The following is a 140,888-nucleotide window of genomic DNA, read 5'->3' as shown; positions in this document are numbered from 1 at the left end:
ACACAAAACAACTTTGAACAAAATGCGATTGTTGCTTGTTTTCACAACATGTTGCGAGTATTGCCTCCGAACAAAATGCGACTCTACACTCTACAGTCATCTATAGACATATGTGTTTACTAAAGAGATTTATTTTCCGGAGACATCAGAGGGATTTTTGGCACATCCCAGTTTCAGGCTTTTCAAAATTTCAGGAATTAAGGGCGAGTATAGAATCTGTTTCTGCAGGTCCACTCGTCACTTCCGTGAAAATTTGACACCACTAGGTACCGGAATTCGGACCCGGGATTTATTGACCTAGAGTAAGACGCGCTGACCACTAGGCCAACCTGGCCGGCTTAAGCTGCATTTGCAATTAGGAACTAAGTACACTTTCTAACTCAGTGTAGAAACATCGTGCGTGCATCAGTATCCCTATAGGATTATTAGCGTGCTTATAGATGAGCTAGAAATTTTAATTCCTAATTGCAAAATGCAATCAAATATGCTTCACTTTTCAATTGCCCCCCCCCCCCCCCTCTCCAAATCTCCCAACCAATCTAGTTTTTTGTAATTCTTCATTTTCTGTCACAGTTAGAAAAAATGAGGGAGAAAAGAAGCATACAAAAATAATATAAAAAAACCGAGGTGATATCACCTTGAAACAGCGTCACCAAATGAATAAAAAATCGTTTAATATTCCCACGAGAAACAAGGTGAAGTGGGCGAATTTGACGTAAAAAACGGCAACGGCGCGCGGGTCTATTGATCGGCGGCCGCGACGCCTATGATTTGTCACCATGCAACGGGCAACGGGCAATAGCCTGGTGCAGCACCAGCACCTACCGGTGAGCGGCCCTTGAGTCCCACGCCGCCGCTGCCTTTCCGCAAAAAACCCCTCAAGTCCACGTGCGAAGCGGTGGTGAAATGCGATGTTTTAGCGGAGACCCGGCAGCGGGGCGCCGAGCGTCCAGCCGCAGCACAGGTGACTACAGCTTGAAACTGGTCGCTGAACCAGGTCACGAAATCCAGGTTGCCCGCAGCTCTGATGTAATTATAACAAACTTGCGTCATTTGATAAGCGCCGCGGAATTCGGCTCCCTTCGACGGATGGAGCATCTCTCCTTGTCCCCTTCTTTGGTCGGGTCTCGCTGGACACTCACCCCCTCCCCATGGACCACTCGATAGGGTGAGAATTGCAAAGCAAGTGAACCGAGAGTACATTTATAGGGAGAGTATGCTGCCGTGCTAAGGAAGAACGCCGTAAGAGCGTTCAGGCGTTGCCAAGTTTCCTTCCCTAAAAACGGAATTTACTGGGCAAATTTTGAATATTTTTTCCAAAAATAGTGGACAATTTTGTACGCAATTTAATCTAAAATATCTGAAAATTTCAAAGAAAAATGTGCATGATTTTCGTCAATAATATATGTTTTATCAAGGGAAATTTGGCAACTCTCGAATGTTCATACGGCTTTCTTCCTCAGCACGGCAATGTGGCAAGTGGGTCTGAAGGATACCCTATGGATTCTGAGATTAATGCGACCGACCCCTTAAGCTCGGAACTACCCATACTGCACCCTCAACCCTCCTAGTCAACGAAACAAGACACAGGAAAAAAGACAACCAAGCAAGGCTAAGAAGAAACAAGTCAAAAGCTTGGACGTTTCGGGGTGGTTTCCACCCCTTCCTGCTCTTGGACCAGGGAAAAAAGTATACAAATCAAAAAACTCCTCGGACCCCCATTTGTGATAAAAAAAGATAGGTTATATTATCACAGAGGCATAGAATAAATTCCTGTCCCCCCTCCCTCCAGGTGCCAAGTTCGACGGTACCCCCGGGTGTGCAACTCCGACCACAGAAATGTTAGTTAAATTTTTAATGTTAAATCGTCCTATTTAGTTAAGTTTATCTATCGTAGGCGGTTTTGTAAGGACGCTAATGGGTGCCAAGTATACCCTGATTACAGAATAATCCCTCTCTCTAGTGGCCACCGAGGGATCAGGCATGGGAAATAAAGTTTCTAGGGAACGTCAAGGGTCCCAGGAACGGGAAAGACACTTCCAGGAAAAGTTTCCGGTGGTTCTTTAAAGTGTGAGTGATCACCGCATGTACACGTGAGGATGTGTAAGTGAGTTTGTTTTTTAAAAAAAATAAGTTTGCCAGGTTAAGTGCCAGGCGGACCGGTCAGTTGAGCCAGTGGTCCATGAGTCTAGGTCTGTCGTAGATCCATGCGGAGACATCCGGTCTGCGCGGTGGCAAGTATGATATAAATTTAATTTTCCCACGCGATCAAAGTAGGATACGATTCATCGCAGAAAATGTCATCTCTTCCTGATGATGAGGACGAAATGAAAGTGAATCCTACGGTGTTGTTCACTTGACTTTCTGCGGATTTTATCTGTCTTGAATAGAGAAACGAAATGGATTGTTTTGAATATGTATTATAAGATGCAGCACGACTAGAGACAATAGGTCGTATTCGTACAAATTCTTTAGTCAGCTTATTTACTTTCGGAGGTCCCCGAAGGTAACGATTAAGAAAGGCTCGAGGCGTTTTCTCACATAGCATCATAAAATGGCTAATTTTGATAAGCACCTGGTCAGTCTGAACAATATGACTTTGAAAAAAGATCATTGCAAGACACTGCGTTGATTTCTTTCCTACAGCATACTTACCCACTGATACCGAAGAAAAAAAAGTATAGGTTTAAAAAAGTTCAAAGCAGATTCGTACTTTTCTTAAATTTTGCACAAATTATGACATTTGATCACTAGAATCTGGTATTTTTCGGCCCCGGCACATCACCGAATCTCTTGCAAAAATCCGTGTCAAAAGTTGTGCCATTGAATTTTACCGGAATTTTTTAAAAGCCATCCCTTCGCAAAAGTTTTGTTAAGATATTTTTCCAACCTCCTCTTCGTACAATGTGATAATGCGAAGCATGCCTACAAGAGGGTAGAAGCTGATTAAGACCGCTTCTGTGTATGGTTCCTGTTCCTGATCCCCTGCAGAGGCAACCTACTAATTAAAGGTAAACGTCCGGATACAACTATTCGTGTTCGAGAGATGGCCGTGTTGCATAAACACTAAATTGAAGGCGTTTCAGATTTCCTTTCCCGCACAAGTATAATAAACACTCTATGTCTCTCCATAAATATTGTGATTTCGGCAACGGTGTGAAGGATCGTACATAGTTTCTATGGGCTAAAAAAGTTATGGAGGTTACATGATTGATATTAAGAAGGGCTTAAGAAAATCTTTAACATTGTATCTTAAAAAGGACAATTTCTACCCACCCTCAGTAACACTCAGTAGTGCAACTCTGAAAATAAATTCTTAAAAGAATCAAAATAATTTGACGCTACAAAAAATACAAAGCACTCAGAAAAATATGTCCCAGGTTTTGTAAATTTTAAGGCAGGTTTCTTTCCATGGTTTTTTACTTTTTGCGATGGCAAATCATTCTAATCCCTTTCATCGATTTATTACCAAGGCTTCACTACTGAATTTTAGTCGAGGAGGACAGAAATTTTCCTTGTAATGATACTATATTAAAGATCGCCTAAAACTCTTCTTAATCACAATCTTGACCATATTTGACCCCTACGGAAAGTAGCTGATTAAATGACGACTATGGATACGGTCCTTGAATGAGAACTTCCATTGGTAACATTCCTCCACAAAAGTTGAAAGTATGAAAGGATTCCGGCGTGGGTCCAATTCTTATGGGACAGCTTATGGATGGCTCAAGTGCAAGACCACTCATCTATCCGTATATACCACGTTGTAGACTTTCAGCTATACCTTATTTTTTCTTAGAAAACTAGTCGACGTTATTTCTTGAAAACTTCTTTGATTTTTATCCTCTGTTAACAGAATAATCTTGATCAATTTCAAGTTATTGAGTTGACTTGTTCCACTTGGAAAAAATAAACGAGGAGGGGAGATTTTAAGCACCGCAATGGAGATACGTGGTGCACACTTTGGTCATGGCTAAACCTCCTTTCTGATTGGACGCAACTCTACGGTACGTGCATGTCCTCAAAACTTGATATCTGCACCCACTTCTCTATTTTTTCAGATTTTACCATGTAGTGAGTATGGAGAAGACTTTGGATAGATATGAGAACGGTCGGAGAATCCCTAGTCTGACGTCACTGGCGGAGACCCAGATTGGAGCCGGCGTAAGACTATAATAACAAGCTCCTCCCGCTGAAAAGTGGTTTATAGTTCATGGTCACGCCAGTGAATGCTGCCACTGCGGCTGCGGAGAGAGGATATCTCAACTTACGAGTTACGGCCAGAGTTCGCGATTTCGTCGACCCGCGCCGCACACTGGATCCAGTCAATTAGAGAGAGGTCGCACATGAAATTGTTTACTAAATCTGCAACTTTTTATGTTCATTTTCTCACATTTTAAATCTAAAGGGGTGCTCCTAGAAGAAAATTTCACGAGGAAACCAATGAAACCACTGCCAGAACCTCCGAGCTCTGTTTAAACGGAGTTATTAGCGTTTAAAGTTTCCAAATTTTGACCGACCTTTCCTATTGATTCGATCCACTGTGCGCCGCGCCGCGTCGCGTCTCGCGTCTCTTGCAACCACCGACCGACGCCGGCGACGTCGCTGCTGTAGATTCAAGTCCCGTTCGCTTCATCATACCAACAGCGGTTTGACTCCCGCCTTCTCCCAGATCATGCTATAGGTACGCGACGATGGGTGCACACACTGCTGTACTACTGAAGAGAGCCGGAAGTGCGGAAATTAAATTTGGAGAAAATAGGTATAATAGCGTCTAAGTATAAAAGGTTATTGAAAGGAAGTGAGGGTTGCATAATCTAGCCCCTGAAAAAGATGAAATATATTCACAGCCTCGTGAAATTCGTGAAATATTCCACTGAAATTTCAAAGCTTTCATTCCTTTCTTACGTCTCATGCCACCCTGCTGCGTTACCTAACAATAGAATGGACTCACTGCTCCGACTTTTCGAAAATCTACGATGAAAAATTAACTCAAATTGTGGCAATTTTTCATCCCGAAGTCATCACACAACGCTGAAATGGAGGGGGATCAGACTGAGCGTTACTGATTTTTTTAAAGGGAAAACAGTCCTATGCATAGGGTGCGTTACAAGATGGGAGGGGGGGGGTAAAAAATATCCGCTTTTCAGCGTTACGTATATTTCGAACGGTCCCTTAGCCATGGATATGGGTCAGCGCATATCATTACAGGGCCACGCGACATTGAAACGACACGAAAAGCGAAGCGAGGAAAGAGGGGGCGATTTCATGGTTGCTTTCGGCCGGAGCGGCGTCACGCTACGAAATTCGGGCGTAGCGCCCCGCATACCGCCGCGCGCCCGCCCGGACGCTTTGCGGGTTTGTCTGCATGCCAGACGCCGTGATTGCTATCTGTGTAATACTCGTGACGAAATTTTCGTGGCCCCTTCCCTCCCCCACCCCTCGGTGCGGTGGAGCGCCCGGCATGACAACACGTCTCGGCCATCAGCATTCGTCAGGACCATTCCGCAAATATTCTTGCCGTTTTCGGGCGATTTCTCGGGCTCCTCTGGCCGATAACCAAAATTGCACGACCCCCCCCCCCCCCCCCTCGTTTGCCGCCAATAGCTTCATTGTCTAGATTTTGCGACTATCGTTTTGCACAATACCTTGCGTCATCCCGGAGAAAAAGATGAGAAGTTATCGCGGAGAAAACGCGCGCTCTGGTAGCGTCGCCCGGTCATAGGAAGCTATGTACGTGATCCAGGGATGTGGACCACCGCTACATGTGCATACATAAGAAAGAGACGAAAAGAGACCTCCCATTGGTATTCGTGACAATAGTGGGAGGCTCTTACTTTTCGGACTCGAACATTCAATCGTTGACATATACCTACAAGGTGAAATGTTAACAACGTGTTGAGCATTTCGCTCTACAAATAAACCAAAGTTTGGCAAACTTGTTTGGCCCATGACGTCACCCGAAGCTTATCATCCACCTGGTGAGTAGGTCAGCAGCCAAAAACAAGGGTGATGACTGTTCTGCCGTGTTAAGGAAGAACGTCGTATGAGCCTCCAGACGTTACGGTATTCCCTTCAATGAAAAGCGAGTTTAGAGGGAAAATGGTGAATAATTTACCTCAAATTTTTCAGACAATTTTGCTTGCATTTTAATATAAAATACCTGAAAACGTCATCGAAAAATTAGCCTGACTTTCCTCAGAAATACATGTTTCATATAGGGAAATTTGGCTACTTTCGAACGTTCATACGGCGTTTATCCTTAGGACGGGAATGTTGCTCCCCTAAAATTGTTCATGAAGAAATTTAAATCCCCGGAAGTAAAAGTTTCAGCCTGTCGCCAAGAGGTTAGTGGAGGGTTTCTCTTTATCTCTGATTAGGGCCGCTTTCACAGCGCTCTCTGTCACTTGAGCTTTTCTGAGCTTTTCATGTAGCCCCCTCCACCCAGTAGCCACCCTTTCATTGAGCGCCCCCTTTGCCTCCTTCACGAGAAACCAAGCATTTTCTTTGGGAGCCTTTTTTTCGTAATTAAGTCAACATGACGATACCGAGCTATCTGTTTGGCTATGGCGTTGATAGCTTATTCTTTCCAACTTCTATGACCTGCGACGCATTCTATCATTGCGGACCCGATCTCCTCTAGAAATTCCTGCCAGTGGCAAGGCGTGAATGATTGATTATCGATATTTCCCCATCTGAAGCTATGGTAAAAAATCGATTATTAAGGTGTTCGTTTGGTACATCCTGTTTATCGATTCTTTTGACAGGTTTAAATGGCAGATCAATCGATATATCGCAAAGCACGCCACGACACCGATCTCCTTCGGAACCCTCGGGGTTTTGAGCCTGCGTTGTAAATGCGTTACAGACAACTTTTGAACCCCCTGGAATCCAAGGCTGCGCTATGCAACATTAAAGTCGGCACGTAGCATCAATTTCTCGAGACTTAATTGAGAATAGAAAATGGACGCGAGGTGGCAACTTTTCACTCAAAATCCGTCACATACTGCTCATTGGAGTGGGGTTGAACAGAATTTCACGTGATTTTTTTAGGAGAGTGTAGACCTCCGCTTTTGGTGTGTCATGAGAGAGGGGAGGAAAGGAGTCGAATAATCGATTTATTTCCATATCGGTTTAAATGGAAAGAAAACGATGTTGTCAAATTGCTGGATCGGCCGGTCGTATCATCACGAGTCGCAAGTTGTGCGCATTCATTGGGGCCATCTTCTTCAGCCTCTGACGGCCCTGCAGCAAGGATAAACAGCTTATCCTCGCGAAGTTTTAAACAGAGATAAGAGGTTCTTCTCTAGGAGGGCAGTGTAACTCACCGCTCCACATTGAGAGCTTCCCGCAATTGCCAATTTCCGCGAGTGAAACTCATTTCCAGCGTTGCCATTCTAGTCGAATTTCGAATAAAATCGAATAGAGGATTTCGGATACTTTACTATTACAACGTAACACAGTCGTTTCATTCGCAGTTCTTGGCAAGACGTCAAAAATCAGCCTCCCAGTAACCGACGAGCGAAGTTGCCGATTCAGCAGCAAAATTTAAAATTTACTGACCGTACCTCACGGAAAGAGACGCATTCATGAGGAATATAGGCAACGCTTCTCCGACGAAGGGAATGACATCGCCCGTTCCTAACTGATTAACGTATTAATTGAGCCGAAATATTTGACCATTTTTCTCAGCCCTTGCCAGTAATTATTGGAAAATGTTCAATTTGAACACAAATATTTTTCGCCAAAAGGGGAATCAATGGTTTATCTTGAGCGCTAGAGGGCAGAGTTGTCAACTCGTGGGGAAAATATCAATTTTTATTTTTCCTCAAATCCGTATAGTGGCAGTGACAATATCTTACAAACGTTTCGACTCGATCTCTATAGAGCTGTATATCGACGGTAAAACTAGACCACGAATCTCGGTGTGTAACGTCGCAGAGTTCCTGTCGTAGTGTATTTTTCAAATGGGAAACCACTCGACGCCATTTCTTGCAATCTTTCGTGATTTTTCTTCTCTGTGCGAAGAAAACTGTTTGAAAACTTGAAAGAATAATACTGATTTGTCTCTTTCAAAAAAGAAAATGGGAGCGGGGATTTTTGAACATCGCAGACGAGAAACGTGGTCTTGTAGTTTTACCGTCGATGTGATCACTAGATTTGCACCAATGGGTTGCTATTAAAGTTTTATTTGGTCACGGAAAGATAACTTTAGAAAACTTTTTGACGGCCTCCTGTGGTATGCTGCCGTGCTAAGGAAAAACGCCGTATGACTTTCAGACGTTGCCAAATTTCCTTTCATAAAACGCGAATTTCCTGATAAACTTATTAAATATTTACCTCCCAATTTTTCAGATAGTTTCGTTCACAATTTTACCTAAAGATTCTGAAAATTTAAAGGAAAAATATCGATAACTTTCCTCAAAAATAAACATTTCATCGAAGGATATTCGGCAACTCTCGAATGTTTACACGCCGTTTTTCCCTCGCACGGCAGTATAGTGGTTGTAGCGCTTACTCTATGATCGGGAGGTCCCGGGTTCGATTCCCGGCCAGGTGACCCGAGTTTGATGGTTTCGAGCAACAGTCATCGAGGGTTGGCTTGATCAGGGACGGAGAGGGATGGGACTCTCAGGGACGGTAAAGCGCAGGATTAGCCCTCGTGGGATACTGGGAGTGTACACAAAATAATAATAAAAAATAACATTTATGAAAAGAAAGTATTCTATATTTATCACTCGTTATCATTAGCTGTGGTTAAAACTGCACAGTTTTAGCATGAGCAAAATTTAGATTGGGGGCTCTCTTGTTTTGAGAGCAAAAAAAATTGGTTTTCCATCGTAACATCCCGCACACCTCGTCAAAAAATATGTCGTCACATATCGAGGAGCGTGCATTCTTTTTTGTTTTACAGTCAATTCCGATTCATCTTCGAATATTACTGTATTTGAATAATTTTATTTATGGCACGCAAGAGTGATTGCATAATAAGTCACCGGTTGAGAGTATTTCACCGCTGGTTCTGCGACCGCAAGCCGGTAGCTCCCTCGCTCTGCAGATACAGATGAGCGCTTTGGGTTTTTTTTTTCAAGAATGATTCACGCATGAAAAATTCGGTTAGCAAAAGTGCAGTTCGTGCACAAATCCGACGTTTTTCCGCAAGAGCGCTGGGTGTTTTTCAGTCGCTCCACGATTTAATTGCGCGGAACAAGGAAGTAAACCGTAATTACTCGTAATTATCCTCCTGTTTTTCGCAATGGGACAGATGCGACTGCACAGCATCACGTAAATAAATAATAGAGTTATTTGTGCCGCGGAAATTGGTTTGGTGAGTTTCCCTAACCATAAAGTACGCGATACGCAAGCTCTGCGGTTCTCAGAAACTGTTACATTTCATCAATGCATATGTTTTATCTGCAGAGGGTATTTGTATTTTTCTGGCGTTTAAACCTCTCGTCAACGGGTCTGTGTGTCAGTTAACAAACGGGAGCAGATTCGGAGACTTTAACGCTTGGAAAGGAAAACAAGCAGGAAGCTCCAACGCATTCGCGTCGGAAAGCGGCTCTGGCGACGGTAGGTAGTTGTTACGCGTTTACGGTTTCCTTGGTAACCTTTGTTTGCTATCAGCTGATGTCGAGTAGTATGACTAGGAAGCTCCAACCACGGCATTCTTCGAAAAAAGCGCGAAAACTTATAGATTTGAATTTTCAAATTTTAAACGTAAAGTACATTTTTTCCAGTGCGAGATTAAAGCACAGACCCGTTTTGAGAAAAAAATGAGTTAGCGTCAGATGACTAAAAATGGTTTCTATACACTAACTCAAATTGTGTGATTTGGACACACATGATTTTTGGTTTCTGTACACTAACCACTATTAGTGCTGGAAACTAATTCCGCTACTCTAATTCGCATTCGGTAGGGTTGGGTCAACCTAACCTCAAAACTGAGAGAGGAGAAAACGGCTTAGCGAATGATAACTGGACAATACTTTCAGGAAAAGAAGTTTTTTTTTTTTTTTTTTTTTTTTTTTTTTTTTTTTTTTTTGAGAGCTTGCGCACTCTAGGTATAGTTCATTGGCCTTAGTCGTGTAGACAAACAGCCACCGCTAAATGATGGGAAGATTACAACAACAGTAGAAACAGAAGTACAAAGGAAGAAACGAAGGAAGAAACGAAGAGAAACATCCATGCCACTCCACGGTGACAAGATCTGAGACCATCAAATCTTGCCACCGAGGCCGGGATTCGAACCCGGGACATCTAGGTCTGTGATCAGTTGCGCTAACCACTGGACCAACCGATGTCGGCGTCCGAACACTTGAGATATTCTTTTGAAATTACGGGAGAACACGAACTATAGAAGTAAGCAGTAAGTTCACAGATTTTCGTAAAAATATAAACTGAACGCGGAACGCTTTAATCGCAATTTAATATAGAAGATTGACGACTCCAACGAATATCATGCTTGTTTACGTTTTGAATTGAACAGACGATTTCTAACCTTAACAGGTTTATTTATGTTGCTTTCGAACGTTTTCAAGAAAGAGAGGACACTATAAATCATACCGGGAGTATTTACATTGTCAAACGAGCCCGAAATTTCACATTTTAATTTATTTTCACGAGCTGACGCGATTGAGGCTGTTGTACCGACGCCACTTTTTCGAAACTAAATAAATGTAACGGACAATGTGGCAGTTAGTGTTGAGGGCGAATTAGTTTGACCCGAAGGTGAATTTGTCTTACCACAGCGCTAATTTTACAACTAGTGCTGTTTTCCAATTCTGGTTCGCGCTCTAGTAAAGTCAAGTCAGCGTATGAAGCGAATTGATTGGTGCTTCAGTACAATAAATTAGTTCTGAAGCCTAATTTTGATTCTACTTGGCGAGAACCAACCAAATTAGTTCTCAACGCTAACTACTTTTTTTTCAGTGAATTATTGACAGTATCACCATGATTCCAAAAATACACTACACAACATAGCATTCGCTCACAGGAAAAAGATATCAATTAAAATAAAATCAGTCCCCCCTAAACAGCAGAAAATGGCGCCGATTCCCATCAACCAACACGCGGTCTCTCCAATGTAACATGGTCCGTTGATACTCCCCAGCTGGGACCGTCCGGAATAGCAGCTCTAGTGCAAGCACCAGAGCCGCTAATAGACGCTGAATAATAACTCACTCTGATGTACAAAATATTATATGACCACACATATTTTTAAAAACTTCAATATTTCTCATAGTCGCCAGTTCTTTCTAGAAAAAAATTTTGAAGATGAATTTATTTCGTGCATTGATTGCTGATAAAGACGAATATTCTCAAATTATAATGTCCCTATGTTTGCCTTGTTCTTACTATGTTCATATGTTAGGATTACTTAAAACGTATATTTTCTAGTAAGTTCTAATTGACAAGTTGAAATTTTCGAGGATGTGAGTCTAAATTCAAGGCACGACGTAGTAATAATTACCTAAACCGGTGAAAATAGATTATTAATATATATTAATTATCTAATATGCAAGAAAGGAATAAAATACATTTTTAAATCTCATAACGTAAAAAAGACCAATCAACACTTCATCAAGTGACAATGTACAAATTAAAACAGCACTTACCACTTGAATAAGAACTTTACTTAGCTATTTTCATCGAACACCGAATTCCAGAAATGTTGACCCCACTAGATTAGAGTGATTCTTTGGAAAACTGTTCGACACAAGAATTGGATCCATACTCACAGACTGACGGTTCAAGAGCAACTAATTTGACGGAAAATTGGTTTTCCTATTTTTGCTAAATTTTCGTTGCCACGGTCAGCAGTGGCCGAGATCGCTGAAGCAGCATTCAGAAGGCTCCATTGATCGACGAAAGAACACCATTACACAACTTTACGTCTTTTTTTGCTGACAAACGCATGATGCTCTCTGTCACCCGAGACCGCGACATGTGTAAACAAAGCCGGGGATACTGACCACTCTTAGTCTGTTTAGACTGTATCGCTGTGGGTCTACATCTCACAGGTGACTGTTCTCAGAACAAGCCGGGCACTTTGTGTGCGTGCTCTCGGCTGAAATCAGTTTTTGTACTTCCGCCCCAGAGCCAAAATTTCTATTTGAACAATTTTTTACCCTAGAAATTTCATATATTTTGATTTTTGCATTCCTCAGAGGAATCTGCCCACAATAAATCACTAGACAAGATACGAATTTAAGCATTCTGATTTATGTTTCATAATTAGAATTTCGTGCAAAACATGATTCTTGCATCGAAAATCACTGAAATTAACTCCTAACTAGGATATTAATGTTTTTATTTTACATTGGTTATGAGTAACTTGAAGTGCCCGGTCAAAAGAAACTCAATACTCTACGTGAGTCCAATCGCGTGCTACAACGGTTTCGGCAGGCTTCTCAATCGAGCGTTGTTCCTTTCCTACCCACTATCGTTCAAAGTGTAAACAATTAGCTGTAGCTGAGCGAAAGTATCAAGAATTTTCATATCGCAGTGATTGTCATGGTAAAGTTTAGTGTGCGATTTGATTTACGTGCTTAGACTATTTTGTTTTCATGAGCGGGAGGTTTGAATGCACACGTCTAGAACCATTAAATATCTCAGTTAAGAGTCAATTTCAGTAATTTTCATTGAGTGCTGTCTGATTAGCGAAACTGGACGGTCACACGGAGTCCAGCGCTCTCCCTCGTCATCTTTGATACTCTCCCTCGCTTTGTTCTAGTGTTTAAGTCTCTTCGCGAAATTAAAGCCAACCTCAAAAATCCCTTTGGAGTTTGAAGTGAAAATAACGCAAGTTATTTACCCCCAATGCGTCATTACTTGGTCCTTTTCGGTCTCTTTCCAGGTCTAGGACTGGTTTAAACATGAATTCAAAGGCCAATCTTGGCGAAAATTCCACATTCGACCGCAAACCTGCAAAACCTGCATTTTTTGCTGAAATCGGCTTCAGACACATAGGGCCAGTATTAGACCCGTGATGAGGCCGAAATTGACCAAATAATGATAAATTCCGCAAAATATAGTCCTCTAATCAGCAAAAAATATTGTAGAGTTGCGGTAATTCAGGGTGAGCCCGAAAACGGCCCTTATCGATATCCCTCCTTTCATAGGCTTAACACATCTTTATGGGCAACTCTGCCGTGTCGCCTGCTAAGGAGAAAACGCCGTATGAACATTCGAAAGTTGCCAAATTTCCCTAGATAAAACATCTATTTTTGACAACATTCAAGCATATTTTTCCATGAAATAGTCAGATATTTTGGATCAAATTGAGTACAAAATTTTCAGAAAATTTTGGAAAATAACACTCGCAATTTTCTCAGTAAAATCGATTTTTATCGTAGGAAACTTGGCAACGTCTAAAAGCTCATGCGGCGTTCTTCCTTAGCACGGTCTGCCGTGCTAGCTGCTAAGGAAAAAGCCGTAGGAACATTGGAGAGTTGTCAAATTTCCTGTGATAAAATGTTTGTTTTTGAGGATAGTTATGCATATTTATCTTAAAATTTTCTAATAATTTAGATCTACACCGAGTGAAAAAACACGGTCCTTCTGCGGTTACCACGGTGGTAATGTCAAACGAGATTCCACGGTAGTAGAGCCGTGGACTTTGGTAAGATTATTGATGAGCATGGCAGCATAACCATGCTCAGAGTAGCATTATTGTGCTCCCAGAAATATTACGGTGGACACGGTAACATGACCGTGCTCATCATGCAATCATCAAAACCCAAGGTTCTACTACCATGGAATCCCGCGTACATACTACCGTTGTAACCGTAGAATAATCGTGTTTTTTTCTCCGCGTAGTTACAAAGGAAATTCTCTGAAAATTGAACGGAAAATACTCAGAAATTTTCCTGAAAATTCGTATAGAATCATAGGAAAGGGGCATGTCCAAAACGGGCCATTTCGGGGTCGGGGCGGATACCTTTGGGACTTGTTCTATTCATTCACCGAACAATGCCCGATCTTTTCCCAAACTTTCAAGCCCCCCAAAATTTCGCTGGTTTTTAACTTTGAACCCCCGCCGCGTCTCCCCAAAATTTTTGGGGGGCTTGAAACTTTGGGAAAAGATCGGGCATTTTTGGTGAATGAATAGGGCAAGTCCCAAAGGTATCCGCCCGAGCCTGAAATGGCCCGTTTTGCACGTACCCCTTTGGCGACTGACGAGGGTTCATACGTGGTTTTTCCTTAGACGGGAAAACTGTGATGAGAGAATTGAAGAAATGCGAGAGTGGACTTACTCTGCATGAGCTGCCTCAGTTCCTGAAGGGACTGCTGTCGGAGCTCGGGGGTCTCACGAAGCTCGGTGAGGGCGCGCTCCCTGTAGACCTCCTCGTACTCGGGCTCATCCTCGAAGCGGAGAACGTAGTCCCCGAGGTGGACGCACAGGTCCTCGCCGCTGCCGCCACTGCTCCCCATCGCACCACCCCGCACTCACCAAAGCCCGAGATCCGCACGCAAGACGCACACGCAAGACGCAAGACGCAAGACGCACACGCAGGACGCAACAACTCGGCCGAGTCAAAGAACCTCCGCACCGCGACGCCGCCCGAACAACACTGACATTGCTCCGCGGCGCCGCTTCCAGACGCTCTTATACTCCTCCCCACCTCCGCCCGCCGTCGTCCCGAGATCGGGAACCGGAGATCGGGGTCCATGGAAATGCGCCCCTTTGAGCAGCCAATGATCGAAAGGTATGAGGAATGTGGAAAAATTGCATGGAGGGAGAGGGGAGGGGGATTAAAAAATTTAAACATGCCCTAAAATAAGATTGCATCTTGCAATTAATGAAAAAGAAAGTTCGGTTGCACGTTATGTTGTAAAGTTCGGTCCATACTGCCGTGCTAAGGAAGAACGCCGTATGAACATTCAAGAGTTGCCAAATTTCCATTGATAAAACATGTATTTTTGACGACACTCATGCACATTTTTCTTTGAAATTATCAGATATTCTAGATTAAATTGCGTTCAGAATCGTCTGAAAATTTTGGAAAAAAATATTCTTTCCCAGTAATATAAGTTTTTATCGAAGGAAACTTGGCAACGTCTGGAGGCTCTTACGGCGTTCTGTCCTTAGCACGGCAGCATATTATCACAACCAATTCGGTTTGTCAAACCAAATTTTCAGTTCATCAAACCGAACTTTCGGTTCGTGTAACCAAACTTAAACGGGAAAGTGAACTGACAACTAAAGTTCAGTCATATGAACCGAATATCCGGTTACACGAACCGAAAGTTCAGTTTGACAAAGCGAATAGTTGGGATGATATAGAACACCGAACGATTGGCTCATATGACCGAACTTTTTTTTCAGTGTAGTAGGTAATTACAATTTGTGATTCAGTTTAGAAACAACGTATGTACCATTTAGTTTCCTTGTCCACATAAGTGTTTTTACGGATGAGCCGCAAATAGCTGTCCAAGTGTTCCATGAAAGTCATGCTCATGCATGTTAAAATTTTATTCTGAATGATCAAAGCGAATTTATGGCTTGAAGACGGTTAATAATGCGCTTCTCTTAGAGTGCAATCAAAAAGGTATGTTGAAATTATGGCGAAGACGCTACTTTTGAGGGGTGGATGGAATAATTCCTGCGGTTTAAACATGATATTAAAATTCTATGGTGAGTGCGCCAAGGGAATTTACAATAGCATCAAGTTGGCTAATAGTGCTTCTCTCACAGAGTGCAATAACAAAAATTGTGTTAGAATGATGCATGCCAAAGGCTTCATTTTTGAAGAGTAGATGGAATATTTCCTTCAGTTAAAACATGATTTTTAGTCATAAAAGGGTATGTTGAAGTTTTTGAAGTTTTCTCCCTACCCATGTCAATTTTTCATACCTCCTGGATGTTTTTTCCTTCCCTCATACATGGCCGGATTTACCTACTTGCCGCCCATGGGCCGCCTGTAATTTGCCGCCCTCTTCTCATTCATTTTGAAACAACAATAAAAACCATCAAGTGAACGTGCCGGAGGGAGAAGGGTGCATAAGACGCGTTCACTCGTGTTGGACACATTTTTTGCGTAAGCCCTGTCAACACTACTAGCAAAAGTTGACGGAACTTCGCGCGAAAGTTCAGTTCCGTAAACCTATCTCTGTGGGTACAAGGCCTTTCATTTGTAAGAAATGAACTAAAAAATTAAGAAAGAACAAACATACATGTGGTTTAATAATTTTAACTTCCGCCGCCGTGCCGCGCTGGCCACGCTGTATTTGGCGCAATGCGTGAAGTATTCATGTAGTCTTGTAGGCACTGTGCGTTTCACGCCGCGCCGACCGCTGTTGACAGTACTGTGCTTGACGCAATGCGTGAAGTATCCATGCAGTCTCGTAGGCGCTAATATGTGTTACATGCCGACCGCCGCGTCGAGGGTTTCTCCTTTTCATCTCAAGTCCTCGTCATCATTTCTCTTTGCGCCGCGCCGCTCCAGGCCAAATTACGTGTTTGGTTTCTCTCTTAACTCAACTAATTAAAGGTGCGCAGTCTTTTGTATCACCCAAATACGACGAAATTAGAAATTAATGAACTCTCAGGAAATGAGAGATTTTGTCACCTTTTCTGGTTTGTATTTTTTTCTGAATCCGATTTTTTTTGTACCTGCATTGAAAAAAATTGCAAAATTTGCCGCCCCCTAATTTTGCCGCCATGGGCCGCGGCCCATGTGGCCACCCCCTTAATCCGGCCCTGCCCTCATATGTGACCAAAATAATGCCTCCGATGGATATCAGAGTTCAAATCAACCATTGAATTCGACATTTCTCCAAAACAGTGTATCGAAGATATTCTCATAGTAAGTTTGGAAAGTGATGTTCGTAATGTCAGTCTGGTAATGTCGGAAATGCCCTTTTTAGGGAACGATCATGAGAAATTGTAAAAATGTATCGTAGAGATATTATCGAAGATTTGTTAATGTCTGGAATGCCTTTTCAGGGGACAATCATGAGAAATTGTAAAAATGATACCCAGGCCGTCACTTGTTCTGGGCAGAGGAAGCAATTTCTATGGTTAAAACGTGGCCTTTTCATTATTTTGGTTAATTTTAATACATTTTAGGGCACATTTGAGATTTAGAAGTCATGCGATTCTTTACCTCTATGAAATCATTTGTTCTTCCTAAAAGTTGGCTAAATTAGTGATTAGTGTGGCCGCATGATGTCAAAATTTCAACAACAAAAAACTCATGAATCTGTATGACCGATCTTGTATGGCCGAGCAATTTATCAGTCTGAAGATCCTGTTATTTTGGCAGGAAATTTATGGACCATTTATGGTTAAATCAAGCTCTAAGCTCATGGTTAACGCAGTATTAATTGAGAAAGTAATTAGTAGATTTGTAACTCATAGCAACTTCAAGCACAAGCCAAAACCATCGTGTCTTGATAGCCCGCGAATCGTACAAGTAATAACTAATAGTGATCTAACTTATCGAAAAAGTTACTATCGTTCATGAACCGCTCTATGGATACAATTTTCATGACACAATTAGACTATTTGGACTATTTGCAAGAAGGGATTACTATTACTCGAATTCTGGCTCATCCTTAATATTGCCAATCTACTTTGGGGAATTAATAGCACTTACGGTGTCTCTGAAAAGAATCAAAGATAAATGTTCCTTTGCTGCAAAATATCGTTTGATCGAAGGATAGGTGCTGTAAAAGGGTGAATGACTCAAAAGATTGAACTTGTTTTGGTCATTTGAATCTCTTAATAATATTGCAAGAGCAAGTTTCAATATTATGGGGATATCACTAAGGGAATGACAGAAGAGGGAGCATTCGCTTCGAAACAACAAATTTTGTCTTCTTTACAACAAATGAACCGAATTTATCAGAAAGGAACACATCCATATCACATTAAATTGAGACTGAGAAAAGCTTTGAAGTTTTATTCCTCCATAAGTGTAGAAAATAAACTCCAGCCCCTCTTTTCATAAACTAATTTTCTTTTTCGACTTTGAGTTTTTGGCAGGAGAAAATATACGATTAGAAGAACTCATAAACATTCTCAACTCAATTTTGTCGAAAATATGGGTTGGTTCCTTTCTGATAAACTCGGTCCAACTTATGCTAGATGGATGTGACCTGATCTCATGAATGACCTTTGAAAGATGAAAAAATTACTTACAACCACGGTAACATGTTCATCATACATGTAGCAACGGTCAACAACTCCATAGATTACTCACTTGGAGGCTCCCGCTCTGATCGTACGAAGACGACTTAACACCTCGGCCACCGATTTATTTACTTTCTCGATTCCATAAAACAAGTTTATTTGATCGAAACTGCCAGACTCTCGAAGGAACTCCAATTTCAACACCAAGATCGATCCCAGGCTACACTGCTACGAAGACAGATGAACAGGACTAGACGATAGGCTGCCCTTAAGGTCGCTCCTCTGACATAAGGACGTATCTCGATTCCTACGTGAGCCCTAGAGAGCACGGGGTTATATGAAGGACAGAGCTCACGTGGCAATAGAGATGCGTCTTTACGGATGGACGATATCTGGTCCACTTTACTGGCCCGATGTCCCTGTCCAGGGCAGTGACCGGTCGTGGAGGGACCGGACAATATTTGCATAACGCGGGCTAATTATCCGGCGAGGTGACCGACGCTCGGCGTCGCGGCGCCGGCGCCCGGGGCTCGCGCATGCGCAACGACGACGCCCTCGCTACGCGCTGATTCTCGGCTGATAATCGGTGGTTAATGAGCGCCGGCATCGGGAGACAACGCCAATTACAATTGCAGTTGTAGTTGCAGTTGCAGTTGCAGCTTGTAGCTTGTGCAAGCGCGAGCCGGATCATCGAGACTCATCGGTCACGGCAGATTGATCCACGCTGTTGCCGTCCATTTCCACGCGCGTAAACGCTCCAGTCTTATTTGAGAGAGCAGTACTGCCGTCCTAAGGAAGAACGCCGTATGAACATTCGAGAGTTGTCAAATTTCCTTCAATTAAATGTTCATTTTTGAGGAGAGTTATTATCAGGGTGTCTAGCATCAGGTTTTTCCTGATTTTCCCGATTCTATCAGGATTCAAGGCCGATCAGGATTTAATCCCAATTTCATCAGAATTTGAGGAAAAATCGGCCGTAAAATCAGGATTTGAGAAAAGCCGGTCGTCCGGTCGGTTCGATCTGGTTCACGAGTTCTGCTTTCGCATACGCTTATACAGAAATTTTAATTTTTCCTCTCAAAAAATCAAGATTTGATCAGGATTTGGGAATATTATGAAATCAGGATTTCTTCAGGATTTCCTAAGATGAAAAACCACTAGACACCCTTCTTAATATTTTCTATTGAAATTTTTAGATGATATTGACCTAGTGACGAGGAAAATTCCCTGGAAATTTGAACCGGAAATATTCACAAGTTTTCCTGAAAATTCGAATTTTATCAAAGGGAATTTGGCAACTGACGCAGGTTCATACGGCGTTCTTCCTTAGCACGGCAGAGTAGGTGTAAAAATGAGAATTTAAGGAAATTGATCCGGACAATATCGATGGCCGAAGTGCAAAACCACGGATACACCACCATCGCACAGTGGATCCAGTCGATAGAACAGGTCGGACAAAATTTGGAAACTTTAAACGCTTATAACTCCATTTATACAAAATTTTACGGCTCTAAAAGTGGATCCATTGGTTTTCTCGTGAAATTTTCTTCATAAGGCACCCCATAATATGTAAAATGTGACAAAATGAACATCAAAATTTGCAGTTTTAGTCAAAAGTCATGTCCGATCTCTCTAATTGACTCGATCCACTGTGTGCCGTTGCCCCGTGGTTTCGATTTCTTCCGTAACTTGGAATTGAAGCCACCAGAAACTTAATTCAGCCTTGATCTCTCAGCATCCATCTTATTTACCATATCTATATCATTTCTGGTCATTTATTGAAGTTTATTTGGTGACCGGGTTCGTTTTTATTTCAATTCAATTTGGTCTTTTTACTGTTCAGTTTTTCGTTTGATTCATTCAAGCAATAACAAAATGAAGAGCACTTCTAACTAGAAAATTGGAAAATATCTTCACGTTTTCCAGCTATTCCATGATTTTCTAGACGAAGCACTGCTTTCCTAGCGAGAATCTCACTTCAATTTCCTCCACCAGGAACCTCGCTGGCATAGCAGTGCTTTGCCCAAAAAATTGTGAAATCGCTGGGAAAAGTGAGGATATTGGTCGGAAAATATACCACCATAAAGTGAACTTGCCAGAAAGTTGAGATTTTTTCAATCTTCAGAAGAAATATTCAATTTCTGCACAGATGCACGCACTAAGAATGACGCAATGGTCCGCAAATCGTCTACAGAGATAAGTTTCTCAAGGGGTAATCTATGTATGTCAAAAGGTAGTGAAAATGATAAGAAACTGCCGGCATGAAACTGGTATCCTCACGGAGTCAGTCATGGAGGCATGCGCTGGTGCACTCGGGTGCATACGAGAAACTGCATTCCTCGCAATGGACCAACTCAGGCACAATTCCTACCTGGGAAACACACGAGTCCAGTCGGATGCAATTCACCTATATTCAGCAGTGGTTTTACCGACAAGTATAGCACTCTGCTATTGATCCGCTCACCAGAGTTGCCATTTAAAAATTTGCTCACTATTTGGACATATTTATGCTAAAAAGAACTATGTTACGCGCAAACCCTATGCACATACTTCCTTTTAGCATAAATACGTCCATTTGTAAAAGGTTTCCCATGGCTGTCCGTCAGACAGTAGAACTTAGTTTAATGGATAAAAAAAGTTTTCTCTCTTTAAATTTTGTTTTCACAAAAGTGCCCCAGACCGAGCTACGGTCCCCAAAGTTTTGGGAAAATCTGTCGTTTTCCTCACGAAAGAACGAGAGTACATTTCAAAGTTGCCGAATTTACCCTTGATAATAACATTTTACCGGGAGAATCTGGGGGATTTTTAACTGAAAATTTCACTGATTTTTCTTCTGATCTCGTGTAAAAATTAGACAAAAATTTGATAGGTTCATTTTCGTGAAAAATGTACTTGTTGGCGACAATTTTGTAACCTTGAAATGGAGTCATGTTCCCTCGTCCGGGAAACGACGAATCGTTGTTTTTCCTGAATTTTGACGACGGGATAAAAAATCATGACAAGCGACTATACGTCCCATGATTTTTAGCACTGCATGAATTGGATCAGGCTCGAACTGGCCATAAGGCCAATCTGCCATTGGCAGAAACGCCCCCTTAGCGCGCCGAAAACGCGCCCCTCTGACAGGTAGCAAAATAAGAAGAGAAAAAAAAATTACGACCGCGAATGTATGCGGAAAATTTCTTAAACGAACGGAAGAAGAGAGAGTTAAGAGTAGGGAAAGGTGCTTTTAAGCATGAGTGGTGAACAAAGGTCCAAGAAATACTTTCTGAGGCATACACACTTCTGTGATTTTTTCACATTTTTGTTGACATACAGACGATTTATCATCCCTCTCCTTCATTTGCTATGTGTAACTCCCTTAAAAGCGATGGTTGGTTCGATATTTAGACATACGCACCCTTAATAGGCCTCTTCAGAGACTCTTAAACATATTTCTTCCTCATCAAAATGACTATTGATTTGGACATACCATAGCATATCTCTGGCAAACTTAACCTTAATTTATCTCGAAATTCAAAAATAAGAGACATCTAAAGTGTTAACGCGATACAACTATTCACGCAAGATGGATGTTTACGTTGCATATGAAAAATGTAAGACGCGATGGCATGAGTTGTGAACTCGCAATGCTCTACTCTAGTCTAATAGTTTGCAGCACCATTACGAATAAGACAAACGCAAACAAATACAAAATGAAAATAAAGGGAGGGAAAAGATGCGCGTTTACGACGGCGCAGAGATACAACTATTCGTACTTGATGGACGTCCGTGCTGCATCTGAAAAATTGAAGGCGCGATGACGCGAAGCGTGAGCTCTCAATGCTCTGCTATATGCTGTCAATCAGGCGTCGCTCAGATTCAGGTGAAAAGTTATGAAAGAGGCGCGAATACGTCTTCCTTGTCTTCGACCGTGTTGATACTCGTCCTTTCTCCTGTTTTCAGGTTCTTGTCTGATTCTTTTTAGGATGGATTTTCAGACCCACGTCTTAGGCTCGTGTAAACCGCAGCACTGGCTCGGTTCTTTTGGAAATAATGATGCTTGGATACGTTCTAGTGGCTTTAATTTTTTATGTTTTCTTTAATTTCAGAAGTCTGTCGGTTACTTCAATACGTTCAATTTTGCAATTTTTACTCCGTACGATCAATAAATTTTGAACCTGAAAATAGCGTAAACTTTGTGCTGCTTTGCCAAAATTTTCCGAACCCCTCTCCACGTAGGAAATGCCCTACCAGGAAATATCACATTACGCCCCTTTAACCAGCCAAGGGTCTACGCCCTCAGATGCGAGCCAGTTCGACCCTGAATAATTGGTTATACGACATTTCGTCAGCGAATTTTTGTCTGCGCACCTGTTTTTTCCAGTAATTTACGTCCACGCGTTTTTCCGGCACGGGAGTTTTGGTCCACGTGCCAGTTGAGACCCAAAGTTAATTGGCCCACATGTAAATACAAACGACAATTGCTCACGACGTTTTTGGATGAAAATATATAATGTCTTGGAAGAATGAGGGTTTACTTGTTTTTTTGTTTTGTCTGTTTGGTCCAACGGAGAATAATATATAGTTGAGAGTTGTGGTAAAAATGGGGGAGCGTCAATTCCATGAGACAACATTCACTAAAACTCTCTACACCTCTTTGGTGTAACAGGACTTAATTATCTTTCAAGAAATTCCCACCTTGTTATACCTGAATCGGATAAACCTCTATACTTGCCTCAGCTAAAGGCTCTTAGATTTTTTCTGTGTACGATACTTGTATCTTTATTTATTTTGCGAGGAAAGATCTGTACTTTCAAAGGATGCCTGTCATTCTTAATACGTTCGATTTCGTTTAAAACTGTGCAACACCTCTGCTGTGAAATAGTTGCTTCAGGCGCCGCCGCACTGCGGGCGGGCGGCCAGCGCAAAACGCCCATTGGCGCCTACAAACCTAAGTGGATACTTCAAGCATTGTGCAATGCGTGAAGTATCCACTTAGGTTTGTAGGCGCCAGTGAGCCCCTCGCGCTGGCAGCACGCCGCGCCGCGCCGCTCCGCTCTGTTAGGCTTTAATATTTATACTCGCATAATCAGCGGTTTTTAACTCATGATTTTGAAATGTTAGCACACTCTGCATTGATTATTCTCATTTAAATTGATGGGGAAAAAATATGTATCAATTTATCAAAGAAGAATAATAATATAATGCGTGTTTTTTAAATATTGGTGGTTCCGTGTCAAATTTAATGATTTTCAAAGCACTTTAATTTTTTCTTTTACATTGTGTGCTTTTATTGTGCTGCAGCGAGGTGTACGCGCAATGAAACGCTCAAAATTTGACGTATTTGACTCTAAAAGATCGATGTACAAATGGGTTAAAACTAAAGATTGCGTGCTTCTTGGTTTTTTCCCCTCTTTTATTCATTTTTGCAGTTTCTGTCGGCACAACTGCGGCTCATTGAGATTAATGTCGCTTGGAAAAGGTTTTACAAATATGTGTCACGTTTTAATAATAAATGTTCAAAAAGATAAATGTTTTCTAAATGAAGTAATAATTTCGTAAAGAAAAACAAGCAGTTCCAACGCCCAAGCGTTGAAGGGCGCTTCTTTGACAAAGCATATTACTACCGACTTATGTATCCGAAGACTGACGAAGATGGAATTTAAAGTGGGATTCTTTAACCGCAAAACCCTTCAAAAAACTTCCGATCGGCCGCGATGATCTGAAATATTCCACAAGCACTTTGTGATGAATTTCAGTTGGTGGTGAATGCAAACATAATGGATGCACTGTAAATCAGACGACGGGAAAGAGCGGCGGAACCTCTAAAGCTGGTGCGTCAACGCGATCTAGCGGACAGCGGCGTCGCGACGCCGCGAGGTAGGGCGCTTAGGTCGCGGGGGAGCGGGGCCGCGTGAAGAGGAGTTCAGCAGTGGGTAGGGGAAGCGCGGGTCGCGGGGAAGAGAGGGACCGGCCGGCCGGCGGTGACATCGGCGCTGGCTGGACCAGGGGTCGAGAGGGTTCTCAAGAGCGAACGCCGATTTCCAGGATTTCATATGCATCGCCTCCTCGATCGCGAGTTGAGAGGCCTTTTGTTTCGAATGCCCTCTCCGTTCGCAAACCAAAACCTTTCTGTCCGGCGCCCGCTCTTAGTTCTCGATACCTGAGGCATATCGCGGCGAAAGCGATACCCATGACCCATCCCAGAACGCGATCGATTAGCCGTCCAATTCGATTGCCCTCGAAGAGGCGATGCCAATGACGCTCGTATTCATATCCCATCTTGAGAGGCGAATGAAGAACGCCAGTTTATTCCCTCCTAATTCCCTCTCATCGCTCAGTGGTCGCCTGGTCGGGCGCGCCACGCTGCGCTGGGCTGCGCATCCTGCATTCCTGCATACGGTCCACGTTGACCCATGGTTGACCGTTGAGTCATCCTCCTTGTCCATCCCTTCTTGGCTCCTCCGCTTCTTGCGGGCTGCACCAGGTCGTCTGAATTAGTCGGGGCGAGATTCGAAAAAAAAGGGGGTAACCTAGACATAATTGCAAGAAAAGGTTTTTATACATCAAAAAACGCAGAAAAATCAGCAGAATCCGAATATCTAAAGGTCGCCAAAAGGCCGCAAAAATTTCACCCCAAAATGGCCGAAAAACTGAAAAAATTCCCAAAATTTGCACGTTTTTCCTCCTAAATTCCTATCTTGCGCCAAAACTATTGGTTTTAGCGCCAAATGTTACTGGACCAAATTTTTAGAGGATAAAATTTTACTATGGAAAACCTTGTTTTGAGGATCATACGGTGACATTGGACCCCAGAAAATTGCATCATAAAAAAATTGATAGTTAACATCAATCGCGGATTTCATGAGAATGACCGATTTTCCTCTTGAACCGTTCAATTTAGAGTGAAAAGTTACTGAACAAATATTTTAGATCGTAAAATTTTACCTAAGAATAATGCAAGAAGCGCCATCGTTTGATAATTTGAAGCCTAGAAATTTCATTGGAAAGGGAGGCACTGCGGACCTCAAGTTTCCCATCGCGGAGGTTAAATGTAAACAGCATATGTGATAAACTGCGGGTCCTCCTGGTGAAATTTCGCGGTAAAACAGCATTATACATGATTACAGCAGATAGAGGCACCGTCAGCACTGAATTTTTTTTCATTTATTGGATATGGGTATGGGGAGGGGGGCAGAGGAGGAGGTCAATAATGAACGATGTGTATCCGATATTCTCATGTGACGCTGTGATAGTCCGGGTATCCGAGCCGTTATACACAATTGCTCACGAGTTTTCTTCACTTTCCCTCGGAAATCGTTTTAATCATTTGGCAGATATTTAAGGCGTAGCTGCGGGATAAATTGTAGCAGGAAGCATCGGTGGACGGGGATGAAGGGGGGGGAAGGTGATCCCTTCTGTTTCTCCGGGCCATACTAAACCTGTGCAAAGAGAGAAGAAATTTACACATTTTAGGCACATGTTTGAAACCTCGTAAGTCACCCCCGTCAAATAATGCAACGATGATTAGCACTTGTCCAAAATTTCTGAACAGACCGAAACCGCGAATAGAACCGCGATAGAAATCATGGAGATTCAACGACGCAATACGCACATGTTTGAAACCTCATAAGTCACCACCGTCAAATGATGCAACGATGATTAGCACGTGTCCAAAACTTCTGAACAGACCGAAACCGCGAATAGAACCGCGATAGAAATCACAGAGATTCAATGACGCAATACGCACATGCTTGAAACTTCGTAAGTCATCATCGTCCGAAATTTTCAAAATTTACGGAAACGCGACTGAAAGTAAGTGCTGACCATCTGCTGTGGTCATCAGTGCCTTCGACGGAAAACTGAGACGATGCTCTTAGCTCATCGTTCACCAAAATGCAAGAATGAACCTGTCTCATAGTTCGGTTTCGGGTTTTAGTGAAAAGACGTGCCTTAATATCTTGTTGTGAAAAATCGCGTATCCGTGTAAAAAATACCTCAGGAGCATGCGTTATTTTGTCATGAAGTCAATGCAGATGAGAACTCTTTGCAAAAAGCCGCATGCATCTTCCGAAACAGTCGATGGAAAAATCGAGAGCTCTCAATAGAGTTCATTCGGCCCTTTTCTATTTCCATATGCAACAAATTTCCGCAAAAAGTCCCTGGTTTTCAATCAATATCTCGTTTTTTCGGATTTTTTTTGGCAAGATGTTCTTCCCAAATGCGTGGAGAATCTGGAAATTCGAACTGGAGGCACGTACAGTGGAGAGCCGACAATACTCTTGAGGAAAGGGTCACAGCACTTGATGCGTATTTTGCAGCTGCGAGAAAAGCGTGCATAATGAGGGATTAGCGCGGCCGCGACGCGCGGCGTCTCTTTCATTTTTAGGAGCCCTAAGGCCCAATATATTTCATGTTGGCAAACGTTCATTCTTCAGAAATCCGTCATTCCGAAACAATCGATACAGCATATTATAAGATAACCTTGAAAATAAACACATATCAACAATACTATTGTAAGAGAATGAACGTTTTGTGGAACTAAATATGGTTCTACCATGTGTCTAAGCTGTGAGGTCCAGAAGGATCCTCAGATGATCCAATTTAAATTTTGCGGAATTAATGATAACACTCCACTTCGATTCATCCACATATATATTTGACTTGGAAGGTTACTCACTTTCATATTCTAAGATTAACTATCTGTTTTTCTTGCTCCCGGCAGACCCGGGAAAAGTTTGATCCTCGCTATAAGAATTTCACGAACAGAACAGAAACTATCGTTCAAATGTATCTTTTTGCAACGACGCCTAAAAGATCTGCCAAATGATTAAAACGATTTCCGAGGGAAAGTGAAGAAAACTCGTGAGAAATTGTGTATAACGGCTAGGATACCCGGACTATCACAGCGTCACATGAGAATATCGGATACACATCGTTCATTATTGACCTCCTCCTCTGCCCCCCTCCCCGTACCCATGTCCAATAAATGAAAAAAAATTCAGTGCTGACGGTGCCTCTATCTGCTGTAATCATGTATAATGCTGTTTTACCGCAAAATTTCACCAGGAGGACCCGCAGTTTATCACATATGCTGTTTACATTTAACCTCCGCGATGGGAAACTTGAGGTCCGCAGTGCCTCCCTTTCCAATGAAATTTCTAGGCTTCAAATTATCAAACGATGGCGCTTCTTGCATTATTCTTAGGTAAAATTTTACGATCTAAAATATTTGTTCAGTAACTTTTCACTCTAAATTGAACGGTTCAAGAGGAAAATCGGTCATTCTCATGAAATCCGCGATTGATGTTAACTATCAATTTTTTTATGATGCAATTTTCTGGGGTCCAATGTCACCGTATGATCCTCAAAACAAGGTTTTCCATAGTAAAATTTTATCCTCTAAAAATTTGGTCCAGTAACATTTGGCGCTAAAACCAATAGTTTTGGCGCAAGATAGGAATTTAGGAGGAAAAACGTGCAAATTTTGGGAATTTTTTCAGTTTTTCGGCCATTTTGGGGTGAAATTTTTGCGGCCTTTTGGCGACCTTTAGATATTCGGATTCTGCTGATTTTTCTGCGTTTTTTGATGTATAAAAACCTTTTCTTGCAATTTTGTCCGGGTCCAACCAAATCTCGCCCCGACTAAATGCACTACCAGCCGAGCACAGTTCGTTGACACGCTAGTGAGATGAGGGTGAAAACGACGAAACACCCGGACGGTTAATTTTTTCGTCTTGTGAATTTCTTGACATGTTTCGCTCGGTAATCGATCATTTCAGTTAATTTGTCCACTTAAGCCGCGGCAATTTCTCCCTCTGAAATATTGTTATCACACGTTTCCATTAATTTTTCTTCGCTCCCCCCCTCTTCTGATTTTTGCTTGATTCTCCACCCCTTTCCCCCAATACCAATATTAAACGCATCGGGCTATGAAATATGATAATCATGTTCTTAAAATTGAATGCAACTAAATATGCAACTGCAATTCAAATACGTCAAAAACTTTCTTCAAATTTCCGTCCCTGCTGTGTATCAAAACACGTTTTATCCACCGGTTTTTCATGTGTTTCATTGTTTTTTTCCCCCTATTTTATTACCAACTTATTTTTCTTTTATTCTTTAATTCATTTATTTGCTGCTATTCCAACTGAGTATTTTTTAATATTTTTTTTTGCATTTCATGCATTCCTTTTTATTCTACAATCCTCCAAGTGGGGAAAGGGAGGACAGGGCTAACAGTTAAGCGAAAGTTACCAATCTCAACCAAAAAAAAAGAAGAAAAAAACCCGGTTTAAGGCAAGAAATCAATTTTCTCTGCATTACTTCACCTTGCACTTAGGGAAATGGGCATAAAATTTCATACCTCAAGCCAATTTCAGCACTCAAGCGCTCTCCAGAATTTGTAATCAAAAACCCCACGTGGAGTCTCTAAATTTGGGAGCTATAAAGGTTTTTAAGATATTTTGGATAAACTAGACCACCTTTGGTGAGGAGACACTATTCCGGTGACAATGGGAGAACACGATTTCTGAGTTAATGATTGGTTCCATAAACGCCAACCGTTAGACGGTAAACTCCTTGAAAGTAAATTCATTAAATCTCTATGAAAAATATGAAGGAAAAACTACGGAGACTTAATTTTCTGTTCATAATGACCACAAATGCCTTGAACATAGCAACTTCGGGGTGATCTCTCCTTCCCTCTTAATTCTCCAATTAATGACTGTGGTAAAGGACGTTTCCAAATGTTTTAATTAATGAACGTCACTTCTTCTCAGAGTAATCTGGCCATTTCTTTATGAAAACGTGGGACAAAGTGTCTTCGTGACTCTCGAATTAAAAAAAAATTACTAACAGAGTCGCACGGCACAAATTAGGTATCGTGGCTAACGCGACAGCTTTACCGCCCAGAGCGGTCTTGCACTCGAAGTCTGATGAAAAATTTGAATAATTATGAGTAGGTATATTGAAGAAGTATAATACCGCCAAACTCGCGAATGTCTTCAGCGCTTTTAAAATACTTTCTATCACATTCGTCCAATTTTTTAATCGGCAACTTACCGGCATACCTACTTATAATTATATATTTTTTTCACCAGGATTCCAAGCTGAATCCGAATCCGTTGAGATAGAAGAACATTTTAGAAACGGTAAAGAAGTTGGTCGGCAAATTATCCTCTGCCAGTAAGAAGAATGTGTTATTAACACATATGTCTGGCCGCCATCACGTTTGGCCGACATTTTGCTCAGTAACTTACCGATATAACTACTTATAATTACATATATTACTCATCAGGATTGCGAGCTGAATTTGAATCCGTTGAATAAATGAAGATTATTCAAACTTTAAAAAAATTTGTCGGCAAATTTTCAGCGGCTAGTAGGTAGAGGGTGTCATTAACACGGGTTCCGCCGACGGAGAGAACCCCAAAAGTAAGCACAATGGGAACAATCGCGCGTCGCGGCCGGTCGAGGGCCAGCAGACCGGCGAAGCGCGGTGGGAAGATCCGGCGGTGCTATTCGAAGAAGCGCCCCCGGACCGTTTGGTGGTCGAACCAAGGAGCAGGAGTTTTCTGAAATTTCTTCTTCCATAAGCGTCCAGCCCCGTTACAAACTAGAGGCTTCAAAGAGACTCATCGATTGCCCCGACTTAAACCGCTGGCCAATGAGAGGGCCAGGAAAGGCATCGATGAACCTCTTTGAAGCCTGTAGTTGGCAAGTGGGCTTGACGCTATACTGATGCGGTATGGATTTGCTTTTCACGAATTTTCGGATTTTTACCACCATCAGTGGCTGCTCACAAAGTTCATTATACGATAAAGAACGGTGAAATTTTGATTTTAAGAGCAGCCGAGCGGAGGGATTGGGCATTGCCAAGCGAAGTGAAAGTGACTTAGGAGAAAAACAAAAATTTTCTCTTAATGTGCAAGGTATGTGCTCGTTTCGTACACATTTTTGAACATCTAGCGTCCAGTCCCTATCACTCACTAAATATCAAAAATAAACGGTTAAAATGCTCAAACAATCGAAAAAATCACGATCTTTTGGCTGTGTGCGCGCCGGGTAAATTTTCTTCTTCTTCAAAATCCTTTTGGCTACCGTGGTTTTTATCACATAGAACCATTTAGGACCGTGCAACATTTTTTTTGGTCGATTGAAAAAAATGAATCCCACAGACACCCTTACACTTTTCAGCATTCACATGAAAGTGCATCGCTGGTGATTCCGTGCTGAGGAATAACGTCGCATAATCATTCGAGTGATGCCAAATTTCCTGCAAAAGTTTCGAATTATAGTAGGGCCCACGAAGGATGATCTCTGAGCCGCGGGTATTTCTTGCAAACACTGGCAGCAGTGAGACACCCCCGTCCGGACCGAGACTGGAGCTCGCGCGACAATGCCGAGCCGAGCCACAATAGAACCCTAATTACTTACGCGTAATTACCAATATCACCGTCCTAGTAGAATGATCCAAAATTTTTTGAAAATTGTTAAATAAGTATTTAGGTAGAGTTTCTTCACTCTCTGTTAAAGCACGAGTAAAAAAAGTCCTCATTTATAAAAATCTGTCAAATAGCAAAGAAGTTACAGTTCGGGATACTATATGAGATAAATAAAAATTGAACTTCGCTATAAAAAGGAGAAAGAAGGAAAAAATAAAAAGGGTAAATTACAATTATACATCATTTAGTTCAGAATTTTAAGCAATTCAACCATGTAATGGACGAAGAGATTGGGGCAAAATTACAGGAAATTTATCTTTTACGAAAGGGCTTCCTTTTAAGAATGTTGACCTAAAGATAGGGGTGGAATAGCAGCGGTTCGCATATAATACCTATTCTAGCCTGCTAAGGAAGAACGCCTTTGGCCGGTGCCAAACTTCCGTTGACTAAATAAGAATTTTTAGGGAAATCAGTGAATACTTTCCCTCCAATTTTTCAGAGAACTTTATTAGCTGTCAGCCCTAAATCATCTGAATATTTCAAGAGAAAATATTCACAATTCTGCTTGAAAATAAGACCTTTAATTGGAGGAAATGGCAACTCGCGAATGTTCGTACGGCGTTTTTTACCCAGTTTCGTCGATGTGCGTGCTCGATCTCGCAGCGTTGACATTTACATGGTCTATGCGTTTATTCGCCCGATTTTTCAGGGATCATACCTCGTGGGCCCTACTATACTTCCTTAAAAATTATTCGAAAATTTAAATCAAATTGCTCATAAAATTCTTTGAAAAATCAGTAGAAAAATATAGTTGAATTTTCACGATAATCCGCGTGTCATCAAAGGAAATTTTGCAACGTCTGATGGTTCAATGGTTCATACGGCATTCGTCTGTAGCACGGCAAAATGGGCTATAACATAAGGTGCGAATTTTCGCATTCCGAGAGGGATGCGTTTTTCTCTTCAAAATTTGAAAATGATAGTAAGTCCTGAGGAAGACATTTAAATTCTTCGATGCGTAAATGCAAAATTTTCGCTCATAGAAAACACGATGATCTACTCTGGTTAATGTGCACGCAAAAAGTTACCGATACAGTCATTGCAGTATGAAATAATGACAACCTTAATATCTATGCTTCAGCTCAGGTATTGTACTTTACACTTTGAATAAATTTTGGGTGGGGAAAGAACATTGCTCATTGAGAAGCCACTAAAGATTTTGATTCAAATAACTTCTTGTTAAATTCCTATGAGCATGATATTCAAACTTCTTCGGGATCAATCCTAAATAAAAACGTTAGTGCCTTGATTCAAAAAGAATTTCAGTAATTTTCATAGCACAAATCGTGTTGTAGCTGTAACTTTGAAGGGGAAACCTATATCACAGTGCTTAAAATGAGAGTCTACTTTCAAAATTCATTTTTTCATTTTTTTTTCAAATTGTATATTCATATTATTACTTGGATTCTGGTAAAATGAACGATGTACCTATTCACTTTTTAAGAGCTCCTGAAATGTTTTCAATATTTTTTCAAAGTTGCTTGCTTATCAAAATTAATTAGCATAAATTTTCTTTATCGGTCGCGACTGAAAACTGCACTTACTGTGAGTTTATTGATCTTGGAACCAGTGTAACCTCAGTTCTAGGGAAGGTAGAAAATCAGAATTTGATACTCTACAACTTGTGGCATTAGTAGGTCTGTTCTGTACTCGTATTAGGTGATTCTACATAAATGATGAAAGTCTAAAAGAACCTGAGAGAATATTAAGGTAATAAAAAACAAGACTATAAAAATAAAAATATTCCTCATCTTTTAAAAGTAATGCTACAAGTTGTACAGATTATTCATTTTTCAGAGGTGTTCAATTGTTCGTATTGCTTTAAATGGATTGCATTTTGCAAGAGAGAACCACGAGCATTCCGTGTTGCTAAGATTGTGCAACTATTTTCACCTTACAAATATAAACTGATCTCCTAAATAAGTTCTATCTTTACTCCCAATAAACTATAAATTCAAGCCAAAAATTACGCTTGTAAATTTAATTTCTTGCATGATTTCAGTGATTTGATATAAAATAATGTAAGTTGCAAAATCCCAGCAATATTGGAATGCTCTTGATTCCTTTTTGCAAAATGCAATTCAAATAAAATAGCTCTATAAATCTAAGAGGACTAAAGTTTTAGTTAGGAAAAAAAAGAAAAAGAAAAAAAAAAAAAAAAAAAAAAAAAAAAAAAAAACTATAAGCCAATTTCCTGGTCTACTATGCCGAAATTTTTCAAATAAGCCGAAAATTCGCAGAAAGCCTACTCTAAAGTACCTTGACAAAAGTAGAAGAAATATGGATATTACATGTACCGATCAGCTATAAGGAATAGATGTTTAGACGTGCAGAAGTCAGAAAGCGACAAGCCCACGCCCACAGTTTACGCACGAAACATGACAGGCGAAAAAAAACAGGGTAGAGGACGAAAGTAAAAGGGGCGAACGCATGATCACAATGCCAAAGTGAAAGGAAGGAGTGACCGGCTGTCGCGGTCCAGGGTCTGCGGACTGAGAATCCGGGGGTAAAGTCCAGTGCCTTTGCGGGCAAAAACGCAGCCGATCCAGATTAATTCGATCGGAAGCCCCGTGTGCGTCTTTCGAGGAGGGCAATCGAGATCGGGTTTTAATTCCCTCCTGTCTTACGAGGGGATGCCAATGCGGCCAGAAATTATATCCCATCTCGGGAACTGAACAGTTGGCCCGCGCTACTGCCTCTCGTTCTTCGAACAAGAACAATAATCGCCCCATTCGCCTCTGAGTTCGGGATTCGGTATCCCAAATTCTTTTACCTGCTCCGGCCTCTTGATCGAGTATCGCGATCGAAAAGCGACGCTTGGTCGTTCGCGAACTCGGAGGGCGATCAAATTAATTTCAATTCCCTCTCGACCCCTGGGCTGGACCCATATTCACGGCTTGAACATAGGCAGCGCTAATGTCTCCGCTAACTGGAGTTGGGGGTCCTCATTCATTCTCTTGGTCCATGACATAACCTTAAACCTTCCGCTCAATGCCGCAAACAGCTGACGTGTCGATGCTGCGCCAAGAAAATGAACCAATCACAAAGTAGCACAGTAATACGTCACTAAAATGAAGAGATCACGTGACTGTTCGTAATATTTTCAAATCGATCTGAAAGTACTGCCTCGGATATAAGTATTTAAAGCATAAGGAGGCCCTAAAATACTTTAACCAGGTAATACGTCCGTGCGAGATTGTTATGCTTAAAAGCAAAACATTTCACGAAAACTTTTACGAATACCAGATGCAGAAAAAAATCCAATTTTCCCGGGTGTACCAGAATGGCGTCATTACCCATAAGGCAAAAGGGCATGTAGTATAGTACATGTTACATCGGGGGAGTCGAACGGTTGGAAAGGGCGCATCTGGTACCCAGAAGCGCCCAAAAAAGGGCCTATATGCATATACCTATAAGGTATATTGTACATTCAATATTTCAAGGATAGAAATAAAACCAAGTATTCACCAATGGCAATTTAAAAATATGATTCAAAAGAAGAAAGTAATAAAATTTCATTTAGAAAATGAGCAACCATAACAACACCTCCTTCTCTCTCAATTTCTGATTTCCATATTGTCAATATAATTTTACATACCGACTAAAATATAACGCTTGGACCAAGTCACTGTTGCTTATTTTACGTATGGGCGTAAACTAATGGACAAAAAGGTGCGCGGACGAAAAATCGTTGATGAAATGTCCTGAAACCGAATAATTCATCCATTGCCTCAAAGATATCGAAACCTAAAGAGGGAAATAAAGAGTGTCTTGGATCTTTCAATGTATATAAAACCTGCGGTTTCCTCCCATTTTGTTTTATCCACCTTCACACTGAGATTATCATATTTTTGAAGCCTCAAAAGAATAATGTGTTAATAAGTATGGAGTTTATCATTTTGCATAAATGTTTTTCCACTGTCGTTGCTAGACCTTAGAAAAAACGACAATTTTCTGAAAATTCGGCGGTCGTAGTCCTGGCTGAGGAGATGTTTGGGAAAGAGACTCTTCACCGAAAAAGAAGTCTAATTTTGACCAATAGCACACGCTTCTTATAGTCTGACGATTTGACTCCATGCCACACTATGGATGTATGGGTAAAAGATTTCCGCGAAAATTACACATAGTATTTTTATGGCTTGCGAGGTACCCAGATTTCCACTCAGTAAAATATAATAAAGTGAAATAATTGCCAGTCTTAAATAGGGGTCTAAGAGTCCTTCACTTTCGCACACACATTGATAGCGAATCGTTTCTGCTGACCTTAGTCCTCGTTTTACCATCATTTAATTGAGATCTCTGCCAAACTGAACTATGTGCATTATGACATGAGCCCTGTTATGCATATATTTTTTATGGGTCTCAAAGCTAATGTCTCAATGCACATAGTTCCGTTTAAATACGTCCAATTGTCACTCGGCACCGATCTCACCGTTAGATCTACTCCAAAATCAAGTTTTTCTAGCCTCTCAGCCAGCCTTTGACGCGTTTTAATTAAAATTAAGTAAAGGGGGTTATGATGGAAATAAAATTAAGCTAAAAGATGTTGACTATAAGAGGACATTAAACAGATTCAACTGAATTTTATAGTAAGTAGATCCTTGTTTGAATTACAGTGACAGCAAATTGTGCGATGGCATAAAAAACGCGCGAAAATTATATTAGACCAAAATGAGATTCAGAAAAACTGCAAAATCTAAGCAGGAATATTTAACGGTTTGGAAAGAAGATTCGATTAGCCACATGCTGTAATTTGACGTATTAATAAAATTAGAATCATACCGAAGCTTTTCATGACCACAATCGTTCATCATCGGGGTTGCTTGTACTACGACATACCAAAAAACTTACAGGATTAAGTTATCTTCTACAAAATGTTTTACAAAATTACAGCATATATAGATAATCGATTCATCTTTCTATACTAATATTTGCCGTCAACCATACCATCTGACTGATTGTCTGAATATATATTTGTCAGATCTGACAAAATGTCGGATTTGACTAATTTCCTGCGACACTAACACGGCGTAGGACGAGTAGATGGATGAAGATTAACTCAATTATTCAACAAAGAAAACGTGGTAAGAATATTTGAATTTATCGGCAGAGGGAAATCTTCTAGCGCTGGCTTGATTATGGGTTCTATCACGAGACATTCGAGTAGTCTCCATTATCGATGCTCGTCCGCCGTAAGGATGTACCTCCATTTTTGCGTGAGCTCAGAAATGCATGGATTTATATGGATTAAAGGGCTCACATGAAAATTGAGATACATCCTTGCACCTTGGGAGCAACGCTATGAGAATCTTCAAAGGATCGATGCTGTCCATTACCTTGAATGCTCATGTGAGCTATGAATTTTAATGTGTGAAAAGCCACGACCTCGGATGTAGTGGTGATACCAAATTGCATGAAGAATAGTCAGCACGTTGCAAATCAGTGGCGTGACGTGCTTTGCGATTTATCGAAAGATCTGCCATTTAAACCAATGGAAAAGAATCGATAAACATTAAATAGGGTGTTCGCAGCGAAAACCTTGATAACCGATTCTTTGCCATAGCTTCAAATGGGAAATATCTATAATCGATCATTCAAGCCTCGCCACTGTGCAAATAGTTGCATTTTGTGATGTTGCGACATGAATATTAAATCTGAAGTCGGAGGTAAGCGATGGTATAAAATCATGTATTACAAATGTATAAAAAGTACAAACGTATAAAAATGTACACATTCTCAACAACTGGAACAAGAAAATTACATAATATAATTGGTTGACACAATTTAAAGTAAAAAATTAAGAGCCTATTACGAGGAAAAGCACCTTATACTAATACTGCCGTCCTATTGAAAAACGCCGCGCGAGGATTCAAAATTTTCCAAATTTCGTTTGATAAAACACGAATTTTGTAGAAAACTTGTGAGTATCATTGGAAAATACAAACAAGCTCCCCAGAAAAATCGTACTTTATTAAACGGAATTTGATCAAGTTTGAACGCTCATATTGCGTTCCATGTCAGCACGGCAGGACACCGGGGTGCCTTCAATTCTTTGAATATGCAACAATAACAACCGTTAAACAGAAGTAATTGTATCCATGCTAGGCGTTGTCGATAAACGGCGAAGCTGAAGTGGCTTCTCGGCTTAACACCGGCGTGAACAATTTTCCTCACAAAATTCAAGGGCGGTGCCATCATGACGAGTAGATTTGGCCGCTTGATAGAAATTTATCACATCTAAAATCTTGAATCAACATATTTTTATAACGATATCATATCGCAATCAAACGGAGCGCATAAGTACAAAAAGTATAAAAAAACATATACATAGATTCCTGAATCTTCCTAAAAAATTCGTTACTTCCTGAAGTAACGAAGTTCCGGAAGTGAATGCTTCCTGACAAATAATCAAATGAAGAGATGATGACAAGATGACAAAGAAAGAAACACATTCTCCCGGGGTGATCGATCTATGCATCTTCAGTTGTTTTTTGAAATCTCTCATGACGGGGAATCTTGGGCAGTTTCTGCATTCCCGGGCTGTCCTTCCGGCAAGTAGCCGAATGAGCTCCATTCTGGAAAAAAATATAATTAAAATTAATGTAAAATAGGAACGATAGAGGATAGAGCAATAATCGAAGAATTTGAGTGTTTTTCTCAGGATCAAAATTTTCATCTAGGAGTGAGTCTGTTGTACCATGAGTAGACTTTTTACAAGTAAAAAGCCCCAGAGCCTTACCTGTAAAAAGTCATAAAAATGCATAACAGTCGTTAAATACAAGAGCATTTTCCAGAAAATGCCTATGTATTTTTCCGTCGATATAGCTTACGACACTTCTTACGCTTCTCCGGCGATGTTAGCGATATAAACTAAGCTGTGCCTAACAGATTGATTTATTAGCCACGGCATTCTAAATAAATTGAACACGTCAATGTTTGATAGATTCGGCCACAGCAATAGAACACAATGTTATGTCCAAATTCTGTATAGAATTTTGTCATTAATTATTAATGAAGCAATTAATGATTCACTAGCACACGAGAAAAATCAATTGCAAGAAACACTCTTTGACACATACAACCGCCGATGATGTTATCCAGAAATGTGATTTTGCGTAGAGATGATAGTTAATTAGAAAATATTAAGCTTCAAACCTTTTATGTCCTCTTCAATTTCATTCAGAACCGGGAACCAATCGGCGCTAGAGTAGTCTATTTTTGGCCTTGAGCCTCCATAGTCCTCGGGCAAATAGTTAGGCTCTATAAATTTGTGAAGACTACTCATTTTTGAACCATGGAAGAAAAGCTGAAAAAGATGGTACACAACCTATAAATATGATGATCATTGAATTCTGAAACAAGCACAGTCGTAGAATTACGTAGGGAACATAAGACGTTGCACAAATTTTTGGGAGGAGAAAATTTTTGGGCAACACTTAGTCTAATAATCAGATAATATTCCACTAAATTTTAAAGTATTTAAAAATGGTGCATTTTCATGTGTACGTATGTTTAAATTATTTTGGTTATTTGAACCATTGAGCTAAAATATCTGAACTACTTTATGCCCCCGTTTTATTATACAGTCGATGAGATATGCAGAGTTTCTTTATAACGCACAGCCAAGAAAAAATTGACTGCATAATCATATCCGTTGAGTATATCGGAGCAACACGCAGGTACGTATATGAACTGAATTGTACTTGACAGGTCATTACGTATCAAAATTAATTACCTATAAACAAATAGACGGATCAGTATTGAAAACAAATTCAAGAAAAGGTGGGTTGAGACCTTAAGAATCAAATTTCGGTTTTGAAGTTGATTGCGGATGAGGAAAAATCTAACTCTTGATTTTGACGATATTCCTCCATTCCCTACTTCTCCGTAATGCCGAAAATTCAAGGTGTACGGTAGTCAACAGAATGAAATATTTTATGAAACTCACCCTGTTCCTTAATTTCTCTCTGATGAATGGTTTAAAAACATTCCACACAATTTGAAATATGAACGGTTGCTTAACTATGTGAACTTGCTTTAGCCTCAGAGGCATAGCATCCTGAAACAAAAAAAGTATGAGTTTAAGAGACCATGAATGCCTAGCACAGGATTTTTAGGTAAATAGTGTTTAGGACATTTATTATTCGTAGATATGAATAAATAAGTTGTGTCAAATATCCTCCTTCAGCTTAAATTTTCTAAAACATCCGCAACACAAAGCTCTTTTGCCTTTCTTTGAAGTTCATGATAAAGCAGAAAGTTTACATTTAAAGAAAAAGGTCCTTCGTTCTTGCGGGTAAAATATTCAGGAGACTGATTTTCTCCAAAGCGAGTAATAACTGCGTATATGATAGAACCTGCGCGGTGACACAGTTTCAAAATTATGACTGCGTTTCTTCTAATTTTTGCGATTTTTGTGTAGGTACCGTTGATTCCAGATGCTGGAAAACTATCCGCACTAGAAGCTGCAATATAGTTTCCTCAATTTCTTTTTTACCCATTTTGCTAGCCTTACCACATTTGCTTTCCCGAACGAAAAAAAGTGATTACATTCCAATGTTGCCAAACTTTCCCGCGCAAATTGCATATTTACAAGGAGAATCTTGGGAATCTCTAACTGAAAATTTAACTGATTTTTCTTCTAATCTCTTGCGAAAATTAGAAATATTTTCAACCAAAAAGTGCGCAGGTAAATTTTGTAAAAAACTGAATGAATCGTGTCAACTTTGCAACCTTGCAATGCAGTTACGTTCCTTCGTTCGGGAAGAGACTAATAGAGTGTATCTGATTTTACCTGAATGAAAGTAAGGAGCCGTGCTACAAACGTGAGGTTCATGCAGTGCGTGGCCTGAGTCATGCTCATCCCGTGGAAATCCATGATGATAATAGCTCCCTTGACCTGTGTCTCCGGCTCCTGGATGGCTGCCAAGTGGATCAAGTACAACATCCTGAAGAGTTGGTCCGTTTTCACCGTCCGCGGGTTCCAGTCAGCTGAATCACAGAAAAGAAATTCAGACGTCATTTTAAAAGTTTCAATTCTTAAGTTTTAATTAATCAATTCTAAATAGTTGTAAAACAGCCGTTGAAGAAAAGCTTTGCCACCCATTTCTCCTCCCATCGCGGCTTTCCTAAGCAGAGCAAAAAAATACAAGATGCAACCGCGCACCTTGTATAGCTGCGAGGGAACGGAAAGATAAAACGCCTTCAATTTAGTTTGTATGCAATTTGACCGTCCCTCGAGCACGAATAGTTGCATGTAGACATTTACCTTCAATCAATGGGTTGTATCTGAAGGGGATTAGATATCGTATCCATGGTCATTCCTCAATGCGATCTTCTCTTGTAGGCATGATTTATTGTGTACTAAAGAGAGTTTTGAGGGTGATTTGAACAAAGCTGCAGGTAAAGGACAATTTTTACAAAATTGCAATTGAATTCAACAGCAAAGCTTTGGAAACAGATCATTGCAAGGAACCACAATAATTTACCGTGACAAAAAAATATAAGATGTAACATACAAAATTCTATGATTTTTGCAAAATTTAAAATAAGTACGGATCTTTTTTGAAATTTGCAAAACCCATAAAATACTGCTAAGTATATGCCAAAATGCTGACAAATTCTAACTTACAAGTGAACTAAACTTTTCGGACCTATCATCGACCGAATAAAATGGAAATATTTCAGCATATTTTTTATGAAAGCAGCACACCAAATGAATATTTGAGTGAAATAAATACCTCCACATTGAATGACCATAATTCTCCGACCATGCTGGTCTCTGTCTCTAAGAACATTTACAACACGGTTATTCAGAAATCCGTCTTCTTCATCCTTTGGTATCAGTCCGTGCAAAACACTCGCATTTTTTATTCGAAACTCAACTATTCGGCGCATCTGAAAATCAAAAGAAAACAATGTATTTTGTGTTGCACATGTTAACAGAATTTTCTCAATCAAAGTTTTACTTGCACATATGGATCAGAAATTATACTCCTTTTACAGTAGACTACTTGGTTCGTAGGTCCTTCGAGTTTGAACTCATTAGTCACGTGACCTCTGCCATAAAAAAGAAAATCTATTACTTTTTGGGGATGTTTAATTGCTTTACTCGTAATTAAGTCTATTGTAATTAAATAAGCTGGAGATCACGTCATTTTATTACTAAATTTTTTGCTCTCCCTTAGAATTTTGATTTTTTCGTCACACAGTGTGGCACGATGCATGCCTCCCCTACTTTAGGAATCAGTCGTTTTCGGCACGAGGATGCCTTCATCGACAAGACATGTAGGCCATAGCGCAATGTGAAGACTAGGTATCGAGGGATTCCAAAATTAATGATATAGGTATTCAAAATTCAAAACATGATTAGAAGCGTAACAATACTCACAAGATCTAGAGCGCTGTGGGAGTAATATTTTGTGGGCCGCAAAAAAGTCAGCAAGAAATCATCATCCTCTCGAAACACAAGTCGATGCTCTGAAAAAATATATTAAACGCTAAGTTAGTGACTTATTTAAATAAATAAGTCGGCAATATGAGTACAGAAGTCGTATACGTGTGAATTATAGACAAATTAATACCAATTATTATGATCCTAATCGGTATTACTATAATTGAATTGTGCCAGCAAGGAAATATTTAAATGAAAAATTCGGTTCATAAGACGGACAATAGTTACATCTTCAAATCATAACAAAATTGTAGATTTTATATTCTTATTCTAAATTTTTGTGAATTTAAAGAAACTCATTGTGAATTTCTCTGTCAATCCCAGGCATTTAGTCATATCATTCATTTTATTAAATGCCGAGGAATATAGTCAAACTTTGACCATTTTCGAATGGTTTTATATTTCTGAAGTTTTTGACGTTTTTAGAGTAAAAATTCAGAAAATCCACGAAATTTCCCTTCTTTTCCCTCGTAAATGATGTCTGTATTTTATGACATTCTGAAAATTTTGAGATAAATCTCAGTTCAAGGGCTAAAGATCATTACATTTTCCGTCGCATGGTGCACATTCTTACAGTGAATTAGTTCCAACATATAAAGATTGAATTGTTCATTCTAAAGTTAGCGAAAGAAGCAAAATTTCAATGAAGTAATATTACTTTACTATCTGCCTAGGCATTTTAGAAAATGTCTTTTTTAATTATATGCCTGCGACATCTCTAAACTTTCTTTCCTCTCTAATGTTTTCCTCTTAGACTTTTTATGATGATATGTTTATCAAGAGTGAATCATTTCTTAATCATTAGGAACTGGAAGTTGTTGACTTGAGGATCGATTCTTTGTTGATGAAATTCAGCGGGAAAAGATAAAATCCACGATAAAATCTTCTATTTACTTTAAAAAAGAGGGTGCCACGGCGGTGGCACGGCGCGCAATCATCAAAGGAAAGGTGGCTTTACTTTGGGAACAGAGCGGTTTAAGACACCATAGAAAGCAAACACGACCTTTGGTGTTTACACTCAGAGTTGCTGTTTTGTGAAAAGTTCATTTTAAAATTCAAGAGACAGCTCAGCGCAAGATTTATTTGAGTTGAACCTAGAACTGTCAACGTCGCTGGTATGGGAACCGCCGCTGAAATTAGCTCAATTTACTCTTGATTCAAGTTCCAGCAAAAATAAATCCAAAGCCTTATCAAATACAAAACGTGCATTTCTTTGCCCTAAAAAATTACATCATACTCAAACACGATTATCAAGCGAGTTGACTTAACCTTGTCGAATCTAGAGAAGCAAATGTACACATTATCGAAAAATTTAACATAATCGTATGTAAAAAAAATTGGCGCTTCCAGCATGTTGCTTCACTTTTTGACGTCTTTGTAACTTTTCCAAGTAGACATAAATAGGTCAGCGGCACAACACATGTCACAGAATTCATTTCTAATGTTCAAAATTTGCATGTGCTGGAGCCAGGCAAAGTTAAACCTCAGGTGACAACTCAAAATGTTCAGTGCAGCCGAAAAACGTTATTTTTTTATGCTGAGGACTTGCTAATGGTCTCAAGAGCACTATCAATTAGTCAAAATTTCCAGTCAAGCTTCGTTTCATAAAGAAATTAATATGAGTGTGTAAAAATAAACCTTGTCAGAAACAACCAATGTCACCAGCCCCATATTGATGCATCACATGACCCCACAATATTGCTTTCTGGTACATAAAAAATGTTGCCTCGACGTTGCTGCAACATACCCTGCCATTGTTGCCGCAACTTAGGGGATATTGGAACAGCATTGAGGCGATATCCTTTTGCAGATAGACGACAGTTTTCGTTTCTGAGCCAAAATTCGGTTTCAAAGACCAAAAACTTCCGTTACCAGAACAAAGCGCTTCGAGGTGACTTACTTCAATCCTTCCCTGCTGTTACCACTCTGAAGTTGGTGCCATGATGTTACCAACATCCCAGGTATCACAGTGCAATTAAAATATTGAAATAAAGTTGCGATTTATTGCATTAAATTGAATTTTTTTTTACCATAAAATTGTAATATGTCTACATCAGTTGGTCAATAAATGCCGATCTTAAACAACCAACAACGTGAGTTCCATGTGTTAGGAAGATAGGAAATATGCAGTGCAATGAAAAATCGCAACTTATTTCAATTGCATTGCAATACATTTCAATAAGCCGTGTGCCTTCAATCAGTAGATAGGCAACATATACAACACGCCGATGCAGTAACAATAACTTTACATTGCAATTTAAATTCGTAGCACTTGGTGCCGCCAGGAATACAACAAACGAACATGTTGGTGAATGAAATCTGGTGCCATGTTGCCGCCTAACTGGTGTCAACATGGTACAAACTTAGTATCATCGCCGTTCCATGTTGGAACCATTTCGGTCACTTATAATCAATCTGGCCATGTCAATACCATGTGTGGCGTCAACATGGTACCATTCTGCCGTGCTAAGGAAGAACAACGTATGAACAATCAGGCGTTGCCAAATTTTCCCTGGCAAATCACGAATTCTCAGAAAAATTTGTAAATATTTTTCCTTCAATTTTTCTGATAATTTTGTTCGCAATTTATCCTAAGGCTCCTGAGAATTTGAAGGAAACATATTCAAAATTTTCCTCAAAAATAGACATTTTATCGAAGGAATTTTGGCAACTCGCGAATGCTCATACGGCGTTCTTCCTTAGCACGGCAGTATTTTTCATCAATAACACGGTCGTTTTTAGCAGGGCTTTGACAGAATATTTTTCCATGTACCGCTAATGTGCTGGTTACACGCTCAAATTCCCATCAATTTCCGATCAAATGGTGACTGATGCGCACCATCTACCATCAAATTTCTGCGGCCTTTTGATCGTAGATGATGGAACTGTGGGGCTCATCCTTCATCTGATTTCCACACAACCGTGCTTATTTCATGCTTATTTCAATCAACATGATGTTTTAATTCATTTTACTCATCAATATAGATAACTCTCGACCGCCATCTTGGTCATCATTTTGATCGGAATTTGACGGAAATTTGAGCGTGTAACCAGGCCATAAAAGAGAAATGAATTTTACCTTTCATCAAAGCGCGGAGCTGCTCGCACGATTCGCGTATCCTTTCAGGTGTCTCCCTTAACTCGCGTTCGGCCACCAGCGCGGATTCCGGTCCAATCGGGTCGTCCTCCAACTTGATGCCTGCTTTGCCCTGGGAAACAGCCAAATAATTCCTTTGTAGAATACCCATCTCGCCTATCACCGACTAATAGCCCAATAGCTTCTACGAACTTTCGGAGGAAATTCAAAGCTGACCACTCTGAAAATTCTGTTCGTCCCTCTGTTTTACAGAACTTGGCACCGTTACATATCTCATAAAATCGCAATTTAATATATTTGTACTATCTCGGATCGCACACTGTTGGGTGAATGATACCGCCAGAGGATAGCTATTACCAGGTGGTTGTGTGCGACAGGCAAAATACACGCACTTCAAAACTTGAGTTCCGCAACTTTGACCTAAATTTAAAAAATAAAACAAATATACTGAAAATTTTAACTGCGAGGAATTTCACGAAGCTGGAGCATCGGAAATACAGCCCATGCACCGATTCTTAAATCACTGACGAAACTAACCAGACATGAGGCACTCCTCGGTGATTTCTAAGGAGGACTCCAGGTAGTCGTATTCGATAAGATACCAAAAAGAATAAGAAAAATTGATTAAAAATACGGTGAAAACTGACCCGCTCGTAGATTACGAGTCTCGGGTCGGTGCCGATGTGTGTGTTTTTCGATTCGCGAAACATAAACAATGACGGGTGTGGTGCTGCCTCCAAAGTTTGCCCATTGCACTACTCTACATTCAGCCGGAAGCGAGGCTTACGTGCTCCATGCTCGTCACCGGAAAATCGAATCAGGCAGTGATATCAGATTCCAGCGCTGATTCATTGACTGGCATGCTCATTGCACATTGTGAAAAGAGCGTGTTTGCCATGAAATCATCGTGGTGCACACGCTTTTCTACCACCAAGCGTCTTGATAAAGACTTTAAAAGCGTATTTTCTGAGCTTGAATGAATGTCGATTAGGATCGGAGCTTCCTCGCTGATTTTCTGTGAACTCCTGCTTATTGTGATAAAATGATGGTATGGGACTTCGGTCAAATGGACTGCATTTTACAATTAGGAACTACAATTCTTGGCCCATGTTGGAAACAGTATCTGTGCCATAAGTTTCCCTGCGCAGACAGGTGATCTCATAGATGAGCGTGAGATTGTAGTTTCTAATTGAAAATGCAGTCCAAATTTGCTCTAAATCGGAAAAATTTAACCGGAATCAGCCTAACCTCGTGGAACGTTGCCTGATTGAATCAGTGAGTTCGAAAACACACCAACTCGGAAAAAAAATTGTTCAGGAAACACCTAAAACTGCGCAGCGGGCGAAGAAGTTAGTTTCAGAAAAACCTTTTTGGTGCCGAAGGACAAGTACTTAGAGACTTTGTAAAGCACCAAGTTGAAATCGATCATACGCCATGTTTGATGACAGAGAATTAAGCGTCTAAAAATTTCCGAGTTGGTGTGTTTTCGTTCGCACCGACTTTCAGATACTGATTTTGTATAGTCTGCCTAGAAAAATTTATATATTTCGACCTGAATAACGCTTGAATATTTATATAACTTGTTGGTACAAGGTATACTGAACCGAAAAAAGAAAACATCAAAATCGGATGGTCACCCGTTTCCCCTGAAATGACCAAAAATTGGTACTTCCGATGAAATACTTCGACTTTTCCCTTTTCCCGTGGCTGTTTCGAGCACTTCCGAATGCAATTTCGAAATTTCCTATTGCGTACAGATGCTTTTATCCATAAGTGTTACTAAACCGTAAAAAAGTGAAAATCGAAAGAAAACCCGAGTTGGTGTGTATTCGAACTCACTGATTCAATTTTCTTTCATATTTTCCCTTTAACAATCAAGTATTCTACTTTAAAGATCTCCCTTATTCAAGCGATTTCCTCAACATTCACCTATCGTGACATGATGCGGGACCCAAATCTGTGACAGAAACTAAACGCCTCGGAAAAGCATTGTGGGCGAAGGACAGAATGAGTTCCGCGGTCCACAGAACCTACCAATTCAACCCGCGTTCCCCTTCTATGGTGCTTCGTTCCATTTAGCAGAGATGCGTCCAATTCGCCTTCATGCGACTGAATTTAAGCCAGATACATCTTTTAAATTAATAATTTTTTTTTATAACGGTTGAATCCCAAGTAGCAATATGCTGAGAAAATATTGTAATAATTCTACAGTTCAATGAAATAAAATTGATTTTTTTTTTTTTTTTTTTTTTTTTTGCAAAGAATTCAGAATACTTTTAAATCATTTGGTCAATAGATGCCAATTTTAAAGATCAAAACATAGAGTCCCATCTGTGAGCGAGCTAGGCGATTTGCAATGCGAGAAAAAAGAAAGAAATCAAATTATTTCAACTTTGTAGCTAGGAATTTCAATAAAAGGAGCCCCTTCAATTAACAAATAGGCAACATACGCAACACTCCGATACAGTTTCAATATTTTTACCATGCGATGACACTTTATTGAAACCTGTGCTACGTGATGAAGATGGTTCCGTCTTTTGTGGTGACGTCTATTGGTGGCCGTTCGCGGAAAAAGGAACTTTAATCCACGGAGGTAGAATTTCCAGTGGAACTATTTTTGACGAATTGGGTCAAAAAATCGGATCTTGCAAGGTCGGCAGAAAACTCTCTGTATGGTCGTAAAGGATGAGTTTCAAGCTCTTCGATTGATCAAAATATATTTTGCAATGAAGACTTACTATTTCTTTCACATTTTAGAAATAGTTTTAGTTTCGCTGTGCAGATAGGTAATTGTGTGGGTGAACCAGAAAAAGTAATCCCTCATTGCAGAATATACTTAGTCCAATTTGTATGCCAATGAGATTCGGTTGCATTGTAATCAGACGCTCAACACGACGAGCTAAATTTTTAAGGACTTAGTTTACTTTTCAAAACGAGTTTTTCATTTGCAACTTTCAAACAGCTTTAATCCCGCTTTAGTTTGGCATACCTGCATAGGACGTTTTAAGCCGCAAAATATCTGGATTACGCCTCCATATCCTAATCATTGACGAATGAAATTGAGTTTTAGTGGACCAAAATCTCTTTCGTTTAGAATTATTCTATGGCCAAAGTGCGAAACAACGAGTCTCCGTTTGCGACGTTGCCGACTCCCTGTCATACTTTTTTGTTCCTTAGGAAAACTAATCAACGTAATTTTCTAAAAACTCCCTTGATTTTTCCGCTTCGTTAGCAGAACAGAATATTCTGTGAAAATTTCAAGCAATGAAGTTGGCTTGCTTCTCCTCAAAAAGAAAAAATAGGAGCGGACATTTTGGAATACCGCCATGGAGATACGCGGTTTCGCACTAGAATTACATTCAATTGTAAAACTTTGTAGGTCCCCAGTAAAAGTGAGTCAGGCAGTAGGTTGGGGCTTTTTGCCAACGTGCGTTAAAAATTCAGCATAAGGCTGAAAATCTCAATACAGAGTGAAAAAGCTCATATGAGCACAGTTTTCTCTCAAAGAGATATCGACGGTGAAACTACCAAACCACGTATCTCGTGTGTTGTGTTTAAAAATCTACGCTCACATTTTATTTTTTTGAAGTAGACCAAATCAATATCATTCCTTGAAATTTTCACGGAATTTTCTCCGCACAAAGAGGAAAAATCACAGAAATTTTCAAGACTGGATGTTAAGTAGTTTTTCATTTAAAAAATAAAGTATGACAGGAAGTCTGCGACGTCGCAAACCGAGATACGTGGTTTGGTAGTTTCACCGTCGATATGCTGTTTGGTGCAACACTAGTCACGTCCATTCGCAGGAAGGCAACTGCAGACTGAATTTTTAACGCACGTTGGCAAAAAATTCCAACAAACTGTCCTACGACCCGTGCGTCCACCGCAATCAGTTTGTGTAAAAGTGAGTTAGCCCGACGTCAGGCTAATTCACTTTTACTAGCACTGGAAAAAAAAACACATTGGATCTAGAGTCCAGACTCTTAAAAACATGGACAAGAAAAAGTACTCTTGATTCAATCAGAATCTAGCTTAAATCAAGAACCAAGCCTCTTAATTTAAGCGGATTTCGTTTTGATTCAAGCAAAAATCCGATCGAATCAAGAGTATTTTTTCTTGTCAATGTTTTCAAGAGTCTGGACTCTAGATCCAATGTGTTTTTTATTCCAGTGAGGGGTAGGTTGAAGTTAGGATGAAGTTTGCACCAGGAAAATAAGCGCTCGAGCTTACCTGGTCCGTCATATTATATCCGGAACGTATACACAAACCGCCAAAAATCAACGCGCCAAAACGGTCTCTCGACAATCCCGGCAAAATGTACCAGCGCGGAAGTATATGAAGTAATCGCGAAACAGGCTTCCTCGGAGGCACCGAATGAACAGATTCTTCGGAGGACTCCAAAAACGGGCCGTTTTTTCGACTGGAACCGCGAAGGGTGAGTGCCGCTCGAAAGGCCGCCCGGAAACTGACCGTTTCTTCAGCGCCCCATGCTCGACTAGGAGCCGATTAACCTTTGGACTTTTTTAAACGTCGCTCCCAATAATCACTCGGGTGTTTGTTTGCCTTTGGCAATGTGTAACATCTTATCGTCCGCACACAACGGCTGCCATCCCTCTCGTGGGCATTTTGACCAACCCACTTCCACAGTTGTCTCTCATTGCGACAGAGCTGCCACATTGATATGAATACTCCATGCCGAATTTGAAGTCGTCCCCTGAATGGTTTACATCGTAGTTGAGGGAGTTTTGGTGAATTGAACTGTATTTTGCAATTAGAAACTACAATTTCTGACTCGTGCGTAAAAACACTTAAGTACGTAGGGAAACTGGTGGCACAAACGTTGTTTCTTGACTGAGCCAGAACTGTAGTTCCTAATTGCAAAATGTAGTCCCATGCTTTGAACAGCCGAGAGTCGGGCAGATGGAATGTATTACTCGCATATTCTATATGTTTGCTTTCATGCGTTCGACTGACCCACGAATTGCATTTGGCAGAGAGAAGACACCTACAGGAGGGTTAAAATCACGTAAGTGGCCAGTGAAATTCTAAATGCGCAAATGCCCGAAAGTACTAACCCGAAATGTGCAAATAAAGCGCCCTAAGATAGTATTGCTTGCGACAAATACGGGAAGACTTTCATCGTAACGCTTGGATGCAACTATTCGAACCCTACGGATGTCCCTGTTGCATACGCCCGAAAGTGAAGGCGTTTTGAGTCTCCACGCACTCACCGCTTCACACATAGTGCGGCGCGGCGCGGTCGCGGACTATGGCTCAAATTGACTGAGCTCCTTCAATTCTTCGTTTATACTACAGAGACATCTCTTAGCCATGAACACATGGGTATAATGTTAGTATATTTCGTGTTCAGTTTGATATCGCGATCAGTGGCGAGGCGTAAATGATCGATTATCGATATTTTTCCATTTGAAGCAATAGTGAAAAATCAATTATTAAAGTATTCGTTGCGAACACCCTGTTTATCGATCCTTTTCCATAGGTTTAAAAGGCAGATCAGTCGATACATCGCAAAGCACGCCGTGTTGCCGTGCTATGGGTCGAGCTTTGAGTGCCGTAGCAGTTTAAACGCCTTCCCTTCCGTGCGTATGCAAAACGGACATCCGTGAAGCCCGAATAGTTGCATATCTAGGCGCTACGATGGAATTCGCTCAGAACTTGTCGCACGCGATACTCTCTGCAGGCAATTTACGTGTAAATCTTACACCTCAACTTAATTCCAAGTTTGCCTACATGGTCCGATGAAGTAAAACATCACAGATTTATATTGTGACAATACTGTAAATATTTTTTGCGTGGAATGAGAGGTATAACAAAAAGTCCAGTCAGATTGTATCAACCCACGGATGTAGTGATTTCTGACGTTACTGATTACTTCAGACTAATTGAATTAGAGCACCACCGGGTTCATGAAGAATGAACCGATGGCAAAGCATTTAAAGGGGCCGGCCTGAAGTTCTTGGCATAAAATCCTAGTTGACGAAATCATGTAGCTGTTTCCACTTGAGTTTCCTGTGTTTAGGTATTTGCGGCTTTAGACTATATAGACGGTGAAACTACCAGACCACGTATTGAGGTGTTTAAAGGTCTCCGCTCACACTTTATTTTTGGCAGGAGAACAAACCAATATCATTTCTTGAAATTTTGACAGAGTTTTCTTCGCATAGAGAGGAAAAAACAAGGAAGTTTTTAAGAATTGACGTTGAGTATATAGTTTTCCATTAAAAAAATAAAGCATGACAAGAAGTCTACAACGTGGCAAATCTAGATACGTGGTCTGGTAGTTTAACTGTCGATATGCATTTCTCACTTCTAGGGAATGCGCTTTTATATATTTGCGTTTTTGGCTAAATAATGGTCCGATTCATTCACTCTTGCTGCGTATATAAGAGTTCTCTCTTCAGATTTTCTGCAAGAGCCAATATCAAACAGGAAATTCTGCACAAGCGTGGCATCACTGTAAATTAGTTTGATACTCGTGGGAGTGAATGACCTCTTCATGAAATCACGTTTTTGGTCATCTGTTGACAGAACGCATTTTTTCTAGTTCGATCTCTGTGTCCAAATGCTTTGAGCATGTCAAACGTGTGGCGGTTTGACGTGTGTAAAGTCATAAGTGACAGATAGTGCTGAAAGATCAGCACTTTCTCCCTCTTAGACAGAGTAAAATATTTACATTCAATTGCACGATTTGGCAACTTTGGAAGCACATGCAGTGCAGGAAGGAAGAGCGGACGCACTTGCGAAGATCCCTGGGAAAAGGAGACTTGATGCACCGAGCAAATATGCTTCCAGGAAGCGAGTTAGGCCTTTAAACTTTGAATATGATTTTCCTTAAAACTACGCCAAACTGCAAATTTTGAATCGCAACACTCGGGTTTGGTTCAACATTTCGATGATGAAACTGCAGAAGTGTGTATCTCGTAAAACACGATTTTTCAGGAGAGCAAAAAAAAAAACTGTTTACACTCTACCTTTTTGACGGTAGAAGGAAAATTCGTGAGGACAGCACAAATGCTTTTTCGGACTCCATCAGCATTTTGCATCCCCCCCTCATTGGCATCTGCCCCCCTTGGCATGCAAGAAGCCCAACCCCAGGGGTTGCTCCCCTTGGCACTCAACGGACCCAACCTTCTGGGCCGTCCCCCGTGGCATGCTGGAAGCCCGACCCCCAGAGGTGCCCTACCTGGCAGCCAAGCAGCCCAACCCCACGGGCTGCCCCTTTTATCATCCAAGAATTCCAACGCCAGGTCCGAGCCCCTTGGCATTCAAGGAGCCCAACTCCAGGGGTTGTCCATTAGTCGTCGAAGGAGCCTCCCCACCTCCCCCCCCACGAGGAGGGGGGTGCCCCACCTGACTTCCAAGGAACCCAACCCCTGGGGATTCCCCCTTGAGTATCTAAGAGTCCCGGCCATCTACGCTACACTAGATGTACTCGCTAGGGCGCGGTTCATCTCTGTTATGCTCGAATATGTATGCGCACAATTTTCCAATCGGGTCAATTGGTGAAAAAATTATGATGCCTGAAATTTGAGTCAATTTGAAGTTCTTATAGACACCGCTTAAAGCGATCGAAACATTGAAACAATGAGGTACTTTTGGGAATGGTCCGATGCGCGCGAAAATGTTTTTTTTTACGCATAATATACGCCAAAATTAAAATAACCCGACTATCCTAGAGTACCTTTATAGACAGAGTATGGCCATTTCTAATCCGGTTTTTCATTGGTCGCGAGCGAATAGGCTAACACAATGCTCTTAGAGCCGTAAATAAACAAACAAGATGGCTGTTCAGCAAACAAGATTAAGGTTATGCACATCTTACATCCTCCAGTGATAAAGGTTAAAGGCGATTTAACAATGTTTTCGTGTTTGCGAGTGTGTGTGTGTCCCTTTGATGAGCCGCGGGTTGCCGCATCTGATCAATGAGTGGGAGAGAGATAGACGATAAAACGGCGGCTTGTCAAAGCCGAGTGTGCTCCTTTGACGTGCCGCATCTGAGCAATGAGTGCGAGAGAGAGGAAGGACAAAACAGCGTATGGACCAATCCAAGTTGAGCCTTAGTCCCCGTTTACGGCCGTTCTTTCCAGGGCTCATGGTCGGAAAGCACTCCGGTGTTTTTTCGTGGCACCCGGATTCGGGCTCGCCACTACCACCGCGGACCAAATTACGAGGCCCAGCCTGTATTTTTGCGAGTGTGTGTGTGTCCCTTTGACGAGCCGCGGGTTGCCGCATCTGATCAATGAGTGGGAGAGAGATAGACGATAAAACGGCGGCTTGTCAAAGCCGAGTGTGCTCCTTTGACGTGCCGCATCTGAGCAATGAGTGCGAGAGAGAGGAAGGACAAAACAGCGTATGGACCAATCCAAGTTGAGCCTTAGTCCCCGTTTACGGCCGTTCTTTCCAGGGCTCATGGTCGGAAAGCACTCCGGTGTTTTTTCGTGGCACCCGGATTCGGGCTCGCCACTACCACCGCGGACCAAATTACGAGGCCCAGCCTGTATTTTTGCGAGTGTGTGTGTGTCCCTTTGACGAGCCGCGGGTTGCCGCATCTGATCAATGAGTGGGAGAGAGAAAGACGATAAAACGGCGGCTTGTCAAAGCCGAGTGTGCTCCTTTGACGTGCCGCATCTGAGCAATGAGTGCGAGAGAGAGAAAGGACAAAACAGCGTATGGACCAATCCAAGTTGAGCCTTAGTCCCCGTTTACGGCCGTTCTTTCCAGGGCTCATGGTCGGAAAGCACTCCGGTGTTTTTTCGGGGCACCCGGATTCGGGCTCGCCACTACCACCGCGGACCAAATTACGAGGCCCAGCCTGTATTTTTGCGAGTGTGTGTGTGTCCCTTTGACGAGCCGCGGGTTGCCGCATCTGATCAATGAGTGGGAGAGAGATAGACGATAAAACGGCGGCTTGTCAAAGCCGAGTGTGCTCCTTTGACGTGCCGCATCTGAGCAATGAGTGCGAGAGAGAGGAAGGACAAAACAGCGTATGGACCAATCCAAGTTGAGCCTTAGTCCCCGTTTACGGCCGTTCTTTCCAGGGCTCATGGTCGGAAAGCACTCCGGTGTTTTTTCGTGGCACCCGGATTCGGGCTCGCCACTACCACCGCGGACCAAATTACGAGGCCCAGCCTGTATTTTTGCGAGTGTGTGTGTGTCCCTTTGACGAGCCGCGGGTTGCCGCATCTGATCAATGAGTGGGAGAGAGATAGACGATAAAACGGCGGCTTGTCAAAGCCGAGTGTGCTCCTTTGACGTGCCGCATCTGAGCAATGAGTGCGAGAGAGAGGAAGGACAAAACAGCGTATGGACCAATCCAAGTTGAGCCTTAGTCCCCGTTTACGGCCGTTCTTTCCAGGGCTCATGGTCGGAAAGCACTCCGGTGTTTTTTCGGGGCACCCGGATTCGGGCTCGCCACTACCACCGCGGACCAAATTACGAGGCCCAGCCTGTATTTTTGCGAGTGTGTGTGTGTCCCTTTGACGAGCCGCGGGTTGCCGCATCTGATCAATGAGTGGGAGAGAGATAGACGATAAAACGGCGGCTTGTCAAAGCCGAGTGTGCTCCTTTGACGTGCCGCATCTGAGCAATGAGTGCGAGAGAGAGGAAGGACAAAACAGCGTATGGACCAATCCAAGTTGAGCCTTAGTCCCCGTTTACGGCCGTTCTTTCCAGGGCTCATGGTCGGAAAGCACTCCGGTGTTTTTTCGTGGCACCCGGATTCGGGCTCGCCACTACCACCGCGGACCAAATTACGAGGCCCAGCCTGTATTTTTGCGAGTGTGTGTGTGTCCCTTTGACGAGCCGCGGGTTGCCGCATCTGATCAATGAGTGGGAGAGAGATAGACGATAAAACGGCGGCTTGTCAAAGCCGAGTGTGCTCCTTTGACGTGCCGCATCTGAGCAATGAGTGCGAGAGAGAGAAAGGACAAAACAGCGTATGGACCAATCCAAGTTGAGCCTTAGTCCCCGTTTACGGCCGTTCTTTCCAGGGCTCATGGTCGGAAAGCACTCCGGTGTTTTTTCGGGCACCCGGATTCGGGCTCGCCACTACCACCGCGGACCAAATTACGAGGCCCAGCCTGTATTTTTGCGAGTGTGTGTGTGTCCCTTTGACGAGCCGCGGGTTGCCGCATCTGATCAATGAGTGGGAGAGAGATAGACGATAAAACGGCGGCTTGTCAAAGCCGAGTGTGCTCCTTTGACGTGCCGCATCTGAGCAATGAGTGCGAGAGAGAGAAAGGACAAAACAGCGTATGGACCAATCCAAGTTGAGCCTTAGTCCCCGTTTACGGCCGTTCTTTCCAGGGCTCATGGTCGGAAAGCACTCCGGTGTTTTTTCGTGGCACCCGGATTCGGGCTCGCCACTACCACCGCGGACCAAATTACGAGGCCCAGCCTGTATTTTTGCGAGTGTGTGTGTGTCCCTTTGACGAGCCGCGGGTTGCCGCATCTGATCAATGAGTGGGAGAGAGATAGACGATAAAACGGCGGCTTGTCAAAGCCGAGTGTGCTCCTTTGACGTGCCGCATCTGAGCAATGAGTGCGAGAGAGAGAAAGGACAAAACAGCGTATGGACCAATCCAAGTTGAGCCTTAGTCCCCGTTTACGGCCGTTCTTTCCAGGGCTCATGGTCGGAAAGCACTCCGGTGTTTTTTCGGGGCACCCGGATTCGGGCTCGCCACTACCACCGCGGACCAAATTACGAGGCCCAGCCTGTATTTTTGCGAGTGTGTGTGTGTCCCTTTGACGAGCCGCGGGTTGCCGCATCTGATCAATGAGTGGGAGAGAGATAGACGATAAAACGGCGGCTTGTCAAAGCCGAGTGTGCTCCTTTGACGTGCCGCATCTGAGCAATGAGTGCGAGAGAGAGGAAGGACAAAACAGCGTATGGACCAATCCAAGTTGAGCCTTAGTCCCCGTTTACGGCCGTTCTTTCCAGGGCTCATGGTCGGAAAGCACTCCGGTGTTTTTTCGTGGCACCCGGATTCGGGCTCGCCACTACCACCGCGGACCAAATTACGAGGCCCAGCCTGTATTTTTGCGAGTGTGTGTGTGTCCCTTTGACGAGCCGCGGGTTGCCGCATCTGATCAATGAGTGGGAGAGAGATAGACGATAAAACGGCGGCTTGTCAAAGCCGAGTGTGCTCCTTTGACGTGCCGCATCTGAGCAATGAGTGCGAGAGAGAGGAAGGACAAAACAGCGTATGGACCAATCCAAGTTGAGCCTTAGTCCCCGTTTACGGCCGTTCTTTCCAGGGCTCATGGTCGGAAAGCACTCCGGTGTTTTTCGGGGCACCCGGATTCGGCTCGCCACTACCACCGCGGACCAAATTACGAGGCCCAGCCTGTATTTTTGCGAGTGTGTGTGTGTCCCTTTGACGAGCCGCGGGTTGCCGCATCTGATCAATGAGTGGGAGAGAGATAGACGATAAAACGGCGGCTTGTCAAAGCCGAGTGTGCTCCTTTGACGTGCCGCATCTGAGCAATGAGTGCGAGAGAGAGGAAGGACAAAACAGCGTATGGACCAATCCAAGTTGAGCCTTAGTCCCCGTTTACGGCCGTTCTTTCCAGGGCTCATGGTCGGAAAGCACTCCGGTGTTTTTTCGTGGCACCCGGATTCGGGCTCGCCACTACCACCGCGGACCAAATTACGAGGCCCAGCCTGTATTTTTGCGAGTGTGTGTGTGTCCCTTTGACGAGCCGCGGGTTGCCGCATCTGATCAATGAGTGGGAGAGAGATAGACGATAAAACGGCGGCTTGTCAAAGCCGAGTGTGCTCCTTTGACGTGCCGCATCTGAGCAATGAGTGCGAGAGAGAGGAAGGACAAAACAGCGTATGGACCAATCCAAGTTGAGCCTTAGTCCCCGTTTACGGCCGTTCTTTCCAGGGCTCATGGTCGGAAAGCACTCCGGTGTTTTTTCGTGGCACCCGGATTCGGGCTCGCCACTACCACCGCGGACCAAATTACGAGGCCCAGCCTGTATTTTTGCGAGTGTGTGTGTGTCCCTTTGACGAGCCGCGGGTTGCCGCATCTGATCAATGAGTGGGAGAGAGATAGACGATAAAACGGCGGCTTGTCAAAGCCGAGTGTGCTCCTTTGACGTGCCGCATCTGAGCAATGAGTGCGAGAGAGAGGAAGGACAAAACAGCGTATGGACCAATCCAAGTTGAGCCTTAGTCCCCGTTTACGGCCGTTCTTTCCAGGGCTCATGGTCGGAAAGCACTCCGGTGTTTTTTCGGGGCACCCGGATTCGGGCTCGCCACTACCACCGCGGACCAAATTACGAGGCCCAGCCTGTATTTTTGCGAGTGTGTGTGTGTCCCTTTGACGAGCCGCGGGTTGCCGCATCTGATCAATGAGTGGGAGAGAGATAGACGATAAAACGGCGGCTTGTCAAAGCCGAGTGTGCTCCTTTGACGTGCCGCATCTGAGCAATGAGTGCGAGAGAGAGGAAGGACAAAACAGCGTATGGACCAATCCAAGTTGAGCCTTAGTCACCGTTTACGGCCGTTCTTTCCAGGGCTCATGGTCGGAAAGCACTCCGGTGTTTTTTCGTGGCACCCGGATTCGGGCTCGCCACTACCACCGCGGACCAAATTACGAGGCCCAGCCTGTATTTTTGCGAGTGTGTGTGTGTCCCTTTGACGAGCCGCGGGTTGCCGCATCTGATCAATGAGTGGGAGAGAGATAGACGATAAAACGGCGGCTTGTCAAAGCCGAGTGTGCTCCTTTGACGTGCCGCATCCGAGCAATGAGTGCGAGAGAGAGGAAGGACAAAACAGCGTATGGACCAATCCAAGTTGAGCCTTAGTCCCCGTTTACGGCCGTTCTTTCCAGGGCTCATGGTCGGAAAGCACTCCGGTGTTTTTTCGTGGCACCCGGATTCGGGCTCGCCACTACCACCGCGGACCAAATTACGAGGCCCAGCCTGTATTTTTGCGAGTGTGTGTGTGTCCCTTTGACGAGCCGCGGGTTGCCGCATCTGATCAATGAGTGGGAGAGAGATAGACGATAAAACGGCGGCTTGTCAAAGCCGAGTGTGCTCCTTTGACGTGCCGCATCTGAGCAATGAGTGCGAGAGAGAGGAAGGACAAAACAGCGTATGGACCAATCCAAGTTGAGCCTTAGTCCCCGTTTACGGCCGTTCTTTCCAGGGCTCATGGTCGGAAAGCACTCCGGTGTTTTTTCGTGGCACCCGGATTCGGGCTCGCCACTACCACCGCGGACCAAATTACGAGGCCTAGCCTGTATTTTTGTTTTTTTCGTGTGTTATTCGTAGATACACTAGTTTAAATTGTTACTGCCGTATAATTGAAATTGTCAAATTTAGCTTCTTATCGATGTTACGGTGAGTCGCCATCTTGTTTGTTTATATAAGGCCCTAAGAGCATCATGAAGCCTAAAAACTCGTTGACCAATCAAGAAGCGGAACATTTTTCCTGTAGTAAAAAGATACGAATGGCCATACTCTGTCTATAAATCTACTGTAGACTATCCCTCAGGGAGGTATTTAGGGACCTCCCTCAATCGAGGTAATCACACTTTTGACCCGTGGGTGGAGCCACCATGGTAGATGATGCATTGTGTGTCTCGATTGACTCTTTTACAACTGGATTGCATTTTGCAAAAAGGAACCAGGAGCATTCCAATGTTTCTAAGATTTTGCAAATTTATTACCTTGCAAACATAAACTGATCATCCAAACAAGTTTTATCTTTACCCTCAATAAACTATAAATTCATGAAAAAATCACTGAGGAGCGCGCGTTGTGCGTAAGGCGCGCCGGATCAAATGAAGGGGCCAGAACAGCCAGAACGAGTTACCATTCTGCACTTAAGCCCTAGATACGCAAAAAAAATTCTACGGTTTTAGGTGACTTCCCGATTTTTTTCGATTATAGTCTCTTGCTGGCGGATAAACGAAATCCTCAAAACACGTTTATGGAGCTAACTCAAAACGGTCAAAAATTGAGGTACGCACTTCTGCACTTTCATCATCGATATCTCGTTTGCGGTGTCTGAAAATCTCCGCCTCTATGTTATTTTTTTAAAGGAGAACGAATTGACATCATTCCTTGAAGATTATGCAGAATTTTCCTCGTACAGAGAAGAAAAATCACGGCAGTTATAAAGAATTGCCGTTGAGTTGTTTTCCGTTTAAAAAATAAAGTACATATGACAGGAAGTCTGCGACGTCGCAAACCGAGTAATTTGATTGACGACTTACTTACACCGTTGATAAACGTTATATTCATAGACAGCTAGCAAAATAATCTGTTTTATACTCGTAAACTAGAACTATGGATTTTGTAAGTATCAATTAATTCCTGAAATTAAAAGGTGCGCTCTTTTTTGACAGGAGCGTTAATTTAAAATTTAGCGCTCTTTTTCGAAAGAAACGTCTCTTTCGGTCCCGGTTTCCGCGGTATTTCCGACAAAGGAACGAAAAAACAGAATATGGCAACGAACCATTTTCGTTTTGTTTGTTTACTTTTGTACCATTGTTACAAATGGCTCCCTAGTGCCATTACCCAATTCCACCACTTCACTTCAATTTTCCTAGGGAAATAAAATTTCCACGTCTTGTGTATCGCGTGTGATTATGCACTGTGCAATAAACCATTTGAAATCCTCGGTTTCATCCCGATCTGTAGGTGAGGAGTTCAGCATTCCATGTTGAAGTTCACTTTCAGTCTCAACTTCACCCACCTGCTATCAGAGTCCTGAAGCATTAGTGCATGTATTCACCCAAGGACAGTTTTGCAATTCAGTGTGCCAGCTTTTTCTTTGTTAACTATGCCCTCGTTCCGTCAAAAAATTGCAGGTCTGATACGGCAGCTCTCCGCTCCCTCAGACACCAGACCTGAGGCCGATGTTTCCGTCGCATCCTCTGCTTTTATACAACAGTACTTGAACAGGTTCGTTTGAACATTTTCACACAGGTTGTTTCCATCTACTCTAACAGTATGGCTCTGTACATCAGAGACCTCTCATTGTTTTTCTGTCTGAGTAAGTACTAACGTATATTTTGCCGCTATGGCTTCAGTCAGCAATTTCCTAATTCCTTAAAACTGGAGTTCCTTGAACCAATTTTCATCACACTAAAATGACCCATGACAGTGCTTAAACCTTAGGGTCAAAATGAACATCACGTTCAAAAATAAATTATAACTTTGCAATTTCTGTCATCCTTTTCAAACATGATTCAATATCTAGAATCCTTTGCTTTGATATTTGTTACAACCTCATATTGATGGCCGAAGTGCGACACCACGTATCTCCATTGCTATGTTTCAAAATTTCGGCCCCTACCTTTTTCTACTTTCTAGAGGAAGCAGCTAATTTTATGGCTTGAAATTTGCTTAGAATATTCTAACAAGAGAGTTAAACAAAGTTGAGGAAGTTTTCAAGAAATTACGTTGACTAGTTCACCAAAGAAAAAATTAAGTATGACCGGAAGTCTACAGTGTTGTAGATGAAGATACAAGGTTTCCCATTTTAGCCATCGATATCTTGTTGTATTCAATTGTGATTCTACAATTCTGTTAAGATCTTGGATTCCAATGGTGTTTCCTTTTTAAAATGTACGGAAATAAAATGAATTTGAGGAAAATTGATTCTCTATGTATCCACGTAATCTATCTTTCTTAATTATTCCACCACATTTCTATCATTCACATTTAAAAATATGATTGAGGTATTTTTTTTTTTTTTTAGGAAAGAAGCCCACAGAGATGAGCCGAAAATCCTTCATGGGAGGTCGTACCAGGAGCTTCCATCCCAAAAAGTGGGTCAACTTTCATACCCAGTCATCACAGCAATGACTGGCCCAGGCGGAGGGTTGACAACGGTAAACCAGCAACAAAGATGTCTGTCAACGAGTGATCCAGATGTGCATTTCATCGATGTTGTTGATGATGAAATCAGCTGCCGAAATGGTTTGTCCTCTCCTATATTTTTTCCTGTAGTAGAAAACATTTATGAGCCATCAAAAAATTATGTTTGATTCCAATGAAGTGGTCAAGGCTTTGTCTCTAACTGTAGAGAGACTTCATAATTGAAGACTTATATAATCTCTCTCACTACAATAGAACTGCAATATTCAAACTTACAGTCCCCTATAAGTCTGGTAATGAAAATTTCGAATAGTCCGGAATTACTTACAGATTTGATATCTAAAAATCGAGGGAATGAAAGCACATAAATAATGGCTCAAATACTGTTGAAAAGAAGATTCAGAAATCTGCTGGGGAAAAATTACATCAGAACATAACAATGGCCACTTAAATACAAAAAATTTGCATAGTCAATTTGCAATTGAAATGTCTCCTAGTCCTGATTATGTTAATCTCTCTTCAAAGAAAAATAATCAGAATGTTTCCTCGAAATTTTGTGTGATTATTTTTAAATAAGTGAAGAAACTGCCTAGAAAATTTCAATAAAAACTGTTCTTCAGTTTTCCTCTTAACAAATTACTTAGCAGAGACTTACAAAATTGCAATCTGAGGTACTTATTTATCAAACTAGAGCCATCGGTATACTATGCACCTGCTTGGACTGAATGCTCCTCCTCCTTAGTTTTGAACGAGAATTAGTTACTTTTTATCCAGAAGTTAGTTTTTAGTCTCTAATTCCAATTTTTGGTTTTTTATGGCTCTGTTTCCCCCACAAAATCATGTAGACTCTTTTTTGATGTCTTGTGACTAAAAAATGGCATTCTGCCTCAAATAAAAAAGAGGAAAAATATTCAATTTTCATCAAAGACTCATACTATCAGGAATGGCTCATCATCTCTTACTCTATTTCAGTCGATGAAACAGATCGTCAGTTACGAGATGCAAACAGTAACTTATCAACTTTACTACCTCCATTATCTTCTAAGTCAAGTCTAGAGTTCCATCCACTTCAAAAGTCAGACAGTGCTCCTGACGCATATAGCAAAATTAACTTTGAAATCAACAAAAATTCAGGTTTGTTAAATTTTTTATTTGTCTCATTTGTTCTAGCAACAAAACTAATTTTCAGCTACCCAGGTAAATCAGGATGCTTTTACAATAGGTAAGTAGGTGATACTATATCATCGATCTACGAAAGAAAAAAAAAATTCCCAATGCAGCATCTCGACGCATGCTGGGGATCAACCTCCGATTTTAATCCCTGATGGTCGACTGACTGGGGGTCCAGTGGGCGCAGCCCCCTGGCTAGCCATGATGGGTAAGCGAAGCGCGCCCAAAACGGCTATTAATTATATTGCAGAGCGATTTTTCACACTGTAAGTACAGTTTAAAATATCAAAAAATTCCTAAGTACAGACTAAATTAGGGCATTACAATGAATTAGCTACATTTATAAAATTTCCTCTTGATTCCTAAATTATTTTTTGCCCTCCAAATATCTGATCTGCTAAATTGTATGTCATCACATACTATGTACTCAAAAAAGCCAAAAAAACATCTGTCATGAATAATTTTCAAAATTTGACTCTTACAACTTAGCCGGCTTGTTGGATTTAGTATTAGTGAACTAGAAGTTGTCAGTGATCACTCCAATGTACTTCGTTCTAAATAATTTTCCAGAATTGAAGAAAGAAATTGCAGGTGTCTCTGAGTGGAGTTCAGGGAACAGCAGAGCATATGGAGCTTCCATGACACTCTATGAGATGCATCCCTTGACAAGGGTCCATGCGGGAGAGCCTATCGCAGATTGCTTCGCAATTGTCAGTCGGAAGAACTCTGCAATTATAGTGCTAGCGGATGGGGTAAATTGGGGACACAAAGCGTCTTTGGCAGCGCGTGCAGCTGTTCATGGCTGCGTTGATTACCTGAATAAAGCCATATTTTCAAAACCAACTCAGGGTGTAACCACAACCACTGTAAGTATTATTTTATCGGAAGAATATCAAATTACTAAATCTTATGAAGAGAGTCGGTATATCAAGGCATCTACAAGTCCGGAATTTCCGGAAAGATCAGAATAAGTACTGATTTTTAAGGGTGGTAGGGAAGAACTGAAAAATTACAGAAATTCGCCAGAAGGTCTGGAATTTTTTTCACTTTTGACGTAATTTGAGCGAAAAATTCAAATTTTTGAAATTTTTCGAATTTCGTCAATCGGAGATCAAGTTCTATTGAAGAAGTAGGTACTGAATTTCTTGGGAATGTACTGTAAAAGTATGTACATACTGATTTTTGTCTTGCCTGTTTTAGTAGACACCCTGTAGATACTTCAATCCTCAAGTGACCAACTTTGTTTAATGACTCTCCTGATAAATTAGAACAATTGAAGAAGAAGATATCTGTGTGAAAAATCCTTCGTTGTGGGTTACTCAAACACATTCTTTAACACTGAATATTTTCATAATTTTAATATCAAATTCTTTAAAATTTAAATTTTTTACCTATCTATGCATTGCCATAAAGTGATGAATAGGTATACAAGCTGACGGATCCGAGCCTTTGCCTCCTTTCGTTAAATTCTGAGTATACAAGGAAACAAGTTTTATTATAATTAAAAATCCGCCTATCTCTACCTTTCATCCATCTTTTGAAAATATGTATTTGTGGAGGTCTCTGTAGTTTTGAGCTTGAATCTCCTGTCTGTACAGATTCATCTCATGTGCATAATCTCAGATCAGAAAACTCCCAAACTATTTTTTTAATAGTCTTCAAGGCGCTTCTTTAACTTTACTTTGTTTTTCATGACTTGAATAACATCAGAGCATGACTCGTCTGTTTTTCTAGGATGTGTTTATCGCCTTGCTAAGGTCCTTCCATGCAGCCCACACATTGATCCTGCAAGAACAAGGCATGCTCACCACCCTGACAGCTGCAGTAGTTTTGCCATCAGCAGTTCCAGACAAGTACATCGTTTGTACGTGCAATGTAGGGGATAGCTTAGCGTACGTCTACAGTCCCAAGTATGGTGTGCGTGAAATAACGCAAGGTAAACCTCTCATTCTAATTTTTTCTTTCTTTATCCCCTTGTGGGTATTTCTTCCTAGCGTAAATACAATCCAGCATACTCTGCCCTCAAAATATTTTGATGTACCCTTTTTCCTGGGCATCCAGAGTTTTGACATTTTCGAATTATGTTCTCGTCGTGTTAGAGTGTCACAACTTAGGATTGATTGAGCCTCTTAGGAAACCTGCAAATCAATTCATTTTCAAGACTTTTCATATGTACTTAGTTGCAAACCAGTTGGTATTATAGTGCTAGGTCCACACTATTTTGTGGGGAAAACAAGGATAAAAAGTTCAAAAATTTCAAATAGAGTCACTAATTTAGAGCCTTAATGAGTACCAGTACAAGATTGAGGGAGAATTTCAGTTGCAAACTTAGTTCCCCAGCGAATGTATGATGAATACTCCTCGCATCCTGTTTTAAAAAATGATAAATGATTCTCCCCATCTTGTGACAAGCCAAATGCCTTCTATCATAGGTACGTTTGAGTGCTGTAGTGCAGGTATTTGCTCTGCTAGCCCAGCTGTTTTTGTCATTTGGTTTCCATTTGGATGATGGTTGTAAATAACCGCAATTATGTAATTGCAGGCTCTCACGATGTGCACTCCATGCGCGATATGAGGGATGCTCTTGGTGCTTTGGGGCCAGTCGACGGTCAGAATCCAGAATTGTCTAACCTTACCTTGTCAATGACAGACGTTTTTCCAGGAGATGTTGTTTTCCTCACATCAGATGGTGTGTCAGACAATTTAGACCCTGTCGTTGGGAAATTTGCCGGTAAGTTCAGATTCTCTTTGCATATTTTAACCAACTCAATTTACATTTTACAGAATTTTTACATTTAGTTTGAACATTGGTTTTACATTTACATTAAAAGATCAGCTCGTAATATTTTTTCCCTCTTGAAGTTTCTGACCATCAAATTTTTTTATTTTTCATCCTGACACTAAGCTATAATTTTTCCAGATTTGAGAATTTAAGCATGATTCCAAAGTATATATTTTTTTTCAATTTTTTTTTTTTTAAATCTAATTTTAATTTTTATCTTTGTCCTAGGGTTACCATCCATAGAAGCCCATCAAAGACATCGGCTAACGTTACTGCGCACTGAAGATTTATTGAAACACGGAGTTTCTGGAAAAGGTCCCTCATGTACTTCAGCCAAGGAGCTAGTGAAACTCCTTTTAGATTTCGTAACCCACCTAACCGCAGCTAAAAGACGTATTCTTGAGGATGTAGAACTCTACTCTGGTGCTGAAGGGAAAGCTCTAAGTCGCTCCGAGCAGCGTTGCAAGCGAAAAGAAATTTGCGGAAAACTTGCGTTGGTGCCTGGAAAACTTGACCACGCCACTTGTGTAGCATATACTGTCGGTGATGTACAACCATTCTCCTGATATTATACATTCCAGTCACTTCTACCTCGGAGGTTAGTTTAATTTGGCTTAGCCCAAAACTATATCGGGTCTGGCCCCAAGCCTGAATCACTTTTCAAAATTTTAACCGATCAAAAATACCAACTCTAAAGTAGGGTTTCCAATTTTTGATCAAATGTTAAATGTTTTTAAGCTTTACTTCTATTAAGAAGTCCAAAATCCCCATCTTTGGTATTCCTAATCATTGTCAATACTTGTGCCTTCTACAGTATTTATATCCATCATTGTATGGATACGGTCTTTTTTTTTATGAAAAGTTTATCTTTTTATTTTTTCTGCGACAAAAATCACTCTGCCGGATATTGCATTTCATTTTTTATTTACAGGGTATTAAGACCTATTTAAGAATCATCAGTGCTTTTCGATTCTCATTGATGAATAAATCTTCACACTTCTCTACCTGTGTTTGGAAAAGACAGAATTTTTTGCCAAAAGACAGAATATTGACCATAAGCACTGAAAAATTCTTTGAAAATAAATTCGATGATTTCGAAATTTGATTATTCTCTCAGAAGAGTTCAGTAACACTCTCTAAACTAACTGAACTCATCAGAACAAACTTTGATTTTGTTAATCATTAACAATATCATACTTTGACAGGGATAAAATTCTCTTTTCTTACATCACAGTCTGAAGTTACAATCGAAAAAGAAAGGAAGTAGGCACAAAATCAAATCTGATTTACTCTAGACTTGAAGTAAATTTATCCTGAACTTTCTCTCTTTCTCTTCATTTTCATCTTCCTCAGACTTTTTTCAGGATTACCTTTCCATGTAATTATCAGGATTACCTTTCCAGGTAATTATCAGGATTACCTTTCAGTGTAATAATTGTGGTGCTTAATTTTTATTTTACGATTTGCTCATTATTTTGGTGCAAAAATTAATGTTAGCTTGCATCTACTGCATCACGTTACTTTTATTATAAACATCACAAACCATCTCTTTTTCTATACCCTATGTTACAATTTTGTAAAACTGAAACTGAAACATTCAGGAAGGGAATCATGTAATAATGATTTTTGGTGTGTAAGGCCCGCAAAAATTGTAAAATCTGCCTATTGAGAAGTACAAAGAAGTTATTTGATCCTCTTTTCTTTATACAGTATTCATTGTGTGTAACTCCTTATATCAATGCTTTTGAAATCACCAAAAGGCGCCTGTATACTTCGCGATCATTCCACTTTTGTTTTTCAGGCAGATTTTACAGCTTTGAATCACACATTTGTTACCCTAATGTCATTTGGACGGCCTCAGCGAAGTCAACCCAACTGCAGATACATTGTCCTATTCCCTTTCATGTTTTTTATTTTTTAACAGAAAACTCAAAAGCATTCTACTCTAAACTCTAGCCAGTAATATTTTCACAATCTGTAAGAAATTTATCATAAGTTGCAAGACATTACATTGCTTATTTTTCCTTTAAATATAGGAAGAGATTAGACAACGGGAAATAAATGCAGTTCAGTTCATTTTGGTTCAAGCCGTCCATTTCATTCTCCATTATGTTTGAGTATTTAGGTTGTTTTGTTTTACTACCTTTCCTCGTTATGATTATAAATTCAGACACAAAATGATACCCTTTTTCTGAGTGTTTTTGTCTTTTTATTTTTTTTTTTTTTTTTTTTTTGTCCATCAGATTTTATTTTGATCTCAGTGTATGATTTAATTGATCAGGACAAGAAAAGGCTGAATTTACTGCTTTCAGTGTACCTAAAATTCTTCAGAACTCTAATTGCATCTTGTTTTTGAGGTCCTCCTCCCCTTTTTTTCCATTTTGATATAAATTTAGAATTTCATGTAGAAATGAAGCCATTATCAACCTGAAATTTTGATACCCATCCGAAAGCCTCAAAAATTTAACACACATTCTGAAGCAAATAAAAGCTCCAAAAATCTTTGTGGATTGCGCAGCTGTTCAGAACTTTTATTTTTATGAAGATGTTCCTGCCAATTTAGCCACTCTTCCGATGGTTATTTTAGTAATGTCCCATCAAATGCCATTTTTCTCAACAAAACCTGTTCCGACCCTGCAACTGAGCTGTAATTTTTTTTATTTTTTTTTTTTAATTACATTTAGTGTTTTCAAATGTCTTTATCCTATTTTTCTGTTGAAAAGAAACCTCAATGCCTTCAAAACAGGGCCCAATGTATGTATCTTTTAATTATGTAATTACCTTTCTCCTTTATTGCTTCATAGTTGCAATCATGTTAGGTATTTGGATCGTGCAGAAAGTGTCGAATTTGCTGTTTAATGTGGTCCAACCCTCTTTTGAAGGATTCATTGATTTATTTATATTTTTACCCATATTTTTGTTTTATTTTATTTTATATTTTACTCTTTCATTTAATTATTTTATTTTTTATGTGCTAATTGTCAATTTTTGCTGGATACTTTGCTGTCTTGCATAATTATATGTCTTCATGGGGGATTGTAACCAATGTTTTAAGCCAATTCTTCAATTTCTTCGATTTACTATTAACTCGAATACTTTTTATTTGCTTGACTTTAGTTCAACAATCGTAGAGCTGCATTAGGTGTTAAGATACTGTTCATGGTTTCATGTTTGCATTAACAGGACTAGAATTAGGAACTTCATCACAGGGAGTTTTAAAGGAGCAAGAAATTTCAAATACAGGACTTGTATTTGCAAACTTATTTTACCTCTGCACAAGTCTGGTCTGATCGTAGTATGAACCTAGTTTGAGCTTTTTTTCACCCTTTTAATCACCTGAAATTCTAATCCTTCATTTTTATAAGCTGTACCCGAGGTATTTAGCTAGTGAGATTCTTTAAATAACAAGAGTCATTTAAACATTGTCTCTATCTTTAAGTCCAATCTTACTCGCAAGTTTTTGAATATTTATATTTTTATGAAATTCTGTGAACTTCGAATAAAGTTTTCAGAAAACCATTTACATCACACACAATAGATAAACACTTTTGCTTTTTGCCTTTATGGTAATGGAGGTTTTTCTACCAGTTAAAGTGAATGTTAGTGCTTCAATGCTTGAAGTTCAGTTAGTTTGTAGCTCGTCCTCCATGAATTGTTAATGTTTGCTGGGAAGACGCTTACATCGTGTAATATTTTTGGTTTGTTCAGTTGTTGATTTATTCTAATGTTTTACGGTTGATTGGTCTTGTGAAACAAGCAAATAAATAATTCTATTATTACTTGGTGTTTTCATTTTGTTCATTTTCATACAATAGTGTTGCCCCCACATGAACGTCATGAGGAACCTAAGTACCTCACAAGCAGCATTCGCTGGGAACAAAATATATTGTAATTGCAAAGGTTTAGCGGCTCACCCGTCTTTTAAATGTATAAGAAACTGGCTACAGTGGTTAATGTGATCCATTCAGATTTTTTTCTTCTCTTTTTTCCCCATTAATAAATAATAGAAGAGTAGTCGTTAGTAATTTCAAACCATTATTTTTTTAGACGTGACAGTTGTTATCTTCTGAAGCTAGGCAATAAATTATCGCCAGATAAATTTTCAACCAAAAATTTTGTGGAAATTTATGTTGCGAATCTCCTGGGATAAAGAGGACCTCTGTAATTTGGAAATTTCTTGGTGTATGATTCTTTGCTTTCTTTTCATAAAGTCATAGAGCTAACTCTCCATAGCGTTTTTGGGTAATCAATTACAGCAATCAATGAATCCAACATCAGGTCCTTCCGTAGAGTCTGTAGTCTTGCGATTTCATCAATTTTTTTTCATTCTCGCCTAAGTTGATGAATAAATATAGTCATAAACTGTAATATAAATATTCTATGACATTAATTAATAAATGGTGGTCTGTGGTGCATGAGAAGTGGTGGATAGTATTTTGTTCTCCCAGTGATCAACTGGAGAGAACTTTTTTTAAAATTCGCGGTATTTTGTCGGACTTTATGACCAACCTTAAAAATAAAATTTTGTTGATGTGCCACATGATTTTAAAAAATCTCAATCGACATCAGAATTGGATTGAAACCCTCAATACTATCGTCAATTTATTAGAAATAATTTTCATATCCACAAAATGTAATGCATGATAATCTTGCGAACGTAAATGCGTTTTAACGGTTCAAGGCCGTTTGTACCTATTTTTAGTGTTTTTTTTTTAAATGTCAGATGAGCATCCTGATCCCTGTTCATCCGTCCATTTTACTTTTCGCCGGCTGTGAGTGCGTGAATCACTAGTAATTTTCCTCAATTTTCTCGTTGCTTTCTATTTCTGTGATCGTAATATTTAGCATCCAAAGTATGGCTGACAACAAAGAGAGATCCTTCATCATGATCAAACCCGATGGAGTTCAACGAGGACTCGTCGGTAAAATTATCGAGCGATTCGAGAGCAAGGGCTTCAAGCTGGTTGCCATGAAGTTGGTCCACGTAAGTTTATTCTTTCCTCTCTATCATCCCTTATTCCTATCATTCATCGTAGCAGCATCATATTTGTCCAATTCTAATCTCTTAAATTGAATCTTGCCGAAGCAACCCCAGTTTTAAGGGCAACCTCTGAAAGGCCCCTCTCATGAGGCTCCGTAGACCTGTCGTGTGGTTATCACATGTTAGGCTTCTCTCTGATAACCTGCTTGACATTAGACAGCTTCATTCCTTGTCAATTAAGTTAGGTCGTTGATCCTATCGCAATCTAATTAATTTAATTGCCCCTCAAGTATCACGAAGATTACTTTTTTCAATGCGAGGTAACCATGCCGGAAGGGGTTGCATTTTCTGCCTCCCAGCTGTGAATGGCCATGAGGGCTTGGAAACTCATGGATTCGGTTTCATTTAAGCTTTTCAATCGTTGGTAACCAGGCTTCAGTTTGGTTCAACCTTATCTCTTCCTGTTAATTTCAAACAGATCCATATTCGAAGTTTTCTCATGATCTGTTGCACTGTCATGACAGGCCATGAGGGATTGAAAATGCATGCAATCGTTATTGCACACTTGGTAACTTTGGTAACTGTCTCAATTCCTTTCTTAAATTATATTTCTATGCTATCTTGTCCATGGAACGAAAACAGGAGGTGGTTGGTATATTTTCATTCGTAGATCTTCATGTATCTACTAAAATGCAAACGGTCTCCCTAATTCATTTCTCTTTTTTCTATCTATGAAATTGAGAGTTCCCTTGTGGTCTTGGAAAGAATAGCTCACATATTCACTGAATCTGGGAGAAAATCAGCTCAAGACCACTGAGACAATTTCTTATTGTTATACATGTTGCGTTTTTTGCTCCACATGGAACTAAGAACATTTTTGCTAATACTCGTTATATACATAGTAACTAGGGCGTAGCCCCCTAGTAGATTGTAAAATCGAGTTCCTGTAATTCCTCGATGTCAGTGCTTTCTATTTCATTGCAATTTTGTTCTTTATTTCCTCAAGATATCCAGGACTGAAATCAAAAGCAAATCAGCGATTGGCTTTCAATGTATGTTTTTGTTGGCATTTTACTTGAAACTAAATTTTTCAATCTTATTTCCAGGCCAACGAAGACCTCCTGAAGAAGCATTACTCTGACCTCTCCGCCCGTCCTTTCTTCCCAGGTCTAGTTAAATACATGTCTTCTGGACCAGTTGTGCCCATGGTAAGACCTTATCCTTTCTTTAATTTATTTTTTTGCAGATTGGTGAAGTTGGAGAGGAATCAGCTGTGATTAAGGCTGTTACGCATGTGCTCACAGGTCAAAACTTTCCAATAGCCTTCTCCCATATTCAACCCCAATTTGTCATTAGTTCCTTCTACAGATGACTGGAGGGGGAAGGAAAAAAACTGGGCCTTTTCAATGCTAAAATTCGTAGAGAACTAGCTTATTTTTCTATGTACAATGACGGCGTACCCTCCTTTATTGAGAGTAATGGGCAACAGCAGTTTCTACACTTTGCCCTGTCTTCTCAGAGCTCTCTTATTTTTGTCATTTTTATTTTTTTTTAAATAATTCTTGAAGTCCGTAAGCCTAAAAGGTAGAGGTAGCCACAATGAATACTAGCCTTTTTTCTTAAAATATACAAGGCTGCCTAACTACTTCCAACAAGACTTTTGCAAAGAAATGGAAGTTTTACAAAATTTTCAACCTCTCCAAATTCTTATTTAAGTATCGCAAATAGAACCTGAAGGCCCTTACTCTTTGAAATACTATAATGTTTTTATCTTCTATGAGTGTTTAAGACTTTATTTGACACTGATATTCATGGATTTCAGGTTTGGGAAGGTTTGAACGTTGTTAAAACTGGACGTCAAATGCTTGGCGCAACCGACCCCAAAGACTCAGCTCCCGGAACCATCAGAGGAGACTTCTGCATCCAAGTTGGAAGGTAAACCTGAAATGTTTTTCCTTGCTTTGCTCTTAGCTGTAGCCAGAGGCTTTTACATTAATACATATTTTCATGATTCCCGTACTAAATGATCTGCTTGAAATGCATGCGATTGAGAGGCAGATAAATCTAATATCTCTAACAGCCTTCGTCTGATGCTGGAACACTTGTAGATGTATTATTAGGTAAATGAGAGGGCCAAGCTTTTTTTGGAGGTGGAAACAAGTCCTCGTAAACTCAGATGACCTTTCACGTTCATTGTGAACCTGTTGATGGACAACATCCTCCATGTACTCTGTTGAAAAGCTCTGTAATTGTTTAAGTAAGATATTCCAGCTGTTTTATTTTTTTTAGATAGTGCCTGATGTGAAATTAATATCCTCATAGTGATACCCTAGAATCATGCTCTCTTAGTTCCAAATGACTCAGATAGTTGCAAAGAACTACGCCCGATTGTTGTGGGAAATCTTCCCGGTCAAACCTGATGTCATTACTAAACCCAGGTTTTCGAAGGTGACTCAGAGTAACTGCCCCCGGGGTCGGCCTCTTCCTTCGGATTGGTGCCTGCTGCAAGTTGACTTATGAGGAGAGCTTTCTGTCAGCGTGACAAAGCAATGAAATGAGGTTTCATCAGATTTAACCGGGGGATTCTGCATAAGGATCGTGTGTGGTTCTATCCATGAAGTTAGGGTAAAATAATCATTGTCTTGTTAGGAAGCATCTAATGGCTCATTTTACCTTTAGATGAGCTGACATCTCAAGATACAGACTTATGTTTTGACTCTCTCTGACTACACATTCATTAATGTTTTCTTTTAGCTGTGCATGACTGTATAAGAAATGACGTAAATTTTGTTATGGGCCCTCATGATACTGAAAAACTTGTTCACTACTGCGAGTGATTCAGCATAGCTTTCTGTTGGAGGTATAGAGAAGTCCTCATAAAAGCAGATGATCCACTTGGTCATGGTGAACCTATTGTGGATAGCATTAATTCACCTTTTTTTTTCTATTTTAAATTCCCCTGAGCATCTTAATTTCATTTCATTCGAATTCATTTTCAGATCATTCTGGAATTGTATTTAATTGTTAAACCCCGGAGCCACGCTTTCAATTTTACAAATGACTTTGAAAGTGCCAAATTTATAAAATTTTGGGGAACAGTAATCATTGTCTTGTTAGGAAGCATCTAATGAGTTATTTCACCCTTAGATGTGCTGACATCTCAAGATACAAACTTTTAATAAGATTTTTTCTTGAATTATACTTTTATCAATGCTTTCTATAGTTCAATAATACAATTTTACTAAAAAGTATTCACTCATGTGCCTTTAAAGATTTAGTCTCCGTTCTCGTTTAGACTATTCACCGCATTGTAGAAACGCAACTTAAAACTAGATTTTTTTTTTTTGGAGCAAGTGAGAGAAAGTTTTTTTTAAGTATTTTTACTATCTAACAATTTCATGTGATTTCCTCCTTCCACCTTCATATTTTCTCATCAATTTGTCTATAGCTATGTAAGAAATGCAGAATATTTTCCTGTAAACCTCCATAATGCTAGAAAACTCATACTCTCTTGGGAGTAAATCAGCATAGCTTTCCGTTGGAGGTATAGAAAGGTCCTCATAAACTCAGATGACCCTTCATGGTCATTATGAACCTGTCGTGGACAACATTAGTTTCTTCAAATTTTTTAATAAATTCCTTTAATTATATTAATCCAGGAAAACTGCATTTATTTTCTGGAAAACTTCAAATTAAAAGTGAGTTGATCGTATAGTTCTAGAACCCCGAAGCCACGCTTTCAAAGTTCCAAATGACTTTGATAGTGCCAATTTCAAAAATCTTGGGGAACAGTAATCATTGTCTTGTTAGGAAGCATCTAATGAGTAATTTTACCTGTAGATGTGCTGACATCTCAAGATACAAACTTATGCTATGATTCTTTCTTGAACTGTACGTTTGTCAGTGTTTTCTTAAGCTGCCTAAGGCTGATAAAAATTTAATATATTTTTTTTTTTGTATGAACCTCCAAAATACTGAAACATTCATTTACTTATCATGAGTGATTCAGCATAGCTTTCCGTTGGAGGGATAGAAAAGTCCTCATTAACTCAGGTGACCCTCCATGGTCATTATGAACCTGTCGTGGACAACAGTTTTGTATGCACTGATTTGTCTAAAAGACATGAATCGGGAATGATGTTGGTGGTTTTATTAAATCATACCTAAGTTGTGCAAATGAACATTTTATCATTAAACCCCAAAGCCACGCTTTCAATGTTCCAAATGGCGTTGACAGTGCCAAATTTCAATTATCTTGGGGAAAAGTAACCATTGTCTTGTTAGGAAGCATCTAACAAGTAACAATACCTGTAGATGTGCTGACATCTCAAGATACAGTTTTATTACTTTGATATTTTCTTGAACTAACATTTGTCTAGGTTTTCTCAAGTTGGACATAGCTGTGTAAAGAAAGAAGTAAATATTACTATGTATGAACCTCCAAAATGCTGAATCAATTATTTATTTTGTAAGTGATTCAGCAAAACTTTCCGCTGGAGGCATAGTAAAGTCCTCATAAACTCAGATGATCCACATGGTCATCATGAACCTGTCGTGGACAACATTTATTCACCTAATATTCTATTATCAAGTACTGCAAGCACATTAATTAGGGAAAATTCCACTTCATTTTCAGATAGTGTCAGAAGTCTAGGCATGAATGTCTAACTGTAGAACCCCGGAGCCACGCTTTCAAAGTTCTAAATAGCTTTGAAAGTGCCAAATCTCAATTTAATCTTGGGGCAAAGTAATCATTGTCTTGACAGGAAGCATCTAATGAGTCATTTAACCTTTGGATGTGCTGACATCTCAAGACACAGATATTCACTTCAGTTTCCTCCTGAAGCACGCATTCATCAATGTCCCTTATAAATGAATGTGACTGAGAGTTCTAAAGTGTGCAGTAACATCCTCATAAACTCGTAAGACCTTGTGAGAAGGTTTTAAAGCTGGTCAAATAAGAGGCTATTGCTTCACAGGACAAGAACTTGCATTGAGATTTCTAGGAGATGTAGTTGTGCGGAATTATTCTGGTTTTCTATTTATGAGTGTACCATTTTCTCTTAATTTCACAAATTTACCTGTTTTTTGTTTGTTTCAGAAACATCATTCATGGATCAGACTCTGTCGATTCGGCCAAGAAAGAAATCAGTCTCTGGTTCCCTGAGAAAGAAATCTTCAACTGGCAGCCAGCTAGTTACTCATGGGTCTACGAAAACTAGTGAAACCCTCATCAGCCGGTTCCTCGTCAAGATAAAACTCAGCTCCTATAGTTGCATTTTTAAATCGTTGCATTTGCCAACTCCGTACTTTTCGGTCACAGATAGGATCTCACAAACCACTGCAATCAATCAGTTCATTGGTTTGAAGAATTTTAATGAATATTTATCCAGTGAAAATTGAAACTGTACATCTGTTATCCCTGTGTTTTAATTTTTGTTATACAATGAATTTACTCTTAAGATTCACGCCTTTTTAAATGTTTTATCGTCTTGTCTACTCTAAGTAGTTGTTTACCCATTTAAGCCTTATTTGTACTTCCATCTAATTAAGAAAATCAAATTAAAAACTATTCTGATTTTAAAATTGTTTTATCTCACTTTTCTCTGTTTAGTTCCTGGTTCTTTTCTTTCTATTATTATGAGATTCTGCTGAAGTATCAGCTGAGTGAACATTTTTGATGTTTATCCTAATCATTTAGGCAATTTATGAGGAATGGGTCGAATCTTCAAGGACAACTGTTCTCATCAATGGTGTGGCGTGTTTTGCGATATATCGATTGATTGGCCATTTAAACCTATGGAAGTGTATCGATAAACAGGGTGTTCGCAGCGAACACCTTAATAATCGATTATTTACCACAGCTTCAAGTGGGGAAATATCGATAGGTCACAAAGCACGCCACGCCACTGAATCCTATTCATTTTGAAATTGTGTAAGGGTGTTTTTTTTTTTTTTTTTTTTTTTTTTTTTAACTGTAAAGCTTTTTTGTTAGACTATCAATCATTGCAATTGAAGATCTTTTTTCCTCCTAAAAGAGCACCTTAATTTTTTTCTGGCTTAAATTCTACTTCTGTGTAAAGTTATTATGCCCCTAGCCTATCAGGGGAGCTCAATTTTTTGCTCCCTTACCTCGAACCTTGTGATTAATGAAAGATGAAGTTCGGATGACTTTTTATTTTGGAACTAAGAAGACAAAATACATAGATGTTTAAGATGCTAAAATTAAAAAAGAACAAAGGAAAATCTTGCCGACCCAAGTCTTCAGTAAGAAACGTAATTGCAGCCAAAAACTTTTGAAAATGTTTTATCTTCACCTTTTTTGTCTTCAGATTAATTGTTTGGAAAGAATGGACCATTCTAATGAAAGTAAATAGGAGGCTACACCTATCCAAGAAAGTGTTCTCTGGTGGGAAGAGAAAATTTGTCCTAAATCTAAAAGCACCTCACCTAAATTTGGATTTCCTCAAGATAGATTTGCTATTCTTGGTTTTTCTTATTATTAACAAATGGACTTGGAATGAGGGGCTATTAGTTTCTGAAAGAGCTTTTCCTAACCAAACATACATGCACAAGGAATGTCATGAATATATCCGAATTCATGTGCCAATCTTAGGATTAGCCGGAAATGCAACAAGCATGGGTTAGGTTTCATTCATATTTGCAGGAAAGAGGAACCTCCCTAGGACCACATTAATCAACTGATATTACTAGAATACAACTCAACTGCATTTCATTCTAGCCTAATATCTTCTCATGATTTTCTTTACTTCCAAGAATATAAAATCACCTGAGCGCTTTTTAATGTAGTGAATTTCCCTTGGACTAGAGTGAACTTACTCATGAAAATTTGTAGGCAGTGCCGATGAAGTTGGTCTGATTGTAGGCACTACCACTGTCTAAGGTCAAAGAAAATGCAACCCTGTAACCAGGAAATCAGCTGACTCAATTACCGGTCCCGGAAAAGTCCAGTTGCGGAAATCAGAATTGAAGCACTACTGATTTCAAAACTCAAAATTTTTCCCGCTCGCTTTATCTGAGCTCTGGTTGGTCGTTCCGGCTAACCTTCTGACTTGACGTGTGTGTCAAAATTTCTAACCTAAAAAGTGTTTCTCGCCCTATCACTTCAATAGTGCGTGATTAAACATTTAATCACATTTTAAAATGTGTTTATTTTTGCATAGTGTTTAAAATCCTCTTTTCTTCATCAGGTATTCACCATTCATAATTTCTCTCAACTCTTCCATACGGTCTCATGGTTTGCAACCGTTACTTACTAATCACATCATTTGATTGACCTTATCCTGAAATTGTGCTCTCGCAGCTCTATTTTCTCCGATTCTTCCTTCATTCGTAATTTGTGTAAGCCGTAAATGCGGGTTAAGCGCTGTTTTCTAGAACTATCTTTCAAGTCCCATATTCTCAAGCGTCCTGTGCTTCCGATCCTTTCCATCAGATTTCCCTTGAAGTTGACATGGTCGTCAAAAATCAATGAAACACGCAATGTTCCTCATGGCAATGCAAATTTCTTACTTCCTTTCAGAGTTTATTTCTGTTTTCCTATGTCGAGAGCATAATTTATAATTGGAGCAACTCAAATTTTAGCTCCAGAGGTATTACAAACGATTATGCAATGTCTAAGTAGTTTCATAGTCCATATCCAGTGTTTTTCCATGTTTGGTCCAGTCACTGGAAAATGCTTCTATTTTGGTTTTAAACGAAATTTGTAAGATAATTACAATACTTTCAAATGCTAGAAGTGTTGTCCAAAGGCAGCAGGTACACTGAGAACAGTTTAGGTCAGTCACATCCATCACCTTACAAGGATCGGAATCTTGGCGTTTTTATGCGAGCGTTTCCGAATCACCGAGTCCATATCCTTCCAGGTCTCCAATTCAAGCCAAATTGACCAGCCAATTATTCAGAGGAAAATGAAAGATCTGCCATTTTGAACCATGTGTTTAGTTTCTATAGTAAAATGATGTCGGCCGGTAGTCTGTCATACGCTTCAAGACTCGCAACTTGTACAGCCCGAACTGTATCAAGAATTGCCGTTCAGATTTTTCAATCCAAGCTGATATCTTCAGCAAAAAATCTTTGTGCAACTTTGCAAGTCTTACACTTCTGTAAGCCATAATAAGGGCTGAGTAAAACTTCAAATGAGCACTGAGAAAATGCACTTCAGATCGTGCTATAAGCTAGCTTGGCTGAAGATAGACTAAGCTAGTGGCCACACCATCTGATACAGGTCATTTGTTTCAGATAGAACTGTCAAAAATATTAAATATCAAACAACACAGCTAGCTATTACAATTTATCTGATTTGAACGAAATGTCCCCTCCGTTGGACCTTTTTTCCCTTAAATTCACCTGCGTACCCCTTTTTACTACTTAACATCACTTCTCTATCTTGAAAAGCTTTCATTGCATAGGTTTTTTTTTATTTTCTAGGTGTTGCTACCTCTTCAAACTTGAAACGATGTGATGGCCTTGCTGTTATGTACCATTAAGCCATGTGGAGTTGGAACTGTACCACGATTTGCCCAGTCTTTTGCAGTCAAGGTAGGTGACTGTTGTCTAATTTATTCAATTGGCAAAAACCATTCTATTGTATTCAGGAAAAAGGCCTCCTCTCAAAGAGATTTTCATTTAAGACAGGGGTGTAAAGTTCTTTGCCTTCACATCGCTGTCCACACGAGAATGCTCTCCCTTTAAATTTCTGCAGGCAGCCTTCACATGGCTGTCCACCTAAAAAGTAGTGCATTCATATTTTATAAAATCAAAATTTGAAAAAAAAAATCCCATTTGCCCTCTACCTTCACATGTTCTTCCTTGTTTGCAATGTCTTCACGTTTCTCCTGCGATCAGCCGGTCGAGCAGTTTCTGCGCCCAAGATCTGTGGCATGGTGAAGATTTTTTCTCTAATCATTTCTCTAGAATTACCAGACTCTGAGATTAGTAATTGCAAAAAAATTTCTAGTTTGCATATTGATCAAAATTGCATTACGAAATTGCATGAATGGATTCTGAGCAATTTTTCTGATGGTTCAAAATCCATTAAATATCAAAATTTTCATTTTACGCGAGAAACTTTTAATTGAATACTAAAAATGAAATCTGTCGGTCTATTTTTCATTAGTTTAACATAAAACCACATCATTAGTTGCCTTCATCACCAATCTCTATCGATAAATCTAAATCAGCCTATTGACTTACAAGAAGCTGATAATGCCCAAGGTAGAGTGTAATATTTATCCAATTACTCTCTTGATCTGAACTCTATTTTTGATGGTTCCAGCGATGGACAAAGACGCAGATTCCAAAGGTAAGAACGATCGAGAAAACCCCGAAGCGCGATGTAACTCTGGCTTACGGAAATATAGAAATTGCCGCTTTCGCAAAAGATGCTATACCTGCCACATCAAGCCTGCCTCCTGAGAAACCGCTGACATGGACGGAGATCAAACTCGACCTGAAGAAACTTCCTCAACAGTATATGATGCTCTCAAAAATAAGGCTCACTTGTAAGTAATGGATGAACCATCCAAGTGGTCTAGGACAGATGATAAACTTGTAAAAAGAAGGTTGGAAATAGTTATAATAGTAATTGGTGGCATTTTCTTTTCACAGCATGCAATGGATTAATGGATTAGAAATTCAGTTGTGAAGTGGTCAGAAATCATGTCACAAATATCTGTTCATTTTTTAACTGTTTCTCCTCAGTAAAAAAAATAAAATAAAAAAATAGAAAAAAGTTCACCAGTAGTTGCAAATAGTTCATCAGTAACTATAATTTAATCGGTCAGCATTAAAACTACTAAACTCCAAAAATGTGTAAAATGAATTACGGAACGGAAATTAACTTGGATAATCATACACATCATTTATTAACTCAAAGAAAGTTTTCTTGAACAATCCATAATACAACTTCAAGGTTACCTTCACTATAAAAACCCTAAATAGGGTCAGGACAAGTTAAAATGATTAAAAATTTAACATCTACGAATTTTTATCCCATTTTTGGATATTTTTGGATCGCCCATTTTTGGATTTTTAAATCATTCACTAAAAAAAAAAAAAAAAAAAAAAAAAAAAAAAAATGTAAATTTAATGCTAATAAGAACCTAGTAGGTTTTTGCGATAGCATTGTAAGTAAGATCAAATTTTACATCCTAAAAAACTCTTGGGGGTCCAATAAATTGATAGCATTTAGCAAAAAGGAACCAACACGATCACAGTGTTGTAAAAATGTTGCCTCTTTATAATTAGGTATCTAAGAAATCTCTGAGAATGACAAATAGTTTTTGCTTTTATAAAATTTTTAAAAGAATAGAAGAAGTTGTTCAATTTAGAAAACACTGTAATTGCGCTGGTTCCTATTTGCTAAATGCGATCCAAATCCTATTCATTCTCTGCGTTTTTTTAAGAACCTACTTGGAACAATGAACTTTTTAATTTTTGGTAAAGGCTCACTATCCTCCTCAATCAGCAACAGAACTGGATCAGTTTTTTATGTTGTTCATTTCCCTCACATTTTTCATCTGTGTTTCAGCTTTAGTTGTAATGACGTCTTGTGCAGGATATGCACTAGCTCCAGCAGCCTATGACCACAAAACATTTCTTGCCTGTTCCCTGGGGACAGCATTAGTTTCTTGTGCTGCCAATGCCGTCAATCAGTATCATGAAGTTCCATTCGATGCTCAAATGAACAGGACAAAAAATAGGATTCTTGTGCGGCAGCTTCTCTCGTAAGTTTTAGTGGCATAGATCTTCTTTAAATTAAACAGTTTTACTCTTTTAACTTCCTTCAGATTTTTCTTAAACTTTCTGTATAGGAGTGTCCCATAAGTTTTTGGTAAGCCCCCTCAAATTAGCATGTGGTGATGAATTTCCTTCGAAAAATTACTACCATGCAACAATTTTTCATCTCAGATCTTTGAAAAATTGTTGATATGCCCTCATAATGCAGACCCTCCCCTAGAGTGTTTTGTACTTTATAAACGGCTCCCAGCTCAATTCCGAGTTGATGTGGACTAAGTAAATTTCCCTTTCCTGTGAATGGTTACAGTTTTGCATTGCCACATGTTTCATATTCATAGCATTGTGTTAAAATTCAACAAAACTCCTTTCCAAGTAGAATTTGTTCAAGAAAAGATCAGCAATATCTCCAGAAAATAGTGAGTAATTGCTTGGGCATTATATGAATTATACAATCATGTGATCTGAACTTTTTCAGGCCCCTGCATACGTTAACATTTGCAGCAGCATGTGGTGTCGGTGGTTTATCTGCCTTGTATTTTGGCGTCAACGGTTTGACAGCTAGTCTTGGTGCTCTAAACTTGTTCCTCTATACCTCGGTTTATACACCACTCAAAAGAGTTAGCATCCTAAATACGTGGGTAGGCTCAATAGGTACGTAATCAATATTTGTCTTCATTTATTTTTTGCTGCTGAATCCAATCAATCTTTATGCATTTACAAATCGACTTTAATATCATCTGAAGTAAATGGTTTGTAATTCAATCTAGCTAAATGAAATTTCATTGAATAAAAAACAAATTTTCCTCCTAAAAATAACTGATTCACATCAGATGATGTCAATACTACCCTCCACAAAGTGTGGCAAAAAATAAGTCATTTTTCAGCATGTATTTCATAAGCATCACAAGAAAGAAAAATTCGATTTAACAAGAGCTTTTTGAAGAAAAGTTTTGGTTTTCTGTTTGTTGAAACATCAGATGTCATTCCTGATCAGAATGATTTGATTCCTTTTTCCTCCTCTTTGGGCACAATGCGTCTACAGTCAAAACAGCGCCATTTCATAAAAAAACACCTACTTTACATTGTTGAAAATAATGAAAGATACGGAAAGAGAGAAAATGAAAAGAGTGGCAGTAAAGTATGGATATTTGTTAATATCTGAAACAGTGATGGTGCAGTTTCCATCAATTTTTTTTTTTTTTTTTTTTTATTATTTGTTATTTCAACAAGTTATCACCCATTGAAGGTACCTTTTTGGAATTTTCTCTCGTCTTTGTGAAGGGCAAGAGGTCACAGCCCCTTAAATGAGATTCCCTTTTTATTTGAGGAAGCCTTGATCAAATTGCATGTCAATATCTGTAACTGCAACGGAGATATGAACATTTATCCATCCTTTAGTACCATCTCACAATTTGGTCTTCATACCTTCATCCAACTAAGGGCATTTCAATTTGATCACGATTGTTACTGCTAGAGCATTATAATCAGAGGATTTCATAATTCCGATCAATCAGTCACCTTTATTTATTTCCTTTTTAGTACATTGTTGTAAGCACCTCGGCAGCTTTTTCAATGCTGTTTTGTTTCGTTCCTTTTTTAGTGGGTGCCATACCTCCCTTGATGGGATGGGCTGGTTGCACGGGGGGCTTAGAAAGCGGAGCTTGGATCCTCGCAGGAATTTTATATGCTTGGCAATTCCCTCACTTCAATGCATTGTCTTGGAATCTACGACCTGACTACTCTAAAGCTGGTTACAGAATGATGTCTGTAACACATCCAAGTCAGTATTTTTAAAGTATTTAATTTCTCAGTATTTTTAAAGTCTTGAAATTATCAATATTATTTATCACGTTCGTAATCTGCCCCCAAAATTTTCTGCACAAGATAGCGTTGGATCTTGTGATGTCTTTCATCATTGGAAAATAATTAAACTTTGTTCAAAGATTTGTTAGTGTCGCTGGAATTTTTTAATTGTTTTAAAATGTTGGTGATTTTTCCAAAGAAAATTTCAAGCAAGTTAGTTGTTTTTCAATTAGATTTTTTTATTTTACCTAAAAATATCTTTGACAAACTCAAGTTTATAGAGATAAAAAAAGTTTGGTTTTGACTTGATTTTAATTTCTTTTTGGAGTTGTGAACAGTTTGAATATGCTATAAAATTTAAAAAAAATTACGAGAACAATTTCAAAGTAGGCTGTTGCACAATTGAGGGTTATTCTTGAGACAAGATGTCACGAAAGTCAGTTTTAGCAAGAAACACGCCTACATGCTCTAAAAAGTTCTAAACAGCTTTTCAACCAAAAAAAGAAATAAGTTGAAAGTAGTGAAAAAAATAATGTCTCTCATTGGCTCGATATTTATGATTGCATATGAATCGAAGAATGATAGTTTCTAGAACTGTAAATTGAGTGTAAAGTGGTAGCCGTGTAATGCACATCACCAGCAAACAATTAATTTTTAAAAAAATGGTAAAAATATTCTCTAAAAATGGAACACATTATCTTTTCTACAATTGCAACTGGAAAATAAATTAACAGATGCAGGTGAAAAAATACATAGTAGTCAGCTTTTCATGTGATACCCTAAAATCTGCTGGGCTCTGCAAGATTCTTTTATTCTGGTCACTCAGTGCTAAGTTTTAACTTTTTACTCTTCTGTTCTTGACGGTTCGTTGCGTTCACTTATATGTAAATTTTTTCTCTTTTTTATAGAACTTTGCCGAGTCACCTCTGTTAGATACTGTGCAGCAATCACCCTCCTCTCAACTGCAGCACCTTACTTGGATGTCACCAATCATTACTTTGCATTGGAGTCATTACCTCTCAATGCTTACTTCCTGTACTTAGGTGAGAAGTTCTTTTCATTTCTTTTTTTTTTATATTACTAGGAGCGGTAGCGACCCCATCAAGCCTATAGAGATCTCCAACAACCGAGAATGGAGCCGCTACTGTGTCTTACACGAACCCGTTCAAATTTTGCGTTATTTTGAGATATTTAAATACTACATCAAAACTTTGTAAAAAAAAAAACAAACAAAATAACCCGAGGGCATTCTAGTAAATACCTGTACAAGCATGATATAAGTAAAAGAAAATGAAAGAAATAATTTTCTTCCTCATGTAAATATGCAAGAGAGAGAGAGACAGAGAAAAAAAAACATTTCTTTTTTTGTCAGTGGCTCTTTCACTTAAACCTGTTTTTCATGCAATTCTGTTACGTTTTTCAGCTTACAAATTCTACCAAGAATCAGATAGTGCCAGCTCTAGGAAATTATTCAGGTTTTCACTGATTCACTTGCCAGCTCTCATGATTCTGATGTTAGTGAATAAGAAGTATTGGTCTCATTCAATGTAAGTAGTCCAAACCTTTGTACTTTCTATTCCCGTTTTGTAAGAAGCCTGATTACCTAATTCTCCTCCCCTCCCCTACATCATTTTAGAAGTTATGTAGGCTGTGGGACTTAATTTTCCAGCACCATTTTTCATGTGCTGCAAGACTCCCAGCACTGCCATCATTGAACATGTAATTTTGCTGGGTCCAATGACGCAGCAGAAAATTCGGCAATATTATTGGCAACAGCCATTCAACCTCACCAGATCTGGACCTGTGCGAATAATGATTAATGAATTTTAAATTAATATGTAAGAGTCAGCTTTATCAATCAATTTTGAGAGAATTAAACGAAGGGGCAATCCATATTCTAAACCCCTAATTCTTTTCGTTGCACAGACCAGTCATGATAAGTTAGAATAGGACATGGCGTAGAAATAATTGTGAGCCTCACAATTTTTGCTTTTGATGTAAGTTCGCTGTATGTTTTTTTGCTCCTAGATTATACTTATCTCCCAGAGTGTGTCGTTTCCAAAATTCGTGCAGCATTTCATGTGAATATTATCTTCTAACTGGATTGCATAACTTACTCATTTTACAGAGAGCCTCCCGTTATATCAGGGGATGTTGATAGTAGCAATATTTCAGCAGAACAATTAGTGAGGCCCAAAAAAGACTCAGAAGATGAAGACTTGCCTTCCAAATTGAAGCAACTGAAAGGGCTAGTTTTCACTGTGGTAAGCTAATTTTCTTTTGTCTCTGAACAGTGAAGGTTGTGGGTGTAATCAAAAGGAATAGGCACACAATACCGAGAAATTTGGCGCCTGCTAAATTTCAATGTTACTTGATACGATATTCCTAAAATCTTCTAAGCAAGATGAGCCTTTAAAATTGAACTTTTTATGTACCAACCTCCAAAGAAGCATGGCTGAAAAGTGAAGTTTTCAGTCCTCTATAAGCGTTTTCTATTGTAGATGCGGAACTGTGACTATGTCTGTGTAGATGCTACGTTGCAAGCTGTTACCTTTTGGAGGACTTTGATTCTTTTTGTCTGTCTTATCCTCCCAACCAATACAGAAAAGAAACATAAGCTCTCCTCAAGATGTTCCAACATTTCTTTTAGATATTGCCTGTTTAAATAATAAGTCACTTATTAGCCTCATTTTTTTCGAGATCAGCATGTAGAAAGTTTGATTTTAAAAACTTATTGTATTCAGGAGGTTGTTAGGAACATTATATCAAGTAATATCAAAGTTTAGCCAGGGCAAAATTTCTTGGCACTATGCTGTAGGTGTTTTTTTTTTTAAAAATTTGAGTTGTAGAGTCTTTTTTACCAACAGGTCATTAATCGTAGAGAATATTCTGCAAAAAAGACATCAATTGGACGTATTTCTGCCAAACCAAACTATGTGCAATAAGACATGAGCCCTGAGACCCATAAAAATATATGCATAACAGGACTCACGTCATAATGCACATAGTTCTGTTTGGCATAAATACGTCCAATTGTAAAGACTCCTCAAGGAGACCATTACATACAGAGTCCTCTGTGGTTAATATTACCCAGCAATATTTACAGCAGTAGTTATGGCTTTACTGTTGTAACATTAGCGAATATTAATACGCTCAAATATTGCTGTAAGAACTGAATGATGTTGCAATATTCCTCAAAAATTTAGGTAATTTTCTGTCTAAAAAATAAATGCATATTGCAACCTTGTCGTTTGAATTTTATTAGGTCTATAATGCTTGGCTATTATCTGCGACAATATTTCTCTCTGCCTAGACCTAGTTGCAGGGTGAGGAAAAGTGAAACAAAATCTGTTAAAGCATTATTTTCCTATTCATCATGGGGTCGAAATTCAATTGTATGAAAGTTTGATCAAATGAACATACTTTGGAATACTTTTTTTTATTTTTTTCTTTAGGCATTTTGAAAAAAGGAACTTAAGATTTTATTGACTTAACCAACAAGATTTTTTGTAATGGTCTTTTATGAATTTTTGTTTCAGCAAGCAGAAACCAAGTGATGAAATTTAGTTCAATTCATGGAATTTTTGATTCCCAAGTTTTTTTAATCCACAGAAGTTTTTGTTATTGTCTTAAATCCCTGCTCCCAATTTGTTGTTCATTGAATTATTAAGTTTTACTATCCAATACTGTAAATGTGTAATTAGATTAGCTATTGTAAATTATTTCAAGCTAGGTTTAAAAAATCTAGTCCATTCTTGTAGAGATTATGTAAAGCTACAAGAGTAAGTGTACTTTTAAAAAAGAAAAAAAAAAAATGGGAAAAGATCCAATAAATGAATCATTGATAGTTCCAACTCAGAAAATTCTCCGTTTGATTTTGCTTGAATTTAATTTCATTAGTTGCCAGTAAAATGTAACAAATTGCGACTGTCAACAGAGAAAGGTACCTTATAGCACAGAACTAACATAGAGATGAAGATAGTATCTCTTGTAGACATGAAAATTGTTCGGGTCTTTGCAGGAAAAAGTCTCAATCAATTTCAAAAATTAAGTTGTGAGCGTAAGTTTTTAATTACAAAATGTTGGTAAAATACTTCCATCATAACATTACTGATGATTCAGTCATGAGTTTTCCAGCAAAAAGGTCTCTTTTTTTTGACGATGTTGACATGTCAATTATTTCAAATACTAATGGCCCAAGTGCAAATCAACATATCTCCACTGCCAGTGTGCTGCTTCTAACTTTCCGCTCAGATTTTATTTTTTCAAAGAGGAAAAAACCAACCTGGTAGCTTGAAATTTGTGCTAAATATTCTACTAATAGAGAGGACAAAATCAAGGAATATTACATAAAATAATTTTCTAAAAAAAAATACTAAAGCATGACAGGGAGTCTGTAAAGTCGCAAACGGAGATACGTGGTTCCGCACTTTGACAATTGATACATAGATATATCAAAAAATCAATTCTTCAAAAACTGAACCACATCTGCAAAAATATTTTCGTTTATTAAAGATTTTACAAAATTTCAAAATTCAGCTCTGAAACACTAGGTTCATCCCAAGAAAAATTTTCTCAGGACATCTACTTTGGAACATTCGTCATCAATTATTCTTCCTCCTTTCCATTTAATAATTGTGGGAATATTAGTAAGTTTGAGACGAGGGTCAGTGCGAAAAGAGCATTTGGGGTCTTTCCATCTGCAACAAGGGTAATACAACATCAATCATGACTTCATTGTCTAATTTTGCGAACAAGTTTCCCTCTTTTCCCCAAACAAAATTAGGCTCTACCTCTGAATTAGTGCTAAATATGTCCTAAAGTTTTAAAAAATTTTAAAAATTTGAAAAATAGGTTTTTCGGACAAGCACCCGGTATACCAATACCACTGAAAAATGCTTAGGATCCAGCATGTAAAGTCATTGTGCAAATGAAAAAAAAAGATGTAGAGTTGTAATGCCTCCCAAAGGGAAACAATTAATACTTGAGCCATGTTCCTAGTAGGTATTACTTTGCCCTCAACATAAAAAGAACCAGATATCTTATGATGAAAAATTACAGAGTATTGTCAGCTTACACAGTAAGAATAATCTGAAAATGTGTATAAGCCTGCACGCTTCACACCAAATATGCCAATTGGAAACAAATTTGACTACGTATTTGTGTTCCAAGGCCCTTCAGTTTTCTCTGACGTTCCTTCCACACTGACCAACTTCTATCCAACTACATTAACAGGCTACAGGCAAACTCATGTACAGCGAAAGGATGAACTTGCTCTTTTCCATACCTATTCGAACTGAGCTAAAACTAGTTTGGCGAACTGATGTAAACTTTGCCAAGGTTAGGGGCACACTCATCCATGTAGATAAACAAATAGATTGATTTCAACTGACATACGCAATATAAAGTTTCATGAGTTCTTGATCGCCTCTTGTATGCGATCTATCGTGTTCTGTTTGCCAAGTAATTCCATCATTTCAGTAACGCTTGGTCCTTCCTTCAAGCCACTCAACACACTCCTTAAGCTCATCATAAATTTCTTGTACTTCAAACCTCTCTCATCGTTGTAAGCTCTTAAAGTTTTCCCTAAAGTTTCCCGATTGAAAGGTTCCACAGTCTCTAGGATTCCGATCAAGCTTTGCAAATCACTTTTCTCGACATCAGTTATCTTCAAGTCTAACTTAGGTTTCACCCAAAGGAAAGCAAAATTTGGTGTGAAGAGATCGTCAACATTTGAAATTCTAGATAAACTCCAGGTGAGAATTGTTGTGATGTATTCGTCACTCATCTGTAAATTGGAATTGCCAGAGAAAGTTCTTTGGATTTTATTCTTGATTTCGTTTTTGAGAAGATCAAACTCTGTCTCATCTTCAACACGTCGCTGAAGCTCCAAATTATTGAATTCTAATAGCCTGTGAATCATAAGCTGACAAGAACTTGATTTTATGAGATTTATATCAAAACCTGCAGCCAGTTGATCTAGAGTTAAGATTGAAGATTTTGGTGGGAGATCCTTGAAACCGCCTCCACTATGTGATACTAGGTTTAAAAGAGTCAAAGGATAAAATCCCCTCTCTCGCAAACTTTTGACTGTTAAATCGTTCTGGCGTTTCGATATTTTTGTACCATCTTTATTCATCAACAGAGGCATATGTCCATAAACTGGAGGGTCCCAACCGAGAGCTTTGTACAACAATAAATGTTTTGTGGTGGACTGCATCCACTCGACGCCTCGCAAAACATGTGAGATTTCCATATAGTGGTCATCAACTACATTGGCAAAGTGATAAGTAGGAAAACCATCACTTTTCATGATTACTGGATCACCCTCAATGCTTGCAACGTTGATTTCATATTCATCCAAAATAATATCGTTCATTTTTTCTTTGAAGGGTGTTAATTTGAATCTAATGCAATGACTTTCCCCTGCGTTGAGTTTCTTGTTTATTTCCTCCTGCGATAAATTTCGGCATCTATTGTCATACCTAGGGTTTTGCCTTGCTCTCAAAGCTTCCCGCCGGAGTAAATTCAGTCTACTTTCTGTACAAAAGCAATGGTATGCAGACCCGTTTTCCAGCAGCGGCACAACTTCTTTTTGGTATAAACTTAGGCGAAGGGACTGTTGATAAGGCCCGTAGTTTCCTCCAACTCTAGGACTTTCATCAGGCTGAATTCCAGCCCAAATTAAATCATCCTCAAGTTGTTCCATGGCATTTGGCACAAGACGATCTTGGTCCGTATCTTCAATTCGTAGAACAAAACTCCCACCACTTTGCTTGGCGAATAAATAGTTATAAAAGGCTGTGCGCAAGCCGCCTAGATGCAGAAAACCAGTCGGGCTGGGAGCAAACCTTACTCTCACTTTATTACAATTATAAGTCTCTTCTGCGAAGTTTCTTTTCGTAAGAACAAGAGGACAAGTGCTGGTAGGTCTTACGAACACCAGTTGTGCCCACTGACGACTAAATGAGATAATTCCCATAGTGGTATTGTCCACAAATTTGGCCTTTGACTTGAATTCACAATTCACTGCTGTATTTAGCGCTCCTGAGAAACTTATGGGGTAGGGTTGCTTCAGAAACTTAGCCTGAAATTGAATTGTCTTCAAGTTTTGAAATGCGTTAGTTAAGATTCATTCAAAGCAACACTTACACTTCTCTGTTTCCAACACTAACTTGAATCAAAGCACGAGTTTGTTTGTTGTCGAGAGAGTCATAGACATCTTTTATGATGGGTTCGGCTGTAACAAACAGAATGACTTAACATTGAGAACCAATGAATCATCAGAGTTTTTAAAATCAGACAGTGCACTATCTTGGGTAGAAATTAAGTACCTCCTAGATTAAAAATGTTTGATATTAAATCATTATTAATGGAAGAAAAAGGATAAGGATTTTTCCGAAAAATTTTCAAAACAAGATTTTGATAAGATACCTAGTAAATGAAGAGATCTTTCACTAACTTTTTAACCAGAGAATGTCATTTGACCAGCGAAATTCCAAGAGCTTAAAATTATTATTCAAAGGACTTTCAGCTGATATGTTGGTTAGTTTTTTCCTTTAAAAACTAAGAAATGAAATGAACAAAAGTAACGGAACGAGCTTGATAACAAGGGCTATACTAAATTCATAATTTTGCAAATAAAATTGGAAATTGGACTGGAACTTCAGTATAATACCTTTGACACAATCAGGACACCAGCTGACTCCTTTGTCATTATTTGAACCACGAAACAGCAAGAAAACAGATTTGTCGCAGCTATCTAGAGTATCCGTCAAAGAAGTGAACGCTTCGTAACCCTCGATTTTTTGGTCAGCTATGTCACATGATGACATTTTCACAAAAATTAAAAAACAGAGGTTGCAAGTGTTTTTCCGGGCGAAAATAACTGAGAGCCCAAGTAATCGTAAAAAAAATTACTTAGATAAAATACTGAATTTAAAATTAAATATGAAATCTCACCACCGACAGGAGATAAGGCGAGAACTAACCAAAGAATTACATCACACATACATGCAGAGTTGTCAAGTGTAATCAATGAAATTTTCAGATTACGCTCTGACTCCGGAAGTCTAGAAGAATAGAGTCCCGTTGCTCGTTGTCTCTTCATATTCTCCGTGAGCCTCGTAAATTTTTCAGGAAAGAAAATCAGAAATAATTGAACGTATGATGAGAGAAAATAATGGTAAGTTAGAAATTCAAAATTGCCTTATTTCTGTAAAGGCCTCTGAAGAAAACTTCCGGATTTATTTCCGACGATTTTATACTTTATTTGAGCGATCTTGCACCACTGTTTATCATCCATCTCAGCTCCGCTCTCCTCGCGCTCGGTCGGTCCGATTGATTAAGAGTGAAAAACTTGCATTAATCCGTTTTAAATCCTCTCAAAGTCTAAGTTTTCACTTCCAAAATGAACGGTGTCGTGAAATCTACCCTCAAGTCTGTATTCTCCAAAAGTTTTTCGAGCCTCGTGAGGCAGAATGTCGTCAATGAGCCGGCTAAGCGACAATTCGCCAGGACCCTATGGCACGTGTGCTCCAACAACGACGCCTCTTCAAACAATTTGGGCCGTATCCAGCAAAATCAACCTTCCATTCTATGCCAGTGTGGGTGCGGAGCGATAAGAGGAGCACATACCAAAGGTGATTACCGAGAGAGTAAGTTAAATCCCCTAATCTAGAAGTACTCAAACCTAACCTCAAAATTGATAACTTTACACGGCATTTCACCATTCCGGTTGCATGTTGTAGGCTCGTTACAATTGACCTGAAGTCACGCTTTCTAGAGTCATTTCTTCCTTTGATTTAGCTGTAGAGCCCCCGCTACGCTGCTCAGGGTTCTCTTGGGAATAACAGACTAGTTTCTTAGCAGTGCTCTCTCTCGGAGCACAACGGCCTATAGTAGCCTGGTCATACCTACGGCAAGGAAGTGTAGGAAGCCATTTCATTTGGATACAACCCAAGTCTTTGACTTAGGCAATGTATCCTGTGATGAACATGCTCTGTGAGCAAACTTAAATTTGCCTCTAGTAGATGTAGTGATGCCACTTCACATTTTGCACTTCGTAGGTAAGTCATCTCATGCTGAGACCCCCCCATGGTCTGTTTACGGGCTTCTAAATGTTAACCAGATGGTCATGATTCATCTGATAAAGCATGGTATTCTTAGTCAATCACTGGCCAAGTTTCATCAGTCGCAATTGCTGTCAGCGTAAAGCAATTAGTGAAGGTCACTAAGTGCCTTTCTCAATACACATGTTTCAACATGATCCGATTATCATTTAACTTTTCTTGAACATTTGAATTTTACTGTTTTCAACTTGGGCAGAGTACCTGTGTGAGATTACGAAGATTTAGTGAAAATCCTGTGATTGAGCCTCAAGAGTATAGTAGAGACTAAGATTGTTACGACTATCCATTTGTCTAACCAACTGATCAGAGCTCAATGGCAAAGTGATTACTTTTTTTCCATTTAAGGTGCTTTATCACGGTTGCTGGTGTGGTTGAATTGGCTTCTGATATATTTCATCAATTTCAAATAAAATCTAGGCAGATTTTGAATTTTTAGCCCAAAAAAGGACAATAACCCAGGTGCATGGGCTCAAAGAATCATTCCAAACCAATAAATTGGCTAAGTTCAGAGAAATGATAACAGAATCCTGTTCGGAAAATTATTTAAGCTCGTGCAGAGGAGCTATTGTCCTTTTTGGAGCTGAAAGTTCAAAATCTGCTGAGATTTTTTATGTAAACACTTGATGAATCACCTTCAAAGTTCACTGGTCACTACTCAAATTTTTGTGAATTGTTTGATTCATTGACTAAGTCATGTTGTTTAGGTTTGGCTGGGAAAACTTTGATGTTCATTGTCTTGTTTTTTCTAACTATTCCTCTTACTTTCCAGGTGAAAAAGAGCTCGCTGAATTCTTGACCGAAGAAATTGATGCTGAGAAGAAGCTCCAAAAACAGAAAACAATCCCATCAGAAATTGAAGGGTTTCAAGTCAAGTTGGAAGGAGCAGAAGTAACACTCACCAAGAAAAATGGTGATGAAACGTAAGTAATTTCAATCGGAACTTCTGAACATTTTCTTTTTCATGTAGTTTCAGCCCCAAGTACTCCAATTGTTTTCTTAGATTGTGTTGTTTTGCTAGAATTCTTTACAATTGACTGCCTGCCAAGGACTGTTGAGTATGATCCAAAATTTTCTGATTAGTTTCCACAAACATTTAATTTCTTGGAATTTTACTCAATACTTGATCAATACTTTGAACACCAAGTTGAAGCTAGTTTTGATTTCACCTTGACTGTTGCTTGCCCATTACTTTTCATTTTTATGCCTTTCAGAGTCCAGATTTTCTTCAACGTAAACCATTCAGTCGACTCAGAAGCTGAGCCAGAGATCAATCCCAATGCAGACAACCCAGAGGTCGAATTACGGTCAAAGCCTACCTTTGAGGTGGAACTGAAACGCGGCTCCAAAGTAATAGGTTTCACCTGCTCCTACCTCATCGATACTGATCAATCAGAAGATGAATGTGGTAAGTCACGTTTATTGTGGAAGATCGTATTATTTCCTACTATATATTCCTCAACCAATCCTCAGCAAAAGGAAACAATTTTTTCACCGACTAGATCAGCATGAATCTAAGTCAAAAGTGTTTTAACAAAAGGATTTGGTCTAACTCAGACATTTAAGTATGAGTAATTGCGAAGGATGTAGGTACCTACACTTCAACTTGTGCCCTTACAAGATTTAAGTAAGAAAATCTGCACTTTTGCGACGCCCCATATTAATTTCTTTGATTATACCTGCCAGTTGACACCCTGAATCTTTTAGGATACCTTAATTTATTTTTCTAGTTTTTCCCTTACAATTTTGACTCATGTCAAGTCCCTATTTTTCTAATCTAATTTCTCAGAGATGATAACTTAATTCTACCTGAGAAAAATTGTATATCTCACCCGGTGACTTCCTGGATTTTATTTGCATCACTTATATTTTTGCAAAGATTTTCTCTCCCCTTAAAATTGATTTTTTACTGCAGTCTTTCCTTGAAATTGAGAGATTTCCAAATTTAACATTAGTAACCTCTCATTCTATGAAACGCGGCTCCAAAGTAATAGGTTTCACCTGCTCCTACCTCATCGATACTGATCAATCAGAAGATGAATGTGGTAAGTCACGTCATTGTGGAAGATCGTATTGTTTCCTACTATATATTCCTCAACCAATCCTCAGCAAAAGGAAACAATTTTTTCACCGACTAGATCAGCATGAATCTGAGTCAAAAGTGTTTTAACAAAAGGATTTGGTCTAACTCAGACATTTAAGTATGAGTAATTGCGAAGGATGTAGGTACCTACACTTCAACTTGTGCCCTTACAAGATTTAAGTAAGAAAATCTGCACTTTTGCGACGCCCCATATTAATTTCTTTGATTATACCTGCCAGTTGACACCCCTGAATCTTTTAGGATACCTTAATTTATTTTTCTAGTTTTTCCCTTACAATTTTGACTCATGTCAAGCCCCTATTTGTCTAATCTAATTTCTCAGAGATGATAACTTAATTCTACCTGAGAAAAATTGTATGTCTCACCGGTGACTTCCTGGATTTTATTTGCATCACTTATATTTTTGCAAAGATTTTCTCCCATTGAAATTGATTTTTTACTGGTCTTTCCTTGAAATTGAGAGATTTCCAAATTTAACATGAGTAACCTCTCATTCTATGTGTTCAGGCGACATTTTTGGCATTGATGAATTGGCCATCTATGACAAAGAATGGGAAGACTCTACCTATGCTGTGTCTGGCCAAGTTTTGGATGGCGTAAGTAATCAACTTATTTTCTTTTTAATAACATGCTTTTCTTGAGTATTTTCATCGAAGAGTCTTAAACCGTCATGAAAATTTCTTTCATTCACTAAAATTGGGATTCTAATCAATGCTATATCTTTGATTATAATGCTGATTACTGATGTCTGGCCCATTTTGGATTACATACTCACCTTGAAATGTTCAGTAGTGCAGCGTATAAGGGACGACGTTTCAGATTAGTAACGGCATAATGGATTTTTCCAAAGCATAAGGTGAAAAATTCAGAATGAAAAGTTTAGGAAGGTGAAGCAAAGTTTTTGGACTGTTCAAAAATATCTAAAGTCACCGACTGATATTGGTCGAAATCAACTGCCAAGTTACATACAATGACACCCCCCCCCCCCCTCCAAAAAAAAAAATAATGCATAGAAAAAGGATTTATTGCTGGAGCTACTCAGAGAAAAATTTTCTATTGGATCAATCTAAATTCCAATCAATAAATCCAGGATGAAAATCCTCGCGGCGTTCAAAGGAACTCTTTCTTTTCAAACTGGAATTTCTGTTTTTTCATCGAGAGGTCCTGTTACTTTAATTAGATTCCTGGTTGACCTAATGAGAATTCAAGTTCAGGAATAATTAAGTGGAAAATGTTTCTCAGTGTGAATGAGGTGTTAAGTAATCGATGTATGTTGTTACATTTCTCTCTGTTTAAAATTTCTAATTTCGCTTTTATGTTCCAGTATCTCTATGATTTGCTCATGAACCTTTTGGAAGAGAAAGGCGTCTCGAACGAGTTCGTGAGCAAGATGAGCGACTTGAGCACGGTCTACGAGCATTTATCTTACATCAATCTCCTTGTTCAGTTACAAAACTTTGCCTCTGGCAAGTAATTACTTAAGCATTTACTCAAGAAAACATTAACTGAAATCAACATCTAAGTACTCTCTGTTCGTGTGAGTTCCGGTGCATTAGTAAATAGTCCAGCGTCACTCATTTAATTTTTCACTGTACTATTCAACCAACTGCAAAGCTTTGTTACTATTACTTTCCTTTTTTTAAGTCAAATTAGATGTTAGTTTTTTTCCTACTGTAAGTTTTATTTGTATGAATTGAATATATTAAGCCATTATTTTAAACGTGTATTTTTCTTTTCTTTTGAAAATTGAAACGATACTGGACTATTGAAATAAAAAATACTGACTCCTGAAGTTGAAGAGGGACAGAGACCTCTCAATAAAAAAATAGGTTGCTAAATTGATGTAGAGGCTCAAAAAAAAGATGTTCTCACAGATAATCAACCACAATCAATCCTAAAATGACAGCTTCAAAGCTTGCTGATGGGGTTGAGAGAGCCCTTAATTCACAACTTAAAACAGTTTAGGGTGTGCCCATAGAGTACATAGAGTCGTAATGTAAGTGAGTGAGCTGGCGCCACTTTTAAGCATTTTCCAGGTCCCAAATTCCGAGACTCCTGTGTGATGCCGGGTCACTTTTTCGCTACATAATCGATGGTTTGCGGCACACGGGTACCCGGCCATCCGATGTAAACAAAGAAGATAGGAATCACCTCGTATTCCACACCGCCATTTTGGATCGAACATGTATCAAAAAAGTGACCTGAACTTGGCGCACACCGGGCTCGGAATTCGTCCAGCAGAACATGGCGCCAGCTCTCCCATTTACATTACGTCTCTATGTACTCTATGGGTGTGCATGATACCCCATCAGCGAAGCCTTGGGATGCTTCTAAACTGTCAGATTCGGATTTTTTGAGGTCCAATGCATATGTGGACACCTTTTTCTTAAGGGCTTCTGTGTCATTTTAACAACTGAGTATCTTATTGATAGAGCTCTATCTGCTAATGTCAGTACCTACTTTAGATGGGATTCAGGATGGGGCAATTCATGAAAGTGTTAGGTTAGGTGTTTCAGAAAATCTGTCAAAATCCTTGATGTTACCTGTCAGAGCTCTCTGTAATCGTTGATCAGTATTTTAAAATAATTTTATGAGCTGTGTTCTAATACTCAATCAAAATCACCATAGTATAGTAGTTTTTTTTTTTTTTTTTTTTTTTTTTTTTTTTTTTTTTATAATTTTTATTGTTTTTAACATGATGCAACTCAGAAAATATGACAGTACATTTTAGATTTTCCAAGATAGGAGCAAATGTGCGAAGTTAAAATTTTGGTTGAAGCAATCAGTCATTGATTAAGAATATTTTATTAAAAATAATTTAAGGAAGAGAATCTCAAAACCAAGAGCTTTATCACAGAATTGCTTTGTATTCTTATTTTGATGATTACAATAATGACATGAAAACTTAAATTTAAAAGTGATCTTAACTGCTAAGAATGTCCACCCAAAACTTGATTTATAGCGCTCATTTCGGCTCCACTCATGGGTTGCAGCGTTAGACCGGGAACAGGTGATTGATATTCTAGATCCCTCAGCCTGTTCACCTTCACCTTCAAGTCGCTTCGGATTTTATTTATTTCTGCGTCAGTATTTACTTGATCTGAAACACAATTTGAAAAAAAAAACTCTGCTTGAAAATAAAGCACTTGAACGTTTTCAGGATGTCGTCAAAAACCCTTTGGAATCTGAAAATTCAAAGATTTTTGATAAACAATACTGAATTTACAGAGTGGCTGGGGATGAAAATGCTTAATGAAAGAATTTTTTTGATGAGAGATTGCTTTCCATGGAGAGATGAGGTGCCTCTTAAAAAGGTAAATATCTCAGTTTCAAAGAAATGGTAAATCATTTTTCTCATGATTGTAACAATCTGATCAGGAGCTCACTCTCTCTAAAATAATGCCTGTTGATATGTTTGGGTAAAATCATCCATTTTCAAGTTGAACAGGATCAAAATTAAGGGAGTTACCAACGGTGTAAGTCGGCAATCACATAACTCGGTTTGCGACGTCACAAACTTCCTGTCATACTTTATTTTTTAAACGGAAAACTACCCAACGGCAATTCTTTAAAACTGCCGTGATTATTCTTCTCTGTGCGAAGAAAATTCTGCAAAAACTTCAAGGAATGATGTCAATTTGTTCTCTTTTAAAAAAATAACATGGAGGCGGAGATTTTCAGTCACCGCAGACCGCTCACCATTATGTACCTACTTCAGAGGAATTTGTTGCAAAATTTAGACCTCTGTCTGGAGAAAAACTCATCTCTAACTATACTTTGAGTAAGAGTTGGAAGATCTAAGCTTTGTTTCCTGCCGCCATATTTTATTTCTAAGTTCTTTGTGCCCTGAGCCTCTATGAGCTTTTTCAACTTTTAACCTGTTTGTCTCATGAAAAAAATCCCCTGGCGCTTAAATAGACATGAGACTATTCACGGCCCTGTACAAAGAAAGCAGTTAGAGACACTGTAAGTTTGAGAATTCCACCAATGCTTGTACAAAATTCTTATTACTTTCCTCTCAAAAATAAAAAATTTCTCTCTCTGAGAAATTGCACTACCTATTAAAATATTTATGAAAACAAAATAATTCAGAGCGCTTTTTGCCATGTTTTTCACTCATGTAGGGTTTGTAGCATAGAGAAAAAAAAGGAGGTGTTTGCATTTCGGGCATCTTGGAATTTTTTCGATGATTTGATGACGTAGGTCGGTACAGCGACGTTTATCCTGTCGATTTTCTTGGAAACGGTGTAATTTAAGGAAAAAAGTCATTCTATAAGAAGTGCTTGAAATTATATAATGAGTTGATTTAAGTAAAAAAATCAGACATTATGGTCCGTTTGTCATATTTCGAATTCCAGATTTCGCTGGCCAGGTTGTACCGACCTACGTCACAGGGTAAACAAACCTCAAGATGCAAACACCTCCTTTTTTTTTTCTATGGGTTTGTAGGGGTTTGGGGTAATCCTTGGCTCATAAGCTTTTGAGATTTGGTATGCAGCCAAAAAGTATACTATAACACAGAAATTATGAGTGCTAGTAGAGAGAATTTCTGTTTTTATTAGTTATTCCCATTGTTAAAAAATCATGATTTCCAATTCATCATGAATTTCTTAAATGTAAGCCAAAAAAAGACAGACCTTTCTTCAATATTGTTTCAGCCTTGTCTGCTGAAAGCTTGATCAGCACAGGACCACTGGCCATCCATACTTTGCCTTTGGGCTTTTCTTTCTGCAGATGACGCAGTCCCATCCGTGTATCATTCCGCCGTTGATCCAGTCCGATTATTTCATTTTTGTCTGTGAGAATTTCCTCGGCTTGTTTTTCAACCGCTGTAAGATACTCAATACTTTTCTGAGAGATCTCCATGTCTGTGGATCAAAATATAATTAACTAAATAACCGATGAAATATCACCAATTGAACAAATTTGATCCTTGAAAATACTTCTCCTTCTCTTTTCAGATAGAGAGTCTGCTTAGGTTTTAGGTACTTCACCAATGGGAGACATCTAATTACACAAAATTTTGTGGGGTTTTTATTCGTACCTTTTCGAATTTATTCTCCGACAACTTAGAACAAAAAGTTCTCTCACACTCATCTGATGGAGTATGACTGAATATTTAAAGCCATAGTCTTAATACCTATTTCCATTATTTCACTATCATTAATCGCCCCTGTCAGACTTGTTGAGAAGAGAATCAAGCTATCTACAATGATTGGTGGAAAATTTAACTCGAACTTCTGTCCTAGAAACCATTACGAGCATCAAATAGGTATACATGGGATAAACAAATTAGGGGGCTAGAAAACTCATCAAGTGTCTGCTTGACACAATATGGATGGATTCTTGATTTCTAGTCTTCATTTTCCTAAGGAGCTCCTGGCAAATAAAATCTAGAAAAATGATTAAGCTGCTCTCACTAGCCGCTTCTCTACCTCACTCAGAGGCCCCGAAAATCCAGTCCCTGATGTTCGCAGACTCCAACATCAATGGACTCAAAAGCACTCTTCAATGACTCTACAGTTTAGTTAACGAAAATCATCACATTATTTTCCTGAATTTAAGAGAGGATATATACTCAACTGGGCTAAAGGTCTGAAGAGGAAGACTGCTTTCCGCAATGATCACAGTAAAAAAAATTGACCAGCAAAAGTCATCCGGACATCATTGTCGCCTATTTCAAACAGAGACATAGTTTCACTTCACATTCGCAATTTTTAATTTTCTTGAGAATTTTATTTTGTCCAATTTCTCGAAAAGTGAATTCTATGAGGAAAAACAAAAATTAACTCAAAACAGTTGACATTTATCACGAGGAAATGAAAGAACTGTAACTCTGTGTTGTAAGTAAACGTGAAAGAGCTTAGGTTATGTTAGTATTTACTAATTTTTTTCCGGAATTCGTAGCGGAACTAAAACCCGGAACCAGTATTTCCGGAACATTTGTTGTTTTTGTGGAGGTTCCTTTTCCTTTCCCTTTTCTTTGAGTTCCCCCGTCCCCGTTCCCCCCGCTCAATGTTTTATCGACTTCAGTTCCGTCGTGCTCCTTTTTTATTGCAATTTCTAATCCATCTTATCCATCATCAAATTGTGATCTTTATCCCGTCTGTCTATCTTAGTTAATGAGATACGTGATTTCATCAGTACTCGTGTTTTTCTGCGTTATAAGACAAAACACTGCAACCAGTTTCCAAGAGCCGTCCTTGATTGTATTATCACACCATTCGAGTAACATATTGCTTTGTTTATCTGAAGCAGCCAGGAGGAAAACTCTTTTCTTCATTCGTCTCTCAGCATCTTGCTAAAACTTTGTGGTAGTACCGAGTTTGAATTGCCTTCTTTGCACTGTCAAATCAATTTCACTGTTAAAGTTTGTCTCACGGAATACCCATAATGTAAATCCCTCTTTTGCAACTCCCAGTGAGTCATCCTCGTAAAGGTAAGTGAACTTAGTTCAGCACAATTTAGCTTGTTTTATCTTTATCGCAGTCGATATAAATTTATCAACATTCCATGACTCATATCTAGAGCAGCTGACCACTATCATTACGTTAAGAAATACAGCAGCTGCCCCACTCAACTCTTTATCAATGAATCCTACGCAATCCCAAGGAACAATCATCCGACTTGCATGTTTAAGACTTATATATCCCCTCTGTTACCAGAGCAGCCTAAATCAGAGCACAAGGTATTTAAAGATAATAGTTAATCCAACTTTCATGGTCAGTAATTAATCCAGTGTCCCTAGTTGGCTCAAGACAAAACTGGTTGCAAAATTATTAACCTTGGATTAGTTGTGCAATTGCTTACTCAATGTGAAAGCATAGAAATTACAAAGTTTGTAATGAGAGTATCCGACATCTCCTCAACCATCCCATTTGTTTCACTGAATGTGAGTCTCTCCAACTTTTACTAACCTATAAAGCCACCTAGCGGAAAGAACCCAGACCTGTCCGTACTTATACTGTATCAAATTCCCCTTTACTGAACTAGGTAGCTAATTATAGTTAAAAATGAAGATCCATGAAATGTCGGATTTTTACCGTTATATGCAAGCACAAGATTTTCGAATATATTATTTTTACTTCCAGTCACGCTTTCATTACCCATAGGTAGCTTTAATATATTTCAGACCGGTTCATGTTAAATCTAAAAAATCTAACAAATCCATGCAAGTTAACAAATTTTTGATAGTGCCTGATTTATTACTGATTAGGCCAGAAGCTAGTGGTGTATTACAACTCCACTCCTTTACCAATTGCGGTTGAGCTTCCATCACCATCTCCTTTTTCTTGCTAGGTCAGCCTTACCCCTTCCTAAAGCACTTAATTACACATACTCTTTTATTTGATTTTTTTATACCAAGATTGATGCACTTACTTACTTGTCCTCGGTTTTACCACTTTTTAATCTATTTCTCTCTGCTTTTAGAATTAACAGGCAAAACAGATCTTCGTTTTCATCACAATGGACCAGATATCTGATGCCAACAGCTCGCAAACAACAATACCTGAAAATGATCATCTGTGCAAATTGATCCTCTATATGGATGTGCCCAACACTAAGTATGTTAAATTTTCTTTTTTTTTTTTTTAATCAATAAATTCAAGGGAAAAGCATACCGCAACACTATTTTATTTCATGTTATTTCAATACTGGAAGTATGGATTAAAAATGTATCAAAAGTCCCAGGGAAATAAGTGAAGGATTCTCCTCTTGATTCATCCAAATTTTGCCAATTTTACGAGGGAATTTTCTTGGTAGGCCATCTACTTTTCATGGCAATTTTGAAAAAGCCCAACTGATCTTTGTTCCCTTGCCAAAAATCTTTGTGGGCTACTAGACAAGGTCGGAATTAGAAAGAACGTCCGTCGTTTTCTCTCCAAAATCCTACAAAGAAAACGATTCACACAACAGGAAGTTTGGGAATCAACCCCTGAGGGAAATATGAATAAGTATTTGTCATGGTTCAAATTAAATTTAGATCATAAAAATGAAGTCTTTTGACTTTTTGCCCTCTAAACAGTATTAATTGTAAATACTTAAATCTTGATAAAGAGTTGATTTTCAGACTTCCTGTTGTGCTATTTGATTTTGTCGCAAAGTGTTGAAAGAAAATATGTTTCAAGGTGTTTCAATTCATAACTTGTCTAGTGGCCTATTATAGAAACTGTTTTTTTTTTCTTTTCTTTTTTCCTTCTTTTTTTTTAGTTTGAAAAATCCTAAGTAGGTAGTCTAAGTATTTAAAATTACCTTTTCATTTTGAATGGTACCATCTTCCCATCTATATGATTTATTTTTATAATTTTAATGAATTTTTTTTATGCAGGATTCGTGTTTGGGATGTCATCATTCTTGTTCCAAATTTAATATTCCTGCTCTTCCTTGGATTTCGTTTCAATCGAGCAATTTTAAAACTCAGGGCAACAAGCAGCCCTATTTTTCTCGCATTTTATGGACTGGTAAGCTTAATTCACTGTTTTTTTCAGCAGTATCAATTTGAGGATTGCATTACTTAGTTCCAAGTAACTCCGAAAATCACAATATCTGCCACACGTTTAATTGTCCATAAATGGAAAACTTATTTTCTTTTAAACACGAAAATGTTATACTTGCCTTAAGTTTGAGGTTTTAATGTATCAATATGAAGCTTTGATATAAGATTAAATGAATTATATTACAAGTTACATTCATTTAGTGGTTGAATATCTGAACGCGGAACTATTGCAACCCATTCTATCTGCATGATAGATAATTTCATAAAAAAGAGGATGTAGCCAAATTTTTTTTTTTTTTACTCCCTGAAGAACTGACAGTAGGAAAGTAGATACTTGCGTAACCATCCAAGGGAAATCTGAACTGAGTACACTTACGAAAATTTGGCAGCAGAGCAATTGTCTTCAAGTCAGGTCAAAAAAAAATTTGAGTTTTTGACTCTTTGTTTTCCCACAGTTCAGTTTTATGCTGTTTATCGTATTTAATTTGCCAATCGTTAGACTCAAACACTGTAGATAAAGACTTCAAATAGCTTTTTTTCTCAGCTATGTTTTGTATAGCGCATCTTTAAGAAGTTTGATTTGGCTCCCTTATTTTTTTCTTGTTTAAAAATGTTCTTAAAATAGGTACTCATCTTTAAGAAATTGTACTGATATCTTAGTTTTTAAGTTTTTCAGCACAAACGTCACTACTCTGATGAATAGGCAGATATTGGGAAAAATACTGCATTTGTCAAAAAAACAACAAAATGCAAGGAAAAACATACGCATATCTTCCTTGTGTTGTACCCAAAGCAACTGGCTGATTAGTCATAGGTCTGAGACAAATCACGTAAAGAAATACACCTTACAGTTTAACTGATGCCTGAACTTGTCCCTTTTTCTGCATCCAATATCTTGGATCTAAGGAAAAACAGTTGAAATATTATTTCTAAATTCTTGATTGAGGTTGCCCACCCCCAATGAGTGAATTGTCATGCAATTTTCTCAGTTGCATCTAGCAAGAATATGCTCACCGTATCCTTTATTTTCCAGGTGGTTTTGAATACAGTAATGAGTGTTGTTCGCTGCATTGCCTCTATGTTAATGAGTGCTGCGGCAATTGAAGGCAGCTACATTGATATTGTCCTTTGGGTCACTGTTCGCTTCTTCTTACTGTCAACGGAAATGAGTGTTGTTGTCTTTGGTCTTGCATTTGGTTTGTACAATTTGATTTTTTTATGTTTTTATGTTAAGGTAGGGCTAGGCTTAGATGAATTTTTAAATGCCCCCTGAATTTCGCTAAAACCGTAATGGACTTGGTAAATTTAAAAGCTGTCCTAGTTAGTTATTTAACACAATTGTTATTATTTTTTTTTACTGCCATTCATGACCTGCATCATAGCCAATTTGCTTTCATGTACTAAACGTTTAAAATAAATAAATGAATGAAAGGCTAGGGAAAGAGAGAAGTGATCTGAACCTCAAAATCTACTGAGTAGGAATCAGTCTTTCACTGCCTTCTTATCAGTGTTTACCCTGACAAGAAATCCTTTTCAGCAGCCTCATCTGAACTGTAAGTCACATGACTGTTTATTAAGGCACATATTTTGTTGCAGTGCATTGTCAACAAAGTAATAAAATGCTGAGAATTTATAGGAAAAAATGTGTGCATAATTTTACACTTTTTTTATGGCCCAGGTCAAACAGATCTCCCTTAATTAAAATTAATTTCCTAACTTATAAGTCCTAGAATACTCCTAATTTGGAGAAGTTGCCCAAACAATTTTGCAAGTCCAGCAGCCTGATTGTTGAAATTTTTTGTTTGTCGGGGCGACATAGATGACATAGGTTAAAAGGCGGAGCGTGATTGGTCGGCTATGTCTTATCGCTGCTTTGTCGTGCCTTTGTCGGGTGGAATGATCGACATACTGTCGGAAACTTAAGAGGTGCCGTTAGCTTGTCGAGAGGTCAACCCGACATAGGCACGACAAAGCAGCGATAAGACATAGCCGACCAATCACGCTTCGCCTTTTAACCTATGTCATCTATGTCGTCCCGACAAACAAACAATTTCAACAATCAGGCTGCTGCTAATTTAATATCACAATTCTAAATCTCCTCATCTATTCAGAAGGCTTTTACTAGTTAGAGCTGAATGTAAAGTTTTCAATATTGGTTTGAAAAGCCATCATAAATTGTATGAGAATATTTTTGGTGATTGCGCAGCTTTAGCAATAGTATATTAGGAAAAAATCACTGCAGTGGTCAGCAGTTTGATATTTTACATTTTACTCCCTTTCCTTTATAAAATAATTTATAACAAGTATCAGATTGTATCATGTTTCCCAACAATACTAAAGTATATCCCTATTTATCACACTGATGTAATTTTTAATGTTTCAGGTCATCTAGATAGTCGCAGCAGTATACGGTATGTTCTGCTCACTACATCATTCATTTCGTTTGGTTATTCTACAATGCAAGGAGCGCTTGAGATATTCCAGCCGGACAAGAACGTTAGCTTTGGATTGAGTGACAACCGAATTTTTGGTCACGGTGGAATGCTATTTTGGTGTGTCAGCTCTGTCATCTTTACCTTGGTAAGCTTGGATGCAAATTACAAAGAAAATTTTATAATTTTCAGGAATTGTTTTCTGAAGTTTTGACTCACTCTCATTTTTTTGCGTTTTTGAGTTTATTGATGGTGACCATTTTTAGGCAAAGAGGCACCATCTTCTGGAAAGAAAATTCCAAAAAATCAAGAAAAATACAACCTTTTCTTGTGGACTTGTCTTTAGCTGCATCATTCAAATTCAGATATAAAAGCAAGGAAGAAGAACTGGATTGCATTTTGCAAAAGGGAACCACTAGCATTGCAATGTTGCTAAGATTGTGCAACTTCTTTTGTCTTGGAGGAAAAACCCGATTATCCATTAATAGTTTCTATTTTATTCGCTAAAAACTGTGAATTTAAGACAAAAATTACCATCTAAATTTCATAGTTTTTCACGATTTCCGCAATTTTATTGCAAAGGATGAAGTTGCTCAATCTTAGCATCATTGCAATGCTAGTGGTTCCTTTTTGCAAAATGCAATCCAACTCATACTTACAAATACATTAAATGCATGCTAAATTGTCTACTGCAGAATGTTTGATGTTTTTTCCATCCAACAAGTTATTTCCAACTCTGAATCAGATAAACTGAGTGGGTTAATCTGTGAAAATTTGTTTGCAACAAGACAAAGTAGAGAGTAGCAGTTCTGAAATTTTGGACCTGAAATAACCTTTCATTCTCCTTTGTTTGGTTATTCTATCTGGCTAATTTTTTTCTTTAAAATGAATTCATTTCCAATTGATTGTCAGACTCTAATCCAGAAAACATATTTTTAGGATAGTCAGAAGCGCAGGAACTACTACTTTTCCAGATGTAATATTTTTATTGCATAGGTACCATTTACAATTTCCGCATAACTGTCCATTAATCGTATTTTTTTAACCACTTGCATTGTTTGCAAATCACTACACAAGGGTTTTTTTCCCTGATCTCTCATTTTGCTCTGAATTTTTCAGATATACATGGTGATATTTATCCTTCCATGGACGAAACTTCGAGAACGCCTACCATTACCTGGTAAGAACACTTTTTTTTATGATATTGTTTTATTTTGGAGATTTTTCTTCACTTTGCTTCTAGCCTTGAAGATAGTGTAGAGATGCCGAAGGCTCTTAGCTTAGCGTACATATCATGAAACTCTCCTTTTCCCCCAAGTTTTCAAAAATGATACCATTTTTTGCTCTCTCTCGTACCTTGAAAATGGTCGTCATTTCCACACTGATACAAGCAGGCCCTCTCACTCTCATGACCTCTTTTGGTGGCTCCTTTTTTTTAAAACTTGTTTTTTGCAGTTTTTCCTGCATCAAAAAGTTTCCACACCCCTTGGTTGATGAAAGTATTGCAATCAATGTAGGAGGAAAAATTAAAAATCCATCATCTCTGGTTTTAAGGTCTCTCAAATGTAGGAACTGTTAAAGTATTAAAATATCTTTCCACTCATATGGATGTAAAATTTTATAAAATTGGATGTGATGTGAGTGGAAACATATTTTGAATATATTCAAGCTAATTTTTACTTTGTTGTTTTTTTTTTTTTTTTTTTTTTTTTTTTTTTTTTTTTTTTCAAAATTTAACTAAGGAACTTCAACCTGAATAAGAGTTCATTCAGTACTAAAGTGAATGTCTGCAGGTACAAAAATCTTTAAATTACTGATTCTTTCAGATTCGTTTTAATTCGGTACAAAGGGCCTTTACTATAGCGCCTCCATTATTGCATGCCTTAATATTTGCAAATAATTGCGTCACCCTTCAACATTTCATTGTTTAATTTTAGAATAAGGAACAATATACATCTTAATTTTTATAGAGAAGCTCTCAAGTGGGGCCATAGATTTTCCATCTCTAAAATGTGAGGGTTGGTTCTGTTTCAGCAAAAAAATCATTCTACGCCTATGTCTTACTACTAATGCTGCTGAATCTGAGTCAGGCAGTTGGCAGTGGTCTTCTTCTGTTCAACAACCTGCAAGGAATATGTGTTGTCGATGTTACAACATGTATCTATTATACTCTTTTCACGCCACTTGTATATGTAGCTTTTCTCAGTGATTTCTTTAGGTGAGTAACCCCCAAAAATGAAGTCTCCCTTACCTATAGAAAATTCCACCACAAACTAAAACGTTTAGCTAAAGACAAAAGCCAAAATTACCTGAATATGTGGTATCTCCCTCTGCAAGCGACTGAGGCGGACAAAAATAAGTTCTATAAAGTGACAATTGAGTTCTATATTCCATGAAGGGACCAAAGAAGTTCAATATTTTATTTTCTGACGCTTTGAAATTTTGTTCTCAAAAATTTACAGTCATATTGATAGTTAATATTTTAATGGCACGCTAATTTCATGGTGAAAACTTTTTTAGAAAGCCTGAAAGTAAAAGTGAAAGAAAGATTCTCACTCATCAGTTTGTAATAGATCGATGACCAAAGTGTAATCATGTATCACCATCGCAGTGTCTCAAAATTTACGCTCCTATTCTATTGTTTTGAAGAGAAATTGTGAGGGGGGGTGGTTTGGTGGGTTTTTGGGTAATGATAATACGCAGGCTACTGACACATATTATATTAAATAAGTTGCATTGTTTCACGTATATATACAAAGTTCTTAATTTCTAAGTACTAAGTTCTATGCACGAGTCTTCGCCGTGAAGGGTTTACGGGTCTGTACCGTGGAGGGTGAACGGGTCTGTACTGAGATTGAAAGAACTGGTCTCTTTGAATTTCACACTATCACTGGTTGCCCGGCATATGCCCAGGCCACTATTTATAGTCGATCGCCGACTCCCCACCAGGTTGGTATTGCACAACTTTGCGATAGGGAACCGAGCGATCAAACTGTAACCAGTGGCTGAAGTTTAAACTGCTTTGAGCAGGCACGTCGGCACGCCACGTGCATCATTGAGATGATGTATGCGAGAGCTGCGCCGCCACAAAATAAGTCAACTTCATTGCTTGAAATTCATAGGTACAGAATATTCAACTAACTGAGAAGGAAATCAAGGGATTTTGCAAGAAATTTCGTTGATAAGTTTTTCTAAGCAAAAATATAGTACATATGACTGGAAGTCTACAACGTCATGAATGGTGGTACGGCGTTTCATACTTTAACCATCGCCATGTGTTTCAAGCATTACAACCTAGCTCTTTAGTCTTTCAAAAATATGCACTCTAAATTCTCAGCTTGAACGATAATCCTTGGCGGGTAGATTTTTCTGTCTGTGTTAAAAAGAACTATGCATGTAACCCACAAAAAATTTCAGAATGTAATTACTCATTTTAGTTTCTTCATAAATAAACCAAGTTTAATCCCATGTTTTCTTTCTTTTACAGTATAGCACAATCTAGTATTATGTTTTCATACAAAGCTCAAATTGAAGATAACATGGATGATGATACTGTGTCCCTTCCACATCAGCAGAGTTTTTCTTCGCTTAAAACTGACTCTGATTATATTTATCAGGTAAATTTTTTACTTGGTAATAAAGAGGTTACCAGTATAAAATTCTTACAGAGTATCCGACAGATGTTCCTAAATTAAAACTTCATGAAAAACCAAAAGGTCCATTGAAACATTTAAAAAAACACTTATAAAGGGAGAAAACCCTGATCAAAATTGGGCCAATCAAAGGCCAACAGTAGTGATGACGTCATCAAGCCATGTCTTTGGCGAGGCCAATCAGCAAGTGCAGGCTCCCTTCCCTACTGATGTTATAGCAGACTGTCAAAAATATTGTTTCAAACAGGACCAGATTTCCGCAATTTCAAAATCGATTTTCTTTGAGTAAAAAAAATAAGAGAAAATTTCTAGGAGCTCAACTTACTACTCAGTACTTTAAGTGAACGAATTAAATTTAATAAGTGCTGCTGATTCAGCAGACTACATTTCCAAATATAGATATAAAACAGGACAAGAAAAGGTGGGGATGAGGCTGAAAAAACACAATAATTTACAAAACACGGGACGCTTTGACCGGTCTTCCAGTCATTATCAACCGTTGAAAAACAATTAAAAAATGTAAAAAAAAAAACAAAAGCTAAGAAAAACAATGTTACTGGTCCGTGATCATGGCAGCAAGAAGGCAAGGTCATTCCACCCAGGCCTCCTGGAAAAACAAGTGAACATTAATGGATATTCCGCCCACATGAGGGCAGAAGGTGAGATTCAACAAAAAAATTAAATTAATTAATTGTTTTATTCAATTAATTTAATTAATGTTCACTTGTTTTTCCGGGAGGCCTGGGTGGAATAACCTTGTCTTTTTGCTGCCATGACCACGGACCGATAACATTGTTTTTTTAAGCTTTTATTTTTTTTAGATCTTTTAATTCTTTTTTGACGGTTGATAATGCCTGGGAGATCGGTCAAAATGTCCCATGTTTTGCAAATTACTGTGCTTTTCCAGCCTTGCCCCTGCCTTTTCTTATCCTATTTTATATCCATGTTCTCGGGCTGCCTTAGTGTACACTTATCTTTACTTCTGAATATAGTAGTGTAATCCTTTCTTATCCGTACCATCATCAAACATACTGTTGAAAGGAGGAGCTTTATTGTTAGTTGTTAATCAGGGTGTCTACTGTCATTTGACACTGGAGAAACCAGAAAACATCAGGAAACTCGATGCCATCAGGAAAATTCAGAAAAATTGGTCATGAAACACGAAATTTTGAGTGTCATGAGCATTTTACAACATAATGCAGTTCATGGCTGAAAAAAGTGAACAAATTTGATGCAATTCTTAAAATATGTTGGTTTGCAAAATTAAACGAGTGTCAATTTATTTGTGAAAAAATCAGGAAATCTCATTCATAATATCAGGAAAACCCAAAGTGAAATTTTAACAGAGACGTTGTCAATAATTGGTGTACTTTTTCAGGGTAACGGAGCCTACGATAGCACACAGTTCACAGGCGGTGGTCACGGAAACATGCTTTATTCAGCCTCCCTCCAAAGCCCTGATAGCATAACAGGCTACAGTTTAAACAGTCAAACAATAGATATACCAGCGCCCATGAAACCTGCCAGTGATAAATAATAACCTAACCCCAATCATTCCTATTTGTAAGTACCGGCATTTTCTATTTTTGTACCTGACATTCATTCTGTGAGTGTCTTTCTCTTTTGAGAGGAACTGCACTTAGTCAAGCTCTTCTCACATTTATGTTGTTCCACCTTCAATTGGACTACTTTTTGCAATAAGGAACTATAAAGTCTAGCTTATGCGGAAAAAGACTTACCTGCACAAGGAAACTAGAAAAACCTATGTCGTTTTCAAAATGAGTCCTCAATAGTTGTTCCTAATTGAAAAATGTAGTCCAATTCTGTTAAAGGAGTATTCTATAGTCTACCAAAACTAGCTAAGCATGTATGATGAGAGCTGTTGTAGGTAAAAGACTTTTTACTAGAATAGCTCCATGTCAGGAACGGATTGATTAAGCTTAGTATGTATTTCTACTGTATTTTATTTTATGACTAAATCAGTGTTCAAAATTAACGGAGGCTTTAATTTGAGTTGAATGAGAAGAGTATTGTAATAAATTTACAAAATAGAATCTCTGTCTTGATAATCTTTCACTTATAGGTTTTCTTTTTTCTTGATTGTTATTTTCTCATTTTTGTTTATTTGCAAGCCTTTAAGATACTAGTAAATTTTCAAAAACAGTTTCTCTACAGGAAAGAAAATTCTCTCTCTTATCAAACATATTTTTGCAGCCCTGAAGAAATAACTTGAATCATAAAATATTGAAATTACAGGGCTCCTCAACAACTATAATGGCTTTAATAGAAAATTATCTATAACAAAGGAATAATGCTGTCCCTTGAACTTCCTATGATCGTTGAACACTAATCGTCACTAATGAAAATTTTTCTTTAACAAAATTCTTTTTAGATTTTTGCAGATTTTATATGTACCTATAGCAAGAGACAGAGTGCTGTAGTTTCTTTCAAAATGTATCCACTTCTCACTTGAAACATAACATATCTAGGTCAATTTTGAACACTGAAAGAAATGAATTCACCAGTTACTTATCTGCTGCTGCTACTACTTTAACCTTAGGCTTAGTTATATTTATTTTACATTTTTCTCTTTTCGTGATTTTTTTCCTGTATTACTTCTGTATACTTGCATTTAATCAAGCAACATATTGAAATATTTATTTATTTTAGGTGGTAGTAGCCACCCCGGCCCAATCCCAAAAAAACTCCCTAGCTGAACAGTGGATACGGCAGGTGGCTGCCGCCTATTAATTTTTCAAAAAGACTAGTGAAAAGATTCGCCTTTTGTAATGCTTTTTACACTCTTAATTTTATACTTTTTCACATAGGATGGGTTTTTTGTTTTCTTTTTTTTTTTTTTTGGTGTAATTGATTTTTTTTATTTAGTTGCGTAAGCTGTGGTCCTACTTGTTGAATAGTATTTTTCTCAGAGAGCACTCTAAGCAGTCTTTTATATTTGCTTTATCTATCTGCAGTCTCTTTGCGAGAATCTTTGGATTTGCATCTAAAGTAAAGCCCTTTCCTTTTATATTTTTTCATTTAGTGTGTGTGAGTTTTGACCATTTGAGTTATTACAGGAGGCAGGATGGTTTCAATCTCTAGTCATTACGTTTAAATTTAATTTATTGTAATCTGAAGGAAAGTCTGTGAATTTTCTTCCTTTTTTAAAAAAATGTTTTTACTGTTATAATCTAATTTAGTTCTCAAAAAGTATTTTCCTCGTTGTAAGGCTCTGAAAAGTTCCAGCGAAATTAGTGGAGACGGAATGATTCAAATTGCGTAGACAATTTTTCTGGTACTATTTGGATGTGTGGGATTCCGATTTTAAAATTTTGTGTACTCTTTATTATAAGTTTAATTCTAATTTTTCTTCTTCAATTTCCTCTTTTTTCTCAGAGCTTAAAAGACAAACTAAATGGTAATAAAGAATTCCCTTTGAAAACAATTGTCACCATTCATTGCTCATTAAATTTGCGCAGTGTCTCTTCATAATGTACTGATCTAATGTTGATTCATCAATTTTCAGTTCATTTGGGCTCTTGATTTTTGCTTTAGACCCGTAATCTCAAGTCTGTATATCAAATTTTTGATGTTTCGAGGATGAATCTGGAATTGAAAAAAAACTTTCATCAGTCAGTCTCTTTTGCTTACTTTTTATCAGTCAATTGTTAATAACTTTCAACTTTTTTGATCTTACCCAGAAGGGACAAGTCTCCTGGATAAGTGAGCAGGTCAATGCCTACGGCAGATTGATGTTCATTTTTTATTTCACTGATCATGAGAAATATTGGAAAACAGTCCTCATATAGGGAAATTATCTCATTTTAGTTAAAAAAGTTACAATTTTTTCACACTTGGTCTTGTAATTATGTTTTTCTATGTTCCTTCTGTAGTATAAGATAACTTCACCTTATAGTCTTAATGTAAGTGCTAAATTTGAAATTTCAGCATGTTCCTTCTTATGATGAGATTTTTCATGTGAAAAATTTACCAAACATTCTCTCAGTAATATTTTAAAGGATGTAAGAAAGTTCAAGGACCAGTAATGTTACAGTAATGTATGTACTTAGACTTCTTTTTATAAGTCTAAATAAAAGGATCATTGATGAAGTATGGCTTTCACACCTTGCGCCATAGATAGAAGCATAATCAGAAAGCAACATTCTTCTGTTAAAACTTAAATCCATAACATACACAGCTGAGCCATTGTTATGCTTTCCTCTCCCAGAAAGCTGATTAGTGTCTGTTTTAAATAGCGATTGATACTTAGGGTGAACGTACTTTCTAGTCATAAAGTCATTTGTTTCCAGTTAACCTACATGCCTGTTTGACAAATGATGTTACATTTGCCTTGTTTCAAAGCTTTTTTTCTCTTACCCATTGTACAATTGTATTTTTTCACTGTACATTTCTGAACAGTTTCGCAACTTTCTCAGTCGCTCCTAAACTCTCTCATTGTATTCACAAACTTTGAGGTTCTCAATTATCTTATCAAGCAGAATTCTGATGCCTGTTAATATTTCTGTTGTGGAACATATAACAAGATCAGTTTGACTGTAGTAACTGGTCAAAAGCAAATTCATTGCAAGAATTGACCCCATTTATTCTTAAAAATCAGCATTTGAAACGGAAGGTTTTTTTTTTTAAATACTGCTGTGTTCATCATAGTAAGTCTTTGATATAATGTCCTTTCTAGCAGAAAGGTTATGAAATTTGGATTTAATTTTAATTTCTCTTTTGAAGGAAATTTGTGGTGTCAGCCAGAAAGTATTCAAAATTTTCTCTCTGCCCTGCAGCACATGCTTACGATTAGGCAAATTTTAAATCTAATCCTGAGTATTATGCATTTCTATTAATTCATGCAGAAGATGTTTAATCAAGCTTTGAAATTAGAGTGAAAAAAAAAAATTGTCGTTCAAAATGATCTGTAAAATATGTAACTGTAGGTACCTTAGCCCCTGCATTTTTTTTTAGCATTCTGAAGAAGATATACTATTAGAAAAACAAATAATCAGATACGCAACCATGAAACTCATATTGTAGTGTAATTGGCGTTTGATGTATCTTATACCAGAAGCAAAAAATCTAGACAATTTTGGAGCGTAATGCAATGAGGTAATATGTAATCCATTTGTGCAAGAAAAAGTTTTGAAATTGGTTTTTAAGTTCTATAAGTTTTAGTTGGTTGACTAACTACTGAACTATTTTTATCTCTCCTTTTATCTTCCTTCATCCCTCTAAGAGAGAATGTTTCTTCATGAAGCTTCATAATTTCTTAAATATATCCTTAACGCCAGTAATTTACATTCTTTTTGTTTTAATTTTCGACCTGCTGTTTTACACTATGACCTTTTTTTGGATCAACTTAAAGAGATTTGACTCTCCTAGAAGCGTGTGAAAGCTAGAGGAAATTTTGGAATAATCTGTGATGTTGTTAGGGCTGTTTTTTAGGTCAATACTCACTCATAGTTTTAAATTGATATTTTCCAAGGAAAGTAAACTTATAAGTAGATTTTTAGAAGCCAAAGTATAGGAAAATATTTTTGCTGTATTTTTGTTACATTATTGTTGTGAGGGAGAATAAAAAAGAGGAAACTGGAGTCCTAGCTTGATGTGTCAAAATGTGATGAATATACCATAACTATCTGCTCATTTTCCCCCTTTTTTTAATACTTTACTTTCAGTTCACTAGTTGTACATACCATACTTACTGCTTCTCATTACGTATTATTTAACCATTTCTAATACTTCCTATTTGTACATAAACCGTCAAATTTTGTAAAATTGGTATTTTTGTTTATTGTACAGAAAGTCTCAGAATAGCATGTTTTTGTTGTTTCTTTCCTCTTTTTTCTTTTTCTAGTTTTTTCTTTGTCTCTTTGTTCATATAAATAAAACAGTATTGTTTATATATATTTGTTTTTATTCAAAACACAGATACAAAGCATACAAGAAAATATTCTGTACTTATCTTTGTTTCAAAAATGCGAGTAATCAAAATCTTGCAAATTCTATGTTGAGGTGCCTTTTCGATGTGGCGAACCGTTTGTTTTTCTCAGAAGCTTCCATTTTTATAATTTATTTTGCATCTGCATTTGCATTGATCTAACAGCAAAAAAAATGCCCACACCAGGTGACTGATGTAAAATTTCAAAAATTATGAGCTGATGAGATGGCAATGGGGCAACAAAACAGTTTTTTGCCTCTATCTTGAAATTATTAGTAGAGTTTCGACCTTTTTGCTGTAAGTTACAGCGCAAATGCAGAAGCAACTTATGAAAACATTTTTTACCTCCCTCGTACAGCAAAAACAAATTGAAACATATGTTCGTCAAATAGAAGAAGAAAAAAAACAATTGAGGAATCAACCATTTATTTATTATGAACAGCTGAACCGCTAGCGCCGATTTTAGTAACAGCACCACAACGTCTTTAATGGAGCTATCTTTGGCATCGCGCAACTATTTTAACTCCGTTAGGATCATATTGTATTCCCAACAAAACGAAGGAACTTTTAATCCTTTATTTTGTCAGCTGGCATTTCAGTTGACAGTATCGCTCGCCTTTGATAGAGCTATCTTTGATATTGTGCAACTATTTTAATTCCCCTGAGATTAGTTGCACAAGCAATGATTTGAAGACATTCAGATGGATCCCTTACTGTTAATGGATCAATAAATTAGAGACGAATCTAACGGATAATTCCATTTCGATTGGCCGCGTTCAGACCGTTCTAGGGCAAAATTTCGAGAGAAAAACGATAGTCCCTGGTGCGGTAATCCAGGAATACGCCAAAGGTCTAGGAAAATATTTGAGGATTATGCAAAAAAGGCACAAGGATTGCGCGAATAAGGCACAAGGATTGCGTGAATAGAAACCTTAACATCTGCTACAAGAATGCGCGAATTTAAAATGAAGTTAATTTAACGTAGAAGTTTGGAAAAACAGGAAACAGTTGGAAAATAAACGCATTTTTATGTCAACGCTAGTTAAGGTTAGTTTGTTGATAAGTCATTGATGTCTTTACCTCCTTATGATAAATGAAGTGAAAAGATTGAATAATGGTCGTGGGTATAAAGAACTTTCCTAACTTTTTTCGGAAAAAATATTAAATCAGGAGAGACGAGGCAACGTTGGAATGCTCATACGGCGTCGAAACACAACATAGGCTTTTTAAGCTCTGTTCTTCGATGCCGCGATCATTCTGACGCGAGTTCGAATAATCGCGCCAAACACAGTGCGGCCGGCGTTAAACGTACATTAGCGCATGCAGGACTGTGGGAATACTTCACGCATTGCGCGAAACAGTGCGGTCGGCGTAAAGCCCATATTAGCGCCTACAAGACTGCATGAATACTTCTCGCATTGCGCCAAACGCAGCGCAGTACGTCGCTCAGTTGGCGTAAAACGCATATTAGCGCCTGTAAAACTGTCATGACTATAGGAATGCTTTAGGACTGCGTGTCATAGGTAATGCTTGACTTTCAGTTTTAAACACATTTAAAGGGCAAATGTATATCCTCATTGTAACGATTCAGAAACTCGGATGATATTTAATTTTTTTTGTTACATTAAAAGAAAATAAAACGAACGCGTCGAAATTTTCGATACTTTCATTCGAGATCATTTAGGTAAATTCGCGGAAACTTTTCAGAAAAACTGTGCGTAGCTTTTTAAAAACGTTTATTAAAAACAAAACATAAAAGTGGTGCATTACGTTGCAATCGGAGGTACACATACGCTTTCTTTTGGGTGCACCCGTCGGGGTTTGAATCCTTTCATCTCTTAAAAAACTTGAACATGGATGTTCTACGATTTTTCACGTGTAGTTATTTTCAGTGGTTGGCGAACGCAGTCATGACCATTCTCAATGGAATCAAGTTAATGGCGGTCCTCCCTTCTTCTTACCTCCGTTCCTTCCTTCTCTCTTTCCTCCCTTTTCCCTCTCTTTTTTCCTGCGACCGGGAGGGAGAGGGGGGCGGTTGCACGCTCCCCAACGTTAGATCCGCATATCGACGGTGAAACTACCAAACCACGTATCTCGGTTTGTGACGTCGCAGACTTCCTGTCATACTTTATTTTTTAAATGAAAAACTACTTAACATTCAGTCTTGAAAATGTCTGTGATTTTTCCTCTTTGTGCGGAGGAAATTCCGTGAAAATTTCAAGGAATGATATTGATTTGGTCTACTTCAAAAAAATAAAATGTGAGCGTAGATTTTTAAACACCGCAAACGAGATACGTGGTTTGGTAGTTTCACCGTCGATATGGCTAAAGACAACGAAGCGAGAGGCCAATCTAACTTTTCGCAGGGTCCGGCGGGACCGGCGCGGGGAAACAATAGGCACTCGGACGGGGAAGGGGGAGAGGGGGTGGGGGTGGGATGAGCGGATTTAATTTGAGGACGGGACACGGAAGGGACTTGGACGTGGGTGGCGCGCGTCGTCATGCGGGCTTAGCGGCTGAGCCGCGCGCTGACGTTTTAATACAGTGCCGCAATTAGACGGGGCTCCCGCCAGCTGCGACGCGCCACGGGCCACGACGGGTCTCCGGCCCCGGCATCGGCCAGGGCGCATATTTCAGGGAGAAGTGCGACGCGACGCGACGTGGACGAGTGTCGCACTCGACGAGTAGCGCGGGTTGCAGCCGCCCCAACGGAAGGCGTCCGCCCGCCGCCGCAGCCACCGGGCCCGACGAGTCATTAACGTGGAAAGCCACCGCGGCGCTGCCACTTACCAAACATAAAAAATCATACCCGTGGCTAAACGCCGAATATGCGTACCTGTCTGCCGTGTTAAGGAAGAACGCCGTATGAACATTCGAGAGTTGCCAAATTTTCCATCATAAAACATGTATTTTTCACAACATCCATGCATATTTTTACTTGATATTTTAGATAGCTTAGATTAAATTGCGTACAAAATTGTCTGAAAATTTTGGAAAATAATATTCACAATTTTCCCACTAAATTCGGTTTTTATCCGAGGAAACTTGGCAACGTCTGAAGGCTTATACGGCGTTCTTCCTTAGCACGGCAGCATTGCCGTGTTACAAAATCTTGGGTTCTCTTTTATTTTCTTCAAGGGAAAGCACTCAATTTCAATGGCTCAATTCGAAACATGCGTATCTCCATTGCTATATTCATAAGCCAAAGATTATGTTTTGTTTTTTCCAAGGAGAGGTACTCACTCCATACCGGCGGCTCAACGCGAAACATGCGTATCTCCATTGCGGTACTAAACGATTTTTGGTTATATTTTATTTTCTTCGAGGAAACGTAATCAATATCGATGGGTAAATTCGTAACTTGCGTATCTCCATTGCTATGTTACAAAATTTCCGACTGTGTTTTAATTTTTTTATGGAAAGGTACTCAACATGGATGACCGAAGTGCGAAACCACGTACCTCCGTTTCAACGCTGCAGACTTCCTGTCATACGCCATTTTTTCCTTGGATATCTAGTCAACGTAGTTTCTTGAACACTTCCTTGATTTTTCTTCAGAAGAATATTCTGTATAAATTTCAAGTCATAAAGTTGACTTGTTCGTCTTTAAAAAAGTAAAATGAAACAGAAATTATGAAACACCGCAATAGAGATATGTGGTTTTTCATTTTGGCCATCGATTTGTAACCGTCCACGCGAAACAAGGACACTAGTCCACAAAAACTCAAAATTAAGTCATTCGTTCCAGAGGACGGAGGGATGTTTTATGAAGAACAACGAAAAACGCCCACAAATTTCAAATAAAACGCGTCACTGAAATGTGTTGTGAAAAAAGGGCCACAATTAAGTATGGCTTCATACTTATGAGTTTTAATTTGTATACTTGTATTTTGCTAATTGGATATGGATAGTGACTAATGATGTAATACGATTAACATTGACATTAATGTGAATATAGATCACCCACCTGTAAAGACCCCAAAGTAAAAGTGTTTATGCTGGAAAACAAGCAATGATCAATGGAATTGAATCAAAGGGAAGTATACAGGGTGGTCCAGTTTTAAACGGCCAGACTGCAGGAGCGTGTTCTATGGGTCAAAATAAGACTTTTTGTCGCATAAAGTTTTTTTCTTCAAGTGCCCCCAGTCGGAGCTACGGAAAGCTAAAATTGTCAGAAAGTAAATCGTTTTTCTTGAATTATGGCAAGGGCTGAGAACAAAATTTCTTGAAAATTTGCACTCCCCGGTACTTTTATGCCCCGAATTCATAAATGATCTAAAAATAATCGAAATCTCAATTTAAAGAGGGGGTTTGGGGATGTTTCGGCTTCTGCCGTCTGGTCGTTTAACCCTTGCTCACCCTGTATGTGAGGCAAGAAAATCATATGCACAAAGGTCCTTTTGATTTAATTTATTCTCACATAGTTCCAATTAGCATAAATACGTCCAAGTTTGATCATGGCACCCCCAAAAACTTTATGCGACAAAAAGTCTTATTTTGACCCATAGAGCACGCTCCTGCAGTCTGGCCGTTTAAAACTGGACCACCCTGTATACTTCCCTTTGATTCAATTCCATTGATCTTTGCTTGTTTCTAGGTATTCAATTCTGTCATCTATTTTGGCAATGTGGCTTCGGTTATAAGAGTTCCTCCCCGGGTAAGGGAGAGCTTTCCTGTCCACGTTCAAGTTAACGTTGAATAAGTGATTTTCAGGCGGAAGTTGGCGTCAACGTCTGTAGACGTCCAATAAACACCGCTGAGCCCGCTGTCCCGTCACCCTTACTCACCGCTCGACGTCGCGTCGCCTCGTCGAGAGAATGAAATTTATACAAACCCAACAATTCCAGCAACATTTTCATCCTTTATTTTGAACAACCTACTAATAAAGCTCAAATGTTTCAAGCCTAATATCTTATCGTATCTAGTGTAGGCAGAGGCGTAGGAAGGGGGGGGGGGGGGGCCTGGCCCCCCCAGAATTGGAAATAGTATCATCTGCCCCGCCCCCCCCCCAGAAATTCTGGATGGTGCAAAAACACCTTCTTCAACGGTAAGTCTCTGTCGCCGTGGCCCGTGAGAGGATGCCTATAAATAGAATAACCTGTTGAATGCAACAATTTCAAAGTATTTTAACCTTAAAATGCATAAAACTGGGTGATTTTTAGGCAGAAATTGAAGGAAGATTAGCGCCACAAGTGCCTCGAAATGCCCTCAAATAGAGTTGAAATTTCAAAAATTTGCCGGTGGAGGCCCCCCGGACCCCCCATTGAGCATGATATTCCATATCCCCCAGACAACCCGGTGGTGGGGGGCCAGGCCCCCCAGCAAAATGATCTAGCTACGCCTATGATTAGTCTCTTGCAGAGGGGATAGATAGGTGCAGATAGGTGCTTTTTTTGGATGAGCCAGAACTTTTAGTTCCTTGGTGCAAAAGATATAATGCATTTATAAGGCTCACATCGCAGTCGTCTGCTTAATCTTATATGACTGAAATAAATGTTAGTTCTGCCTGAAAATCTTTTGGAACCTGGCAAGTTTTAGTGAACGCTTAGTTAACTGTTAGTTTGTGAACGCCGGGAGAGCCTTCAAATACTGGCTATACATCCCGCTTTATCGGGAGGGTAGTTTAGTTGCGTGACCCAACTGAACGCTTAGAACGCCTTCAAATCTGGCGATACCTCCCGCTTTGCCGAGAGGTTAGTTTAGTTGCGTGACCCAACCGAACGCTTAGAACGCCTTCAAATCTGGCGATACCTCCCGCTTTGCCGGGAGGTTAGTTTAGTTGCGTGACCCAACCAAACGCTTTGAACGCCTTCAAATCTGGCTATACTTCTCGTTTCTCCGGGAGGTTAGTTTAGATGCGTGACCTAACTGAACGCAACACATAGTTAGTTTACTTATTTTACTGCACGCAGAAAGCTGATTCCATCAAAAGAAGCATTACAAACAGTGTTTTCTTTTTCTTCTTACCTTTTAATTTTTGCATTTTTCATGCGTCACAAATAGAAAGTAAATATGTCGGCAAATAGTAAACATGTAGTATGTTAGTATGTATTCAGTATGTTAGTCAACCATGCCTAACATATGCCTCTAAATAGTATAACCTGTTGAATGCAACAATTTCAGAGTATTTTAACCTTAAAATGCATAAAACTAGGTGATTTTTAGACAGAAATTGAAGGAATATTAGCGCCACAAGTGCCGCGAAATGCGCTCAAATAGAGTTAAAATTTCAAACATTTTCCGGGAGAGGCCCCCCGGACCCCCCATTGAGCTGGGGGATATTCCATACCCCCAGACCCCCCGGTGGTGGGGGGCCAGCCCCCTCCCAGCTAAATTACCTAGCTATGCCTATGAGTGTAGGAACCTGGGCATAGCAGTGACCTGTAGGCAGCCAAGTGCCCAGTGGACCATTGAACAGGGTAAGTATTGAAGAACGAAATGAAATGCATTCACATCATAATTTCATGCGAATCAGTATCCTTGCACCTTGCTAGATCCCATCAGGGCCATATTTAATAAAACTTTAAATTGTTTTTATTTTGTTTCTTTTGCTAGATTTTAAAAGGCTGAAACCCCGCAATGACAGGTAATGCTGTGTTTTCCATGAAAACTTCTGTATGCGACTTTTTCATGGAAGGTAAGTAAATCAGTAGCACATTAACCCCCCCCCCCCCCTCACAAGAAAAAACACAAATTATCGGCAAGTCATGAGCAAAGCGAAATTAAAGGTGAATGATTTCCTCTGAAATGCGGGGGAAATTTGTCAGTTTGTCATTGTATCAGATCAATAACTTCGTATTCAAGGGTCAATTACTTTCAGACCCATGATTTTAAATTGAACGTATTTCTGTCAAACGGAACTAAGCGCCAATTTGAGTTCCTTTTGAGGAAATTAGATTGCCGGATAGCGCGTTCTGTCAAACGGAACTAAGCGCCATGGAAAAGCATTGCGAGTAGAGGACGGAATGAGCCCGACGCCCGGTTCCGCCGCCAATCCAAGCCCCCTTCTACCTTCCTCCCCCTATGGTGCTTAGTTCCGTTTGACAGAAATACGTCCAATTATGACTATCGATCAGCAAGTCGATGTGGGTATGACCATTTTCATTGGAATTAAGTTAATAGTGGATCAATGTGCGGTGGTCAAAACGCCTTCATTTACTTGGGTATGCAATTATATTCCGTAACGTACGAATAGTTGCATCGCCGAAGGCGTATCTTCAAACATCATCAAACCTGGTGTGAGTCACTCTCACCAGTCGACGGTGAAACTACCAGAACGCCTTCATTTACTCGGGTATGCAATTCTATTCCGTAACGTACGAATAGTTGCATCGCCTCGGTTGCAAGTATCTCGGTTTCCGACGTTGCGGACTTTCTGTCAGACTCTATTTTTTTCATGGAAAACCACTCAACATCAATTCTTGGAAACCTCCAGGTTTTTCCTTCTCTATACCGAGAAAACTCTGTGAAAACCTCAAAGAATAATATTGACTCGTTATCCCTCAAAAAAATAAAATGAGAGCGGAGATTTTCAAACGCTGCAAATGAGATACGTGATTTGGTAGTTTCGCCGCCGAAGTTCTGTGGGTTTTTTGGCCTTGGGAGGCCATTAGACTTGTCTTGTAAATTTGTTTCAGAATTTTCATGAAGTTTCGGCTTCTGGTAAGACGTAATGTTTTTAATAAATGGACGCATTTCTGCCAAACGAAACTATTGACGAATGGGTTCGATGGGGTGTGCTCTAGTAAGCTGCCTAAGAAAAATGTTAAAGTTGGCGTGATTCCCCTTAGAGAGATGGGAAAGCGGGATTTTACATTCTGTCAAACGGAACTATGTGCTAACTGCATGCGGTACTCATGAGCCATGAGCATGATAAAAGAGCGTTGTGGACGGGGCTCATGAGTTAATGCCGAGCAAGAGCGACAACGGAGACGGCTTCGTTGCCGCTGACGTCACTGACGCTTTACGATTCCCGTACATTTTTATGGGCCTCAACTAACGAGCACACCCCTTATTTCCCACCTGCCTCCGGTTCAGTTTGGCAGAAATACGTCCAAATATAAGTCAATAATAAGTAGTGCTCTTGTCTGGTTTTTCCAAGAGTGACTTCTTTACCTTGAATTTTTTCTTGAAGCTTCCCCCGTAATCCTCTTGTGATTTATCCAGGGATTCCGCATTTTGGAGGGTCGATAAGAAGACGGCCTACCCCGGAGACGCAGTCCTAAGCCAGTGTCTGCGTCCCTTCGCCTTTGGCGGGGGTAAAGTCAGAGCAAAGCCCAGGGACGTGAGGCGGCAGAAAGCCGTATTTCACGGCTTCTTCACTCATGCTTCCATGTATGAGAGCCATGCTACGCTCAGCTCCACCAGGGGCTCCCAAAGTCCTAACACGCCTCTATTTATGGAGTAACCAAACAACACGTATTGAAATAAGGATAAAAATAACCGAAACACGCATTTTTTAACTTTCCAAATTATCAAACTGTTGTAATTCATCGTATGCATTTCAGGTTTAAACCTTTCTTCAAAAAATGCGTAGAAATGCGTGTTTTGGTTATTTTTATCCTTATTTTAATTGTAATCTCTCGCAAAATGCGCTTCACAGATCATATAACACAAATTGCAATAAATTGAAATGACTTGATATAATTATTACTATCGTATCCGAGTGTTATGTTTTCGCTAGCTGAAAGGGCCTTTCTTGTTGAAATTTATTGCATTTAAAATTGAAATCGCGGTCATTTTTTTCTGTTTTCTTTTCAATTTTTTCCCCGTTGCAAAGAGCCTACCTTTCTCGCACAAGGAGCTCGTTATTTTGATCGTTTGAAATCGGATTGGCCAAATTACGTGACAATATTGCAATTTCTTGGCATTTTCAATATCAACAGGAAACTTTGTGCTTAAAAAAATTAATTAGCAATAAACGTGAATGCAATTAAAATTGGCTGTTTTCAGTAATTTTTCTGAAAAACAAAAACAGGAAAAGACCTAACTTTGAACATCAAACACTATCCCTACTTTGCGATTAGACAAATTGTTCGAATCTGCAAATAATCGTGTGTTCAAAATAATAAGGAATACCTTCTGATGACGTCAAAAGGCGGCAAATTTTCTTAAATCTGTTAAAAAATCAATTTTTCTACAATGTTCCATTTTTATCGGGAAAACAGCATGACAAATATTGAGAATGCAGCTCATTAAGCACTCTCAAATGCAGCAATACAATTTTTTCGTGCATATTTTGCATTAATATAAGGGATTCCTGCCATTACTGCAGTGCTAAGGGAGAACGCCGTATAAACATTCGAGAGTTACCAAAATTCCTTTGATAAAATGTTTATTTTTGAGAAAAATTATGAATTTATTTCTTCTAAATTTTCAGAAGTTTCAGATCAAATTACAAACAAAACTATCTGAGAAAATGATAGGCAAATATTCAAAAAATTTCCTGAAAATTAGTGATTTGCCAGGGGAAATTTGGCAACGCTTGAAGGCTCATACGGCGTTTTTCCTTATCATGGCAGATTTGGCCTCCGTACATTGGCAGGTTATTCGTTGGCGGAAACCTCATTTTACGTGCCCCTGCCCGGGGACCAGGGACAGGGACGAGATTGTTGCGGTGCAGTGGGCCGCGCACGTGTGTGGAGAGACAATGCGTGCTGCTGTTGCATGCGCCATGTAAATATGCACGAAAATCACAGGCACAGCCGCTCTCATCCCTCAAACCACCCCCGGATCACCCCCACCCCTCCTCTTCTACGCCACGGCAGTGCACCAACGCAGCCATGCCACGCCACGCATACCCGCCCTTGTCATCACACGTGGGTAAAATTCACTACATTTTAAAATTAGGAGCTACAATTTTCGGCCCATTTGTGAAAGAACTTAGGTGCATTGGTGAGCTAATGATACTTATATGGTTTCTCAACTGACTCAGAGATTAATGTTCCTACCTGCAAAGTTCAGTTGGACGTATTTCTATCAAACAGAACTAAGCGCCATCGGGAGAGGAAGGGAGAGGGGAGGGGGGGTGGATTGGCGGGTGATGCGAAAAGCGGTGCTCATTCCGTTCTATACTCGCTATGCTTTTCCATGGCGCTTAGTTCCATTTGACAGAACGCGCAATCCGGGATTCTAAAATCCTCAAAAGGAACTCAATTTGGCGCTTAGTTCCGTTTAACAGAAATACGTCCAGTTCAAATTATCACCGCTCTAATAGTGTACCAAAAAACACGTATATTTTAAAAAAAGATTTGATTACAGTTAATTTGAGAAACACATTTCTAGGAAATTATTAAAATACATTTGTATGTAATATTTGAGAAATAGCATGGGCATTTCTTAGTCTTGTAAAAAAAAATTCGAATGCGATTTCAAAATTGCTTTTACCTGTGTAGTTTTTACCATAAAAACTGCAAATATTTCCAAGGTGTTTTTGAAAACCCCATTTTTAAAAACGCTTTTCAATTTTTTTTTTTTTTTTTTTTTAAAAAAATTAAAATTTATTTATAAAGGTGGAGAAACGGTGCTGGGTCCACACCATTTCGTGGGGAAAACAAAGCCAAGAAGTTCCAAAAATTAAAATTATTTTTGACTCTAATTTTAATTTTTGGAACTTCTTGACTTTGTTTTCCCCACGAAATGGTGTGGACCCAGCACCCTTTCTCCACCTTGTTACGTACAGGTTTCGGGCCACTTCTTAGTGTTTTTTTTCTTCATTTATTTATAAATAAATGTGTAATATATTTTCATTTAATGTCATTAATATCGTTCAGTTTAGAGTGAACCCATTGCGTAAAGGTCTCCAAAAATAAGAATGACTGCTAAATTTAATCTATGAACCACGGAAAACAATCGTGACGTGTTGAGCGCGTTCTTTGTTTTGATCGAAGTTTATCAACCTATTGAACTAAAAGCGCGCGCGATTCGTAAACAGCCTCACGGGAAAGTCAAAATCTATCACACTTTTTCGGTTGTCTCGCGTTCAAATTTCCGGACGAGATAAGCTGACATGATAGTCACATTCACCAAAAAATTGAAGAATTTTCATCAAACTTCTTACGTGAGCGGAAATTGATGAATGAGAGGAAAATACTGACGATCAGAAGTTGATTTGCTAGGCTTTTTCTTACATGAAGATCCCAACGGTATTGTTTAAATGAAACGCGCTCATGCTAAATAAATTTATTCTCAATGGATTTCGTATAACGCAAAAGTTCACGGAACTTTGCGCGAAAGTTAAGTTTCGTAAACCTATCTCTGTGTGGACAAGGTCTTCCATTCATAAGAAATGAACGAAAAAATTATGACAGAACAAATATAAATGTGGATTAATGATTTTAACTTCCGCCGCCGCGCCTCGCAGACCGCACTGTGTTTGACGCAATGCGTGAAGTATTCACGCAGTCTTGTAGGCGCTATGCGTCTCACGCTGATCGCACTGTGTTTGCCGCAATGCGTGAGGTATTCATGCATTCTTGAAGGCGCTATCCGTTTCACGCTGTCTGCAATGACCGCACTGTGTTTGATGCAATGCGTGAAGTATTCGTGCAGTCTTGTAGGCGCTAATATGTGTTACATGCCGATCGCCGCGCCGAGGGCTTCTCCTTTTCATCTCAAGTCCTCGTCATCATTGCTCTTTGCGCCGCGCCGCGCCGTTCCAGGCCAAATTGCGTGTTTGGTTTCTCTCTTAACTCGACTACTTAAAGGTGCTGTCTCTTGTATCACTGAAAGACGACAAAATTAAAAATCACTATACTCTCAGGAGATGAGAGATTTTGTCGCCTGATCTCGTTTGTAATTTTTTTTTAAATCCGAATTTTTTTTATACTTACATTTAAAAAAATTGCAAAATTTGCCGTCCCTTATAGATTTGCCGCCATGAGCCGCGGCCCATGTGGCCACCCCCTTAATCCGGCCCTGGAACGACAGAATTATTTGCGTTATCGACAGATAACACGTTCCTCGATGACAGTGTTCAAAAGATTCCGCTTCTTCTTTATATATTTTTAAGAGAAAGATTAAATGTAGGGCCTTTAACGCAATTTTTATTGATATAAGACTTTTCAGGAAGGTCTCATGCTCCTGAGAAAATAGGGAGGTGGGGGGTATGGTGATGGTGATGGCGGTGGTGGTTAAAAAGGCAGAGAAGGAACACAGAGAAGGCTACAACCTCTCTGTCCTTGTTATCTAGTTTTTTCGGCTCGTCGCGCGTCGCTGTGATTACCAGGAACGTCAAAACGCCTTCATTTTTTAGTATATGCAACACGCACGTCCCCCGAACACGAATAGTTGTATTTTAACATGAAGCATCAAGTTGCGACCGTTAAGATATATTCAACCGAATGTGCGTTTTACTATTACTGTCCCTTTCTCTTTCCCCCTCCCTCTCTCCTCCTAGCTTTCTGTTTTTGTAAGTGAATAGCATTGAGTACTTGTTCTTGATGTGTTTATTATCATTTGGTAATGCAAATTAAAACGCGCGCGATGATTTTTTTGAGGGACACTTAAAATATATCTTTGCGTAGGGAAAAATTCTCGGCAATGCCCAAGGAACACAACGACTGATTTGCCAAAAGAGAACCTTAAAACTACATCGTGCTTGTACATTTTCTGACAAAAAATAACTTAAAACAAGAAAAAGAGAAATATGTATGTAAATATCCTTTCTTCACATGTTCTATTCTTCTGCTGACCTTAGTAAAAAATATGATATTAAATGCATTTGTGCACTATTGATATCACCCCTTTCCCCCTCGATGAATTAAATGGAAAAGAAGTCGCAGATAGGAAACCCAAAACTAATAGAAAATACAAAGTGAGCAGAACAAGAAAAAACATAAGGAATTAGACCCAAAACACTAATAAGCAAAATAAAGAGAAAAAAGCGATAAATAGAACTACGCTAACTTTTATTGTATTATAAAGATAAAAATTGATAAATTCTTTAGCACTGTATCCCTAAAATTTTTTAGTGTATGAATACAATCTCCCGGTTTTTTCAAAATCTGGCAACATACTTGGCGACCGCGGAAGCTCATCTGCAGCGCATTTTCTCTCGCACTTTTCCGGAGTTTCCCACGTTCAGAGCGGCCCAGCCGAAAGTACAAGCGCGCGTCAAAACAATCAAATTTCCTCATCAGATTCCGGATGAGTCTCAACACTTGGAAATCGTTGATATTTAAGGCCGTTGCTGTTCTCTGACCTCATTTCAAAGTGTGTCAGTGGGCTCTTACAATGGGTCGCTTAATATCCGCAATTCTTCTGTGTTGTCTTGTCGCAGATGCTGTGTCTTTGCCCGGCTTGGGCCTTGTCCGCCCGGGTCTCAACGAAATCGAGATCTCCGTCCAACAGAAGCTCAAAAAATTCTTGCCGGATCCCGAGGCTAAAAACCGGGTCGCCAAGCAAACGCCACGGGAAAAACGATCCACCGATGATGTCATAGACATGCACGGTAAGTGAAATTTCAAGAGAGCCTCAATAATGGTTTTGTTGCAAGTCAGAGAGACAGATTAATGAATGAATATGTGAAATTAAAGCGGTCCAAAAATCGCGAAGAGCGTGTCAAAAAAGTCGACCGCGTTTAGCAGAAAGAAACCAAACAGCATCGACTATTACCAAATTTAATTGGGCAGTTTAATTTTTTACAAGAGGACGTTTGTGCGGATTCCTTTGAAATTTTAAGGAATATGCTTTTTACCATGCAGAAAATTCACTTAAATTTGCACGGAAATCCACACAACCGTTTTCATGTAAAAAATTAAACTGCCCGATTAATTTAGCAATAGCTGATGTGACTTGGTTCCTTCCTGCTTAACACGGTCCAAGTTGTAAATACACCCTGAAGGTACAATGGAGGTCTTGCACGCGGTAAGAATTTGCCGGAATGTATTATTTATTCAGAAAAAGTTTGTGAGAAACACTATGGTGTGATTAGTTTTTTTCCGATAGGAAATCCTAATAGCTCAAAAGGAGCTCTCAAAGTTGAGTCCGTAATGAAGGGGATTGGCTACCTCTACATCCATCCAGTCGAACTCTCCTTGCACAGATAGGGAGAAAATAAATTAGCAGTTTTACCACTTTCTATGATGACTTAAAGGCCAGAACCAAGGGAGCCCTGCTTATGTATTTACTCCCTAATTGTGCGTGGGAGTATGCCTGGTTTTTTATGTAGAATCTCACGGTAAAATAAAAAATGTCTCCTATTGCGACCTAACTTTGAGAGCTTTTTTGAGCTTTGGAGTTTGTTTGAGAGGAAAAAAATAGCATAATCGTGTTTTTTTTTTGTTTTTTCAAAATTCCAATAAGTGAAAGCTTCTAAAGCGCTAATCCTCGTGTCAAACGAGAGCTTCATTCGCCAAGTGAAATAATCCGTGGACAACCAAAGTGCAAAACCACGTAAATCCGTTTGAGACGTCGCAGACTTCCCGCCATACTCTCCATTCTCTTCAGAAAACTAGTCAACGTAAATCTGAAAAACTTCCTTTACTTTTCTTTTAGTTTTAGCAGAATGTTGTGTATGGATTTCCAGCTATTAAGTCGACTTGTCTCTCTTCGAAAAAATAGAATAGGAGCGAACATTTTAAAACACCGCAATAGAGATACGTGAATCTGCATTTTGATCATCGATTTTGGTTCTTTCATCTGAGAGACAACGCACAGTGGATCGAGTCAATTAGAGAGGTCGGACATGACTTTTTGACTAAAACTGCAAATTTTGATGTTCATTTTGTCACATTTTATATAGTAAGGGGTGCCCTAAGAAGAAAATTTCACGAGAAAACCAATGGAACCTCTTTTAGAGCCGTAAAATTTTGTATACATAGAGTTGTAAGCGTTTAAAGTTTCCAAATTTTGTCCGACCTGTTCTATAGACTGGATCCACTGTGCAAAATATTGCGGGCGTTTTTTGCCTCATGATCAGCAATCACACGCTGAATTTGGCAGCTGAATGTGGCAGTCAACAGTCAGCGCTCAACAGCTGAAATTTCACTAATTCGAGTTTATTTTTATTCAAATGTGTATCAAATCTATTCGAATAAATCGCAGAAAAATCCGACATTATCCGATGGTCGCTGAGAATCGTTGCTGAATTTTGCGCGTGACGCGCAAAATTCAGGCGTCGGGCCGATGACTTCCACATTCAAGCCACATTCAGCGTGTGATTGCGGCATCAACATATCCGCAAAAGGCTCAAATTCCACAGGCAAAAACTGAAAATAATTCTCAACCTCTGATTACAGATGAGGTGCTCACCGATGAGGACGAAAGCCCGGCTGAGCGTTCGAAGCGAACGCTGGAGCTGGACCCAGCGCTGTTGGCGAAATCGCAAGGGCCGGACGAGATCATCGACCCGTTCGACCTGGAGCAGTACCTGCAGGCGCAGCCGGATTTGCACAAGGTGTTCAGCCCCTCGAACCCGGCGACGATCACCGTGACGGAGAAGGCGGCCCCACCGTGCGGTGCCGAGCACGAGCCAAAGGTCAAGCAGCCGATCCTGGTCATCCCGCGCCCGGTCATCGTCGAGCACTACGAGCAGCCCATCCTCCTCGTCCACCGCACCCTCCCCGTCGTCAACGATATCTATGATGAGCCTACCCTCGTCGAAAAGGAAATCCAACAGGTAGGTCACCGTCGTAGTTTCTGTAGGATCCTTCTTGGCCAGCACGAGACCCTCGCAAACCCGATGGTCGCCTTGCGCCATTGCGTCCTAAGATGGCCCCCTCATGGATCATCACTCATCATGGGATAGTTGGATTGCATTTTGCAAAAAGGAACCAAGAGCATTCCAGTGTTGCTAGGATTGTGCAACTTACATTATTTGCATAAAATTACTGAAATCATGGAAAAAATTAAATTTTTAAAGGTGGTTTTCGTCTTGAATTCATGGTTTATCGGAAGTAAAGATAAAACTCGTTAAGATGATCAGTTTATATTTGCAAGGTAAAAAAAGTTGCCCAATCTTTGCAACATTGGAATGCTCTCGGTTCCTTTTTGCAAAATGCAATCCAGTTGTGCTATCCACAAAATTGTGTTTTCTCTTGTGCTGGTCAGATTATAGATGAGCCAAAAATAATAAGATCTGTCCTAATTCCAAGTTTCTACAAGCAATATTAACGCAGATTTCGCCCTTAATGTGAGGCGTCTAGAACCAAAAGCGGCAATCTACACTGTCTTGTCTAAAAATTGTGCAATCATATCTACCTGCGAGGAACAACCAGAACGTCTAGCTGTTCGTAAAATGTTACCACATGTTTTCGCTCAATAATAGGAAACTCACGAGTAGTCACGAGGAAACATGAACACGGAGACTTTCTCGTTCTTTCAATATTAAAATTATAATGATCCCATAATTTTTAGACAGGGCTATACGGAGATTGCCTCTTTTGGTTCTAGACGCCTCATATGACATATAGCATGACGTCATCTTTCGTGGTGGTGCACACTCCGGTCTAGGTTTCTTCCACCTTGGTTTCATCCGTGTTTAAAGTGGAGCAACCTGTGCAAGATGTGTTCATCGCTAATCGATAAAAACCAGATGGAATATTACCGTGGTAAAGAAAAACGCCGTATGAGCCTTCATGCGTTGCCGAATTTCCTTTAACGAATCACTAATTTTCAAGAAAATTTGTGAATATTTTTTCCCCAATTTCTCAGGTAATTTTGCTTGTAACTTTATCCAAGAAGTCTGAGAATTTCAAGGAAAAATCTCGACATTTCCTCAAAAATAAACATTCTATCGGAGTGAAGTCGGCAACTCTCGATCGAGTGGATCTGACGCCGCCTTTTTCGACGAGGACTAGCTACCTCCGTTAATATGACCTAAAAGCTTGGTGGTTGAGCAGATCCTATCCCTTTTCGCCAATCACTATCACAACAAAGTCCTGTGACTAACACAATGAACACAACGCGATACAAAGATAAATTGCAACTTATTCAAATTTTATTGCGATACATGTCTATAAGAAGAGTTCCTTCAATTCGTACATAGGCAACATGCACACCACGCCCATGCGGTAGCAATTACTGCACTTTGTGATGGCAATACTTGAATGTTACAATTTTTTTTTAAATCTTTTCAGGTGGTAGTTGAGCAAGTCCCCGCACCAGATGCGCACCTCGTGGCCAAGAGGAGTACTCTCTACCCCTACTCTGACGTCACAGTTCAAAGCTGTGGGTGTCCCACCTGTCGACGCAACTCAGAGCCAGCTTTCTACCCTTACGACGAACCCCTTCCGTGTGACTGTGGTTGCCCAAACTGCCAAGGTAGCAACCCTTACGAGGTGACTGACTGTGGGTGTGGTTGTCCTAATTGCGCAGGTAACAACCCTTATACTACATAATCAATGTATCGTAGTATGAAAAAGTCCAAGGGAATCGTTTTAAAGTTTAAAAACTCTACACGCATGAAAGAGCGAATTATCACTCGCCGCTGTGGTTGCCGAAATTCAGATGGCTTGCTCCAGAAAGCTCCATGGCTAAGTTCGCAATGTCATTCTTTCAGGGAAGCTTTGTTAAAAGCATACTTGTAAGTTCACTTACCTCCTCCTATACGCTTAGCACACTACCTGAACGAATAATATTGGTTCGAGTTTTCCGGAGAGGCTCATCGAATTTTGATAACAACTATGGGCGAGTAGCAATGAACTCTTTTTCTTGTATTTTTTCGGACTCCGGTATCATCTCGACAGGTTGAACATTTCAAAATTAGTACGAGTTGACGGCTAACGTGCAAAGCCACGTATCTCCATTGAAATGTTTCAAAATCTCTGCTGTTATTTTATCTCTTTGAAGACACACGAGTCAGCTATATGCCTTAAAATTTCTACAGAATATTCTGCGAAAAATGAGGGAAGTTTTCAAGATATAACGTTGACTAGTTTTCCAGAGAAAAAATAAGGTATGACCGGAAGTTTGCAATGTTGCAAACGGAGATACGTGGTTTTGCCCTTTGGCCATCGATATGCTTATTCGCATGTATTTATTAGCAAATACGCATGATTGTTACACTGTCGTGCTGAGGAAGAACGCCGTACAAACATTCAATAGCAGCCACATTTCCTTCGATACAATTTTTATTTTTGGGGAAATTTATGAATATTTTACCTTAAAATTTTCAAGAACTATAGGTGAAATTGCGTACAAAATTTTCTGAAAAATTGAAAGAAAAATATTCATAATTTTACCAGGAAATTCGTGTTTTATCAGAGGAAATTTAGCAACGCTTAATGGTTCATACGGCGTTTTCCCTTGGCACGGCAGTACAGCCCTAGTAGAAATTGGCAGTAGAATCTGTGCTCCAAAATACCATAGACCTACAGCCGGCTGTAAGATTTCCAATAGCTTCTATAGCCGGCTACACAATTTCTTATATCCTTTTATAGCCGACGGCGACTAAGCAACAGCCAGGCGATAAAGTGTATACTGAACGTTACTAATTACGGATGCTAGGACTTAGTGAGGTTTTGGAATACTGCTCTTTTTTTGGGCCGTAGTATCTTGATTCATTTTGCGAGGAAAGCTCCATACTTTTGAAGGATGCCTGCCATTACTAATATATTAGAGCTCCTTCAGTTTCATATGATACTGTGCAATACCTCAGGTGTGAAACAGTTGCTTCAAGCGCCGTGGCAGGCGGGCAGCCAGCACAAAACACGCATTGGCGCCTACAAACCTAACAGGGATACTTCACGCGTTGCGCAATGCGTGAAGTATCCCTGTTAGGTTTGTAGGCGCCAGCGCATCGCCGCTCTGCTCAGTAGCTGTAGGAGTGAATGACCTCTCTATACATGAGTGTGGAACTTGGTCAGTATGTCATTGTTTTAACAATGCGAATTTCCCGCGATCAACAGCGATCGTCTTCAAGGGTCAATGACCCACCAGTGTGGAACTTGGTCAGTGTGCCATCGTGTCAGCATCAACACCAATCATTTTGAAGGGTCAATGACCTATGACCTACCAATGTATACATTTGTAACTCGGTCAGGGAGGCGTTTGGCTGGTGGTACAACCACTTCAGGGTTGCCAAGTTGGGTGATAAAATTGTATAATTTAAATTGGGAATTTGCTGCTTTTTCAGCAGTATCTACCAACTATGAGCCACTTCCAAATAAAACCGAATAAGATCATTCGCTATCAGTTTCGTTCCGATGAAAGTGGCTCATAGTTGGTAGATACTGCTGAAAAAGCAGCACATTCCCAATTTAAATTATACAATTTTATCACCCAACTTGGCAACCCTGAAGTGGTTGTACCACCAGCCAAACGCCTCCCTGACCGAGTTACAAATGTATACATTGGTAGGTCATAGGTCATTGACCCTTCAAAATGATTGGTGTTGATGCTGACACGATGGCACACTGACCAAGTTCCACACTGGTGGGTCATTGACCCTTGAAGACGATCGCTGTTGATCGCGGGAAATTCGCATTGTTAAAACAATGACATACTGACCAAGTTCCACACTCATGTATGAGAGGTCATTCACTCCTACAGTTTCTCACTGCTTGTAACATGCCGACCGCCATAAGGTGACCAAAAACAGGGCACGGCAGGGGTATTTCTAGCGGGATGATAATTGAAATTGAACGTACTTCTGCCAAACGAAACTATGTACATTAAGACAAGAGCCATGAATTTCATGAGAATACGTACATAACAGGGCTCACGTCATAATGCACACAGTTCCAATTGATAGACAAAGAAGACAACCGGGCATTGTAGTTGAAGTTGAATTTCTACGGACGATTTGTTTTGGGCGGAAAATCCAGATTCAAGACTAGAAAGAGCAATGCACTCAGTCGATCACATTTTACTTGCTACCGATACATTCGAGTTCATTCGAGGGATTTATCTCAAAATCGGTTTTTTATTTATTTTTGGCAAGGGATTTATTTTTCATTTTATTTTTTTCCTTTCGAGTAAGTTTTTGGAACTTTTTGATGATTATTAGTCTTAGTGGACCTTGGGAATTCATCAAAGGTTTTTGCCTATCTTATACTTGATTAAAAGGAAGTGACACGTCAATTTCCTCGACCGGATTTTTAGCCCGAAAAATGTTTTTGAGGGTTTTTGTAGTTTACTAGTATACTAGTGCTAATGTGTTTAAATGGCGCACCAGCTCATCGATGTGTAGGCTTTTTTTTAGGGAGGGGGGTCCATTTTTAAAATAAATGAAGCTGTGAAAACTGTATTTTATGCTTTTAACGTAATGCGCAGGTAGTTTCGATCGTTTGTCTACAAGAAAATTTCTTAGCGGTAGAGTAATTCTTATCGGAATTGATCGTTGAACTCAAATGAAGCCTAAAAAAAACGCGCCTGATGAGCTCAACGGTGAGCTCATTTTCGGGAAACAAAAATACGCGTTTACGGTTTCCTTTATAACCTTTGTTTGCTATCAACTGATGTTTTATTTCCATTTCCCAGCCAAGTCGACGGAGTTTATACGTCCTTTCTTCATTAAATACATTTACTAACACCTGAGCGCTTTTCTAATACGACAGTATTAGAACTTTCCCGCTTGTGGTATTTTGAAACGCAGGTCTTATCGCCAATTTTTACCAGGGAGCTGTTCTGCATGTTTGTTTTCCAATTGCCAAATTTCCACATCCAAAATAAAACGAAACATTTGGTATGTCATCAGGAAATCCCGAAACTTCTTCTCCGTGCGCCTCCCAAGTGGACTGCGGGTGTGGTTGTCCCAACTGCCAGGGCGGCAGCCCCTCGTCCTACTCACCCTACGAAAGCACAACCGACTGCGGATGTGGCTGCCCCAACTGCGGCGGCGACCAGTCCCTGAACCCGGTATACTCCCAGTCCCTGAACCCGGTATTCAGCCAGTCCCTGAACCCGGTATTCAGCCGCTACGAGTACAGCCCCGAAGAATACTCTCTCCCTTGGAAACGCGACACCCCTGACGAACCGGAGTTCTTGACCGTGGTCGACCCCGCCAACTTGAACTGGAGGTGGGGCAGCCCCCGTTGGGCCTCAACGAGGAGATGGATATATTTCGTTGTCCTCGAGACGGTGGTGCATACTCTGGTGACAACGTTCTTCTCGGTGATCTACACGATTACGCACATTTTTACCCTGGGTTCATGAGCACCGTCCTCCCGGCAACGACTTCCAAGTTCCAGTACTTCGAGACCGGCCGCACCACCTCCGACTTCGGGGTCCCGGTTACCACGCCCACCGTCGGCTGGTCCTCAAGGTCAGTCACGTCGAATTTCATTCAACTCCACGTCATTTTTTGCAACGAAGAGCAACACTGTCGTCCAAAGCAGTGGCGTGGCGTGAATTGCGATATATCGATCGTTATGCCATTTAAACCTATGAAAAAAGATCGATTATCAGGGTGTTCGCAGCGAACACCTTAGTAATCGATTCTTTACCATAGCTTCAAATGGCGAGATATCGATAATCGATTATTCACGCCACGCCACTGGCTCCAAAGTAAAAACGCCGTATCTCCATTCGACACTTTTTCAACTTTATGTCTGGCAAAATGTGTTTTACAGAGAATCTAACAAATATTCATCCCTCATTTTTCCGACACAACTCTGGCACATCATTAGGAACTCAAAATTAAAAAATGAAGCCATGTAGCAATTGAATTTTCTTTTAATTGAGCGGTACGTGCTGGAAAAAAGGAAAACACTTTGAATGGAGTTACGGCGTTTTTGCTGTGGACGGAAGTATAATTTCGGACTCATTTGTAAAAGCACCTATCTGCATAGAGAAACTAATGGCACTTACCTTGTTTTTAAAATGAACCAAAAATTGTAGTTCCTTATTGCAAAATTTGGTCCAATTTATTCCTGTGGCAGTCATAGACAATATATATTCAGCCGTCATTTTGCCTGGAGGAATTAAAATCTCTGACCCATCCGTAAAAGCACCTATCTGCATGGAGAAACTAATGCCGCATACGTTTTTTCTATAATGAGCCGAAAATTGTCGTTCCGAATTGGAACATGTCCAAGTTATTTCTGTGGCACCCATAGACACAATATATTTGGACTACATTTTGCGACTAGGAGCTACAATTTTTGGCTCAATTTAGAAACAACGTATGTGCCATTAGTTTTTCTAGGCACATGAAAGCTGTCACACATGAGCCAGAAATTTTAGTTCCGAATTGCAAAATGAAGTCCATTTTAGAGAGCCAGGCCTGCTCTGCCTTGCTAAGGAAGAACGCCGCATAAACCCTCAGACGTTGCCAAATATCATTCGTTGGAATATGAACTTTTAGAAAAATCTGTGAATATTTTTCCTCGAAATTTTCAGAAATTTTTTTTCGCAATCGGATGTACATTACCTGAACATTTCAATAGATAATATTTATAACTGCCCTCAAAAATAAAAGTTTATCGAAGGAAGTTTAACAACTGTAGAATGTCCATACGGCGTTTTTCCTAAGCACGGAAGTGCTGTATGAGGGAAGGTATTCAATGCACACATCCATGGAGCCCGAATAGTCGCATCAAGGCGCTGTCATCAATTGGCATCGGATTGAAATTCACGTTATCTGACGTATGTACATTAGAGACGGGTTGCATATTCGACTTTTGCAAAGTTTCAGGTTGTTGATCAGATTACTTCAGAATTAAACGAGTAGTTTCGAAGTATGCCTCAATTGAATAAAATAAATAATTATGTAAGTTAGATAACATGGAGTAAAAAATTTAAAAATAATTTTTACAAGTGATTGTGCCAATAGAGAATTTGCAGGTATCTGAAATTTGATGAATTTCGTGTTTAAGTGGAAACTACTGAGTGAACTGAATACGTGGATACCTTCGGTTCATGAATTGAACAATTATTGGAGAAGATATGACAAAAGATCTAATCTGCTAAAATACATGTGTTTAAATGGGAAATACCGTCAGATGACTTCACTAAGCGGTGCATTTTTTCACTTTTAAAACTATTTTCATACTATTTCCCATACCAGAAAAAAGTATAAAAAATACTGTGAAATCAGCTCTTCAAGCACTTTTAGATGAAGCAATAAAAAAATGTAAGCAAATTCTCCATTAAGTGGAACGACCATACAATTTATGTGGAATCCTCAGACACTAATGAGATTTCACATTTCATTTCAGTTTGAGGCCATCGTCATCTTGGCCAGCCCCGCCCCACGTTCCTCGCCCATCTCCAAAATTCGTGAAGGAAAAAATTGAGAAGACGCCTTTAGTCTCAGGCGAACCCTGCCTTCCCCAAGAAGATCCTTCGATCGAAGATCTACGGGAGTACGCAACCGATGGCTCCGAAATCGACGCCGAGCCTGAGAAACGGGCCTCAAAACCGAGAGGAAAAACACAAACAGCGCAGGTTGAATCGACAATTCCTATCTCCTCATCAGAGCTTGTTTCCGATGACATGTCGAGGAGTTTAGAGGACTCGATGGTAAGTGCATCAGCGGAGGAAAGCGATGAGATTGCTCAGGAACTTGTCTGTGAAAACAGCATACCGACCATGATTCCTTCATCCCCAATTCTACCCTCCGTCCAATCCGCACCCCTCTTCACGCCGAGCTACCCGGGCTACTACCCGAGCATGGACTACCCCATCTACGAACCTGTGAGGAGCACCAGAATCATTTTCCAACCCTACGCCCAGAGGATAACTCACCCCCCAGTTTACTGGGGCCAGAGAGCGCAGACCACAGTACCACAGGTACCTATAATAGTTTACTTACCCAAACTATAGACAAGAAAAACACTAAATAATGTGACTCAAACTCCATGCAACACGCTTGTAAAATATACTGCTGGGTCCACACTATTTTGCCGGGAAAGCAAGGCCAAAAAGTTCACAAATTTTAATTTGAGTCAAAAATTTGAGCGCTAAGCTACAAATTCCTTAGATTAGATAACTTGGCCTCCACCCGGCCGGCCCAACCAAAGAGAATCTACTTTACAGACCCGTCTTTAACAATTTACAAAAATCGACGGTGGAACTTTCAAATCACGTATCTCGGTTTACGACGTTGCAGACTTCCTACCAAGTTTTTTTTTTTTTTTTTTTTTTTTTTTTTTTGAAAACTACTCGATGTTAATTCTGTAAAACTTCCACGTTTTTTCTTGGCTGTGCGAGGATCATTTTACGAAATATTCAAGGAGTGATATTGATTTCTTCTGCTTCAAAAATAAATTAGGAGCGGAAGTTTTACAACGCCGCAAAGGAGGTGCGTGGTGAGAGTTTCACTCTCGGAATGTAGGTAATCGGGCGAGGCAAAATTCAAGTTCGGAGGTCATAACGTTACATTTCGCCTGATGAGCAACTTGTTGAGCAAAAAATCAAATAAAATTCGCCTACTGATGATTCATGAATGTTGAAGTGAGCACTATGTCAGGCAAATTTTTGAAAGTTTGGTTGGAGTTACTGAAGTAATGGTTTGGTCATCAAGTAATTAGAGGATACCATTTCGTTTGATATTCTCTGCACGGTGTTTAATCCATCTGATATGTTACATTTTAAGGTGAATTTCCAAAACTCTGCCCCCTGCCACGCCGAACCTGAAGATGAGATAGCTTTGAGTGAGGACCTGGTAGATTCCATGCAACTGCAAGCAGATTCTGGCACTTTTGAAGGCGCGAAATCTTCATTGGTCGAGGATATCGTCCAAGAGGTTTTAAAGCAGAGCCCGATCGAAAGTTCCGAATCGGTGACTCAAGCGCCTGAGGTGAAACCCGTGGAACCCATGGATCCCGTGAAACCCGTGGAAGAGGTTCCTGTCCCTGTGGAGTCTACGAAGCCGATGGACAGTAAGAAGGCGAAGAAGAATGGGAAAGGCAGGAAAATTGGGCATGATCTCTCGGGCGAAAAGATGGATTCGAAGGAAGCCCGTCTGCTCGAGAATGAAATTTTCAACTCGGATTCCACCGTCGAGCTGAGGAGAAAACGTCAGTCTAGACCGAAACACCAGCCGAAGGTCAGCAAAATCAGCGAGGTCTGAGTCAGCGTTTGTAAATGATGAGGTAAGAATTCAGATTCAAGAGTATCATTGACCCAGTAATTGATTTGTTACTTTTTTAACAAGAGCACGCGAGCTTAGCAGAGGTGACTCCTGTAAGTTGGCAATGCTCAATTTCCAAATACATCTAAAACAATGGATATTTATCGAAACAGGCCGTTATTTTCATTTTAACTTAATCGAAAAGTTTTGGGACGTTGCCTATTTTTCTCGTATGTTTTATTCTTTTAAACAGGAAATTAAGTAATCTAAAACTTAAAATTTAGGTAGGAGGTTTAGTTTTCTGTCGTCTGTCAAAACCGAAAATCACCATTTTTCAGTAGACCAATGGAAAAAGTCAATTGCGAAGTAAAAAGTAATGTACTAATTATACGCAGCGTAGTGAAACGTTTGCCGCAATCTGATTGGTGCATCTTTTTTAGGTTTTTCCTCGGATAGGTCTTAAAGACCAGAGTGTGAAAAAATCTGATCGAGAAGACTTAGTATTATCGAAAAAAATTAACGATTCTCCCAGAAAGAAGTTCACTCTTGGCTAAAATATTAATCAAGATTTGTTTAAGACTTGGTTTCACATTTTCGGCATCTTTTGTCCAAAGATTTTCCCAGCGAGTGACTTTCGAGTCTTTGTGACCCGAGGATGTTCATTTCCTCATAGGTTGCCACAATTTTACAAATGAGCCCCGTCGGGTAACCCTATCTCGTGATCGATTTTTACATTAAAAATGACAAAAGATAAAATGGACTTTGTGTATAGGTAAACTATGGACGCTGTTTCTCAAACGAGCCAGAAATGGTAATGTAAAATGTGGCTCAAATGCGACTAAATCGCTTTTATTTTGTTTCAGGAAACGCTTCAACATCATTCCTTCAACACGTATCTGATCCTGACCAATCTGCCGGATGGAAGTCAAATCTCTGGAGACCATGCCGGTTGTAAATTTCCGCCTTATTCTGATCAATTAGGCAACCTAGCGTGGTTGGATCCTCGAAAAATCTGTGCGGTTCAGACATGCAGCTCAACTGCTCACCAATGTTTGTTTGTAAATATGTATCTACGTTATTTATAAATTATTCTCATTTTTTACATCAACAATTAAAATTTTTTTTACCGTCTTAAATTTGTAAGTTTTCTCTCCTCTTCCTCTAAAAATTTGCGTGGAAATTTTTCGACCCCACACGATGAAACAGTGATTAACGCATGTACCGAGCGATGAGTTTGTAGAGAGAAACTGTACACGTTGCGATGTTGCAAAGATGCGCAACTTCTCATAAATTGCACGAAAGAAAAATTATAACGGTTTTAAGTTTTTTGTATACGTCAGTGGAAAGTACAGTCTAAAGAGAACACTTTAAACTTAGTATATTTCTGGGTCTCAAACTTTTAAAGTAAAATTTGATTTAAAAATAAATTGAATGTCAATATGTTGGCTTAGTAACCAATTGCCTCACTGCGACAAGTACTCTGAACAGTAAAGTTCTTCCTAGGAGACTTTTTTGGTCTGATACTTTTCTAAACACCTATTGAGGAATGATGAACATTCCAAGTTAGAAATTCTGTTCTTTAATATCGCAACTTACCAAAAGCTAATTTTTGTAATTTGGCAATGCCACTTACTGTTCGATTTGACCCTTATCCCACACTTTTTTACCCCCTTCCTACAGGGCCGGATTTACCTACTTGCTGCCCATGGGCCGCCTGTATTTTGCCGTCCCCTTCTCATTCGTTTTGAAACATCAATAAAAACCATCAAGAGAACGTGCCGGAGGGGGAGGAGTGCATAAGACGCGTTTACCTACTCGTGTTGGATACATTTTTTTGCGAAAACCCTGTCAACACTACTGGCAAAATTTCACGGAACTTGACGCAAAAGTTATGTTCAGTAAACCTATCTCTTTGTGGACAAGATCCTCTACGTATAAGAAATGAACCAAAAAATTATGAAAGAACAAACATAAATGTGGTTCAATAATTTTAACTTCCACCGCTGCGCCGCGTCGCGCTAATCGCGCTGTCTTTGGCGCAATGCGTGAAGTATTCCTGCAGTCTTGTAGGCGCTATGAGTTTCACGCCTACCGCTCCTGACCGCGTGACCGCACTGTGTTTAGCGCAATGGGTGAAGTATTCATGCAGTCTTGTAGGCGCTAATATATGTTACATGCTGACCGCCGCGCCGCGCCGAGGGCTTGCCCTTTTCATCTCAAGTCCTCGTCATCATTCCTCTCTGCGCTGAGCTCCAGGCCAAATTGCGTGTTTAGTTCCTCTCTTAACTCAACTAATTAAAGATGCTGTCTCTTGTATCACCGAAAAACGACAACATTAGAAATCACTATACTCTCAGGAAAAAGAGATTTTGTTTCCTTTTCTTATGGATAATTTTTTTTTTTCTGAATCCGATTTTTTTAAACCTGCATTTAAAAACATTGCAAAATTTGCCGCCCCCTAGATTTGCCGCTATGGGCCGCGGCCCATGTGGGCACCCTCTTAATCCGGCCCTGTCTTCCAACCCACCCCTATCCACCTTTCACACCTTTTCCATCCCTTAGATACGCATCGAAACGCAGCCTCAAACCCTTTACGATTGCGTCACGTAAAACTCGAACGACCGATGGTATAACGAAGGA

The 140,888-nt window shown here is 39.3% G+C and overlaps 11 protein-coding genes across 17 annotated transcripts in view; 6 read left to right on the top strand and 5 right to left on the bottom strand.

Annotated features, from left to right (window-relative positions):
• LOC109030935 (alpha-tocopherol transfer protein-like) overlaps nt 1-14,587 on the bottom strand; it is a 35,985-nt gene extending 21,398 nt beyond the window's left edge. The window contains exon 1 of the mRNA XM_019042173.2: nt 14,259-14,587. Within this exon, the coding sequence (XP_018897718.2) occupies nt 14,259-14,436 (178 nt within the window). The 5' untranslated portion in view covers nt 14,437-14,587. The remainder of the gene's footprint in view (nt 1-14,258) is intronic.
• A 21,707-nt stretch (nt 14,588-36,294) lies between these two features.
• On the bottom strand, nt 36,295-48,434 carry LOC109030934 (alpha-tocopherol transfer protein-like). 3 transcript variants are annotated; one of them, XM_019042172.2, is made up of 8 exons: nt 48,408-48,434; nt 44,160-44,289; nt 41,018-41,106; nt 40,368-40,524; nt 39,422-39,618; nt 38,576-38,686; nt 37,783-37,933; nt 36,295-37,202 (listed from the first exon to the last, which is right to left on the bottom strand). In XM_019042172.2, exons 1-8 carry the CDS (start codon nt 48,417-48,419, stop codon nt 37,129-37,131), a joined length of 921 nt encoding a protein of 306 aa, XP_018897717.2. In that variant the 5' UTR covers nt 48,420-48,434; the 3' UTR covers nt 36,295-37,128. The 3 variants fall into 3 exon arrangements, with proteins under 3 accessions (XP_018897717.2, XP_018897715.2, XP_018897716.2); XM_019042170.2 differs by lacking the exon at nt 48,408-48,434 and adding an exon at nt 44,825-44,902; XM_019042171.2 differs by lacking the exon at nt 48,408-48,434 and having other exon boundaries at nt 44,160-44,708.
• Nucleotides 48,435-58,683: 10,249 nt separating this feature from the next.
• LOC109030905 (PP2C-like domain-containing protein CG9801) lies at nt 58,684-67,766 on the top strand. The gene is made up of 7 exons (XM_019042121.2): nt 58,684-59,117; nt 59,917-60,137; nt 61,008-61,169; nt 61,776-62,071; nt 62,940-63,141; nt 63,748-63,936; nt 64,216-67,766. Exons 1-7 carry the CDS (start codon nt 58,996-58,998, stop codon nt 64,551-64,553), a joined length of 1,530 nt encoding a protein of 509 aa, XP_018897666.1. The 5' UTR covers nt 58,684-58,995; the 3' UTR covers nt 64,554-67,766.
• Nucleotides 67,767-68,717: 951 nt separating this feature from the next.
• awd (nucleoside diphosphate kinase) lies at nt 68,718-74,554 on the top strand. Its single transcript, XM_019042122.2, has 4 exons — nt 68,718-68,971; nt 70,075-70,176; nt 70,791-70,903; nt 74,070-74,554. Exons 1-4 carry the CDS (start codon nt 68,843-68,845, stop codon nt 74,188-74,190), a joined length of 465 nt encoding a protein of 154 aa, XP_018897667.1. The 5' UTR covers nt 68,718-68,842; the 3' UTR covers nt 74,191-74,554.
• Nucleotides 74,555-76,022: 1,468 nt separating this feature from the next.
• Cox10 (Cytochrome c oxidase assembly factor 10) lies at nt 76,023-85,395 on the top strand. The gene is made up of 10 exons (XM_019042114.2): nt 76,023-76,179; nt 77,420-77,530; nt 78,267-78,492; nt 79,521-79,716; nt 80,205-80,380; nt 81,330-81,509; nt 82,441-82,575; nt 82,956-83,079; nt 83,661-83,796; nt 85,072-85,395. The coding sequence occupies exons 2-10, from the start codon at nt 77,453-77,455 to the stop codon at nt 85,087-85,089; spliced, it is 1,269 nt and encodes a 422-aa protein (XP_018897659.2). The 5' UTR covers nt 76,023-76,179; nt 77,420-77,452; the 3' UTR covers nt 85,090-85,395.
• A 626-nt stretch (nt 85,396-86,021) lies between these two features.
• On the bottom strand, nt 86,022-89,559 carry LOC109030903 (thioredoxin domain-containing protein 17). The gene is made up of 3 exons (XM_019042115.2): nt 89,211-89,559; nt 88,685-88,772; nt 86,022-86,232 (listed from the first exon to the last, which is right to left on the bottom strand). The coding sequence occupies exons 1-3, from the start codon at nt 89,365-89,367 to the stop codon at nt 86,088-86,090; spliced, it is 390 nt and encodes a 129-aa protein (XP_018897660.2). The 5' UTR covers nt 89,368-89,559; the 3' UTR covers nt 86,022-86,087.
• Nucleotides 86,154-88,678, bottom strand: GluRS-m (putative glutamate--tRNA ligase, mitochondrial). Its single transcript, XM_019042113.2, has one exon. The coding sequence runs from the start codon at nt 88,512-88,514 to the stop codon at nt 86,943-86,945; it is 1,572 nt and encodes a 523-aa protein (XP_018897658.2). The 5' UTR covers nt 88,515-88,678; the 3' UTR covers nt 86,154-86,942.
• Nucleotides 89,560-89,810: 251 nt separating the features above from the next.
• On the top strand, nt 89,811-94,484 carry P32 (complement C1q binding protein P32). 2 transcript variants are annotated; one of them, XM_019042168.2, is made up of 5 exons: nt 89,811-90,174; nt 91,433-91,583; nt 91,875-92,068; nt 93,272-93,360; nt 94,089-94,484. In XM_019042168.2, the coding sequence occupies exons 1-5, from the start codon at nt 89,943-89,945 to the stop codon at nt 94,236-94,238; spliced, it is 816 nt and encodes a 271-aa protein (XP_018897713.1). In that variant the 5' UTR covers nt 89,811-89,942; the 3' UTR covers nt 94,239-94,484. The 2 variants fall into 2 exon arrangements, with proteins under 2 accessions (XP_018897713.1, XP_018897712.1); XM_019042167.2 differs by having other exon boundaries at nt 89,813-90,189.
• A 1,127-nt stretch (nt 94,485-95,611) lies between these two features.
• On the bottom strand, nt 95,612-98,645 carry Pdrg1 (Pdrg1 prefoldin-like subunit). 2 transcript variants are annotated; one of them, XM_019042132.2, is made up of 3 exons: nt 98,343-98,645; nt 97,402-97,632; nt 95,612-95,864 (listed from the first exon to the last, which is right to left on the bottom strand). In XM_019042132.2, the coding sequence occupies exons 2-3, from the start codon at nt 97,628-97,630 to the stop codon at nt 95,695-95,697; spliced, it is 399 nt and encodes a 132-aa protein (XP_018897677.1). In that variant the 5' UTR covers nt 97,631-97,632; nt 98,343-98,645; the 3' UTR covers nt 95,612-95,694. The 2 variants fall into 2 exon arrangements, with proteins under 2 accessions (XP_018897677.1, XP_018897676.1); XM_019042131.2 differs by having other exon boundaries at nt 98,348-98,645.
• A 143-nt stretch (nt 98,646-98,788) lies between these two features.
• LOC109030909 (transmembrane protein adipocyte-associated 1 homolog) lies at nt 98,789-113,255 on the top strand. Of its 2 annotated transcripts, XM_072300985.1 has the most exons (10): nt 98,789-99,203; nt 100,196-100,329; nt 101,094-101,226; nt 102,295-102,457; nt 103,645-103,841; nt 104,813-104,873; nt 105,728-105,911; nt 107,181-107,310; nt 108,725-108,909; nt 109,739-113,255. In XM_072300985.1, exons 2-9 carry the CDS (start codon nt 100,232-100,234, stop codon nt 108,881-108,883), a joined length of 1,125 nt encoding a protein of 374 aa, XP_072157086.1. In that variant the 5' UTR covers nt 98,789-99,203; nt 100,196-100,231; the 3' UTR covers nt 108,884-108,909; nt 109,739-113,255. The 2 variants fall into 2 exon arrangements, with proteins under 2 accessions (XP_072157086.1, XP_018897675.1); XM_019042130.2 differs by having other exon boundaries at nt 108,725-113,255.
• Nucleotides 113,256-126,485: 13,230 nt separating this feature from the next.
• On the top strand, nt 126,486-139,384 carry LOC109030923 (uncharacterized). 2 transcript variants are annotated; one of them, XM_019042154.2, is made up of 5 exons: nt 126,486-126,743; nt 128,533-128,912; nt 130,372-130,609; nt 133,932-134,498; nt 136,393-136,533. In XM_019042154.2, the coding sequence occupies exons 1-4, from the start codon at nt 126,527-126,529 to the stop codon at nt 134,387-134,389; spliced, it is 1,293 nt and encodes a 430-aa protein (XP_018897699.2). In that variant the 5' UTR covers nt 126,486-126,526; the 3' UTR covers nt 134,390-134,498; nt 136,393-136,533. The 2 variants fall into 2 exon arrangements, with proteins under 2 accessions (XP_018897699.2, XP_072157084.1); XM_072300983.1 differs by lacking the exons at nt 126,486-126,743; nt 128,533-128,912; nt 130,372-130,609 and adding exons at nt 137,772-138,270; nt 139,112-139,384 and having other exon boundaries at nt 134,154-134,498; nt 136,393-136,966.
• The last annotated feature ends 1,504 nt before the right edge of the window (nt 139,385-140,888 follow it).

Source organism: Bemisia tabaci, chromosome 5 (genome assembly GCF_918797505.1).
Source record: "Bemisia tabaci chromosome 5, PGI_BMITA_v3".
NCBI classification, from domain to species: domain Eukaryota; kingdom Metazoa; phylum Arthropoda; class Insecta; order Hemiptera; family Aleyrodidae; genus Bemisia; species Bemisia tabaci.
Note: the sequence above shows the minus strand (reverse complement) of the source record. Positions and strands in the feature narration are given on the sequence as shown.

Bases quoted from the DNA above. Each gene is read 5' to 3' on its own strand.
- P32 (XM_019042167.2), top strand. From the start codon at position 89,943: ATGAACGGTGTCGTGAAATCTACCCTCAAGTCTGTATTCTCCAAAAGT. The intron at 90,190-91,432 runs GTAAGTTAAATC...CTTACTTTCCAG, and splicing joins CAAAGGTGATTACCGAGAGA to GTGAAAAAGAGCTCGCTGAA. The intron at 92,069-93,271 runs GTAAGTCACGTT...CTATGTGTTCAG, and splicing joins TCAATCAGAAGATGAATGTG to GCGACATTTTTGGCATTGAT.
- Cox10 (XM_019042114.2), top strand. From the start codon at position 77,453: ATGGCCTTGCTGTTATGTACCATTAAGCCATGTGGAGTTGGAACTGTA. The intron at 81,510-82,440 runs GTCAGTATTTTT...TCTTTTTTATAG, and splicing joins GATGTCTGTAACACATCCAA to AACTTTGCCGAGTCACCTCT. The intron at 83,080-83,660 runs GTAAGTAGTCCA...CTCATTTTACAG, and splicing joins AAGTATTGGTCTCATTCAAT to AGAGCCTCCCGTTATATCAG.
- LOC109030903 (XM_019042115.2), bottom strand. From the start codon at position 89,367: ATGTCATCATGTGACATAGCTGACCAAAAAATCGAGGGTTACGAAGCG. The intron at 88,773-89,210 runs GTATTATACTGA...TGTTTGTTACAG, and splicing joins GTGTCCTGATTGTGTCAAAG to CCGAACCCATCATAAAAGAT. The intron at 86,233-88,684 runs GTAAGTGTTGCT...CCCTTGTTGCAG, and splicing joins AGTGTTGGAAACAGAGAAGT to ATGGAAAGACCCCAAATGCT.
- awd (XM_019042122.2), top strand. From the start codon at position 68,843: ATGGCTGACAACAAAGAGAGATCCTTCATCATGATCAAACCCGATGGA. The intron at 68,972-70,074 runs GTAAGTTTATTC...TCTTATTTCCAG, and splicing joins TTGCCATGAAGTTGGTCCAC to GCCAACGAAGACCTCCTGAA. The intron at 70,177-70,790 runs GTAAGACCTTAT...CATGGATTTCAG, and splicing joins CTGGACCAGTTGTGCCCATG to GTTTGGGAAGGTTTGAACGT.
- LOC109030909 (XM_072300985.1), top strand. From the start codon at position 100,232: ATGGACCAGATATCTGATGCCAACAGCTCGCAAACAACAATACCTGAA. The intron at 100,330-101,093 runs GTATGTTAAATT...TTTTTTATGCAG, and splicing joins ATGGATGTGCCCAACACTAA to GATTCGTGTTTGGGATGTCA. The intron at 102,458-103,644 runs GTTTGTACAATT...TTAATGTTTCAG, and splicing joins TGTCTTTGGTCTTGCATTTG to GTCATCTAGATAGTCGCAGC.
- LOC109030934 (XM_019042170.2), bottom strand. From the start codon at position 44,887: ATGTTTCGCGAATCGAAAAACACACACATCGGCACCGACCCGAGACTC. The intron at 38,687-39,421 runs GTAAAATCAGAT...TTTTTGTTTCAG, and splicing joins GGCTCCTTACTTTCATTCAG to GATGCTATGCCTCTGAGGCT. The intron at 37,203-37,782 runs GTTTGAAGCTTA...ATTTTTTTCCAG, and splicing joins AATTGAAGAGGACATAAAAG to AATGGAGCTCATTCGGCTAC.
- GluRS-m (XM_019042113.2), bottom strand. From the start codon at position 88,514: ATGGGAATTATCTCATTTAGTCGTCAGTGGGCACAACTGGTGTTCGTA.
- Pdrg1 (XM_019042132.2), bottom strand. From the start codon at position 97,630: ATGGAGATCTCTCAGAAAAGTATTGAGTATCTTACAGCGGTTGAAAAA. The intron at 95,865-97,401 runs GTCTGTCTTTTT...ATTGTGTTTCAG, and splicing joins TGAAACAATATTGAAGAAAG to ATCAAGTAAATACTGACGCA.
- LOC109030923 (XM_019042154.2), top strand. From the start codon at position 126,527: ATGGGTCGCTTAATATCCGCAATTCTTCTGTGTTGTCTTGTCGCAGAT. The intron at 128,913-130,371 runs GTAGGTCACCGT...AAATCTTTTCAG, and splicing joins TCGAAAAGGAAATCCAACAG to GTGGTAGTTGAGCAAGTCCC. The intron at 130,610-133,931 runs GTAACAACCCTT...GTATGTCATCAG, and splicing joins TGGTTGTCCTAATTGCGCAG to GAAATCCCGAAACTTCTTCT.
- LOC109030905 (XM_019042121.2), top strand. From the start codon at position 58,996: ATGCCCTCGTTCCGTCAAAAAATTGCAGGTCTGATACGGCAGCTCTCC. The intron at 59,118-59,916 runs GTTCGTTTGAAC...TTTTTTTTTTAG, and splicing joins ATACAACAGTACTTGAACAG to GAAAGAAGCCCACAGAGATG. The intron at 63,937-64,215 runs GTAAGTTCAGAT...TCTTTGTCCTAG, and splicing joins TGTCGTTGGGAAATTTGCCG to GGTTACCATCCATAGAAGCC.